This window comes from Pelobates fuscus, chromosome 1 (assembly GCF_036172605.1).
Source record: "Pelobates fuscus isolate aPelFus1 chromosome 1, aPelFus1.pri, whole genome shotgun sequence".
Lineage (NCBI taxonomy): Eukaryota > Metazoa > Chordata > Amphibia > Anura > Pelobatidae > Pelobates > Pelobates fuscus.
Genome location: NC_086317.1, coordinates 443037334 through 443181512, shown reverse-complemented (window position 1 = coordinate 443181512; position 144179 = coordinate 443037334). Strand labels below are relative to the sequence as shown.

Here is a 144179-nt window from a genome sequence, read left to right as displayed (position 1 = left end):
CAGAAGGTATATTAACAATTCCGTCTTTGAGCGCAGTCTGGAGATGGAATCGCAAAGAAATGTCGTCCAGATCAGTGTAATGAGTCTTACCTGATAGGGAGTCCAGCTTGCAGAGTTATATGCTCACCCTTGCAAAGTAGACACAGACCAGGGTGACCAGGTAAGACGCCACCTGGCCTGTGAGTCTGTGCACGGGGGCTTTCCAGGAAAAGTGCTCCAAGTCTCAGTACAGCAGGGATTAGCAGAAGCGTAGTCAAGGAAAGCCAAAATCAGGGAAGCCAGAGATCAGAGTAGTCCCAGAGGAAAGCCAAGGTCAGAAGCCGGAATCAGACAGGAAAACTGGAACGCAGATACGGAGAGACAGGAACCAAACAAGGGAACCAGAGTCAATGAACTGACACCCTTCTCAGGGTGAAGCAGGCTTTTATATCCAGCCAATTAATATGGGATACAGGTGTGCTAGAGCAGCCACAGGTAAGTTCAGCTCCCAGTGCTGGAAACAAGTCAAGCACACCTATTAAGGCAATACTATGAATGGCTGGATAGCACAGTGGCAAAAGAGCAGGATTCAAGAAGCCAAAGTCCAGAGTTCAAATCCCCTGCTGGGCACTCCTGGGGTGACCTCGTCTGGCAGACTGGATGTCGTGGCGAGAACTGTGACAATCAGACAACGGACCGTTGTGATCGTCAATGAACCATTGCTAGTTTCATAAGTATGGGGAAGCACCAAGGTGCCGAGTCGAGTCCAAATGGTAGTCATGTGAATGAGACGGTCCTACCGGATGAGATAGGCGTCACACAGAGGGGACAGGCACAGAGAGATAGGCATCCTTCGTACTGAGATGTATGAACCAACCGTTGGCCAGTAGGAGATCTTGTAACAGACGAATACCTTAAATCTTGCAACGGCAATAGACTACAAAGTCGTTCGTGTGATGTGAGTTGACGGCTTGACGGTAGTCCCCTGTCTTTTCCTGACCATGAATATCTTCTTGAAGGAAAACTGAGCTGTTTGGAGACAACTGGACTGCTCATTTGGCGAGCAGGACCCGGATGCCTTCGTCAATGAGAGGTTTCCACCATTCGTAACGGATGAGGACATCCTACCAGCGAGTGGAATCCTGTATCGTATTTCCGAACGGTCCGTAGGATCCAACTGTGTGTTGAATGTGGTGAAGAGATTCACATGCTCAAGTTCAGCGAAAAAGGTACGGCAAAATAATAATCCAGTTGCCAATGGTCCTATTGCTCTCTTCCCTAGATCCGAGAGCTCGTTGTCAATTTCTTTGAAGATCTTGGGTGTCGTGGTGCCTGTGGGTTGAATGGGGGTAAACCCAGTGTGTCGATAAAGACATTTTTATCAGTGTTTGTAATCTTGACAACCCTTTCTCTGTGGGGAGTACTATGTTCCGCATTCCTTGACGTAATGAGATGCCGTATTTGGCATAATGTGCCCATCGTCAGCAACAGAGGTCAAGCCAGCTGTTCGCCATTCGTCCACTTTCGCCATAGTGGGTGATTTGGGATAAAAGTCATCCTCCTCGGAGTAGCGTTTTATAGGAGCGCTAACTCCTCCCACCAATACAGGCCTACGGCCTTAAACTTGTGGTCGGTTAATTAGTGACTGTGAAATACCATATGATTGGTTAAAGTCGGTGAGGTGTGCCGGAACCGATGTAGTGGGTAGGCCTGTAAAAAAGAGGGCAAAAAAGATTGCAGGTAAACACATTCTTAACATAATTATGATACAAGGTTCTTAAATGCTTGTCTTAACTTTTTCTCTGGGTGTGGTATGTATCTGTGGTATATAGCAGATTCCCAACGTCCTAATTTTTTAATTATGTGAACTGGCGTATTACTGGATGCGACTGATGTGGCCCATGTCCTGAATGAGATGCGGGGTCCCAGCCTAATTTAATGCACAGTGTACGAATGTAAACATGAACTTGGTAATAGTTAGGGATTGCCTAGTAGTGTAAAAAGCGGAGAGTGGCTGGGATTATCTTTGATCTGTGCTAATTCAGTGTCTAGGACTTTAACCGGGCACCAGTTATTTCCAGTCAGGTAAAAGGGTATTCCAACCGGATGGCCTGTTTGTCTGGTCTTTGAATGTCGGAGTGATAGGATGTAATGGTCATTTACCTTTTTTAAATCCTCTTTGATGATACATAATTGTTTGTCTGATTGTGTTGCAATTGTGAATTCTCTAGGCCTTAGGAACCCATAAAATGCTATATACATAGAGGTTTTTAATAACTAGGTTTGTGCAAGGTTCAAATGGTAGTGTGTCCAGTATGTCAGATAATGCCCTGAATTTCTCTCCATCTATGGGTAGACGTTTGTTTGTAGTGTGATGATCAAGTTTATTTATGCCTTTTAATATATTTTTTATTGGGCAAGTACTGAGGAAAGGAGTATGGTTTGGAATGGCGGTCAAAAGGTGGTGCTGTATGCCAGACAGGTAAAGTTTAATCGTATTGTATGAAGGTGGCAAAAAGCAGCAAATGCGACCATGGTTTGAACTGAATAGTCGTGTAAGTTGAATTCTACTGAGAACCTTTGGAAGACAGTCGTGGCTCTGTCGTATGTTCTCTTTGTATTCCGGCGCTGTGGATAAACTGAGCATACAACATCACTGTATATACCGAAGGCTAGGACAAACTCTGGTATGTTTTTTTTTATTGAGTCTTGGGTCTCTAGCCTTCATAACAGCCAAATCTCCGTAATTGTACACTCTGTTTTCCACAACGTCTTGGGAGGCAATTAGCAAAGAAACCAGATTTACATCTTTCCCGTCTAAAATGTCCTTACGGAGGCCTGGAGGGACCATGTGTGCTGGGGTTATAACTTGTGTATTAGAAAGGGTGGAGAATGGCGAGGCTGGGGGCCTACCCTGTAAGTTGTCAGAAGTAGGTGCTTGTACAGATCCTATGGGAGGAGTGCCCGTGACAGCTGAGTTAGTGTTTTCCAACTTGGTCAGTCTATCAGTGATAGACTGACCAAGTTGGAAAACACTAACTAGAGATGACAGGATGGTGTTTAGTGTCCCTTGTATGTCTGAGCTATGCCCCTATGATCTGGTACCCAGCCCAGGATCCTCTGGGTGTGCTGTGAGGAGCTTAAAAAGTTCAGCTTTCCTTGCCATTGCTGGTAAAGGTATACCCCTACGGTGCAATTCAGCCAATATCTTGGGGATTGTCCAGGATCTTAAAGAGCCTGGCATGGATGGTTCTTGAAATTCCCTAGGGGTACCAACTCTAACAGGGGTGTTAGGCCTAGCGGGGGAGCTGACTCTTCGCGTTTGTTGGCTTCTTCAGAGATGCTGAAAAAAAAAAAACATAACAAAATAACCTGGTTAATAAGATATCGTTGAGCATAAATAGAACTGGCTGGCGAAATAGTACCGAAGCGAAAAAGCTCTCTACCCCGTGACAGGTGAGGCCCTGCTATTTGCCAAGCGGCAAGTGAGAGGCTCTATCTATGATTTGGGCATGGGGCTCGAGCCACTAGCGTGGTGGCGGGGTGTTGGCCTCTCGGTGACGGTAAAAAGATTCAATACGTGAGGCCCTGACTATAACCCCAATAGGTGGGTGAATGCGAGGCTCTAACTATGGTTTGGCCCGAGGGGCAAAATCTCTGCGTTGAGATTGGAGAGTTGGCCTCGCGGGACCAGCTATTGTTCAACTAAGGCCAGCGCCTAGCACTAGTTCTCTGACCATGTATGGGGGCTTGATGAATGGGGTAATGCAACGTACCTAGCGAAACCCAAGCGAGGTTTAAGTGAGGAAACCTTGCATTCACCCACCTATGACACAAAAAGGAGGGAAAGAGCAAGAGGAGGAAGAAGGGGAGGGGGTAAGAGCATAATAAAGATGGGAGGAGAAAAGAAGAAAATTAATTAATAAAAAAAATACATTCGCCAATGCAGAAAGAATATCACCATAGGCCCTGAGTGTTCTGAATTCTTACTTATCCTATAAGGAGATTCTTGAAACTATGGTGCTTAAGCGTGTTCTTGATGGTGAAAATTGGTGAAATAATGAAAAGATGTTTAAGGATTTTCGGACCTCTATTGTGAGATAGAGAGTAGACGATAACGTATAACGAGTAGTCGAGTAAAGCCATGGCCTGGCGAGGCAAGGCAAGAAATCAAGCCCCCGTATGTTAATAACTCCTTCCGGTGTTGCGTGGCCTTGTATAGGCAATAAATACCAACATGACTTAAAATTGTTTAGTACCTGATAAACGCAAAGATTAGTGGAGCTATAACCGGGTTGTAGTGAAATGCTCTTGCAAAACCTGTAATTGAGGTAGCACATAACAGGAGAAAAGGAACTTGAGTGATGCTCAATACGTGTTCAAGTCCTGCCCTTATACAACCAATGAGAGACCTGATCGTGTATTATTAGCTAAGAAAACTAATTTTTCCTTTTTTTTTTTTTAGAAGTCCTGATACCGCAAGTAGTTCTGCCTTCTACCGGAGTTTATGCTTATATTAAACGACCAATAAATAATGTAATGGGAGACATAATGAAATGGAAGAAATAAAACAATTCCCTGGATACACCAATTGTAATATACCTAGTTCACATAACCCCTGAAACTAATGTAAAACGAATAACACATTCCCTTATGACACAATTCCAACTTCTTCTCACTGTGATCCAAATTTCAGCTTTTCATTGGTATAAGAAATATATTTATGAATAGGTATTTATTTATTTTTTATATACGTTATAAAAGAGCGTTATTTTTTTAATTCTAATAAGGCGCCTGCATAGTACACAGTGCTGTACACTGGATGCACTGTGACTAGGCAGAGAATAGGCTGATGAATGTAAATGTACCGTTTGTGATATATTGAAAAAGCCACAATCACAAGTTAAGTTAACGAGTGCGGTATTATTTTGCTGCTAATCCATTTATCTTGCACGATAAGGCATTGTAGAGGAGTTTGCTGCTCCATTGACTGAGCTGATTATCGTTATTAAAGCAGATTCACACGGGAGAAGCTCTGTATATCTGCATTCAGTGGCTGTGCCATTGATCACTGTATCCTGGCTTCTATACAACGCTGCTGGAGTCCCAGAAATTGATTGGGAATACATTATGACATATCTTTTAGTTCATGAAATACATAGAGGATAAAAGTAGTTAAGATCACTGGCATCTTCCCACTGAGGCAGATTCAAGTGACATCTATTGTTTCTCTAGAGTCACAGGGAATATATGGCAAATACACCTTGTTAATTTAAGTTCATATGTTGGGTCATTTATCTGTGGTTTCTTCCAAAGTTAACAGTGACAGGATTTGCAAATCTTATATTTCTGGCTGTAATAGTGGTTATAAGAGGGGGCTAATTCCTTGCCACAAATTGTAACAAATTAATACGAATAAATGAAAATAGTTGCCGAACGGCAGAATAGCCGAATTGAACGAATAAGAATAAATAAATTCAATTAAATATTTGCTGAAATGTTGTACGCTCGCATGTTTGTAAAACATGTAAGTGGTGAAATAATGTCGAATGGCAGGAATAACCCGAATGCGGCCATTCTCGCTGATTACCTGGCGTTCGGTAGTTTAGATTTTTTACGACGTTGCTGCTTGGCGGGAAGACGGCAAGGAATGACGGGACGCAAGCGAGCTGTCAAGAACCGGATATCTGGCTAGACGAGGGGAGGTGAACCAGCGTACGTCACGGCAAAGTAAGGAGAGGAGAGTAGCATTTTATAGGAACGCTAACTCCTCCCACAAATACAGGCCTACGGCCTTAAACATATATAGGGCCTTGGTAAGGTGTGGGGGTCACCCCAGCTGTAAGGTGGGGTCAACCCTATAGAATGTTCGCCCTGAAGAGTCAGTACAAGTCTCGCTTGGGAGTCACCCAGCATAGGGGGGTCCCCCCTGTAGTATTCCTGACACCCAAAGGTCTGTGCAGTTCTCACTTGGGGGTCACCCCTTTAATATGTTTGCCACGGAAAGGCCTGTGTAGGTCTCGCTTGGGGGTCACCCAGCGTAGGGGGGGTCACCGCTTTATATGTATGTCACTTACGACTGGTGCCAGACTTGCTTGGGGTTCAAGCAGCGTAGGGGGATAACCCCTGTAATATATTCAATTAGGTGCACCCACATATGGTATTTGAATACGGTTGCCCCAATGGAGAGGGCTTATATCCATTAAGGTGAACACTAGTGAGTGTAGGAGAGAGCTGAACACTTTTAACCAGCACCTATAATCCACACTCATGGAGTAAACACATTCTGTACGTCTATTTATAGCTCCATTGTGCATACACCTCAGGGAACAGTCATGTTTACATATATAAGAAAACCTGCAGAAAAAAGCTATGCCAGTTTGTGGGAATCACGAACTGGCAAAACCAAGATGACTGACGTGAATCTCGCTGTACTGCGAGATCCAAGATGCCGACGTTAACGCGCTAAATATGGCCAAGCGCCCCCTCTCTCTCCTCACCCCCAGTACCCTCTCTTTAAAACCTAGAACCCTATCAGTAGAGAATACAAATATGTATTCCTGACACTACACCCTGTTCCAAATTATATTTTTCTCATTTACCTAAATAATTGATATAAATAACAGTCAGCATAATTCTTATGTTATCAACCTTTAAGAGTACAATTCAAATTTTATTGAACAAACCTCCTAATGATAACAGTATGTTTTTAAACATAAAAAACTTACAATGCACGGTTCCAAATTATTATGCACAGTAAGTTTCAAAACACTTTATAGGTTGTAAAGAACTGAAAATTGTCATTTGTTGTGTTTGCAGCATATTTACTGAAATCAAAAGCTATTTCAATCAAACTTATAACAGCATTTTAACAGGTCACGTTACATTTTAACATAGAACCCCTTATTTGATAGCAGCTTCACAAGTCTTGCATCCATTGAACTTGTGAGTTTTTGGACAGTTTCTGTTTGAATTTGTTTGCAAGATGTCAGAATAGCCTCCCAGAGCTGCTGTTTTGATGTAAGCTGCCTCCCACCCTCAGATCCTTTGCTTGAGGATGCTCTAAAGGTTCTCAATAAGATTGAGGTCAGGGGAGGATGGAGGCCACACCATGACTTTCTCTCCTTTTATCCCCATAGCAGCCATTGATGCAGAGGTATTCTTTGCAGCATGAGATGGTGCATTGTCATGCATGAAGATGATTTTATTACGGAAAGCATTGTTCTTCCTTCTGTACCAGGGAAGAAAGTGGTCAGTCGGAAACTCCACATACTTTGCAGAGGTCATCGTTACACCTTCGGGGACCCTAAAGGGGCCGACCAGCTCTCTTCCCATGATTCCAGTCCAAAACATGACTCCACCACCTCCTTGCTGACGTCGCAGCCTTGTTGAAACAGGGTGGCCGTCCACCAACCATCCATTACTACATCCATCTGGACCATGCAGGGTTGCACGGCACTCATCAGTGAACAGGACTGTTTGAACATTAGTCGTCATGTATTTTTCTGCCCAATGCAGCCGTTTCTGCTTGTGAGCATTGGTTAGTGGTGGCCGAATAGAAGGTTTATGCACAGTTGCAAGACTCTGGAGGACTCTACACCTTTATGTCCGTGGGACTTCAGCGGCACCAGCAGCTTCAAATATCTGTTTGCTGCTATGTAATGGTATTTTAGCAGCTGTTCTCTTGATCTGATGCATGGATCTGGCAGAATTCTTCCTCAATGTGCTTTTATCTGCATGAACCCGTCTGTGCTCTGAATCAGCCACAAATCTCTTAATAGTGCGATGATCATGCTTAAGCTTTCGTGAAATATCTAATGTTTTCATACCTCGTCCAAGGCATTGAACTATTTCACTCTTTTCAGCAGCAGAGAGATCCTTTTTCTTTCCCATATTGCATGAAAATGGTGCTCTGCTTAATAATGTGGAACACCCTCCTTTAGTAGTTTTTCCTTAAATTGGGCTCACATGGCAATCTAATTATCACAGGTGTCCGAGATTGTTTTCAGTGATCAAAAGAGCCCTAAGACACAATGCCATCCATGAGTTAAACTGAAAAAAAAAAATATTAAATATTTGTGACACTTAAATAGAATTTGCATAATAATTTGGAACAGGGTGTATAGTTCGAATAGTGATATTTAGGTCCCTGGCCTCTTTGTCTGCAAAAGTAAAAGGTGAGATTTCTCACCTTTCTTCCATGCTGTGCGTGCCAGCTTGGCTGGCTCTGCCTGCTTGACTGAGATCATCAATTTTGATGATCTCAGCCAAGGAGCATTGGGAGACTGTTGCACATGCGCAGCAAAGCACCGCAATACGCCAATCAGCATATACTCATAGAGATGCATTGAATCTATAGTGTCCCTTTAATATTATTTGCTGATGACGTTTTCTTACGCCGTTCAAGCCAAGAGACTTTACTCCCCCATTTGCTAAAGATTTCTCAACATGCATACAGTACAATATATTACTAAAAGGAACAATGTTTTACCAATTGGACTGTAACACCACACACTCATGATCCTCCAAGTCCTAGGTTTGCATGGAGAGTAGTAACCCTTTTCTACTTAGGTATACATCTAACCAAGTAGAAAGAATCTCTCCTTTAGCATATGCATCTCAAATTGTTGAAACAGATTAAGCAATCTCTCCTCCAATGGAACATAATTGATTTGTCAAGGCTAGGTAAATTAAATGCTCTGAAGACATCCATTCTACCTACCGCCGTATATCTTTTTCAAACTATTTTTATGCCAAATAGTATCCTAGGTAGCTTTCAGAAAATATTTTCTGCATTCTTCTGAAATAATAGGGGGACCCATGTATCAATTTAAAAGCTCGATGGTTTCCCCTATATGAAGGTGGAGTTGGTTTTCTGAATTTAAAGCTGTATTATATTGCACCCACCCTCTGTCAAACCCTGTGAGTGATAATCCGCCACTGTGGATAGCTATGGAGGACTTATGCATTCATTCCAGAAACCTTAAAAATATGTTGTGGACACTGACAATGCAACTCATGATCCTCTTGTGAAACAACTAGAAATGACATTTTTGCGACCTGCTTTTGTTATATGCTCTGTTATCTATGTGACAATTTTTTTTACGGACCTCCACTTGGCACAATTTCATGATCTATCGTGTCCAACTCTTGGTTTCACCGGCAGGCTTCCTTTCCCCAGATTTCTCAACGAATAGAAATTGCCCGGTCGAGAATTGTTTACCTATAGTATATTCACACGTTTTTTTTTTTAATTCTTTATTTTTGAGTGCAGTTATTGACAGAACAACTTGCCTAGCCACAACAGCCATGGCAAAAACTTTATAGGTCACAAGCATGTGGCAGTAGAACAAATGCACATATTTTAAAATTATAGAACAAGTGTGTGACGAGAGCAATCTCGCCACATTGCATTGGAGAAGCCTGGTTGCCTGCCTGCTGCCTTTGGACTATGGCCCTGGGAGATTGGGCCCTTTAAAAACCATATTAGCCCCTAACAGAGTGTATGTCACTCATTCTGGCCCTTTAAATACAGTGGGGTCATTCGGTACTTGCCCTGTGTGAGCGGTGATACCCCAGATAGCTATGCCATGGAGCCCATTCATATAATGAAAGACTATGGGAATGACTTTAGCTCCATGGCAATTGAACTGTATGTGTTTGGTCTGAGCGCCATTCAATAATATGCGCTCAGACCTAAGCTATCTGGGGATATGTTGCATGTATATGTTTTATGTAGTAATTGTGGCATTGTGTAGTTTTTTTGCAACCATGTGCTCAATGGAGTCTGCCTCTATCCCTGGATATAATTGGATTATTTTCCCATTGTCTCCAGGAAAGAGGGCTCTGTAAAACCGGTCTGAGCCAGATAGCCATGCTGCCAGCCAGGCCCCAAAAGATATTTTACTAACTTTACTAACTTTTGAACCCCTGGTCTGATTCATGCCATTTTTTAATATGTTGTTCCCCTGAATGGATTGATTGTGAATATGTAATCTTTATGTGAATGTGGTGTATGGTTTTAGAGTTATGAAAGTTGGGTAGAAAGTATGTTTAACTGTATGTATAATTGAGTTTCCTCTCAGGATAAGGGGAGGGAATATGTGGTATGTAACTGATATGTGATTGGTTGTTTTATACCTCCCTGTGGGCGGTCCTGTATTTGAAAAGACTGTAATAAAAACCAGGCTGGGTGTGCCAGCACCTTAGACCACTGCTTGACCCTCAACACGGAGCCTTGTCTCGTTCTTGGGGGGATTCACTGTATGCTGTTGGAGACTGATTGCCAGGCGTGTAAGCTGATGTATGCTTTTCCTGTTCGTCTGCTAGCAGCTATTCGTGAGGTTCCAGTTTGGAGTGCTATTTTGTATCCAGTTCGGGAGTTTGGTGTTCTGCAGTAGCTGTGCCTGTCTCTCAGAAAGGGGCATATTGCCTAAACGGATTTTAACCCCTTGTCTGCTGAAACGGTCCGTAACAAAGTGGTTTCCGAAGTGCAACGTTACAGTGTAATGTACGGTCAGTCTGTCTAGGAGCGAGAGTAGCTAGGTGGTAACTGTGATGTCTCTAGACTGTGATGTCTCTAGACAAGCGATTGATAGCATAACTTCCTCATGGGTCCGGCACAGGTAATCTGTAACTTAGTCAAGAGTGGTAGATAGGGCTGTCTAGTCTGGGTACACGTCCGTGTCGTCCTTGTTGGGAGTGGCCCGGTTGTGCATTCCTTAAGTGTGGCGTCCCCAGTTAATGCACCCGAGTAGCCCGTTCCCGTGTATAGAGGTGTGCTCATAAATTATCGTGCTCCTGTCAGGCTGAGGGAGTGGTTGCACATAGTGTGGGATCTGAGCCTAATGGTTGCAGGTTGTGCGATAATTAGTGTATGCATGCGAGTTTAGAGCCCCTGACCAAGGGGGTTGCGGGGGGGGGTGGGGTAGTATCCGCCACTTACTATGGTCTTGTCGTCCGCAGTCATAGTCGGCGTGTTTGCATGTTAGGTCTGTTCCTGAGGGAGCTTAGAGTGATTAACAATTGGTAAACTGATAATTAAAAATGCAAACAAAACAATAATGTTATAATGATATGTGAACTAAAGTTTGTGCTTGTCAATCGGGGTCGTCCGTTCCTTGCGGGTCTGCTGCTCTTGGAACAAACGCCTTTATGGATGCGGGATCCCATGCCGCCGCCAGTGCTCCCGAGGTGGGGGGCATGTTCAGGTGTGGCAGCCCCAGGGCCTCCAGGAAGGTCGACGCTTCCGCCACGGAGGGCAGGCTATGCACAGTCCCGCCTTGCATAACAGTCAGGGAGCCGTTCAGCTGGAGCTGTGTTGTAACCGGGCCGAATGTCTTGCGGAGAAGAAGCGTGGGCCGTGTCAGGTCCTGGTAGAATGTAAGGATCGAGTTTTCAAAGGTAAGGGGTGTTCTACCTCTTAGTGCTGACATGATCTGGAGTTTGTCAGGTAGGGAGATGCAGCGGAGGATGACATCACGTGCAGCATTGGGCTGGAGGTGAGAGGGGCTCGGAAGATGGCACACTGTCTATTGCTACCTCCTTAGCCACTGCGTGTGGCAGGATTGTGGCCAGCAGTCTCCTGATATAGTGGGGTAACTCCTCCGCTGTAGTCGTTGCGGGGATGCCACTTATCTTGATGTGAGTATGCCTTTGGCGGTCTTCCAGTGTGGTAAGTTTAAATGATAGTGATTGTTGTTGAGTTTGAAGTATTATTATAGAGTCCTTTACTGTAGACAGGTGGGATTGTATCTCTGTTAAGGCAGTTTCAGTGGTTTTGACTCTCTCCGATACTGCCCGAACCTCATTTTTAAGGATGGCCGAGTCTGCTGCAAGTAATTTGTGTATTTCGGCTAAGAGGAGTTTTAGGTCCTTTTTGGTTGTCGGCGCTGAGTCGTCAGCGGATTCCTGTGACCCGGATTGTGGTGCTGGTGAGTGTCTCAAGCCTTCGGGCTCGTTATGGTACTGTGTAGTACCTTGATCCCTGTCGGCAGAGGGCCTAGGATGTGCAGGCCTTTGGAACATGGCTCCTATGTCCCTGCCATCCGTTGGGGCGTGCGTCTTTTGGGAACGCCGACCCATGCCCGGCATTGTTGTTGGCGATGCAAGCAGTGTTTGGGTAAAAGGCGTCTCGCCCCTGGTCTGTGCGTAGCCTCCCAGGAGACTCTCTCTAGGCTTTGCAGCGTGCGGTAGGCCCCGGTTTTGTGTTTCCGTCGGGCTGGCTTTGTTGGTTGAAAGAAAGGCATCTATCGGTTCTGCCTGCTCTGCGGAACCTGGTCGTGTTTGTGTGGTAGCTGGATTGGGCTCGGTTCTGCAGATATCTTCTGGATTAGGTTTGTATTTTAGGGAGCTTTGAGAAATGGCGTCTGGTCATGACGGTTTGTAAGGTTTAAATGCAGATTTCGATCTTTTTCATTTTTTTATGATCTTTAAAATCTATGGTTCAAATAACAAGCAAAGCTATTGTGTTTTTAATGTTCATATGTGTTATAAAAGTTTTGTAACTGCTTTATTCTTTTTTTTTGTAAATTAGTTGTTTTTTTTTTGTCAATCTTTGTTTTTATTGAGGCATATGAGTAAACAATACAGAAAGTAGAGCAACGGGTTAGGGCATTTTAAAACATATGGTATGCATAACATAGTGATAGCAGTATCAATTCTAGTACTCTCTTGTATAACAGCCTTTTTTTTTTTAAATAATTCTTTATTTTTGGTGTGGATGGTTCCACAAAAGTTATTTGCACATTGCGATACATATACCGTATATACTCGAGTATAAGCCGACCCGAATATAAGCCGAGGCCCCTAATTTTACCCCAAAAAACTGGGAAAACGTATTGACTAGAGTATAAGACTAGGGTGGGAAATGCAGCAGCTACTGGTACATTTCTAAATAAAATTAGATCCTAAAAAAATTATATTAACTGAATATTTATTTACAGTGTGTGTATATAATTAATGCAGTGTGTGTATGAGTGCAGTGTGTATGAGTGCAGTGTGTATATAATGAATGGAGTGCAGTGTGTGTGTGAGTGCAGTGTGTGTATAATGAATGCAGTGCAGTGTGTGTATAATGAGTGCAGTGTGTGTATGTATGAGTGCAGTGTGTGTGTGTGTGTGTGTGTATGAATGCAGTGTGTGTATGAGTGCAGTGTGTGTATGAGTGCAGTGTGTGTGTGTGTGTGTATGAGTGCAGTGTGTGTGTGTGTGTGTATGAATGCAGTGTGTGTATGAATGCAGTGCAGTGTGTGTGTGTGTGTGCAGTGTGTATGCAGTGTGTGTATAATGAATGCAGTGCAGTGTGTATATGAGTGCAGTGTGTGTATAATGAATGCAGTGCAGTGTGTATGTGCAGTGTGTGAGTGCAGAGCATTGGTGGGGGGTGGGCATTTTATTAATTATTATTTTAATATTATTTTAATATTTTTTTAATGTTCTTTTTTTAGGTAACTTTTTTTATTTTATTATTATTTGTATTATTATTTTTATGTTATTATTTTAATTATTTTTTCCTTATTATTATTTGTTTTATTATTAATATTTTTATTTTTTCGTCCCCCCTCCCTGCTTGTTAGCTGGCCAGGTGAGGGGGGCTCTCACTCTCTGGTGGTCCAGTGGATGGGCTGTAGGAGGGGGCTGTCAGGAAGCTGTAACTTACCTTCACAGCAGCTCCTGTCAGCTCTCTTCTCCGGTGCGTGCAGCTCCCTCTGCAACTCTCGCGGCCGCGCGGAGCGATGCCACGGTAACCCGTGGCAACGCTCTGACCCCGCGGCTCTCGCGAGAGTTGCAGAGGAAGCTGACCTGGGAGCTGCACGCACCGGAGAAGAGAGAAGGGAACTGTCAGGATCTGCTGTGAAGGTAAGTTACAGCTTCCTGACAGCCCCCGGTCCATGTCTGTATTATGGCAATGTAAATTGCCATAATACAGACAATTGACTCGAGTATAAGACGAGTGGGGGTTTTTCAGCACAAAAAATGTGCTGAAAAACTCGTCTTATACTCGAGTATATACGGTAATACATTGGTTTACGTTGGTGAAATGGTAGGTACATCAATAGGGGACGTATAAGGGCTTACAATACTTCAACAATGCGAATATAAAACTCTTATAATCTTTATGGCACTATGAGACAGTCATACTCTCTTTAAACCTAAAACAAGTGGTGGCATATAAAACAAATATAGTTTTCTGTTGCTTTTTGTGAACAAATAAATGGTGCAAACTTACATAGATCAAATTTTGTAGGTATGCCTTTCCTGAACAGCACTCAGTATATTTTGATTTGTATATTCCTGTGATTTGCACCAATAGTACACTCCATCATTGTATGGTCATGAAGGTAAAAAAAATAAGACATGGATACACAACAATAATGGCTTGGCGCAGCAAGCGATGGTAGGTGCAAAACCGGAAAACACAGCAGACAAATTAGCGTCATGTCATCTAGGCTGATACATGCATATGGTCTCCTTAAACTAGGGTATGAGTCTATGTAGGGAGTATCGTATACCTAAAGTCGCGTTGAACTAGGTCTCGTGGCTACAGGACCAGTCGCTGCATCTGGAGAGTCACTGTGATTAGGACTAGACCTCCCGGTTTTAGCCTCTCAAGATGCCCGTAGGTTGTTGCACCCGAGGCACATGGTATTCGGTTTGTGGCTTGCGTGTAGTCACTTAACTACACCATGGATCATTGTGTTCATTTACTACACACATGTTAACAGCACGCTAAGACATAGGGCCCTCAATTCGCAAACTGTCAGTCGTGGTATGAAGATACCTGACCAGGGCTTTAGATACCGGCTTTATATAGTCTCTCCAGACAAAGACATGATGTAATAGTGTCATCTACCATAGAAATTGTTGTTTGCAGTAAGCTGTACATATTGCATTCTTGTATTTATGTGAACTAAGCTACCGGGCGCATTCCTATAATGCAGGCATAGAGTCTATTCGAACTAAGTTCCTATTACTGTTTGTATAGAAGTATGTGGTCTCTTTAAGCTAAGACATAACAGTGGGTTTGTGCACTGGAGATCTAAAGGCTAATTGATTGTCGGCAATGTTTGTGTGTTGCAGTCTGAATTTCTATAAATCAGTTTACTTAACTGTTGGCAGGTCAACAGTTGTAAGTCCATTTACCAGAGGAAGTCTCTATTAGTGTTATTGTTCGTTCGGTCCTTCTTCTCCGATGGTCTTGGTTCTGCGGCTTTGTGTGCAGGAGTCAGCCTCTGCACTCTGAAGTTGGATGGCTTGCTCTGTGCGTAGTCAGTCACCCTGGGACTCTCCGGTCTTTCCGGTCTCTTAGTTGATGCGGGGGTTTCCCGTGCCGGGGGTAGACCCACCTTTTGCAGGAAGGGCTCCGGATCATCTTCAGATGTCAGGATCATACTCTCTCCCTCTATTTCTGTTAGGAGTGTACCCTCCACTCCCCTGCGGAATCTTATTCCTGAGTCTCGCAGTTTTTTGGCTCCAGGTGCCAGCTTTCTTTTCTCCGTGAGAACGGTGAATGGGATGTCAGGGAATATAGCCACTTTGTGTCCTCCATTAGTGATTGCCCCCATTTCTCGGGAACGTGCCAGTATAGCTGACCTTATAGCGATATCTAGGGTCACCACGATGACGTCCCTGGGTGCTCCACTCGGGGCTGCCGCCGATTTCCGCACCCGGAATGCTGAGGAGAACCGCTGCCGGTCTTCACCTCCCTTTACACCCATGTGCGCCATCAGCTTGTGGGCGTAGGGCAGGAGCTGCTCATCTGTCACTGATTCGGGGACCCCACGGAGACGGAGTTTTTTCCGCCGGTGTCTGGCCTCAATTGTGGTTACCGATCGTCTCAGCTGTTGCACTTGAGAGGTAAGTTTTTCTAGATGGGTGTCCCTGGCCGCTCGGTCAAGTTATCTAGTTGTCTCGCGGTTTTCCATAGCCAGGACTCTTTGGCGCAATTCCCCTACCCCAGCTTGGACTTGCTTGAGGTCTGCTCCCCATATTTTCCTCATTTCTGTGAGGAGTCTGTTTATGTCCCCTTTTGTAGAGGGTGTCTCGTCTTCCTCCATATCGGAAAGGCAGGACGGTGTTTCTGACTGGGGGGAGGGTGTGGGTTCCTCTTCGTCCTGTGAGGCCTCAGATTCCGCGCGTGTCCGGCGCCATCTTTATGGCCTGTGAGTTTGTCGGCCGCTCAAACGAGGTTCTAATATCTGGCTGGTGGGAACTTGCCGGTCCTTGAGCCTTCCTATTTTTTCGTCCCATTGTCTCTATAGGGGGGATGTCTGCGTTTTGGGGTTGAATCAGTGCTTTTTGTGGCTGTTAAGGTAGTTTGTTTATTAGGCCTGAGCGGAGCTCTGCAGTGAGACGTCCGCTCGGTATCGCTGTTAGCCACGCCCCCCCTCCAACAGCCTCTTTTTATATATTTTGCATCGATGTATTACTATGCGGGTTAAACAGGTAGAAACAGTTTAGCAAGTGTTCGTAGAAGTAGACAAGCCTTAAGTAGCATATATGGTAGGAGAATTCTACCTACAAGAGCAGTAGAACACTCTACCTAGATAACAAGTGAGGCTGAGGCATGCTGGAGAAGCTCAGAGACATTAGCAGCTTGTGATCTGCGCGTGAGTGTATGTGTGCTATGAGAGGGTTAAGCTACCTAAGGTGTTAAGATTCCCTTATATGAGATAACTAAAGTAAAATGAAACATGCTTAATCAAACAGCTAGCTCCGGACCAATCAACCCCTGCAGACTGCGGTTACTAATTAGGTGACAGGCAGACAAGGCATGACTAGATATATGTCGTATTGGTATTGTAACATCAGTGAAGAGTCCAAGGTAAAACAAGCGGGCAACAGGCCTAAATAATATATAAAGAGAAGTCTTTCGGGTGATGCTTGGCGAAGTCCCTCAGACACTGACACTCGGTTTGACTTCTTGTAGGAGGGGACTGATTGTCAGCCAGTCTGGGCTCATGTCTATCTCCGCAGGCTTATTAGTGAGCTGTGCCGTAGGTGTGTTACTGGAGCGGGGAATTCTCTTTAGACTCTGCGTCTCCTCACAGGTGGTCCTCCCAGCCTGTGTAACCACAGAGTTAACAGTGGCAGAGTTATTTGCAATCCGCTCGCGGGGAGCAGGGAGAGATCTATGTCCCAGCCGACCGGCCTTCAGCCAATGCCCATTCTCAGTTGGGGAGACACATTGGTTGCGTAGAGCCGCGGTGTATAGCGGGCGGGTTAGAGGTCTCCTTCAGCCCCAGCCCCTTGTGGAGGGTGACATTTGTGGGCCACAGACTCTCTGGCTCCAAGGGGCCGAGTCTTTCCCTTGACGGGTGCATCGGGAGACCCGGGTGTTCTTCCGCCGCCAGCGGCGGGTGGTCTTCCTGCGGTGTGGTCCATGCCGCCGAGGCATTCCCCTCCGGGCCCTCGGCCTGGATGAGCGGTTAACGCATGGAGATAGTGCTGGCAGAAGGGCTTTGCTCGAGAGAGGCCATTCCCGCCTTTCATCTCCTCCGCTCCCCCCCGCCTTTCATCTCCTCCGCTCCCCATCTCTTTCATCATGTTATGTGATGGCTGGTGTAGGCGCGTCTCTAATTTAGCACAGAACCGCTGGAAGATCTTGTCGAGCCGTTGGAGTATGTGCTCCGTCGCGGCAGGTTGATGTTCTAGAGGCTGTGTGGGTGCGCGCTCTGATGAGGTGAGCTTGTCAGTCATCTTGTCACCGCCAGTCAGGCTTAGTCTGCGGTTTGTTGCCGGGGTTGGCTCCAGTGCCTTTGCCTGGTTCTAGTGTGGACCGGGATGACACCCACCGGTCTAGAGGGGGGGGGAAACGGGGTCGAGGAGCTAATGCGTCAAGGGGTTGTTCTGCAGCGTCCTTCAGGCTGGCAAGCTGGCGGTCGTCCACCTCATCCAAGACCCAGGTAGGCCGCAGGGTCTGGGTGCACCAGCTCTCCCCACAACCGATCAATCTTCAGTGTAAGGCTCCGCCGTTGGTGTCTGCTGCCGGTCGGGTCTCTGCTGACCCCTCAGGGGTACAGGTAGGGGCGATTTTTAGCTTTGTAATATCTTTTTTGTGAGATTCTGGCAGGAGCTCGTCGAGTGTGCGACCAGGCAGCATGGCGGTTCGGCCCCGCCCCCGTAACTGCTTTATTCAATATGTCTATATGTACATCACTCCAAGTCCTAGCCCATTAAATCCACCCTTTTTCTTATTTTCAGATCTCCTTTTAGAATTTTTCTTTAGAGGAACACTATAGTCACCAGAACAACTACAGCTTAGTTATTACCTCCAGCCTTTTTTCTGTAGAAACTGTATTTTCAGAGAAAATGCAGTGTTTACATTAAAGCCTAGTGATAACTTCACTGGCCACTCCTCAGATAGCTGTTAGAGATCCTTCCTGGGTCATGGCTGCCTAAAATGCATCCAAACATTCAGTGTCTCCTCCCTCTGCATGCAGACACTGAACTTTCCTCTTAGAGATTCATTGATTCAATTCATCTCTATGAGGAGATGCTGATTGGCCAGGGCGGTGTTTGAATCATGCTGGCTCTTCCCCCTTATCTGCCTCTTTGTCCGTCTCAGCCAATCCTATGGGGAAGCATTGTGATTGGATCAGGACACCACTTCTTGTGATGTCAGCAGACTGTTTTTTTTTTGTTTTTTTTTAGGCAAACAGCATGCAGATCTACAGCTTCAGGCTTGAATACAGTAAGATTTTGCTATATTCATGGAGGCATGAGGGGCCCAGGGGGGCTAGATGGTGTTTTTTTTTTTTTTTTTTTTTTCAATGTCTTAATTTTTATTGCGTTTTTTACATGTCATTCAAAAGTAACAGGGTACAGAAGGGAAAAGAGGGAGGGGGAAACAATTCACGACATTGACATTTGACATCTTTACATTTTGCCGACATAAGTTGACATATATTTGCCGTTGTTGTAAACCCAAACCGGCACTGTAATGCCTAAAAAACCTTTTGATGACCAAAGTCGCCAACTACTATGCTGGGTTAAGCTGAGCTAAGCTAAAGCCCTAATGCTTCTCTACAGAGTCAGATGGTTTGGGGTGCGAGTCTGCGAAAGAGGCATTAATCAGATAGGCGACCCGGACTGGTAGTGTTAATCACCACACAGGTCGAAGCCGGGCTCTTTAGCCAGCTATGCCAAAAACGTGTGTGTTTACCCACTTGGCCCTTGAGATTGTATGCCATCTTTTCAAACCCACAGGTCGCATGAACCTTATCTTTCACCTCCTGGATATTTGGAGAGGTCGTTTTCTTCCATCTGCTGGCTATACCGGACTTAGCGGCCATGAGTAAATGACAGATAACCGCCTTGTGTCGTGAAGTTAAAATTCCAGCGTATATGTGTAGTAGGCAACATTCTGGACGATTTGGGATATCAACTGCAGTTACATCTAGGATCAGTTCCCTTACTTGTTGCCAATAACGCTTTATACTCGTACATTCCCAAAATATATGCACTAACGTGCCCTCACCACCCCCGCATCTCCAACAAGAACGGGAGGAGGATGGATACATCTGAGCTAATCTTGTGGGAACTAGATACCACCTCATCAGAATTTTGCAATAAGCCTCCCAGTGGGCTAAGTTATGAGAGGACGAGCGTGTAGTTTGCAGTGAATGCAGCCACATGGGGAGTGGAAATGTGGTGTGTACATCATTTTCCCATAGTAACATGTAGGGGTGTTTTTTAGAGCTATCAACATCGTTGATTGCATTGTAGCATAGGGATAGCGGTTTTTGTGTACTACTGGGGAGGAGACACTGCTTGCTGAATGCTGACAGCTGGTCGGCATCGCAGTGTTATAACTTCATCGAATTTAGGATATGTTTAATCCGCAGATAAGAGAATATTTCCTTGGTTGGAAGTGCGTATTCTGTAATTAGCTCAGGGAATGGTTTTATGCCCCGTGGCGTGATTAGGTCGCCTATGGTGGTAATCCCACCCTCAATCCACACCCCCAGCGCTAGATCGCTAGTGAGATCAAGCAGGCGGGTGAGAGGAGCAAAGACGAGTGGGTGAGCGGGTCCTATCAAAGCCCCTGCCCATCGCTTCCAGCTGGTAAGTAAGAAGTTGGTGTTGGGAAGGCCGGGCGGAACTGATTTCTTTGGTACATTTGAGGACCACAGGTTATTGCATATCGTGTCAGGGTTAATGCATGCATTTTCCAAAGGCAGCCATACTGGAGACTTTGGTCGTGTCAGAACCTCTAGACCTTGTGCTAATACTGATGCTTTATAGTAGGATTTAATGTCTGGGATTCCCAGACCCCCCTTTGTCGGTGAGAGCCATGTAAGTCTGCGTGGGATTCTGGGAGGTTTTTTCTTCCAGATGTATGAGTTGAACACAGATTGGAATCTTTTGAGAAGGGTATCTGGTAGGGCAATAGGGAGTGTTCGAAACAGGTATAGGACGTTTGGGAGAGCCATCATTTTAACTGTCTGAACCCGTCCCAACCATGAAATTTCTAGAGGATGCCACTTATCCAGTTGAGTCTGCAGTTTGTGCATTAGAGGTAAGTGATTGTCCTTAGTTAATTTAGAATAAGAAGCTGTCAGATTGACCCCCAGGTATTTTATTGACGATTTCCTCCAGTCAAAGGGGTAGTTAACCTTCAGTTGTTGTACTATCGTGTTATTTAGGTTGATTGGAAGCACCTGTGTTTTGTTGACGTTGTTCTTATAATAAGATACCTGGCCATATTGACTTAGTAAAGTAATCAGAGCCGGAATTGATTTGTCTGGGTGTGTGAGAAATAATATGATATCGTCCGCGAATAGGGCTAGTTTTTGCGTACCTGCCGGTGTATTTAGACCTAATATACCTGTATTGTTGTTGATGCTGTGAATCAACGGTTCTAGGCAAAGGATGAAAAGTATAGATGACAATGGGCACCCCTGCCTTGTTCCATTGCTTATTTCGAAAGATTCCGAGAGGAATCCTGTGTTAAATATTTTGGCCGTAGGAGCTTGGTACAGTGCCATGATTGCCCTCAAGAATGAGTGTGGGAATCCCATCCTCAGCAGGGTAGCCTCCAGGTAGTCCCAGTTAAGACGATCGAACGCCTTTTCGGCATCGAGTCCTAGAAGCACACCCTGCTGGAGCGAGGAATTCGCCCAGCTGACCCAATTCATGCAGTGCCTGGTATTATCTCCCGCTTGTCTCCCTGGGACAAACCCGGCTTGTTCAACCGAGATTAAGTGTGTGAGGAGAGGTTTTATACGGGATGCTATCAGTTTGGCGTACAGCTTGATATCCGCATTAAGCAGTGATATAGGCCTTAAATTTTCACATTTTGAAGGTGGTTTGCCCGGTTTGGGGAGTGTTATCACATGGGCTTCTAGCATTTCCTTCGGCACAATCCCAGTTGTTTTGATGGTGTTAAACAACTTAGTGAGGAAGGGGGTCAGAGTGCTCATTAGTTTTAAGTAGTAGTAATTTGAAAATCCGTCTGGCCTGGCCGGAAGGGAAAGTATGGCCTTGGATACTTCTTCTTCAGTGAATGGACTATCCAATGATTCTGTCTGTGTTTGGGAGAGATGCGGTAGATCTATATTGTCTAGAAAATGTTTTATAGAGTCGTGCAATGGTTGGGGCGTCGAGGAGTCATCTTTCAAGTTGTATAATTTTGTGTAGTAGGTGTCTAGCGTGTTTACTATGTCTGTAGGGTTATAGATTTTTATATTTTGTGGTGAGTCTATATATGGGATTTTCGACTGCAGTCTTTGGACCTTCAGTCTACCTGCCAGTAGCTTGCCTGCCTTATTTCCCTGTGTGTAATATGTCAGTTTTAAGGCCCTCATTCTTCTCTCTACAACCTGGAGCGCGAGTGCGTTCAGGTCTTTTTGTGTACGGGCAATGCGTTTTGTTATTTTAGTGGATGGGTTATCTTTGTTTCGCTCCTCTAGAACTGTGAGTTCACTAGTTAATCGAGCTGTTTCTTCGTTGTGTTTTTTTTTATTGCGGGACCCTAATTGGATTAGTTCCCCCCTGATTACCGACTTGTGTGCAACCCATTGGGATTGTAAGGTAACGTCTTCTGTTGCGTTTTCTGTAAAGTAATCTGTCGCAGACTGAAGGATTTTTTGGAATGTCACCTCGTTATCTAGTAGCTCCTCATTTAGTCTCCATTTCCCCCTTCCTCTCGCAGGGTATAAACTATTGAAAGTGGCTGTGATTGGTGCGTGGTCTGACCAAGTCCGTAGACCTATATCTGCTTCAGCTAAGTTCGTAAGGGTGAGTTTGTCTACCATGATCATGTCGATGCGAGAGTACGTGGAGTGCGTCGGTGAAAAGTACGTATAGTCTCTACCTGATGGAAATTTATTTCGCCAAGTGTCATAAAAATCTAGTTCGAATGCTAAAGAGGTCAATGAATTACTATGCCCGCACGCGACAGCAGTGGGATTTTTGTGCTGTTCGCGCTTGATATCCAAACTAGGGTCCAGACTGCAGTTAAAGTCCCCCCCAATGATAACATGGCCTTGTTTTAATGCATCTATTTTCCTGAGCGCTTTCCGGAGAAAGCAAATTTGCCCATCATTCGGAGCTATAGTGACGCTATTGTCATAATTATGCCATTTAGTTTGCCCACCAGAATAAGAAGTCGCCCTGCAGTGTCGGCATATTGCAAGTCAAGCTGAAATACCCAATCCGCGTGGAAAAGTATTGAGACCCCTTTTGTTTTGGTTTGGGAGTAGGCGTGATATGCTTGAGGATATTTTCTGGAGGTTATCATTGGGGGCTTTTGGGTGCACAGATGGGTCTCCTGAAAGCAGACTACTGCAGCTCGGGCTTTGTGCTTGTCTCTAATAGCTAGGCTCCGTTTATGTGGGCTATTCAAGCCTTTGACGTTCAAGGATAGAACCTTAAATGTTGATTGTGCCATAATTAGTTTTGTGTTTGTGACTGCGTGAAGGCAAACTGTGGATTCCTCTTATGCCGGGAACCTGTTGCGTTATAGTTGTGGTGCACAGATCAGGTCCATGTCTCTGATGTTTAGGTTTAAAGTGCATCCATCGGTCTGGTGTCTGTGACGTGAAATGTCGTGGGGGAATTAAGGGGGGAGGATAGGGGAATAACCGGGGATCCCACAGAACTTGGGATGTTAACGAACTATCTCTGCGTCTAGCAGAGCGTACTGCCGAGACAATAGTGAGGCTCATCCTCACACTGGCTCGGAACGTGAGGTGTGGAGTAATCCCCACCAGTATGTGGCCCAAGTCTACTTTTTTTTTTTTTTTTCCCCTAACTGACTGATAGGTGGGTAATTAAGTTTCCTATTTCTCGTGTCAGGGATAGTTACGTGAATTACCAATTACAAGGGCATAGACCATGAAAACTTTCTCTTTTATTACTCCCCTCAGATACTGGTCATTCCACCCGGGGTACCTTGACCTAGTCTTAAGACTGTGGAAGTAGGGGGGATGCTTGTTCTTCGGTGATTCGCCTTGGATGGCGTTGACCGACTGGGCGTTCTCTAAATACATGATACCTAAAATACATCTAATAGATATGTATATATATATTTTTTTTCCCTTTTTTTTTGTTTTTTTTGTATTTTATGTTTTTATTTTTATTTTTTTTGTTTGTTTGTTTGTTTATTTTGTTATTTTTATTGTTTTTCTGTTTTATTATTTAATTTTTATTTATTTTTTATTTTTTCCTTGGGGCGGACTGTGTGAGGACCCTGACCTTAGGCCCAACTGGGCCTCTGTATTAGTAGTCGGATAGGCCGAGCTTAGTTGTATTTAGCCCATCCGAGGATTTAGGCGCTGCGTGGTGCGTGGGATCCCTCTTTGAAAGCAGCCATACTTTCATAGCTTATTGGACTGATGAGGCCTGTCTGCAGTAGCCCGTCCAGGCTGGCCACCTAACTTGCATTAACCCCACACAGTCCCCCCATTATGACTCCTATGGTATCATTACTTCAACTGCATAGTGCAACATTCCGGTCTAAGTCGGCTTACTTAGCATCCCTCCCCCTCTCCGCAATACATTAAATATGAATAATACAGAAAAACCATGCTACTATCATGATACTCAAGTGATTGGTCATTAGGTGTTCCCGGGTATGCCACAGATTAGTCCCGTGAGGTGGGCTCTTTGGCGGCCCCTGCCATCCTCCACTCCGGTAGCAGTTTCAACGGGGATGAGCGATCAGGAAAGGCCTGGCCTTGAGCGTTATGCAGGCCCCATTCCTTCAGTTTCGCCAGCCCCACCTCTGGTTCCAAAATCTGCACAGTCTTTCCCCGGTGCCAAATCAGCAGCCTTGTTGGGTAACCCCATCGGTACGAAATGTTGTTATTTCTCAGGGTTTTGGTGACATCCACGAATTCCCTTCTTCTAGCCATCGTTGCTGCGGATAGATCCGCATAGATCTGGATATTTAGGTACGTATCTGGGAGACTTGTGAGTTTCCTCGCCGCCGTGAGCAGTTGTTCCTTGGAGCTGTAGTAATGGAACCGGGCTATAGTGTCCTTGGGCGTATCAGCAGTGAAGCGTGCCGGCCGCGGTAGCCTGTGGATCCGATCCAGCTCCCATGCGGAGTCTTCCAAATTCGGGACCAGTGTTTTACAGAGAGATTTAAGGTATATAGGGAGTTCTTCTGTGCTAATAGAGTCGCTGATACCTCTGAAACGTAGGTTGTTGCGGCGCGAACGGTCCTCTATGTCCGCCAGCTTATGTTTGAGAGCTGTTTGGTCCTCTTCAAGCCTCTGCAGCTTATCAACCACATCATTATGAGCCATACACAATTCCTCCGTCTTAGTTTCCAGACGGCTGGTACGTCCCCCAAGCTCCACTATCTCCTTTTTCAATTCAGTAGTGAGCTGACGAAAGTCTGAGCGTAGGGACGTTTTCAGATCTTGGAGCATAGTGTGTAGACTTTTGTTTGTGACCGGAGCATCTTCTGGTACCTGCGGTTCCCTTTCCGGGTCGCACTCCGGTGAAGGAGGCATATCCACATGGCCGTCGCCATCTTGGAACGATTTGACACAGTCTTTTTTACCTTGGCGGACCGGGTCGGTAAGCTTTGTTTGCTTAGAGGGTGCCATCGGGAGGTTGTGAGATCTTCCACCCGATTTCTGCCTTATTTTTCGGGAAATAAACCGCTCAATTGTCGCTGTTGGGCCTGGTGGGTTGCAGAGCACTTACAGCATGCGACTGTTCCCTTCAGCGGTTGGCCACGCCCCGTAGATGGTGGTTTTAACACTATAGGGTCAGGAATACATGTTTCTGTTGTTGACCCTATAGTGATCCTTTAATTTTTGGTTTGTTTAATTCTGCTCCCTTTTTGCTCATAAGTATTCATTCCAATAATAATTTACTTTTTTATTCTTCATTCAATCGCTGTTATTGAAACCACCGAGGTTTATTTATGAACTAGTTGCTATCACTAAACCCTCTCAAAAAAACAGCCAGCCCCCTTCTCACTCGATCCATTTATTTTTTAAACCCTTTGACACCTCATACAGCATTGAATCCATTCATATTATCCCCCTTTCTCACTTTCTTTAATTACTTGAATTCCATTTAACAAAGTTTGTCTTATTAGTTATTTTGCCAATCCGATTCCCTTTTCAAAGATGGCCGCCCCCCCATCTCATCTCTGACACGTTACTGTCCTTTCACTACATTTCTCATAACACCCAAAATACCCCGAGCATTAGAAGCTCTCATTTATAATTGCGATTTTACTAATCACTATGTTTCACAAACCAATACATTTCCTCTTTTTGCGGTCATAATTTCGGAATATATTACCTTTGTGTATATATCATAGGATTTCAAAACTAAGTATAATATACCATATATACTAAGCCGAGTTTTTCGGCACATTTTTTGTGCTAAAAAAGCCCCACTCGGCTTATACTCGAGTCAAGGCCTGTATTATGGCAACTTACATTGCCATAATACAGACCAGGCCCTGTTGGGGTCTGGCCGCGAGCTCTTACCTTTGTAGCAGCTCCCCAGTTCAGCTCACAGTGTAAGTCTCGCGACACCCGCGGCCGTCGTGGCAACGCTCCGCGCGGCACGCAGAACGCGAGACTTACACTGGGAGCTGAACTGGGGAGCTGCACGGAGCTGACAGGGAGCTGCTACAAAGGTAAGTAAGAGTTTGCTCTGGCCCCCCCACTGCACAGCCCATCCACTGGACCACCAGGGATTGCCATAGCCCAACTCCCTGGCCAGGCAACAAGCAGAGAGGGGGGACAAAAAATAAAATAAATATTAAAATTATTATTAAATTAAATTAAATTTAAAATAATAAAAATGCCCTCCCCCCACCCAGTTTATACACACACACACACACACTCCGCATTCACACACACTCCGCATTCACACACACTCCGCATTCACACACACTCCGCATTCACACACACTCCGCATTCACACACACACCGCATTATATAGACACAGTCTGCATTATATACACACAGTGTATGTGTATACACAGTGTGTGTGTATATAATGCAGAGTGTGTGTTTGTATGTGTGTGTATATAATGCAAAGTATGTGTTTGTATGTGTGTGTATATAATGCAGTGTGTGTGTGTTTGTATGAGTGCATTATATACACACACACACACACACTCAGATAAACACACACTCTGCGTTATATACACACACTCATACACACAGTGTGTGTGATAAACACACACTCTGCAGTATACACACACACACTGCATTATATGCACACACACTCAGATAAACACACATTCTGCGTTATACACACACACACTCATACACACAGAGTGTGTGTGTATATAATGCACACACTGCATTATATACGCACATTTTGCATTATCTACACACACACTCATACAAACACACACACTGCATTATATACACACTCTGCATTATATACACACACACTCATACAAACACACTGCATTATATACACACACACTCATACAAACATACTGCATTATATACACACACACACTCATACAAACACACACACTGCATTATATACACACACTCATACAAACATACACTGCATTATATACACACACTGCATTCATTATATACAAACACACTGCATTCACACAAACACACACTCTGCATTCATTATATACACACTGCACACACACACACACACACTGCATTAATTATATACACAAACACACACACTGCATTCATTATATACAAACACACTGCATTCACACAAACACACACTCTGCATTCATTATATACACACACTACACACACACACACACTGCATTCATTATATACACACTGCACAAACACACACACACACACATTGCATTCATTATGTACACAAACACACACACACACACTGCATTCATTATATACACACACTGTAAATAAATATTTGATTAATGTAATTTTATTGGGATTTAATTTTATTTAGAAATGTACCAGTAGCTGCTGCATTTCCCACCCTAGGCTTATACTCGAGTCAATAACTTTTCCCATTTTTTTGTGCTAAAATTAGGGGCCTCGGCTTATATTCGGGTCGACTTATGCTCGAGTATATACGGTAACCTTTTATCAAGGTCCATAAGTTTCAGTGATTGTTTTTAAAAAAAAAAAAAAGTCTTATTTGTATTGAATTTCGTCTAAATGTTTAAAAAAAAAAAGTAAAAAATGTTTTTAAATCATGTGACCACAAATACCTCCCAACGAGTGGTTCAATTATATTATGGTAAAATCCTTTCTAAATACATATCTAAGACGTAACCCTCTTGAACCCTCAGTTAAGCTTCTTTCAGATATATACGCACAGTCAGACTATACTCACTTGGCTAATAAATGTAAAAAAAATAATCTATAAGACTCAGATTAAATCAACCCCCCTGGTAATTACTAAATGGAATCATGACCTGGCAAAGGATATAACTATGAAAGAATGGAACAATTCACTTAATACACTATATAAATGTTGCCATTGTTTAAATATACACAAACTTCATTACAAAATACTAAACAGATGGTATAGAACTCCTTATAAAATAGCAAAAATTTATCCTATAGCCCCACCTAATTGTTGGAGATATAATGAATTAATTGCAGATTGCAAACATATTTGGTGGGATTGCCCAAAAATTAGACCTTTATGGGAGGAACTAAACCAATATTTATCATCTTTATTGGAAATAAAGATTAATCTAACTCAAAGTATGGCTCTATTACATATGGATATGACGTGGATCAATAAAGAGTTCAGACCTATTATTTTTCACATTTTAATGGCTGTGAAAACATCAATAGCCAGGAACTGGAAATCTCCTAAGGTAGACAACTGGTCTAAGATCCATGCTCTAAGCATTATTCAATGTAAAATGTAAAGGGCCATCATTTTGCACCAAAAAAGGGACATCATTATACCTACTGGGATAAATGGCTAAAAAAAAAAATTAGACCCTGGATAATGAGGTTTTCTTCTTTGTCCATTCATAGTGGATTCTCTTTTCTGTTTTTTTTTATTTTTTTTTCTCTCTAGCTGTTTTCCTTCGAGCCTGATATGCGAACTTATCTCCCTTTTTTTTTTGCACCGCGAACCGAGCAAATGTCTGTCTGTTTTCTGTTTGTCAGTTTATGTATTTGATCATTTAATAAAATTGTAACATTGTTAAGTTTAAAGAAAGAAAAAAGGAAACCGAGTATGTAGATAAGTGATGGATAGAAAGAGAAATTGAACAATGCATATGATGATTTGGTACTTGATAATTTCACTCATGACTACACATGAAATGAAAAAACAAATACCATATTCTGATGTATATAAAGGGGGGGAAATCATGTGACCCGTGGCTTCATTTTGGCGCCAAAATTCAACAATTTTATGTCATTAAGTCTCCTATATAAACCCAAGCTGCCAGGTATATGTTTTATCTTACATGAAGCCTAGTAGGGCGAAACGCGTTGTGATTTTATTATTTGTTTAAATAAAAGTACGATTTTTAGACTATTTGCTTTGGAGCAGTCTTTTATACTTTTATTTAGTTTATTTTATTTGTACCTGGCGCAACCTATTTCCCATACACATCAGGTCCATCATCAAAAGTATCCTAGGTGGGGATTGTTCCACCCACGCGGTTTGTCTGCTCTCAAAATTGTAAGTACATTTCATTTTACTACTACTTATTTGCAAATATGGAGAGCACTATGGGCCTTCTTTTTCTTTAATTGCATACAAACTACACCACAAATACCGTTTTACTTGGTTCCTTTTTTTGATTATTTGCCACAATATTGTATTTATTTTGGCGCTACCTGTATCCTTTGTTCTGTGTGTTCGATTTATCCTTGAAGGTTTTAAGGGTTACCTTCCTATTCAGGGGTGCAGCCCCCTTGTGATCAGTTATTGTAGCGCTGTTCCACCCTTGCTTTTTTGCATTATGCTACTATTGACTGTCCCATTGTTGTAATATACAGGACTGCTCATGTTTTTTTCTCTAGATCAACATTTTATTTGTTTTCTATGTTTACGTTTTGTATTTCTTTGTAAACTTAATAAAAATTATCTTGGAAAACAAATGTCTCAATGTGTGTGTGGGGGGGGGGGGATTCACAATTTAAAATATTTACATACTGCTGTTTTTTTGTCTAATCTCTATTAAAGGTTGCACTAAAGTGAATAATTTTGTAACAACCCCTTATCTACTCAGGATTTCACACTTTATGTTATGATATAGTCACATATCCAGAAAGTCATGTTAGAAAAAGAAAAGATGTTTGAATATTTTCAATTCTAGGTAAATCTTGCAGTGCAAAATGCCTTTATTTTTCCAACATTGTAAATGTATTTATATTTTGAAGACGCTTTATTAAGTTATTCTGTATAATAGGATGATTCTTGGTCGAAGGAAGCCACAGAAGAAATTAAAAAGATGCTAAAAAACAAATCTGTAACCATGAAAATCTTCAGAGTAGAAGACAATAAATTAATCGTTGATCTAAGAAAACCTTCTACAAATCTTCATGGTAGTGATATTCCTGCCTCGCTGAGAGATGCCCTGGCATTCCTGGGATTAGCAAGGTGAATTAACAATATTCAACAGTGTTACACTAACATCTTTGAGTTACTCTGATACCTGGTCTAATTATATGCATATTAATATTAAAAGGACATTCATCACAACTGTCTCAAATGCTTTAGCTTTCAGTGAAACAGTTGCCTCATTTTGTAAGCTGTAAAAAACAGGTGAATGTGATATGTTTTCATGTTTCTGATCTAACCAATAAGTGTACTATCATGGTTGACAGATTTACACATGTGCAGTTGTAATACTTTATAGTAAGTTTATAAATGTTAATTACATACTTTTCAAGGTTTTTCTTGCTTTATTTTGGTTTGTATATTTGTTTAAAAGTGTTTGCTTGTTTAAAAAACAATTGTCAATTGATGCATGTCACTTTAAAATAGAATACCTTTCTTGCTTAGTTTTTTGGGCCTACGTTTGTGTGGAGTACACTGTTGCATCCCATGTGATATTTTCCAGGACTTAAAATGGTTTAGGGTGGTATGGGGTGATTGGCTTTGAAAGCTGCAAAAATGTCTTAAAAGCAAGTGAGATCCATAATCAGAATTCTGAGTTAAAAAAAGAAAACAGGGGGCGGGGCCTGACAGCCAAGATGGCCGGACGTGCTCTCTGAGAACTCCTACACCAGCGGGCACAGAAACAATGATTTTGTTCAATCAAATATAGCCAGCAGTACACGGAGCCCAGAGAACGAGGCAGAACAACACGAGGAACGGATTAATGCCGGTCAAGCACCGACAGACAATGCAAGCGTCCGAACCGGCCACGCGGCCTAAACAGGTGCAGAGCCTGAAGCATGGGGGAGGCGGCCGATCTCCCGGCACGGGTCCTGCTTGCAAACAGGAAGCGGACACTGCCCCGCTACCCCCACTCGGCTTAATCAAGCGACAAAACCAGCGGTCAACCAAGCCTGTCAGGGCCCAAGCAAGATGGAGGCCCGAACGAAACCCACGACACAAAGCACCCTTACAAAGCCACCTAAACATGTCCAGGAATTTTTCCATCGGCTCTGCACCAACCTATGGACACAATATCACATCAGGGGTCGGTCAATCCAACTAGTGGTAAAGGAGATGGCGGCATGGATCCGTCCTGCCACCCAGCGCCGCCTGTGTAGACACTCACACCGCGCCCCGAGAGCAGCCTCCAGATGGAGACTGTGCCGGAGAGCCGGATAGCGGGAAGCGAAGGCAAACTCCTCAAGCACCATCACTCACCCTCGCACACAACTGAGCGAAACCCGACACACTTAACACTCAGCAGCACCAGCAACCTCCGAACACCGCAGCTTGCAAGCCACGGCCACAGCCAGAGCTGTCTACTGCTCGCAGCCACGCCAACCACCGGAAAAGCAAGACCTCAGCCCTAACCCCAGCCTGGCGCAAACCGCATGGCGAGAAACGGAAGGGTCGGTGCCTGTCGTGAACCATCACGCTGGACTACCCCCTGAAGCACACCAGCGGCATCGGGTGAGGAATCACAGATACCCGTTGCCCAGCTACCAGCCTGGATACACAACAGGACTTGGGACGCTCTCTTACTGCTATTGCTACAGTATAATCATAATCATTGTTACCGTTAAATTGGTCTAATACTCTATAAAGTTTACCTAAATGACCAGCGGTAATCACTCTCTCATATCACACATAGCATGTAGTCTAACCAACACAGCAGAACTGTTCATGCCAGCAAATAACATGTCACAAGCAGATTGTCTAGCTGCATTCACGTTTGTTTGTTTATCTGTTTGTTTATTTCGTTGTTCAATAATTTTTACTATGCTACAGAGGCATACATCTAAACGACTAGCACATTTCATATAATCAGCGCAACTAGAACTGTTCTACGCATGTCTAGATTAGCATGGAATGCCATAAAAACAACGTTTAATAGCTTGCAATCCTCATATAATATAAAAAATGTGCAGTATAAACTGTCACGATTTGAAATGTTAAGAAAATGCTTGCAGATGCTGTCGTGGCTCTGCACGCCTGTTTATCTATGCACAAAATAAATAAAGAATAAAAAAAAAAAAAAAAAATTAAATGCATTTGGCCCTGTACAACCAGTAGGTGATATTCTGGCGCTTTAGAGCCTTTCTCAAGACAGGCTTTAAATAGACTCTGAAGAGCTGAAACGTCACCCATTGGTGAGGAGTACACACATCTGATTTCACTCGTTAAGTGCCTGGTTCTTTTGTCTTGATTTACTTTGGTACTTTGGACATTGTGGCACCAGGATAGTGTTATCTATTATGAAAATAGACTTCCAAGTTTTAACTGTGAAATGGGCATGTTTGTAATTCACAAAATCAAGGCAACGGTATGCTGGCAAAAGATATCTTCTGATAAGATGTAGCTGAGCATCCTTAACCTCAAGAGAGACCATAGATGTGGGGGTTCAACCCACTCTTAGCAATGTGCATGTACAAGAATAAAATACTTTAACCCCTTAAGGACACATGACGTGTGACATGTCATGATTCCCTTTTATTCCAGAAGTTTGGTCCTTAAGGGGTTAAAGTAAAGATTATCACTGTTGAATACCAAGGAACAAGGAATTGGGATTACTGCTACACACTTTTTTTTTTTTTCCAAGCACCTGCTGTAGATCTGTAAAATGAGCACACCAAGTAACGACCACTATAGCATACTGTAGTTGTTATTGTGCCAGATGTACCATGGCGCCCCCACTAGTGTAGGTAGTCTAATCGTTTTAGAAAGGTTTGACTTCATACCTAACCAAATGCGGACCAAATCCCCTGGCCTCCACTACAAATTTCATGAGAGTCCGTAGCTCTCTGCTTGAACCAAACCTTACACGTTCTCTGCCAATGAGCTACTCCTGCACTAATAGGCACTTATTTTATACAAGTTGAATATTTATTAAAGGAACATTCGAAGTACCATAACTACTACAGTCTGTTTTAGTGTTTATGGTGCCTGGACTGTCCTGGTGTCCTCCAAATGTAATCTGCCCTACTGTTTTAGAACAATTTAAGCCCCAAATTAAGCCCCTGCTTTCAGTTTCTCCTTGCAAGCTGTGATTTTGCTCTATGAAGACATCTGGCATCTTCAGGGGAAGACGACGTGTGAGATTTCTAGGAGACCCATATAAATTGGCAAAATAATGAGGTGTGTGGGGAATGACAGTGTTGTTTTTTGACTGTGCATGAGGTGGCTGTATGTGGGAGTCCATGTGTGAGGTGAATAGCTGTGAGTGATGTGTGGCTGAAAAAAATGGGAATTGGGAGCACATCCAAAACATGCATTTCTAAGTAGTGATGCCGTAAAGACAAAAATCTACACAAAATATAGTTAAAGGAACAGCGCACACACAAAAACAAAAGTACAGTTTTAAATTTTACAGGGCTGCTTAAAATCACATATCTTGGCAAACAAATATGGGAAGTCAGCTACACTATGGCCCTACTTTGTCAAGCCCACCACTACATCACATTACCCCAATATCGGTGGGTCCTACATTAATTAGTGGTGGGCTTGACACAATATGTCCATATGGTGTAACTGAATCCCTATGTTTGTTTGCTAAAGGGGGATTTTAAGTAGCCTTGTACAATTTTAAACTGCATTTTTATATGGGTGTTCGCTGTTCCTTTAAAGCGGCACTGTCACCCCATATTAAAAATTAGTATTTCATAAAGAGAAAATCTTCCTGACACAAGGCTGAGCCTTTGTGTCAGATCAGCAAACATCATCAGTTATGGGTGCAGGGAATTGGCTATGGGATCCCCCGTAGACTTAAATGTTGTACTCTCATGCTTTCCCCCAAAGTCCTAGCCCTGCTCCCTTGTGGCCCAGTGTTGCTGTGATCATGTCCCTGCTGAACACATAATCACAGAAACACACTCTTGTACACTCAACACACTAGCACGGTACCCATACAAATACAATGATACACACAGTGACCCATACACACACACCGACACACACGGTGAGTCCTACATTCTCAGTACACACACAGATACCAATACACACTCACTAACATACATAGTGTGCATGCTTATGCCTGCACTACAGGGCTTAGATCAGGAAACCTAATAGGGGCTTCCATTTCTCCTAGTAGGTGCGGTAAGAAGTTAAACCATTCTAAAATGGTTTAGCTATGGATGGATGCCACTCTTGGCACTATAACCACTACAGCACAGCGTAGTGGTTATGGTGTTTGATGCAATATTGCTAAGATTTTCTATTCAGTTTGTCAACATTGGCTAGGTCTTGATGAAGACGAAAGGTACAAATCATGCTCCTCGCCTATAGACATGTGTTTGTGCTGTATTCTTTATTTCATATACAATGCTATGTATTTTTATTGTAAATTGTTTTTACGTTGACGCCCTTAAGATTTATTTATTTTTGTTCAATTGTGTAGAATTTCTTTTCAAGCTCCTATTTCAAGAATACAATTGAAAGACATGCATTACCCCAAGCCAGTATTTCCTAAGGAGACATCAGAGGTTGAGGTCTTAGTGTGCCATATGAATGATCCATATGACTTCTACATTCATGTGGTAAGTGTAAGTTCTTTAAAATATCTACTAAATATCTATCTATTCATCAGAACATGAGCTCAAAGCAACAGCCTGGAAGTCTACGGGTATTTATTAAACTTATCAATTAAGCTGGCAGAAACATTCAGTGAATTCCTAAAGCACTTCAGTTTCCTTGTTTGGAGTGTTCCTTTAATAACAAGACAATTAGAGGACACTTGTCATGCAACTGACAACTTATGCTCCTTTTAAAGAGAATTAAATTCTGTCTATACATTGTGTTAGCAGATTTGCTAGCAAATGTAAAAATGCATGGTAGGAAATATTTAGCATAAGAAGGGGTCGCAAGAGTATACTGAGAACAGACAGCAACTGAAATAGCCGGCCCTTCGGTGGGTCCCTGCTCAGATCGCAAGCTGGTTTTAGCTCATCTTGAGCCATTAGAGAGAGAACATATCTGAAACCTATCAGACTGGTCCCACCCATACGGGTAGTCCAGATCTGAAATGCCAGCAAGTTCCCTCTGCACAAGAGACACCGCAACCCCAGACGATCATTTCAGCCTTGTTAGGCAGGGAGGCATAGCTGATATATCTCTAGCTTGAGTTCTGAGCGGGGACCCACCGAAGGGCAGGCTATTTCAGCTGCTGTCTGTTCTCAGTCTACTCTTGCGACCCGTTTTTTTGCTCTAAATAACTTCGACTACACAATAAACACAGACACAGTTAATTTATATTTCAGTGGGCTTGGTCGTGTTGTTTTTTTAAAAAGGGTTTATTACAATAATACCATAGTGATGAACATAATCACATAAACTTTTAACTTTACTTTAAAACTTATTTTTTAACTGTCACCACCACCATGTTGCCAGTCAGTCTTAACTAACCTGACTGCCTTTTAGTTCACACAATTTACCACCATATCCTTCCTCTGGATTTGCACTTGAGGGTGGCTTTTGCCCCAGTGCTTTATAACACCACAATGATAAATATAAAGGAATAATTTAAAGTGTGAGTGAGGGCTGGGGTCCGTCCGTGTAGCTCCTCACCTGAAAATGTTGACCGCTTGCGCTGCTTACGTTTATTCTTTCCTGGCTTCCCACGCTTGTCTGGCTTGCGGCCTGCATCCAATCCAAAGCCATCTCTTGTCCCCAGCAATAGTGGTGTCACTTCTTTTCTCACTCTGCCCCACAACTTAAACAGGGGTCATGAACTTCACCAGACTTTTAAACTTAATATCAAGGGCATCTTTAACCTTACATTGCCACCATACATATATGCCTCATTGCTTAATGCTTGTAAAAAACAAACTATAAAAAGATAGTTAATTCTCCCACATATCAGTCAATTATTCTGCATTCTTCTCAGACATTATACCATAGAAATGACTGATAAGGTACGGCAAAAGAGACCTCCCTCCCGGCTGTGTAACTCCGCCAGCCACAGCTTCCTCTAGCTATTGACTCTATCCAAAGTCTTCCCCCAGAGTCCAAACGCAGTGATTTATAAACTTTTTATCAGTGTGTTACCTTTATACCCAGACATTAGCTCGAAGAGTGATACAGGGAAATGCACCCAAAAACCAGTCAAGATGTGGTAAAGGGTGAAAGTAGGACTGACGTTGAGGAATAGGCACCCATATTTATACCAAGAAAACTCTCTTAACATACAATGGTGAGACATACAGTACATTATTTACATTGACTGAGGGACTTCACACTGCAGGGGGTCATGAGTAGAACATTATTGAGATCCCTGCCTACAAACAATAACATTAATTGATTTGCTAAAATAACATACACTACCATCTCATCAAATCAAACTTTAAAACAAACAGGATTTTAAATGTCAATGGAGGTCCAGGTGGAAAAAAAGTAATTAAAACCCTCCTCTCTAAGCATAGCAGCCACAGTGCATGTACTGTAGTTGCTACGGTAACTCCCCAGCCAGTGCTGCTAGCGCTGACTAGGGAGTATAGGTACATAGTGACTGACGTTACCCGTTCAGATGCTGGAAATTACTCTGGCATGTTGGCAGCACAGCGTAGATTTGCTCTGTTTGAAGAATTGTCTCCAAGCAAGGCAAAGCAAAGAAGACTGCGAATGAGGGCTGGCAGTCTAAGATGGGTATCACAAAAGATTAAGGGAAGGACCACAAACAAACTTCATGACATTGTCCTGATGCTATCAGATGATTTCACAAATCACATTTCTCATGATGCTAGCAGTCTAGTAATAAAGTTACATTGTCTTCTCTATAAGCATCAAACATAGGAACAGACACAGCGCAAAACACATGCTACACTCTGACTGTTCTACCTTAGTTTAAATGAAGAGTGTCACTATTTGAAAATCATTCAAGCCTTGGTTACCCATGTTTAGGTAGGATGGTTTGGAAAAACGGTAATGTTATATATTCATTCCTACATACTAATGTCACTGTTTTGACTCTCATTCACTCTTCTGAGACTGCTCTGATTAAAGTTACTAATTAATTCTTCTTGACCTCTCTCATGCCTTTCACACTGTTGATCATGTTCTTCTCCAAACTCTCTTATTCCTCGGTCTCTGCAACACTGTCTTCTCATGGTTCTCCTCCTATCTCTCCCAAATGTTCGTTCAGTGTGTCCTTGTCCAATGAAGACTCCTCCCCTCGTCCTGTCTCTGTTCTTGGTCCCCTTCTTTTCTTTCTGTATGCGTTCTCTTGGCAAACTCTTTAATTATTTTAGCTTCCAGTACCACCTGCTCATTCCACTTTAAAAACATTGCCTGCATCCGCCCTTTTCTTAAACAAAATGCTGCTAAGAAGCTTGTCCATGCTCTGGTAATTTCTCGCATGCATTGCTGTAATTCTTTCCTAACTGGTCTCCCCAGAAGCCGTCCTGCCTGCTACAATTTGTAATGAATTCTGCTGCCCGGCTGATCTTCCTCTCCGGTCGCTCCTCTAACACCTTGCTCCTCTGTCAATCCTTACACTGGCTTCCTGTATCCTATAGGTGTCAATTAAAAAAAACTAACCCTTACCTATAAGGCTCTTCATAACTCCTGTTACATTTTCTCACGGATTCATAGGTATGCCCTTTCTCAGTTTCTCTTCTCTGCTGGTGACCTTCTCCTGTCAAGCTCACGTTTGCAGGACTTTTCAAAGGCGGCTTCTCAGACTTTCCTCTAGTATTCAATTGTTAAAGAAGTTCTTCAAAACCCATCTGTTTAGAAATGCTTATGGCCTCACAAAGTAACTTCTATGTCACAAATCTGTCTCTTGCTCTCTCCTAAAGAGACACACTCCCTCGCTCCGACTGTGGGACCAAGCGCACACAAAATACAAACTAGCATCCTCACCCCTAATGCCCTTCCTCCGCAATAGGGCCTTCACCCCAGGCATGACCGCCAGAGACTTTAGGAACTTAGCGCAAACAGGGATTCAGAGGATATGCCACTTATACAAAGGGGGGAGGTACATAAAATTGAATGTACCTACAATACCATTCCTAGGAATATTAGTCCTTACATATATCCCTGGAATAAACCCAAGCAGAAGTGACCTCCAATCCCGGGTCAATTACCAATAGGACAAATAGCGGGAATTACACAAGAACGTTCAAACCCAAGACAAATGGCCCAACTACACAGACGAGAGAACAGAACCCCACAGAACAGAAGTATAGCCTGGAGGTGGGTAGCGGCACGGACTGCACAACCCCTTGCCCAACTCCCATCCCCCTCTTCCCCCTCCTCTTATCTCTCCTATCCTGCCTCTATCTCTAAGTTTCTCTACCCCATGGATTTCAAGGGACTCTCTTACTAAAAAGAAACTCTCAGAGGAAAGTAAGGGGAAGGAACTAGACATGAGAAATATCTGAAAGACTACGACATATCATTCCAGAAATATCTTAAATACAATAATTGGCACACTGTAAATAAGACTTGCGTAAGCCAGACTGTATATTGCTTGTTGCTATCTTTCCTAGTGAGAAAAAATAAAGAATAAAAAAAAAGACACTCCACTCACATCCACTTATGTTACTTTTCCACCTTGTTTTTTCTTGTCCCCCTTGATGCCCTTCCTATTATGTTCTTATACTGCATTCCTTTACACTGTAATCTCGTCTAAGCAGGGTCCTTATCTACTTATTGTTCCTGTATCATTTATTGTTAAATTTCCCACTTCTATAATCTTGTAAAGAGCTGTGAAATAAGTTGACGCTATATAAATAACAATAATAGGTCAGTTCTCTGATTTGCATAGTGACTTGGGAAGCATTCAAAATAAGTAGTGTTCTGAGCAATGGGGCAATTGTACTTTATTGATGGATATTTGGACCCAGATTGAGCAGTACCACCATTAGTGGGAAATGGCCACAATCAATGTATTTTACATTGTGAACAAACATTGAATGAGTCTGGGAAAATCTTATGAAGCCTTTCTAGGAAAAATATAAACATTGCTCTTTCACAGAAACCGTAATGTTTTACATTGCCAGGAAAAGGGGTATTTTTTCCTTCATTAAAATGTCTTTTTGAGTCCCGTGTTCTTCATAAATTTGGAAGTCGCTGGATAAAAAGTAATATTTTCTCACATTATTTTTTTAAATGTATTTGAATGAGATCAGTGATATTTTATTTTTATGGATATCCAGGTATTTAGGTGTTCATGTATTTCAGCTTTCCTCCTCTCAGTATTTAAGTATTGTGAAAAAAATTCAAGAAGTTGTTTGTAACAAGCAAGAGTCTGGTGATTTTGGAGTTATCTGCCCAGTAAAAGGTCAGCAGTGCATTGCCCAGTATGAAGATGAAGACTGGTATAGAGCAGAAGTTGTTGGTAAGAACAATGTGTATGTTTAACTAGTTCACAATAGCTCATGTTGTTATGTGTGTGTGTATATGTTATTTGTGTTTGAGCAATTGTTCAACTGTAAAGGTGAAAGGAGGGTTCTCGCCATATGGGGAGGAAGAGAAAGCAACTGTACAAAAAAGGGTGGGCACATATAAGTACCTGGAGAGAATTTGATGCTTGTCGGGCCCAGGATTTAAAACTGAACGGTATCCTTCAAGGAGTTTTGGAAGATACTGTTCGTTTGTTTGGAGGGAAGCCTTAGGCTTATGTTGTATATCCTAAAGTAAAGGTGGACAACTTTGCAGCTGGGTGAAAGTCATGAGCGAAGATCATATTCCATAAAACTATGATGAATAGGGTGGTTTCCCAAATCAAAATATTTCATACCTCTAAGGAGTATGCATTGAAAGAGGTTGTGATTTAAACATAAATATGCTCGCTTTTTCATGTAACCAAATAAATGCTTGAAATTGTTCATTTAAAAGTTTTAACCCCTTAAGGACCAAGTCTCTGGAATAAAAGGGAATCATGACATGTCACACATGTCATGTGTCCTTAAGGGGTTAAGGAAATGTGCATGGTACTTCTCTCCAGTACATATTGAGGAAGGTTATATATTTTCTGTAATACAGGCTGCAGGTGAGAAATATAATGTTTGAAACATGAAATTTCCTACCACAAATGTAATTGAAAGAGTTTCACAAAATACTCCCAAAAAATGCAAATCAAATGCCTTTGCAGCATTACAACTAGAATAATGTTACTGTAGTTGTTGTGGAAGGTCGTAGCTATAACAGTTGAACATTGCGAGTGAAATGATAAAAAAATACAAAAAATTTGACTTTCAGCAAATAAGATACACACATTTTGCATCTACTGAAAGAGCCCCAAGCATTCTCTAAAGGGACACTCCAGACCTTTAAAACACTTCAGCTGTGAAGAATTTGTTCTCTTTTTAAAAAATATTACAGATTGCAGATAATAGAAATTGACACTTTTATAAATCTTGTTACACCTGACTAGGGATCGACCGATATTGATTTTTTTAGAGCCGATACCGATAATCTCTTAACTTTCAGGCCGATAGCCAATAACTTGCCGATATTCTGTGCGTTTACCATTTTGAAAAAATAAACAATTTCTAAAGTTAAATGCAGAAAATATACAAGCCACATGCAGTGGATGCAGTGTGTTTAGACAGTGGAGCTGTGTGTATTTGTGTAGTGTGTATATAATGAATGCAGAGTGTGTGTTTGTGTAGTGTGTGTATAGTGAATGTAGTTTGTGGTGTGTAGTGTGCGTAAAGTGAGTGCATTGTGTATAGCCAACGCAGTGTGTGTAGTGTGCGTATAGTGAATGCAGTGTGCGTAAAGTGAATGCAGTGTATTTGTATAGTGTGTATATATAATTTAATGTAGTGTGTGCATTATATGCACACACTGCATTATATACACTTACACTATATACACACACACACTACACTATCAACACACTACACACTCTGCATTATATACAGAGTGTGTGTATATAATGCAGAGTGTGTGTGTTTTCCTGAAGGGATGTAATTTGTGTAAAATGGGGGGAAGGGGGAGGAGGGAGGCATTTTTTATAAAATTTTTAATGTTTATGTTTTATTTTAATGTTTGTTTTATTTTAATGTTTATGTTTTATTTTAATTTTTTGTCCCCCCTCCCTGCTTGCTACCTGGCCAGGGAGGGAGGCTATGTCAATCCTTGGTGGTCCAGTGGTATGGGCTGAGCAGTGGGGGGGCCGGCAGCAAGCTGTTACTTACCTCCCAGCAGCTCCTCCAGCTCCCCTGTGTCCTAGGCGGTATTATCGGCAATATCGGTATCCATATTGGCCGATACCGATATTGCCGAAAATACAGAATATCGGCCGATTATATCGGTAAAACAGATAATCGGTCGATCCCTACACCTGACAGCTGGTCTTGTTACTTCCTGGTTCCTTAGCTCAGTAGAGCTAGAGGCAGCAATTTTCCAGAGCAACTGCCTTGCAAAGACTCATTGAGATGAATTGGGGAATCTAATTGGACAGCAACAGAAAGTCTGGTCTGGGTTCGTAGGGATGGTTTGAAAGGCATCAGATAAGAGATCTGCAACTTTTAGAAGCTGTTTAAGATGTACCCATGTATGCAATGCATGTTTTAATTTTCTAGATGTTTTACTGTGCTATATAAACAGAGGAGCTGTTGCGAAACATTGACATGTTTACAGCTGGTGTTAATATAACAGTTTGTTAATATTGATCTTATTGGAACAAACCACTTACATAATGTATTCCTCAACTGCATTCATTTAGACTTAAATACCTACTCTGAAATATAAATTGTTACATTATTAATCGGTTAGAAAATAAATATTGAACATATATAATAAAATCAGTATGAATTTAACAATATTAGTAATCAAATAAATGTCATATGATTTAGACAGTGGGTAGTCACAGCTGCTGATTTGTGTGTTTTTCTTGGTTAATTTGATTACCACTACAGTGTAATCTAATTATACATCTCTTTCCATCTAGGGATACGTAATCTTCAAGAAGTTGAAGTAAAATTTGTTGACTTCGGTAATATTGCCAGAGTCAGTATGAGTAAAGTAAGAAGAATAGAAGAAGAATTGCTAAGATTTCCATGCCAGGTAAATGATCTTGTTTTATTAAAGGACGTGGGTCAGCGCTCAGCCTCTTCCGACAGGGAGGGGCGCATTAGGCATTCCCCGTAGGAAAAGAATTGCCTCAATGATTTTACTGACGCTGGAAAATCCAGCGGAATACATAGGAGAGCATTGCCTCAATTTAGGAGACCTGGAGTACATTAACATCCAGGAAGTGCCTCTAGTGGTGGTCTGATTGACTAGAGCAAGGGTAGGCAAACTACGGCATGCGTTGCACGGCACTAAGATTGATTGAACCAAACAGACTCTGTCCCATCAGGAGTTCCAGTCCCTATGACACCATGCCACAGATTGATTAATTACAAACTGCCATGTCATTTTTTCTGTTGGTGCACTGGAAGCCAGTACATTGATTGCGGAATGTAATTGGCTCTTGCTGGGTGTCTCAAGCATGAGGCATTCAGAAATTGTTTGTGATCCTCCCCCAAGACTCTTTGCCCAGTATGTACTGATAAGTGCTTTAAAAACTGCTTCTGCACTTCCTCACAATAAGGGAGCCTGGCAGTTCTGCTTCCCAACTAGCTTCCATGTTATTTGTTCTCCCTAGCAGCCATGCAGTCATGGTAATCGCATGCCTCATTATTTTGGTAGAGACCCAGGATGAATAGTCAACCAAGGGTTAAGTCTATAAAATAGCCCAATGGTAGCATTCATTTGGGTTTAAAGCTAGTTTTGTGAACGAGGAGTCACTTATTAGCTGTGAGCGTCAGCTGACCGCTTTTAGGCAATCAGCTGCACTCAACGCTTCCTGGATGCCGCCAAGCGGGAGTTGACATCTCAGCTGGAGACCACTTTGGGGTTAAACTGTTCTTTTGGATCAACAGCAAGGCTGAACTTGATGGACGCAAGTCTCTTTTCAGCTATGTAACTATGTAACCGCTTGAGGTAAGAGTTCCTCCACGGGCTTCCTGGCACAATAACGACTTAATTTAGATTAAGTTGTTTTGGTGCACTGAGTGTCCCTTTAAGTATATCAGAAAATAGTCCGATCTCTCCCTTAAATAAAAAAAAAAGGATATATAGTATATAGGGTTAGAAATAAAGAGAAAGTGTCACATTATAGTGGAACGAACACCATAGAAATTAGCATTTTTATGGTTGAATCCTGTTACACGTCCCTCTTTGTCACTCAGACAGCCGAGAAATGTTTCTTCTACCATTTTTAGCTTCCTGTGAGGTTATGCTTGTCATGCCCAGCATACATATTTCATTGTTAAACTGAAGAATTGTTACTATTAAATGCGATATACATAGTGGATACATGAATATATCACCTAATAGAGTTGATATATCTGATTTCAGCATGAGTAGGGTTTATTTTGGTTGTATAGGAATGTGCTACGTGTCATATCACATGGAAAGTTTTGCAAAGTGAATTCTTTCTTTGAAGCTTGGCACCAACTATGTCCCAATAACAGGTGTGAAATTGTACTCCCAGATTGCATGTAGGTTTATCTTTTTATCTAGACGTGATGACTATACCCATTTGTCTGTGTTGCTTCATAGACCTTGGGCCCTTTTCATTTGAAAAGTGACCATTAACAAAATAATGACTCCCCAACCACAAACCCTTTTAAAAAAAATTAAATAGAAGGCTTTCAGCCAAACCTTCAAGCTCTATAGGAATGAGAGCTTGGAGTCTTACTTGCGTATGCATAGTGCCGTCACGATCAGCCACAGAAAATTATTGAATACAACTATTCTCTGTGGAAGAATCATAGGTGAATAGAGGCAGGAGCCACACATTTGCCTATGTCCCCCAGTGCTCCTCTATTAGAAGCATTTGATTGGCTCGTCATCCTGGAGGCGTCATCTCAAGAAGGAGGTTACAGGAGCACCAAGGGAGACTCTGTGCTGAGGAAAAGGTAGGTAATTTGTTTTATTAAAATTTAAAAGGGGGGACCTATTTAAAAAGGGGTCATCAGGAATACTTTACAGTGTTCCTTTAAGTAAGTTGAGACATCCCGTGCTGTACTACAGAATGTGGGCTTAAATGGCTGAAATTAAGTGTTGCACAGAGCCTTTTAAATTCATTGATGAAATCACAGCTGAGCGATCACGCTGCTTTACGGAGACTCTGCAGGATCTGAATAGATTCTGTCTGGGTTCCCCAGCGAATTGTGATCGTGCTGTGATTTGCCAGCTACTGTGCACCAATCTCAATATGATCAGCAAGGAACCTCAGAATTACACTGTGTATTTATGAAAACAGCCAGTAGATGGTGGTCACAGACCACTATTATGTTAAATAGTAAAAACCTATTTCTAATAACAAAATTGATATTAGAAGTGGATTAACTTATGGTTAGGGATATGATAGGGTAAGGGTTAAATATAATAGATGGAAGAGTAGGGTAGGGGTAGGTTCATTTTTATGGTTAGCTGTCGGGTTACGGTAATGTAAGGGTTAATGCTGGATTTAGGTTAATGCTGTTTTATGGATAGTGTAAGGTTAAAGGTAAGATTAGGCATGTGGTTAGAATTAGTGTAAGCATCGGATAAGTGGTATGGTTGGTATTGTCTTGGTGTGAGGTTGTCAGGATCGGGACAGGGATCCAACACGCAGAGTACAAACAGGTACAGGATACGTATACCGGACCTTAGAATGGCCGGACTAACGTACGGAGAGTATAGAGAATGGTCAGAGACAAGCCGAGGTCGAGGGAACGAGAGGACAGGTAAGCGAGGAACAAGCCGGGTCAAGGATAACAGAGGTAAACCGAGTAAGTCAAACAAGCCGGGTCGGAACCAAAGGGATAACAGAAAATACCAGAGCACTGTGTGACTAGACAGGCTAGAACCACGACAGGGCAATGAGCAAATGGGAGAAGCAAGTTTAAATACCCTGGCTCGGGGGCGTGGTCTGGCGCTGGACGGTGATGGCTGCCTAAATACAGAGCTCCGTCCCCAGATGCCCTAATACAGCGAAAATTAAGCGACAAATGCCATCCATGGGTCGCACCAAACGCACCCAAATGACCCCCTCGACTCCTCGAACCCAGGGGGGACCCCCATCGGCCTCGATCAGGGGCTACCTCCAGACACCGGCAATATTGGCGGTAAGCCTCGAGGCCTCCAACATGGCGCCGGCATCTCCCAGCTCAAGTGTGTCGGAGGCTGAATCCGTACCGGCAAATGACACCCTGACACCACCGACACCAGACTGGTATGCTCTGTTTGCCTCCTTACCTAAGAAAGAAGACTTTCAACAGATGGTGGAGGAAGTGAAGGGTACGCTTCAGGCCGAGGTCACCTCGATCCGCACGTCGATAGCAACGCTGGAAACCCGCGTAACCGCGCTGGAAGACCAGAGGGCCCAGATACAAGGCCTGGAACCAGCTGCCGCCCGGCAACAAGCAGCGCAAATAACAGACATGCGCATGCATATAGAGGACCTTGACAACCGCAGCAGAAGAAATAACATAAGGGTGAGAGGCCTCAGGGAAACCCCTGAACAGGAAGACCTGAGAGGGATACTCACCCGGCTATTCAATAGGCTACTGGGCAGGCCACCGGAGGCACGGATGATAATAGACAGAGCACACAGGGCCCTGCGCCCGCGCCCACCACCGGATGCACCGCCACGAGACGTGATCTGCAGACTACAAGATTACCAATTGAAATCGGATATAATGCAGAGGGCGCGAACGGAGAGAACATGGAGATTCGAGGGCCACACAGTAGAGCTGTTCAACGACCTGTCTCATCTCACACTCCAGACCCGAAGAGCGCTACGCCCGGTCACACTACTGCTGCAGCAAGAACATATCCGCTACCGATGGATGTTCCCGTTTGCCCTCTCGGCACGTAGGGGTAATACAGAAGCCACTATCCGCACACCTGACGACGTCCGCCCCTTCCTAGAGGCACTAGGGCTTCCAGACACACAGATCCAGAACTGGCTAAATTGCCCCTTAAACGAAAGGAACACGGGACAACCGGTGAACCGCAGATTGCAAGCAGAGGGGGTGAGTGGGATGGACTTCTCCTCACTCCCCCAAGCCAACCCGGAGGAATAGCTAACAGGATGAAGGCGGCAGACTGGTAAATGGACTGTGACTACCCGAAAACTGGCAGGGACACTGGGACATTATGATTGATTAAAAAATGTGACTTACTATATGATTCCCCTTAAGGCAAAACAAGTAATTGGCTTATGCATATTATGTAACCATCAGCACCTGCCACGCACCCCTATAAGACATTAGCGCCACCAACACCAGATTACATTACGCCTAACCGGCTGACATAGCTAATTTACCTCGAGACCCATCAGAGGCCTACACGGAGGGAGGGGGGGGGCGGGGGAAAGGGGTGGGGGGGAGGGGGAGACGGGAGGGAGCACCATACACCGGAACCGGAGGAGTGGGAGGGAGAAGGAGGACGAAAATGTCCATAGGGTGTTACTACTACTGCTGTTCGCTTTTACATAAAAAATTGTCAAACACCTGAAAACTTAAGAGGGGACAGATGAATCTAAACAGAGGGTACAAAGGACACTTATTAGTGGGAGGATCCTTAAATGGATGTTGCTATGAGGGAAAAGAATTGACCTGACCAGACATGTTTTAGAGCGGTTCACAGAGGGGAGGGACAAACATACACCCCCCCCCCCCCCCCAGCGGGATAGGAGCACAACATCTAAACCCCCAGATCGCACACAAGAGGACATGGGGGGTAGGGGACAGGAGGCACCAGATGACAAGACATCTCGGGATAAGCTGCCAAGCCATGCAAATGACACTATAATAAAAAAAAAACACATGCAAAGGAGATGCAACCCAGGGGACCTACCAGGGAGCACAGAAGCCAGCTCACGCAATACAAAACATCCTAACACCAACACTCAGCAGAACACCCTTAGAAGGTACGCCGGCAGTGAGACTGAGGTGAAAGGGGGACTTCAGACTTAGATAGCATAGTCTAGGGGCCTTCCGACAAGAGGAGACACACAGGGAGACGGGGATGAGGGGGGGGACAGAAGGGAGAGGGAGGACAGGAAACGGAAAGGAGGAACGGAGGAGAGGAGGGGATACAGTGGTATACTCAGGGAGAGCAATACGGACACCAGACGGTACCGGACGGACTGCTCCGAGACGAGCTGACCACACTAACCATGGATGGCACACTTAGGCAGAGATACGCCACAAGGGACCAGTTTTACCCACAGACCATAACCCAGTAGCGGGACACTCTGACTTCTCGAATCCGAAAGACAGGGCACGGGGGACGGACAACCATTACGGACAACACAGACACTACCCCACGGGCGTACTGCCGTATATCTGGACCTAAGTGTAGAGGAGGGACACACCTTAACCCCGACTCACACCGAAATTCAGAGGCACATAACCCCTTTAAGGGTCGTAGGGAGACGACACATTATTCGACAGACGCACCACAAAGGGACCTAGGGGGAGGCGAAGTAGACACAGAGGAGGAATCGGACTAGAGGCCTCTACCGTCCCACGACAGCACTTGGCGTCCCCCCTTCTCTCCCCCCCCCCCTTTTTTTTTTTTTTTTTTTTTGTGTTTTTTGTTTCGCTTTGTTTTGTTTTGTCTCTCCTTCCCTTCCCCTCCTAACTCTGCCACTTCTTCCCTCACTTCCCCCCGCCTACTGCCGCCTGGAGCCGCAACCGGGACACAAGCCAGCTGGCAGGAAAATGCCGTGCAGCGCTCCCAGGGTCCAGAGGAGGGGAGGGACTGAGGAGGGGATGGTGGTTAACACCATAAACGCAAGGGGACTCAACTCCCCACAAAAGAGAGCAAGGGCACTCAGGGAACTCAGGGCGCTGAAAGTGTCGGTAGCCTTTTTTCAGGAGACCCACTTCGTAGACAACCAAGCACCCAGATTCTCCGACCGACGTTACCAACAGGGATTTTTTGCCAATAACCCTTCATCCAAAACCAAGGGCGTGGCGATTCTCTTCTCAACAGAGACACCCTTCCAGATGGAGGCGGAACAGAAAGAAAGCCAGGGAAGATACCTGTTCCTCAGGGGAACCATACACCAGACGAAATTTACCTTCGCAAATATTTACCTGCCGAACAAAGGACAGAAGATCTTCCTGAAGAAGGCACTGGAATCATTGGATCGCTTTGCAGAGGGCACGTTAGTACTGGGGGGGGACCTGAATGTCCCCTTGGTACCACAGATGGATACATCGTCCGGAACAACGACACTCCCAAGCCACATTATACGAGGCGTTAAAACCCTCCTCCATGAACACCAACTCATGGACTGTTAGCGCACACTAAACCACGACTCCAGAGACTACACGTACTATTCGACGGCGCATAAATCCTACTCACGGATAGATTACCTCTTTCTGCAACATAGAACACTGGACAACCTCCTCTCCGCTAAGATACCACCGATGACGTGGTCGGACCACGCACCGGTGCTCATTACCATCAAACACCCGAGACCTAACCAGAAGCAGTGGATATGGAGACTGAACGAAACGCTACTCGAACAACCCGCAATACAAGCCGACATCCTCGAGAACCTGTCGGAGTTCTTCCGGACAAATTCCACACAAGGATCGAACCCAACTATGGTGTGGGAATCCCATAAATGTCTAATCAGGGGCCTCCTGATCCAACACGGCGCACGCCAAAAAAAGCTCCGCGCACAAGAAATATCGGAACTCATCACAAAAGTAGCAGACCTGGAAAATGAACACAAAACAACGATGGATGACGAAACATACAAACGTCTGACGGCAGCTAGAGCGGATCTACAATCTAAACTCATGACTAAGATCCAATTCCAATTTAAACTGGCCAGGAAATCATTTTACGAATACGGAAACAAGTGCAGCAAAATGCTCGCTAGAGCACTGAGAGCCAAACGACAAAAAAGCTGGATACACACCATTCAGTACAACAATGAAGCCCACCGGACCCCTAAGACAATAGCAGAAGCCTTTAGGAGATACTACACCGCGCTATATCAACTACCACCAAAAAGAGGACACGAGGAAGGGGAGCCCCAGACCATAGAGGAGAGGCAGCGGGCATATGTGTCGCGCCACACTGTCTCCAAACTGACTGCGGAAGAGACAGATGCCCTAGAGGAGCCCATCACCATGGAGGAAATACTTGGGGCAATTAAGATCGCCAAAGCAGGGAAGAGTCCGGGCCCGGATGGATATACCGCCAAGTACTACAGGACATACGCACAAATCCTGGCACCACACCTCACGGCGGCACTCAACTCGATCAGAACAGGAGGCTTCCTGGAACCAAACACACTCATGGCACACGTGGTGGTGCTGCCAAAAGAGGGGAAGGACTGCGCCAACTATAGACCGATCTCCCTGTTGAACGCCGATCTGAAACTTTTCACGAAGGTTCTTGCGCTCCGCATCCAGCCACATTTGCCGGTCCTGATACACCCGGACCAGGTAGGATTCGTGCGAAACCGAGAGGCACGAGACAACACGGTGAAAGTGATTAACCTGGTGCACGCAGCTCAACGGCGTACTACCCCGGCGTTACTAATATCGACGGATGCGGAAAAGGCGTTCGACAGGGTAGATTGGTCCTTCCTCATGGAGACGCTGACGCAAGTGGGCTTCGGACCATATATAATGACTTGGATCAGGGCTTTGTACAGGAACCCGGCGGCGCGGGTCCTGGTGAACGGCGTACTGTCCCAGCCTTTCGATATACGGAATGGGACGCGCCAGGGATGCCCCCTATCGCCCCTGTTGTTCGTCCTCAGCTTGGAACCATTCTTAAATGCAATACGAGCCAACACGAAAATACGGGGCATAGAAGGGACATGGGGGGAAAGTAAAATATCGGCGTATGCCTATGACCTCCTATTCACGATTACGGAACCACAGTCATCTCTTCAGGAGATCATGAAAGAATTTGGAATATAGCGCAGTTACTCAAATTTGAACATAAATTACAACAAATCTGAAATCCTGAACATAGGGTGTGACTCCTACACGGAAAGGAGGATCCGCTCAGCATTCCCCTTCCAATGGTGCACAGATGCCCTCGGATACCTGGGGGTACGCATACCAGAAAAACTATCCGACATATTCAAGCTCAACTTCATACCGCTCCTGGACAGGATCCTTAGGGACCTCCAACAATGGACACTTCCACATATCACATGGCTGGGGAGGATTAACGTACTGAAAATGAACGCCCTTCCGAGGCTCTTATACCTCCTACAGACACTACCGGTAGACGTCCCACGAGAGTTCTTAGACAAGGCTCGCAGAGCGTTTGTCCAGTACGTATGGGCAGGGAAGCAGGCGCGCCTGAACCATGGGATCCTGACACGTCCAAAGTTGAGGGGGGGGCTGGGACTACCGGATTTGGCCAAATACCGGTGGGCGGTACATCTACAGAGGATAGTGGAGTGGACCCAGGCCCCACCAGGAAAGCTCTGGATAGCAATAGAGGGGAGCTTCTCAGCAACCCCACTGACGGCGCTACCATGGGTGACGAAGGGGACGGAGGGAGTGATCCCGCGAGAACACCCAACTATTGTAGCCACGATAGCCATCTGGAGGAAGCTGGCCAAGAGGAAAAATCTAGCGCCGGAGGTATCCCCACTGTACCCCATAGCGGGGAACCCGCTTTTCCCACTGGCAGAGTCACCGCAGTTTTTGACAGCGCTGGGACTTCCGACAAAGTGTAGAATACACCATGTAAACACGGACAGTGGATTGAAACCCCTAACGGACCTGCCAGCCCCGGACCCTCAAGGATTCCTGACCCAATACCGATACCACCAACTGAAGAGTCTCATTAACTCCATCCCTAACCCAGGATCGGCAACCAGGCCACTGACTGCCTATGAAACCATGTGCGACCAAGAGACCCTCCCGCCCCACTGCATCTCGGAACTATACCAAATGATACTCCCAGACAGAACAGAAAATGCCTTGCCATACTATACCAGATACTGGGAAAAGGACATAGGACACCCCCTGACTGGAGACCAATGGCAGAACGTATTTGAAAACACCCATAAATCTTCGATTAGTACGAAATTTCAAGAGGCAGGGTACAAATTGCTGAGCCCCATTGGTATAGGACCCCCGAAAGACTCACAAGAGCGGGATGTCAATGTGAACCCGAATGCTGGAGATGTGGGAAGGAACTTGGCACTCAGTTCCACATATGGTGGCAATGCCAGAACATCCAGCCCTTCTGGGAACAGGTACACAGAGCAGTCATCCAGATAACGGAGGCGGACATTGACCTCAAACCCGAGGTATACTTACTACATATCACGGAACTACCGCCCACGAGGTATAAAAAAAACCGTGATTCCACATCTGATCAACGCGGCACGCAGCCTTATCCCCAACCATTGGAAAAAGACGACAATCCCAACTATGAGGGACTGGATAGGACGGGTGGAAGACATTCGAGAAATCGAGGAGCTCATCATGACAGAGACAGACAGGGCCCAAAGATACCACCAAATCTGGTACCACTGGACGAGATGGCTGGCGGGAGTGGACGGGACGGAGAGACGGGGACCCACAGGGGCGGACGCGGGGAGGGGGGGACCGCCCAACTCCCCTGCCTCTACCTGGGGCTTCCCGGCCTATGGGATCTCCCTCCTCCCCGGCCCTGGGGGCGCGGGGGGGGGAGGAGGGCGGACGCTGAGATAAGATGGGACCCCCTGACTGGAACCCACCCAAAGGAGACAGGAAAGCATATACACCAACAGACAGACAACACAACAGCTACTACCAGACGGACGAAAAGACCAGAACATACACCCCACAGGAGGGGAGGGGGGGGGAAATCGGGAGACAACAAGGGGGGGGCGACGACCTGATAACCGGGGAAACTCCGCATAGCGCGAGAGAGACCGTGACAGACGGGAGAACAGGGGAAAAGTCGCCCAGATCCGCCCACAGAAAAAGAAAGTGGATTAGCACACGCTAGAAAAAGGAGGCATAGGTTATAACTCACAGGTCAGATAGTATTTAAGTTAGCGTTATCGTTATAGACTACAAAGATGAACAGAAGTAGAGGAGTAAAGGAAAGACTAGAAGATTAAACAGGTAGTTCACAAGCACACCTAGTGGAAACAAACAGAAATAACAGGGGCCAAAGGCCAACAGGGGGAGCAGAACCAAGGAACTCGGGCCGCTGGACCGCATTCATAAATATAGAATACAGAAAACAGTCCAGGGTCTAAGACAGGGGGGAGGGGAAGGGAGAGAAGGGAGGGAAACACATAAGACTCAAACTCACATCAGGAGAAGACCTGGATCAGTACTGGAGCGCAGATTTTACCTAAGGGAAACCAGGGGTTTAAGGGAACGAAGAGGTGAGAAGCACTCCCAAGGGCAATACAGCAACACACATATTTACCTCTCATCACGAGAATCACTACCAAAGCAATGAAACACAACTGACTTAGGGCACACATAGCCCGTCCCACTAAAGAAATAAGAATACCCATAGACAGCAGGAGAAATAAACTACAAGAGGCAAGCAACACTGTGGGCATACTTGTAATATTATGAGGGCCCGTTACAATTCCACGATAAGATAACTAAACCTCACCGCATTAGGATAACACACAAGCATTACACGGGACCTGAGTAGATATATACCACGTTGATGATGTTAACGCTTGCTCCATTTTCGTTACATGTACCAATCACTGATTTTGGTTACCAGGCCCTGCGAGGCCACCTTGTTACTTTTGGTTACAGAGACCTGCGAGTCTCACATATGCTGAGACCATATGCTGTTACAAAACTCAATAAAGCATTTGAAATAATAAATACCCTGGCTCGGAGGGAAAGACACGCCTCCGACGAGATCTGATTAGTCTCTACAGGATTGAGTGACAGGTCGTTCCGGGCTGGCGTCATGACGTCGGTTTCCGGACGTCCTGCTACAAAAGGAAGTGACTCCCTCGCGGCCGGCGTTTACGTGACCGGGTGGACCGCGAGGAACAGAGGAAACAGCCTGTCCGGACGGATAGACGTCTAAGTCTCTACCTCTCTCGGAGGTAGAGACTTCAGGTACCCTGACAGAGGTTTGGTATAGGATTAGCATTAACTATCAAAAATAATTCAGATTTTAGATATATTAGGCATTTAACAATTAGTACTGATATATGAATCTATTTTGAGTTGTTTGACAAGGGCTCAGACGACTGGGTCAAAACATCTCCAAAACCGTTTTCTCATAATAATGTTTACACATTCAGTGCAACTAATTACAAAGTCACTCAGATTTTTTAGCTTGCCTGTTTTTCCTGCTTCCAACATATTAAATTCAAGAACCCACTGTTCATTTGCTGCCTAAAATATTCCACCCATTGATAGGTGGAATCAATGTTGTTAATGTCACCTGTCAGTGGTATTAACTCCTTAACGCCGTTACGGCGTTCTATGCCGTCCCGCATTAAACAGGCTTTAAAGCCGTTGCGGCTGCATAGAACAACGTAACTGCTTGCAGCTCCAGGAGGTCCGCGGTACTTACCTTCACCGCGATCCTCTTCGGGAGGACTGCCTGATAGCCCAGGCAGCCCTCCCACCGCAAATCAGGCCCCTGGGTGCCATGTGATCGCTCCCAAAGAGCACATGGCCCCCTATAGCTGGCTGTGGAACTGCCAGCAGAGGGACTGTCTGGGCTGTCAGACAGTCCCCCTGCTAGTGGGAGGTGTAAAACATTTTTAATTAAACATGTTAAAATAAAATAAATGTCGATGTATGTGTGTGTATATATGTATATATGTAACACAGAAACAGAGGATGTCCCTGCACTCAAGCTGAACATAAATAAGTAAATTGCCGGGTGCAAGCCAAGGCTCAAATGTATCCAGAAAAAGCAACAAATGTAGCTGCACTCACGGTCTGTAGTTAAAATCTTCAATTCTTTATTGGTTCATTTTAAAATTGGATCGATGTTTCAGTCCCCCTTGTGGACTTTCCTCAGGATCAGAACATCAGGTTCTGATCCTGAGGAAAGTCCACAAGGGGGGCTTGGCTGCATTGGGCTGGGATGAGGGACTTGGTTGCATTAGCAGGGGGAGTGTCAGGGACTTCTTGTAGGTTTTCAAGGGACAGGGAGTGTGGTGTAATAGCATTGTCAGGGGGTTTAGGAGCATCTCAGTGCCGGTGATTTCCTCGATTTCCTTCCGGATCTTGTCCCAGTATGGAGCTGTTGTGGGGCACGTCCACCAAATGTGGATGTATGTCCCGGGGTGTGTGCCGCATCTCCCGCATGTATTCGGCGTGTTGTCGTGTATGCGATTTATTTTGTAGTTTAGTTTCTGATATTTCGAACTGATAGCGCATTTGTGTGTGAGGGTGAAGATCTAGTCCCATTCCTGGGTGGTGAGGGACATCCCTGTGTCTCTCTCCCAGTGGGCTTTGAATCCCAAGACTACGTCGTCGCCCGTCTGGGCCATGAGCAAGGTGTACAGAGTCGAGATTCCTCGTGGGATGTGTGTTCGGTGTACGCATAGAATTTGAAAGCTCGTGAGGCGCCTAAGCAGGTGCCCGTGTCCTGGAAGGGATTGAAAGGGATTCATTTGGTGGTATCTAAACTGTTAAAGTAATGTTGGTCTTCTATCTGGGCAGAGGTCTTGGAGCCTTTTAAGTCCGGTTGGACTGTACAATTGGTGTAGGTACATCCAGTTAGTTGGTTAGAAGCCTAGTAGGTCGCTGTGGGTTAGGGTATCCGCGATGTATGGGTGATGGGCGTCAAGGGGTTGGGTGAGGTGGTAAGCCGCAGTCTATATGGTGCTGCCGTCCACACCCTCTGGGTGGCATCAATCAGGGGGTTTTTGTTTTGAAGTCTCCCGTAGGTGGTGGTGTGCAGCTACAGTCTAGCGGGGACGTTCCCACCAGCCTACTCCAGCTCTAGTGTCACCTATTGTTTTGTGGGGTGGTGTACTTACCAGTCAGTTAGCCGGTGTAAATGCGTGGCGCGGTAGTAAGTCTCTATGGAGGGTTCCCCCTGCTCATTTCGTTGGCTCTAGGATGGCTTTTTTCATGCGGGTTGGGCACTAGTTCCAGACAAATCGGCGGATAGCGGTCGTTATTGAACTAAACAAGGCTTTGGGCACAGCGATCGGGACCGTCTGGAACAGGTAAGACAGTGGGAGGCCGTCGGTACCCGGCGCTCTGTTTTGTTTTGTTTTTAAATGCTAATTCCTCTATCGCGAGGGGCTGTTCTAGGGCCTCTGTCATGTCGTTTAGTCTCCATTGGCGTTCTAAAGGTTTGTGGAGTGGGGATTGTATCTGTACTATGATCGGCGCATGATCTGATTCTGCCATGGTGTGTTTGTCTCCTGCTACCATCAGGAGCCCGTCTCTAAATTTGTTTAGTAGTGTAAGAGTTTTATTCAGGAAGACATGTTGGTTTCGGTTCGGGGAGTACAGGCATGCAAACGTGTACGTGTGCTGTGCTATAGACCCTTTGATGAATAAGTATCTACCCCAGGGATCTGACTTTTGTTTTGCGCATACGAATGGGACCTTACTTGAGATTAGAATAGCTACTCCCGCTTTCTTTTCATTAGGGTGGTTGGCGTAGTGCCTGTTGCCCAGGGTGGGGGCGTCTTTGCCCCTCAGGTGTGTTTCCTGCAAGAATGCCACCGAGACGCGCTCTGCCCATAGGGTTCGGAGTATATGAGTTCGCTTCTCGGGGACGTTTAGGCCCCTCACGTTATTGGACCACAGTTTTAGTGGTGCTGGCTCGTATTTCGAGCCCATCCCCCTTTGGTGCCCAGTGTTGGGTAGGGGTGGGAGGGGCGTCATAAGGGTCAGGTGGTGGGAAGTGTGTGGGGCAAGGTCAGTCAGGTGTCTGTGCAATAGTTAGGTAACTACGACTCGCCTCTGGTTTTGTTGCTCACAGGTGTCTGGACCCCACAGGGTGTCTCACCAGTGTGGCTTCCGAGTATATGTATAGTGTGAGTCTGTTACTCGGGGTTGGTGGGATGTCAGGTCTAGTACTTTAGTGTTTGGTGCGCTGCTCCTCTGGCGCCCATCCCACCAGTGTGTGTCATACGGGTTTACCCATGTCTTGGGGTGTCGTGTGGTGGGTTCTCACTTTAGCAGCTGGCGTGTTGCTAATATTCCATAAGTGTTTGGGGGTTTTCTCGTATCCAGCCACTCGTGTTTTGGGTCTGTACCTTCTGACAGGGTGTCCAGGTCCTTCCAGGGTCTCCCTCCTGCCGGCCCTATCTCCCTCAGTCTAGGCACCCTAATGGTTTGCTTTTTGCAGTCTCAACTGTGTGTATGTGTAGTCATTCCTGCGGGTCAATACTTTTGAATTTTGCATACAGTATTGCATTACTTAACGCGGCTAGTCCCTTTCTAGCGATTAGTCACTAATCCCCTTCTCTCCCCGGTGGGCTCTGGCTGGTATGCCATTGTTTAGCAGAGAGGTCTACTGCCCCGTCGGGGTTGGGAAATTCTGTCCGCAGGCCTTTGTGGGAACTTGTACGGCATGCATATCCCCATCTGGAGAGTTCGTCTAGAGTTAGTTAGCGTCTCACCTCTCCTCCCATTCACACCCCGCCCCAAGGAGTCCATGTTGAGCATTCCAGGCTTAGTCTCTGCGGGGGGTAAGTCTGTGACGTAGCTTCCCAGAGCATACCCATTCCCATTAAGTCCCCCCTTTCGATGAGGTTGGAGCCCCAAGGTCTCATTCCCATGTCTCTGCAGCTCAGTTCCCAATGTTATAGGCCAAGGGTGGGGGGGTCTAGTACATACCCTTCGATGGACTGGTAGCAAATTATGTCTCGTGGGGGTCCTTCTGCAGATGGGGGTCTGAGGGCTCTGTGAGCACGCTCCATGCCGAAGTCCGCTGGGGCTCTGTCCCCTAGGATATCGGCGAACAGGCCCGCCAGTAGTTCTGGTAGTGCTTCCCCAGCGGTCTCCAGGAGGCCTCTGATGCGGATGTTGTTTATTCGCCCGCGATTGTCCAGATCTTCTAGTTGCCCCCAGTGGTCGAGCAAGAAGTTACCCTGCCTGGTAGTGGCATTGTCAGTTGCCTGCTGGTGATGTACGTTTTGGGCCCTGTCGGCTTCCAAGTCCTCGACTCTGCGTTCTAGGGCCGACAGATCCCTCCGCACATCCATAACCTCCTCCCTGATCGCGGTCCTGATTTCGACCAGCATCTCTGTCTTGTCTGCTTGAGAGAGCGTATTGGCAGATATTGTAGCCAGGTCTGCAGCAATTTGGGAGAGGGCTTCTCCTCTGCCTGAGCTCAGTGCTGTGCTGGCGTTGCTTATCGCGCCCGGGAAGGCCGTCGCCATTTTGGACGCGGCCTGAGTGGACTGCATGTCTCGCTGTGTGCTTACAAAGTCGTCCATGGGGAGCACTGTTAAAGTGAAATTAATGTGGTAAAATCAAGTCTTATGGCTTGCCTGGTGTGTGGATTTGTGTTTAACATTGCATTAACTATCCACTTATTTCAGGTGGAAGGGATTTTCATCCACCACAACTTATTTGGTATGTACTTAACAAGTAACGCCAAGCCTCCATAGCAAGCCAGTAACCTATCCCATGCTGATGAGTTGAAATAACAACGAAACAGCTGTCCATGAGTGGTTCACTGGAATTGCACCTCTTCTTGAGTTGTGTTTTAAAGCTGTTGTATGCTGCAATCATATACTCCAAGGAATCCATGTATAAACTGGAAAAATGTGGTTCTTTGTTGAGCTCATTTGCATATTTCTACCCAGAATCCCTTACAGTAGTGAGAGCATTGTTAAAGTGAAATTTATATGGTAAAAGCAAGTCTTATGACTTGCCTGGTGTGTGTATTTGTAACATTGCATTAACTATATATAATTCTTTTGAGGAGTTTTACTTTTCAGGTTGCTATTAGTGTTGCTGTTAGATCGCTAAGGGGATTAACTTTATTTTCTTTTTATTTCTGCTTGATTTTTTTCTTTATGTTAAATGTTTCCATGTATTTTAATAATTGCAGGCAATACACTGCAAGCTTGCCTATATTCAACCCAGTAGCACGGCACAGCAGTGGAATTTAGATGCATGTGATATGTTTGGAATGATGGTTGCCGACAAACGTCTAAAGTGTACTGCCATAGGTAAACTTTGACATTGTTATTGCATATAACTGAAGAATAAACCATAATTCCAGTCTACTGTGACAAAGGTATTTTTACAGAGTATCTCATTCTATTTGTTATTTCGCCTAGGCATTTTGATGGACGATAAACTATCTGTTGAACTCTTTGAAGATGATCCAAAGAATTCAATCAGCATCAATGCTTCTTTGGTTGAGAAAGAAATGGCTTCCTTCATATGTTGGTAAGTCTGGAATGTCCTTTTAATATAACAAGTTAAAGCTGTATTTTATTACAAAGTAAGTTGCATTTAACCGAGTTGTAAACCAAAATTACTAAATAAAGTAAAATCTGCATTTCCATCCAACTCTTTTCAACATAAGTGTTCAGTTTTCTTGTCAGTTCCAGGTATTTTCTAGTTGATGGATAACCCTGCCATGCTACATCATTTTGAATTTCTATTGTAAGGACAGAGTTCACACTTTCTTCTCTGGTGAAATTTGCATACTTCTTTCCCAAGCAAAAACTACTAATGGAATCATTATATGTATATCTTAAAGGACAACTGTCGCCTAAAATAGTTTGGGGCAAAGTAATGTAGCGTGAGGATGTTCAGCGTCGTTTAAAACACTTTTCCTGTTCTAAGAACATGGAAGTCACTATAGTGGCTGTCTGTTAGACAGCCACTAGAGAAGGACTTAACCCTGCAAGGTAATTATTGCAGTTTATAAAAACTGCAGTAATTACACTTTCAGGGTTAAGGGTTGGCACCCAGACCACTCCAATGGGCAGAAGTGGTCTGGGTGTCTGGAGTGACTCTTTAAAGAAGGAGTTTTTGTTTATAGATCATGCATCTGAAATTTCACTGCCATTTAGGAGATAAATCACATTTGTTTTTGTTTATGCAGCCCTGGTCACACCTCCCCTGGCTCGGACTGACGCAACCTGCCTGAAATCAAAATGGTTTAATTTTCAATCACATATAACTTACCGTATATACTCGAGTATAAGTCGAGTTTTTTGGCACATTTTTTGTGCTGAAAAACCCCAACTCGACTTATACTCGAGTCAATGTCTGTATTATGGCAACTTACATTGCCATAATACAGACAAGGGGCTGTTGGGGGCTGGCAGGAAGCGTTTAATTACCTTTCCTGCAGCTCCTGTCAGCTCCCTTCTCCTCCACGCCGGTCCGGTCAGCTCCCTTCTCCTCCAGTGTAAGTCTTGCGAGAGCCGCGGGGTCAGAGCGTTGCCACGGGTTACCGTGGCAACGCTCCGCGTGGCCGCGAGACTTACTGTGGGACTTGACAGGGGAGCTGACCGGACCGGCGCGGAGGAGAAGGGAGCTGACAGGAGCTGCAGGAAAGGTAAGTAGACGCTTCCTGACAACCCCCCTCCTACACAGCCCATCCACTGGACCACCAGGGAATGAGAGCCCACCTCCCTGCCATGTATCAAACAGGAAGGGGGGACGAAAAAAAATAAATAAAAATGTAAATAATAAAATAAAATATTAATAATAATAATAATAATAAAAAAGATATTACTAATAAAACAAAAAAAATAATATTAAAATAATAATAATTAAAAAAGAATAATAAAAATGCCCACCCCCCACCAAGGCTCTGCATCACACACACACACTGCACTCATACACACACACACTGCACTCATACACACACACACTGCACTCATACACACACACACTGCACTCATACACACACACACTGCACTCATACACACACACACTGCACTCATACACACACACACTGCACTCATACACACACACACTGCACTCATACACACACACACTGCACTCATACACACACACACTGCACTCATACACACACACACTGCATTCATACACACACACACTGCATTCATACACACACTGCACTCATACACACACACTGCACTCATTATATACACACACTGTAAATAAATATTCAATTAATATTATTTTTTTAGGATCTAATTTTATTTAGAAATTTACCAGTAGCTGCTGCATTTCCCACCCTAGTCTTATACTCGAGTCAATATGTTTTCCCAGTTTTTTGGGGTAAAATTATGGGCCTCGGCTTATATATACGGTACTTTAAAAGTTTTGTATCTTTTGCTCTGTAAATTAAACTTTAATTACATACACAAGGTTCCTGCAGAGTCTATCAAGCTATTAACAGAGCAGAAGATAAGAAATTCTAAATTAATTTCTCTCTTTAACCCCTTAAGGACGGCGGGCGTGCTATGACCTGGCTCTAAACGGCGGGGGGCGGCATAGCACGTCTCTGCCGTCCTTCCTATTTACCCGGTCACCGGTGATCCACCGCCAGCGATCGCGGTCTGGGGACTCACCTGGGAGCCCAGGAGTCCCCCTCCTTCTTCTCTGCCCCCCCGGGCCATGTGATTGCGAGGACCTTGCAATCACATGGACGGCATAGCCGTCCATAGCAATGCCAGCAGGAGGAGTGCCTGTAATGACAGGTGCTCCCCCTGCTGCTTGGGGAAAAAAAAGGTTTAAACTGTTTAAAATTAACTTGTGTATATACTTAGATCGTATATATATGATCTAAGTGTATGTATATATGTGTGTGTATATTTATATATATATATTTGTGGTCGTGGCCATATAGCCGTATATGAGATCATAACATATAATAACATAAATACCAATTAGTTGGAATTAGTCGGTTGTGGTGTGCCGAAACCGACAGAGCAGTAGGCCTGTAAAAAGTGGGCCCACCTTAGAGGGTGTTTGTAATAGAGGGAGTGGCGGGTGGGGTGACTCGCCAGACCATTGACGGTAATGTGAGAGTGGATTGGTAGCCCTTTTATAGGGAAACCAAGCCCCTCCCACAACTACAGGCCAAGCCTTTATATTTGTGGTCGTGGCCATATAGCCGTATATGAGATCATAACATATAATAACATAAATACCAATTAGTTGGAATTAGTCGGTTGTGGTGTGCCGAAACCGACAGAGCAGTAGGCCTGTAAAAAGTGGGCAAAAATAAAATACCATAAGACATAATACGTTGACCAAAACTTTATTTAGATAAGTCACAGAAAGCTAGTCTTAATTCTTTAACAGGATTGGGTATATAGAGAGTATAAGCGGAAGATTTCCAGCGTCCCATTGTTTTGATTATGTGCGGAGGTATGTGGTTAGCAGAGGCTGTAGATGCTGCCCCGATTCGAAAAGAATGACCTGAAAATTGACTAGGGTTCAAGCCGAGTCTAGTCAACAGCAATCTTACATAGAGCATAAACCTTGCTGTAGTTAGAACGTTACCGTGCAGTTCTAGCAAAGGTTGTAATGGTTGTTTGTGGAGTGATTGCAGATAATTGTCAACATTTTGTACCAGGCACCATTTGTTATGAGTAGGGTACAAAGGGATCGTAACGGTATGACCCATGGTGCTGGTTTTCGAGTGTTTAAGTATGAGTAGGTAATGGCCGTTATGTTTCTCTAAGTCCATGGTTCTTAAGTAATCAGTGGTCGTAATAGTCCTGGTTGTGAATTCGTTGGGACGAAGGAATCCATAAAAAGCTAGATATATGGCTGTCTTTATGACCGTGTTTGTCCTGGGCTCAAACGGGGAGGAATCTAACAAGTTGATTAGTGCATGAAATATATGGTTATCTATAGGTAGTTGTTTTGCTGGGACATGTGTGTCTAATTTTTTAATGCCTCTAAGAACTGTCTTGATTTGATATGATGACAGGAAACTAGTGGCTTTGGGTTGTTGAATAAGCATGTGGTGTTGAATTGCCGTGAGGTATAATTTAATAGTGTTGAATGATAGTTTTAGGTTGATGTGGCAAAAAGAAGTGAACCCCAAAATTGATTCTATCGTGAACATGTCGTGAATGTGAAAATCAGTGATAAATTTCCTGAATATGTGAAATGCTCTGTCGTAAGTGTTTCTTGTATTTACAGAAAGTGCCAGGTGAGAAATGTGACGTGCGTGATTTAACAAAGCTTTTAATCCATTATCATGTCTGTGAAAAGTGGGGCTGGTGTTGCCCGTCTGGAAGCGGTGGGCAGTGTCGTGAAGAATTCCTGAAAACGAAATCGAGACAAGTGATCAGCACTGATGTTTGTGCACCCTGGAACGTGAATACATGTTAGAAAGAATTGACAAGTGGCTGCTACCCATGTGAGTCGTCTCAAGAGCCTCATAATTACCAGTGATGATGACCGGCCTTTATTGACAATATGGCAAGTAGCCATATTGTCAGAATAGCACCAAACCGTGTGACCGGACCACTGGTGGCCCCAGGTAACGGCCGCTGCCACGATGGGGTACAACTCAAATAAAGCTGAGGTCTCTGTGAATTTTGTGAGTGCTTTCACCTCAGTTGGCCACGGCCCCCCAAGCCATTGGTCTCCCCATATGGCTGCAAAACCTGTGTTTGCTGCAGCGTCTGTCCATAGTGTAGGTGAAGTGTCTGAGTGAGGTGGTATAAACATGGCACGCCCGTCCCAAGAAGTGAGGAAAATTCTCCACATGCGCAAATCGGATGTTGCGTGGTTGTCTAATGAAATGTAAGATGTGTCTGAGGTAAATTGTGGAAATAGTGACAGCAAATGTGAAATAAATGATCTCCCCTGAGGAATGATTCTCATTGCAAAATTAAGCGATCCCAGCAATGATTGTAGATCTTTTTTTGTGCAACAACCTTGCTGTAGGTAATGGTCAATGCTTGCCAGGATACGCTCAATTTTCTCATGAGGGAGGCTAGCCTGCATGTGTACTGTGTCTAGTTGTATCCCCAGAAATTGCATCTGAGTGTCAGTCCCCAGGGTCTTGTGTGGGGAGACTGGGATAGAAAGTGACTCGAATAATGCCAACATGTGTCTTAAACTTGTGGGTGGAAGTGTGTTGTTCTCAATTGTGAGGAAATCGTCTAAATAGTGAATCACTGAGGGACATTTGCATACATTGAGTAACAACCAACATAAGGCCTCTGCAAATGTGTCGAAAATCCGCGGGCTGCTTTTAGAGCCAAAAGTGAGGCGAGTGAAAAAATAGTATAACCCTTCCCATTTAATGCCGTGAAGGTGCCAAAGTGTAGGGTGCATAGGAAGTAATTTGAAGGCGTTCACTACATCCGTTTTACTTAACCATGCCCCTGTGCCTGCTTTAATGATAGCCCCAATGGCATGGTCGATAGTGGCGTAATGCAGTGAAAACTCTTCCGATGGTATGAGGGAATTTAAGCTGGGGACTGTGGAGGAATGTGGTGCGGATAAATCAATGATCAGCCTGGGTTTAACCCCTTAAGGACCAAACTTCTGGAATAAAATGGAATCATGACGTGTCACACATGTCATGTGTCCTTAAGGGGTTAAGTGAGTTTTTCCCCGTGACAATCCCAATGGGATTGGTTCTCCAAGAAGTAAAAGGTGGTGAGTGGAAAGGACCCAGCAAAAACCCTTGGTTCACCTCAATTGTGATAAGTTTATGTACCAGCTGTGGGTCATCTCGTGTGGAAAGTAAGTTGTCACATTCCAGTGTGCCTGTAGGTAAATGTATCAACCCTGTGTGAAAACCCTCCGATAGACCTGTTATGAGGTAGTCACTAAAATGTTGTGATGGGTGTAGATGTAGCAAATCGGTGAATAAGCTGAGGTTCACGCATGTGAGATAGGGTTTAGGGAAAGCTTTATTTGGGCACATTGTCTTGGAATGAGCCCTAAAACAATGTGAACAGACATGCATTAGTCTACACGAACTAAACCCACAATTGCCAGCATTAAAATTGTTGCATACTTGGGATTTCCCTAAGAAGACAATATCTCTTCCTAATTTGTCTTTCAAACCTTTATTTGACCTTGAGGGGTTAGTAGTTGCTTGGTTTTGTTCTACCTCAGCTGTATTATGGCAGAAATTAGTGCTGTGGGTTGCTGATGAGCATACTGCACAAGTTGGGGGCTTGAGGCCTGCAAAGTGCCTACAGAATAGCTCAGTGTCCAACTTGTTCCACTTAATGCTTAAATTGAACTGAGCCAGAGCTGCGGCCACCTTTGCAGAGAAGGAACGGTGGTAATCGTAAAACGCTGTACCACCGTATTTGTGCCCCAAATCCACCAACTTGTGCATGTACGCATCTAGCTCGGCTCTTTTCCCTGGGTATACAGTGCAATATACGTCCCTATAGATGCCAAAACCTAACACAAATTCTGGTATATTCAATTTTTTGTTCAGGCAAGGGTCCCTAGCTTTAAGGACTACAGAAATGTCCCCACATGCAAAGGTCCTGTTCTCAAGGACATCCTGGGAGGCAATAAGCAATGAAGCTAGGTTAACGTCCTTGCCTTCCAGAATGTCCTTTTTAAGGTGAGCTGGGACCATGTGTGAGGGATCAATAGATTCTATGTCAGCCGTGGCTGGTAGGGTATTACCGGGTAAGGTATCAGCAAGAGGCTGAGTGGTGACCGTTGTATTTGTAGTGGAGTGAGTAGCACTACCGGCCAGGGGCGGACTGACCGGTCGGGCACTTCAGACATGGTCCGAGGGCCCGGCCGGGAGGGGGGCCCGCCATCAGGGGGCCCGGCCGCCCCTTTAAATGCTGCAGCCGCCTGAGCGCTCTCTTAAGAGCCTCAGGCGGCTGCAGCTTCTCACCTCCCCTCCCCTGTAGCTGTGCGGTCCGCGGTGCCGGCCGGAGTGATAGGAAGGTGCTCAGTGTGCACCTTCCTGTCAGTCCGGTCGGGTACAGGAAACAGAAACTTCTGTTCCGCGTGGAACAGGAGTTTGTTTCCTGTACCCAGCCGGACTGACAGGAAGGTGCACACTCAGTGTGCACCTTCCTATCACTCCGGCCTGCACCGCGGACCGGAGTGCAGCTCGGCCACGCTACAGGTGGGGGTGGTGGGGACAAAAAGGGGAGGGGAGGGGAGGGCAAAAAGAGGAGGGGAGGGGGGTCAAAAAGGAGGGGAGAGGGGGGCAAAAAGAGGAGGGGAGAGGGGGGCAAAAAGAGGAGGGAAGGGGGGGGCAAAAAGAGGAGGGGAGGGGGGGGCAAAAATGGGAGGGGAGGGGGGGCAAAAAGAGGAGGGGAGGGGGCAAAAAGAGGAGGGGAGGGGGGCAAAAAGAGGAGGGGAGGGGGGCAAAAAGAGGAGGGGAGGGGGGCAAAAAGAGAAAGGGAGGGGGGCAAAAAGAGAAAGGGAGGGGGGCAAAAAGAGAAAGGGAGGGGGGGCAAAAAGAGAAAGGGAGGGGGGACAAAAAGAGAAAGGGAGGGGGGGCAAAAAGAGAAAGGGGAGGGGGGCCAAAAGAGAAAGGGAGGGGGGGGCAAAAAGAGAGAGGGAGGGGAGGGGGTTAAAAGAGAGAGGGGGTAAGAAGAGGGAGGAGAGGGGGTAAGAAGAGAGAGGGAGGGGGTAAGAAGAGAGAGGGAGGGGGTAAGAAGAGGGGGGAGGGGGTAAGAAGAGAGGGGCGGGAGTAAGAAGGGGGTAAGAAGAGGGGGAGGGGGGAGTAAGAAGAGGGGGAGGGGGGAGTAAGAGGAGGGCAATTGCCCCCTCCCCTGTCCGCAGGCACCGTGCGGGCAGCCGGCAGGGGAGGGAGGAAGAGAGGACCCAGGAGCTCAACCTGCAGCTCCTCTGGGTCCTTCTTGCGCGAGCACAGATCGTTGCCGCGGTTACCACGGCAACGTTACGGCTCTGGCGAAAGTAAACTCTAGCCCTGGAGCTACGGGCTAGAGTTCACTCTCAACACTGTGACCACCAGGGATTCCTGGTGGTTGCAGTGGTGAGAGTGAACTCTAGCCCCATAAACACACTACCCCCACACACCATACACATTCACACACTGCCCCCACACACACCATACACATTTACACACATTGCCTCACACACACATACACTGCCCACCTATACACACACAGCCCCCCATACTAACATTGCCACACACATACACAGCCCCCTCATACACACATTGCCCCACACACACTACACCCCCTCACACACACTACACCCCCTCACACACACTACACCCCCTCACACACACTACACCCCCTCACACACACTACACCCCCTCACACACACTGAACCTTTCACACACACTGCACCCCTTACACATTGCACCACTGCTCCTATACCCTACAACAGCCTCATATCCCAGCAGACCCCAGGTAAGTTTTCAAACTGTTCTTAAACGGTTTGACTACTTCTCTGGGAGGGGGGCCCGGCCCTCCTGTCACCATAACGACTACACAGAGCAGTAGTGGTTATTGTGCATGGATTATTTCTTTAAATAATCTCCAAGTGCCCCAGCAGCCAGCCAGCCAGCCCACAGGCCAGCCAGCCAGCCCACAGGCCAGCCAGCCAGCCCATAGGCTGGCCAGTAGCCAGCCCACAGGCCACCAGTTAGGCTTACAGCCAGCAAGCCCACAGCCTGCCAACCGCAGCCAGCAAGCCACAGCCTGCCATCCAGCAAGCCACAGCCAGCAAGCCAACAGCCTGCTAGCCGCAGGCAGCAAGCCCACAGCCTGCCGGCAAGCCCACAGCCTTCCAGCCGCAGCCAGTAAGCCCACAGCCTTCCAGCAAGCCCACAGACTGCCAGCCAACAACAGTAATTAAGGTAAGAGGAGCCAACTTGGCCTAGGTATCAGCGAGCTATGTTGTGTTGCTATATTGTGAATAGGAACCAGAGTGTTGGAGACCCCCCCTCCAGGCCCCATTAGACTCCATTGTAGTCTCTAATGGGACCTGGAGGAAATTCTTTCTAACACACTCTCTAAAGGACACTGAGATAGCCTCTGCTAGAATGCTCCCCCCCTCCATGGCCCATTAGCCCTCAATTGTAGTCTCTACTGGGGCCTGGAGGTGACTGTTTCCAGCAGGGACACTGAGATGGCCTCTGTTAGAAAGACCCCCTTCCAAGCCTATTAGACTCCATTGTAGTCTCTAATAGGGCCTGGAGGGGATTATTTCTAACACACTCTCTAAAGGACACTGAGATAGCCTCTGCTAGAAAGACCCCCCTCCATGGCCCATTAGCCCTCAATTGTAGTCTCTACTGGGGCCTTGAAGGGATTATTGCACTTTTGTTCCTTGTGTCTAAAGATTGTGTAGGGTGTGGCTGGAGGCGGTGCATGGAGGCAGGACATGGGTGGCGCTTGCTGCGGAGTATGGGTGGGGCCTGTAAGGGGGCCCTTGATTTATTTTGCCCGGGGGCCCTGAGGGTTCTCAGTCCGCCCCTGCTACCGGCCTCCAATTTGTCCAGCCTGTCGCTGATTTTCCCCATGGATGTCATAAGGGACGTCATCATTGCATGAAATGCTGGTACTTGAGACCCGCTAGGGCCTTCCCCTGCCTCGGAGTTGTCAGTGGTAGTGTTCAGTAGCCTATACAACTCCGCCTTTCTAGCTGTAGCTGGGAAAGGGATGCAGCGTCTTCTTAGTTCAGCTGTAAGACGTGGTATGGTCCACGATCTAAGGGATGCCGGGCTATTCACGTCTGTACTTGGACCAGGGGTGGCAGGCCTAGCCGGTGTGCTAGGTAGTGACAGTTCTTCAGGAATATCTGGCGTTAGTGACATAACTGAAATTATAAATATATATAGTCAGTCGTATGAATTGTTTTGTGGGTGGGTACTGGTGGGCTAACAAAATACCAAGCGGTGAAACAATTAAGCTTTTTTGAACGTGACAGATGAGGCCCTGCTAGTTGCCAAGCGGCTTGAGAGGCACTATCTATGTGTGGGCCCGAGGGGACGTTTTGAGGCCACCGAACGTTGTGGCGGGGTGTTGGCCTCTCGGTGTCATTTAAAGCATAAGAAAGATTGGGAGTGACAGGTGAGGCCCTCTCTTTACATTGATGCGAGGCGGCTAGCTATGATTTGGCCCGAGGGACGTATCACCTCCGAGTGTGAGGTTAGGGATGTTGGCCTCGCGGGACCACTAGCCTATGGATTAAGACCAGAAAATATTTATCTAATTGGGCCACCTAACCTGGGACCAGTACCCCTCAAATAATATTTTTTGGAAATAGTGGGATCTGGCGTAGTACCTGAAAAGTGAGTCAGGCTTGACCTCTCAATTGAAGAGTAACTGTGATTTTGTCGGTAGGTTAACCTGTGGGTATAAGATGATATATAAATATCTGAATCTGGGGTAGTGGTTAGGCCAGATCGTGGACCTTAGAACCAGAACCTACCCGATAACTGCGGAGGAGATATAACCGAGAGAAACCGGCTTCTTGCTTGTAAAAGCTACCGTTCCAATGACTAAACCTAGAAGAGTAAATTATATTTTAACTAATATCATATGTTTATATGGTCATTTACATGGGTCATATGACAATGTTACCAACCTATAACGTATAAATGATACCGATCTCAGGGTTCCCAAATATTAATATGAATTCTGGTCAGAAAACCTGTTGGAAGATATCAGGAATCTAATTAAATGTAACATTTAATTTATTTTTGGTGTAATATCGTTATTGACCGGTAGGGGGCGAGATTCCACCTAAGAAGTGGATGCAGGATCGTGTATAAATAGTGAGTAAAAATGTGAATTTAAATAGTGTGATTAAATTATAAATGAAAATGTTTTGTTTAGTAGCATAATTTTAAATATATAGACGAATGCAGTGATTGTTTAAAACGTTTAAAAGATAGGGATTATATTGCTTAGCGGCGGAGTGATTGCCACGAAAATAGTTCCGGATGCGGTTAAATGTGAATAGGGGCTCCGCCGTGTAAGCCGTGAATGTGAAGCGGTTTGCTTTACGGCGGGCCCAACTTACGGTTATTTTGGCGGCAGTGAGTACCGGAAAGCTGTGCGGGCGGCGGCGGCAGCGGCGGCGGGAAATAGCACTGGAGAACCTGGACCACTCAGGAGGGCACCGGACCCGGAGACCACGATGAACAGGTAAGAGGAAATCCAAGATGGCGGTCAGAACCGGAAGTAACGTTTCTGACTCGCCAGACCATTGACGGTAATGTGAGAGTGAATTGGTAGCCCTTTTATAGGGAAACCAAGCCCCTCCCACAACTACAGACCAAGCCTTTATATATATATATATATATATATATATATATATATATATATATATACACACACATACACATCATATAGTCTAAATGTATTTTAATATTAATATATAATTATATATATATTATCAAAATACACGTAGAATGATATTGATTAATTATATATATATATATTATATATGTAAATATGTTACAAAATAAAATTAAAAAGTAAATTAAAACTATATTTGTGTATTTTCGTTCTAACTGTATTTTTAAATTAATATAGATAGATTTTAAAATACACGTAGAACAAAATAATATATATATCTATATACATAAGTATATGCGTATATATCACTATATATATATATATATATATATATATATATATACCTATACATAAATAAATAATTTTGAAAAAATCATATATATATATAAAATAATAATTATACATATATTTTTATGTAATTTTGCATAATTAGGTCATTTTATTAATTACAATTTGCGGGACCTGCCTGATCACCCAGGCCGAAAGTATAAGGAATTTAATTTGCTAGCACTATAGTTAACCCTATATCTTTCCAAGACACCATAAAACCTGTACATGGGGGGTACTGTTTTTCTCGGGAGACTTCGCTGAACACAAATATTAGTGTTTCAAAAAAGTTAAATGTATTACAACGATGATATCGTCAGTGAAAGTGAAGTTGTTTGCATTTTTTACACACAAACGGCACTTACACTGACAATATTATTGCTGTGATACTTTTTACTGTTTTGAAATACAAATATTAGGGGATATGCTTTTGGAGCTGCTGTGTGACCTGTCGAAACGATTTCTTCCAAGTCAGTGTCCCTGGGAAAATCTCTGAAAAGTGTCAAATGTGCTTCTTCAAATGTGCCTCCAATAAGGACCTCCCTGTCTGAGTCCCGAACAAACTTGATTAGCACATCGCGGGGAGCATCTTTGGGTGCTTTGGTGGCCCTGGAGAGATGAAAAACAGTCTAATAATAGCGTGGCTATGAGCCTCCTGCAGTAATGGGGCAATTCAGTATTGGTGACTGATTCCGGCACCCCTCGAATCCTCCTATTACGTGCTTTGGCTCTATCCTCCATGCTTGCTAGTTGTGCTGTCAGGGAACTGCATTGTTTCTACAGCAAACTTAGGGCAGTATCCATGGCCATTTGAGCAACCCCTGCGCCCTTGATGTGTTCTTCGGCTGTCGCCACCCATTTGATGAGCATGGATACCTCTTCCCTGACGAGCGCCATCTGCATGGAACATGGCTTGGATGTCTTTCACCACTTTGTCAGCTTTCGTGGTGGGAGCATCGTCCCCCAGCTCCAAGGATGCTGTACGCTTCACCCATACTTGCCAGATTGTAGGTAAGTGGGTTTGCGGGCTGTCGTTGTCCGACAAGAGAGATGTAAAGGCCTCTGCCGGCGCCATCTTGAGGGGATCATGGCCGTGCTCATGAAAGCCACGATATCTTGCGTTCACGGGCTGGTATCTGCTTGGTAAATTTTTGCCTTCTTCCCCATGGTGTAGGGTACTCAGGGGCAGCAGTTGAGGCGTATTTTTCCCTTTTGTGCCAGTAAACGGCAGTTTGCAGGTTTTTCGTGCAGAGCTGCTGCGAGATGCTTCTAGCTCGTTCAGGCGCAGGCTCTGCCCCTCTGCTACAATGCTTTTTAACACCACGACAATAATTATTATAAAGAAATAAATTAATAAAAGGCAGAGTTGGGGCGGAGGTCTGTCCGTGCTGCTCCTCGCTTAGATAGCGGCTCACTAGGGTTGCACTAGCGCTGCTACAATTTTTTCTTCCCGCACTTCTCTGACTCACCGCCCACATTGGATTCTCAGCCAGCTCTTGTTCCCCCGCAACTGACATGTCACCACTTCTTCCCAGCTACCTGTCTCACTCTGCCGCTATAACTTGAAAGCATGAACTTTAGTTGACTTTTCCTATGTATACAGCAAATGAAGCTTATCCCTTTATTGTCACCTTCTGTGAGAGAAAGTGAGGCTTTGGCCTGTGGTTAAAACATGTAAAATGTGGATAGTTATTTGATCAAATGTATGATGCTCTAAAAGGTGCAGTACTCCTACACGGAGTGTTCCTTCCAAAAAAATATATATATAGGTTCACATTTAAATGTTGTATATCAACCCTTTTGTAAATCATCTCTAATTTCACATTTGTATTATTTTGTTTTTAAGTGAACATGGGCCTCTTAAGCATCGCTTATATATGAGGGAAATATGGGATCCAGTTGATGATATGCTCACTGATCCTTTTGAAGAAAAGATGGACTCCATTTCTGTTTTGCAACAAAAAGAGCTGGATGTTATAGTTAGCCATGTTGTCTCTCCTAGCAACATATTTGTGCAGTGGAAGACATCAGAGCATTTTCTTGAAAGGTACTTTTTTTTAATTACTAATCTTTCCACACTGGTTTAAAGAAATTGAATAATGTGGCTTCCAATAAATAAATGCCTTACTGGCTAGCTGTCTAGTTAACTAATGGGAAACTGCAGCAGTACATAATGTTTTTGTGCAAAGAAATATTGAAAAGAAAATATTATTTTTAGTTTATTTTTTTTAAACCTCTTTAATATACAGTATGTAATGCTTTTCATTACATGCAAGTATACTTTATAAACATTTTTTGAAACAGAAAGGAAAGGGGAGATGTTTTGGATGCTTAGTCATTTTACAGATGTAATGCATTTGCTAAATAAAATAAATGCCTGTAATTACCTTATAATATAATCTTTCATGCTTAAACAGGATTTCAAAAGCTGGGGTACTTGCATAGTAGAATATATATATATATATATATATATATATATATATATATATATATATTACTGTATGTATATATGTAAAATGTAAATTTTTGAAAAGTACAATATTAGTTTTAAAAGATAAATTTACAGAATCATATTTTTACAATGCATTTCACATCAGATACTATCCAAACAGTACAAAAGTTAAACAAATGTTCAAAGGAAAGGTAAAAAGAAAGCTACAACAGAATAAAAGGCTTATAAAAATATAACATGCACTTGTTGAACATTTTTTTTTTCTATTCGTAAGAAATGTCACATATGATAGATTGTTGCCACAGTTTACAATTGGTGCATGAAAAAACACGAAAAGGTCAAAGTCCCGAGGTACATTTATAATTTATAAATATTGTATGATTGCTTCAATAGGAACAGTATGTTGTATAAATCTGGTAGGTCTGTGCTTTTCCAGTTGCACTCTTTTTTTATTTTTAAAGAAAGAAGTAACATTAATTCAGTTTAAACACTTGCATTGTCAGAAGGGTATATTTTCAAGTGTTAATTTGTGTTTCAAATCTATCATTCCATTAGAGCAGACATGGCAAAATCCTGTTGTTACTTTGACGTGGTCTGGGTTCAGTGTCCCTGTTCCCTTCACCCTACAATGTAAAGAAAATGCAGTTTTAGAGAAATTACAATGGTTACATTGCAGTATTCAGACTGCTTCTAGTGGCTGTTGTCACCATGTATTCTTAGAAATAGTCGTCTAGTTTAGAGTCTGGAATGTGCCATATGCACATATTGTTCTGTCTCAAGCAGTCCTCACTGTCTGCCAATTTTTATTCCAATTTGTATACTTCATCTGCCACCATATACTGGTCGACAGAAGAGTTGTGTGAGTTTACAATTTTATCTATGTAATTCTTGATCTTATTGGTCTGATCACTGATGTTGTTAATGACTTTGGTTAGGTCATTAGTAATTTTGGTGTTAACCTCTAAACCTTTTCACAAAAAATTACACAAATCCTAAGACCGTAATATGGAAGAAAGGGCAGAGTGTATTACCTGTCCTTAGTGCAGGTCGGCTTTAATGCAATTGCCCAAGGATAGGAAACACACAAGAGTAATTAAGAAGAAACTGTAGTCAGGGATGCCAGAGAAGCAACAAATCAATGCAGTGATAATTAAGTCTGCAGCCTGGCTAATCATACATGGTGGGGTCGTGCCAGCTACCCATTACTACTTTAAGCAGGTGCACACCTGGGTTCCACAGCCAGGCAAGCACTATAAGTTCAGACAGTATCTTCTTTGTTTTATTACTGATTATTGTGAGTGTTTGTGTTTTTTTGTCGCAGATAAGTAAATTCACAGATTCTTTTAAATTTGTTTAAAGGGGTTTTTCTTGTAATTAAGTTAAGAAGCCATATTGGCAAATGGAGATGCAAAACTTGTTTGAATAGAATGCAAACTAGCGTGGTGATCTCTTCATTATTGTATTATGGTTGTATCTCATGGTTGTCTTATTGCATTCTCATCTGAATACACACATGGCGAAAGTGTTATAGCTTAGTTTGATTCTACATCCAATATTTAAACAGAATTATTTTAATCATTGTTTTGCAACACAGCAAATTCATATTAAAACATTCTATACTGGGTATCATGCTACATTAGTTTTTTTTTTTTCCCACTGGCTCAGAGCATGATTCGGCAGTCATTTGCTTTGCACACCGAAGCACACTAGCTATTTACTATAGTATGCATTGGATATGACACATTACATTTGCATTCTAAACTAAGAGTAAATCTTACACACATAATCTTGCTTTGCTGGTTTTTGCCTTTTTGAAACATTTAAAGATACCTTACTGTTTCAGTTTTCAGGAGACTTTGTTCAATAAGTACGAAAATACAGAGCCTGAAAACACAGAGTGGCATGCTGATATGTATGTTGCTGTTAAGCTACCTGTCTTAAAACAGTGGAGACGAGGGAAAATTGAAAATATTTCTGAAAAAGGTGTCGAGGTAAGAATTATTGTTTTATAAAATGTAGATTTAATTTTCAAGTAATACAAAGTTACATAGCTGAAAAGAGACTTGCGTCCATCAAGTTCAGCCTTCCTTACATTTGTTTTTTGCTGCTGATCCAAAAGACGGCAAAAAAAAAAAAGTTTGAAGCACTTCCAATTTTGCAACAAGCTAGGAAAAGAAATATTTCTTGACCCCAGAATGGCAGTCAGATTTATCCTTTGATCAAGCAGTTATTACCCTACATTGAAAGACTATATCCTTGAATATTCTGTTTTTGCAAGTATGCATCTAGTAGCTGTTTGAACATCTGCATGGACTCTGATAAAACCACTTCTTCAGGCAGAGAATTCCACATCCTTATTGTTCTTACAGTAAAAAAAAACCTTTCCTTTGCCTTAGACGAAATCATCTTCTTTCTTCCAGTGTCCTGTGTAAAGTCCGGTTTGTGAATAGATTTCCACACAATGGTTTGTATTGGTCCGAATATATTTGTATAATGTTATCATACCCCCGCTCAGGAGACGGTTTTTCTAAACTAAATAGGTTTAAATTTGTTAACCTTTCTTCATAGCGGATATGTTCCATTCCTTTTATTAATTTTGTAGTATTCAATATGTGGTCTTACCAGTGATTTATAAAGAGGCAAAATGATATTCTCATCCCGAGAATGAATGCCCTTTTTCATGCATGACAAAACCTTACTGGCCTTAGCCACTGCTGATTGACATTGCACATTGTTGCATAGTTTGTTGTCTATAACAATTCCCAAGTCCTTTTTGTGTTGTTATCTCTAATTCGCTTCCATTAAGGGTATACGTTGGCTTGTGTATTCTTTAGGCCGAAGTGCAGAACTTTGCATTTTTCAACATTAAATTTCATCTGCCATTTGAGTGCCCAGTCCCCCAGTCTATCTAAATCCCTCTGCAGCAAAGTAATATCTTGCTCACATTGTATTAACATACAGTTAGGTTCACATCACTACAAATAATTACCTATAATCATTTGAAATGGTTAATATTTGTATGACTTCTAGTATGACTTCTGACAACCAAAAAACCTTCCTAAGTTCCGCATTGGGGAAGTTGGACACGGGAACACGACAGATCCCCAGATGAACATTCAAAGGTCGCAACATAGGGGCCCCAAACAGGTGTCAGTGTCACTGGGTCAACATTTGTGTCGATTACTACAAGAGCACGACCTGTATGATGCATGGAGGTGACACTTTCCCGCGGAGAGGCACTATACCTGTTATTCCCAGGTTCACATGACTTACTCGAGGATAGACCTGTGCCTCACCGACAAAAACACACTATTACACCTCACTAACTAGGTCCAATCACTTGGTCGGACCACGTGCCGCTTACGGTAACATTGCATGTCCCGTACTCTGTTCATGGTAGGGTTGCATGGCGACCGAACGAGGCCCTCCTGGACAGACCAGATAATTTGACTAACATTGCCAACCAACTAGAGGACTTCTTTACCAACCACGACTCCCATCACCACTCAATGGCTAGCACAAGGTCATGCAAGGTGCGCTCATTCAGTTAGGCTCAGTGTCCAAGAAAAAAGCTTGTGCGACCGGATCTTTACTTCTCCAACAGCTCTCAGACTTGGAATCCAAACACAAATTCAACAAATTCAACAAATTTACTGAGATTGTGGATTTGGGGTTTTCATGAGCTGTAAGCCATAATCATCGCACTTATGACAAATCACGGCTTGAACTATCTTGCTTTGCATGTAATGCCTCTATCTCATATATTTGTTTCCCCTTTTACGTTGCATTACTGAAATAAATTAACTTTTGCACGATATTCTAATTTTTCGAGTATCACCTGTACTTTAGTCATACAAAAGCAGGGTATGGAGATACTATATAATAACGAAGACTATATTCACCTAGGTGCTATTCCTCCCTGGTACTCCCTCTAATACCAACATAAACATCAATTTTATATGAAAGCATGCACACCAGAACCAAAAAGAAATATATTTGATTATTTAATAAATAACAATTGGTTTAACATGTATATTACAAGAAAATATAGAATGACAATAAACAGGCAAACAAAATAATCACAAGCCTTATAGGGCAGAAACACGAATCCAAATAACCTCCCAACGTTTCGGCACCAACTGGCTGCCTTTATCAAGGGCGTTTATATCCAAACTTACCACAATTCCTATATATAATGGCCATCAGTATTAAGAAATCCGAAACCGGACGTGACATCATCACTTCCGCAATCGGTTCCATCATATTCCCATATAGAGTACCTATGCAATGTAATAATACAACATAACATAATATCCCATCTGATTATACTAGTACAGTATTCTAAAAGGCATATAAGAATTGCCCGACGGATAGTATGAGCGATAAACCGGAAAAAGCGCGCATGCGCACTAAAAACGCACACATATATCGCCATCTTAATTACTGGAAACAGTGCCCTTCACATCCCGATATATGCCAAGCGTGCGCAAAGCATTCTAAAGGGCTGTTAGTGCACCGGATGAAAGACGTCACTAATAGAGCATAGAGTATTCGAAGCAGCAGGCAATTTTTAACACAATTACATCCATACATAGAAGAATAGAAGAACTAAGTGGCAGTAAGCAAAAGATGAAGTATATTAACCTTCCCAATCAATATTGATAGCACCATATAATATTACTACTGGCAATATGCAACCTCCACCAAAATAGACCTAAAGAAACACACCAAAATAAAGTGCAAAATATACTATACAAAGTGCATCAAATATTTATTTAATAGCCTCCAGTGATCATCATATCATCTGCAATATAGATATTCACACAGATGTAAAAAAATAATTACCAACCTGTATGGTAGATATATACAGGTAGCTAATATTATTTGCACATATATAGTCATACTGTGTAATATAAGCGTACAAAAGAAGTATATTGTATTCCTATGTCCACTAAATTCGAACTACTCTGCAATACAAAAGTCTACAATACATGTCTACAAAATGACAAATTATCTAGTACATAATCAGCAAAATGATTCATAATAAGGTATACATCTGTACATTACTCCATATAAAGTTATCCTCACTATACCTTATTAATAGGCTACTCAATATTTCAACAAAATAGGCATCAATGCCATTATTTGGACACTCCGCAATTATATCGTGTAATAAAGTACACTAATGTATTAACCCCTTAAGGACTGAGCCAAATGTACACGTTGTGAACAAAACAAAAGGTAAACAAAACCTGGCATTTGCGCTATATGTCTGTCCAACCGTAATTCACCTCTTTCTTATTATCATTATCATTTTATTTAGGGGAAATAGGGCTTTCATTTAATATCAAATATTTAGCTATGGAACATAATTTAATATGAAAAAAAGGGAGAAAATAAGAAATGTTATTTTTTTAGTTCTACATGACATTTTAACTGTCAATGTCATAATACTGTTTGCTTTTACTGCAATAAAATACACATATTTGTATTCAGCGATGTCTCCCGTATAAAACAGTGCCCCCTATGTACAGGTTTTATGGTGTTTTGGGAAGTTACAGGGTCAACTATAGCACGCTACATTTGAAATTGAAATTCGCCAGATTGGTTACGTTGCCTTTGAGACTGTATCTCAGGAATTAGCCCAGGAATTAAATTTATACCCATAATGACATACCATTTGCAATAGTAGACAACCCAAGGTATTGCAAATGGGATATGTCCAGTCTTTTTTAGTAGCCATTTGGTCACAAACACTGGCCAAAGTTAGCGTTAGTATTTGTTTGTGTGTGAAAAATGCAAAAAACGCCAATTTTGGCCAGTGTTTGTGACTAAGTGGCTACTAAAAAAGACTGGACATACCCCATTTGCAATTCCTTGGGTTGTCTACTATTGCAAATTGTATGCCATCATAGGGGTAATTTTCATTCTTGGGCTACCATAGGGTCTCAAAGGCAACGTAACCAATCTGGCGAATTTTAATGTGAAAATAATGAAACGCAAGCCTTATATTTGACGCTGTAACTTTTGAAAAGACCATAAAACCTGTACATGAGGGGTACTGTTGTACTCGGGAGACTTCGGTGAACACAAATATTTGTGTTTCAAAACAGTAAAAAGTATCACAGCAATAATATCGTCCCGTGTAAGTGCTGTTTGTGCGTGAAAAATGCAAAAAAAGTCACTTTTACTGGCGATATCATTGTTTTTTTTGAAAATCTGTTTATTTATGATAGAGGAAGAGAGAAATTACAGAAAGGCTCGGCTCGCAGGCCAACAAAGAGTATAAGTACACCTCGGTGGAGCCGGGTGTGTATATTTCAAGATCGATTGTATCAAGATTAACATTGCATTTATAAAGGTTGAATTGCAAGGCAAATTTTCAAGTTTACACATAACTTGAGGTAAAAGCATAGTTAAAGTTGGATAGGTTTCTGAGCATGCTTATCGAGTGGCGTCAAGCAACTGGACCTACACATACATTGTTGACTACAAAACAACACTGTGCATCGTGCCAGAACCAGGCTGGGTGGCAGTTTGGAGGCGATGATGAGGTGTTGCATATGTGTCGGAGGGAGTATTAAGTGAGTAGATGAGTGTGTATGTCTACGTATTTGATCGGGGCATTATAGCCGGCCATCTCTTGAGCGAGTACCCGTGCCACTCTGCTCAGGGTGTCCGGGGTGATGTTGCTATCCATTGTTTCGGTTGTTATTTTATTGTCATTTATTTCAGTGCGATTATGTATCTTGAGATGGGAAGTTAGAAAGGTAGAGATAGGATGAAGTAGAGTGGCTGTCGTAGTGGGCCCCCTCCCAACTCCATGGAGCGCAACCCGCGCCCACAGCAGCGCCACCGACTCGGTGTAAGTGAGGTGCTTTTAAGTGGGTATCGTGTATTAAGCCCCGTGGGGTGTGTGCGTGTGTGTCAGGTCGTCGGGATCGTGTCTGTGTTGCCAGTCCTGGGCGGCGCCCTTATTGCTGTGGATGTCCTGCCACCCACATAGTCAGTGGTGTGGAATGTTAATTGTCATTTGAGTCACAGTCTTCTCCCCTGTACAGGAGGTCTATCGCCTGTTAGCTTGGTATGTGAACCATGGCTGCCACCGTTCCACGTGCCTGGTTCCCCCACCCGCAAGGGACGCCTGTAGTGCTTCCGCCAATTGTATGTCTCTGACCCTGTGTAGCCATTCCTCAACCGTGGGGACCTCGGTCCGCTTCCAATACGTGGGTATGAGTGCCTTAGCCGCGTTCAGTAGGTGGCGTAGGATGGATTTCTTATAACCAGAGATAGATCGAGTGGTGATATGTAGTAGGGCCAGTTCCCTGGACCATTCCGTGTCGTCTCCCAGCATCGTTTTGATTTCAGATTCGATGTTGATCCAGTATGGGGTGATGAGTTGACAGTCCCACCAGATGTGCACTATCGTGCCCCTCTCTTCTTGACATCTCCAGCATGTGGGGGATGTCGTCGGGAATATCCTGTGTAGTGCTACTGGTGTTCTATACCACATGGATATTAACTTATAGTTGACTTCCTGATACTGGGAGCTGGAGGAGCTCTTGTATTGCCAGAGGAGTGCCGTGTCCCACTGTGGTTGCGAGATCGGGCTCCCCAGTTGTTGTTCCCATAGTCTCCTGAACGTGTTGTTTGATGTGGTGCTTCCCACTAGCAGGTGTTGGTAGAGTAGTGATACTGCCTTGCCAAGCGTGTCTCCCCGGTGACATATTTCTTCAAACCACGTAAGATCTCTGTGGAGGCGTTCCTTATGCGGGAGAGACCCATAATAGTGTGTAAGTTGTAAATAGCGGAGAGATGCCATAGGTGTACTAGGTCTATCGGCCAGTAACGCTCGGAGGGGCCGAACAGTGCCTCCGTGGAGGACCGTTCTAATCGGTACGTAGTCTTGTTCTTCCAGGAATATCCATGCTTTGGCTGGGATGCCACCAGCAAGGTTAGGGTTGGGAACTATTGGGAGAAGGGGACTAGGGATCGGGGATACGTGCGTGTTTTTGCGCAGCGAGTCCCACGCCTTCAAAGTTTGTGTCGTCGGAGTCTCTATTCCTTTTCCCGTGCGACAACTTGTACCCCCTTGCCATACTGCTGCTTTAAGTGTGGCAGGTGAGTCCCCATTGTTCAGGGTAACCCATTGCTTCGGGGAATCAGCCACATGCCATTCCAGAATTCGTTGTAGGGTGGCGGCTTGATGGTAGCGTTTGAAGTCCGGGAGTGCCAGGCCACCTCTAAGTCTAGGTAGGCAGAGAGTGTCGCAGCGTATTCTAGATCTCTCCCCTCTCCAGACGTATCGGATAGTTGCGGATTTTAAGGTGGAAAAGAAAGTATTCGGTGGCGTCAGGGGTATTGTCTGGAACAGGTAGAGAAGTCTCGGGAGCACATTCATCTTTAGTACTGCGACCCTTCCGTGCCAGGTGATGTGTGGATACGCCCATTTGTCCAAATCTGAGGTAACCCATCGCAGAATAGCGGCGAAATTGTGGCGATAAAGCTCCTGGGGGTTCGTGGTGATCCATATGCCAAGATATTTCATCCTCTCCGTACACCAACGAAATGGGAAGATAGTTCCCAGTTCCTCGTATTCCTCCGGTCGAAAAGTGAGATTGAGCGCTTCACATTTGGAAAGGTTGAGTTTGAAACCCGAAATCCTTCCAAATTTTTCGAACTCTAGGAGTAAGCAGGGCAACGTGACTCGTGGGTGGGAGATAAAAAAGAGGAGGTCATCCGCATATGCGGCCACCTTATGTTCCGTCCCCATCCAGGTGAATCCCGAGATGTCCGGGTGGTGGCGGATCGCGTGAAGCAGTGGTTCCAGGGTCATTGCAAATAAGAGCGGCGACAGAGGACATCCCTGTCTAGTACCGTTCCGGATTGCAAAGCTGGAAGTTAGGGCCCCATTCACTCGGACGGTAGCTTGTGGGTTATCGTATATGGCTGTGATCCATGCCAACATATTGTGTCCCAATCCCATGACCCGCAGGGTTTCCATCATGTACGACCAGTTGACACGGTCGAAAGCCTTTTCGGCGTCCGTGGAAAGAAGTAGGATTTTATCCCTTGTCTCCCGTGCCCTGTGCTGGATGGAGAATAGGCGTAGCGTACTATCTCGTGCCTCCCTCCCCGGTATAAATCCCGTTTGGTCTGCGTGGATCAGGCTCGGTAGTACCCGTTGCAGTCTAGTGGCCAGGATCTTTGTAAGCAGTTTTGTGTCCACATTCAGCAGGGATATGGGTCGATAGCTGCCACATTGCTCTGGGTCCTTTCCCGGTTTGAGGAGGACCGTGATAGTAGCAGCCAGAGATTCCGCTCCAAAGCGTCTCCCGTCCGTAACGGTGTTAACGGCAGTGGTCAGCCGAGGCAGGAGGATGGAGGAGAAGAGTTTGTAATACCCCACAGAGAATCCGTCGGGGCCCGGTGCCTTGCCTGTTTTGGTGGACTTCAAGGCTGCGGCCATTTCTTCGGTGCTAATTGGTTCGTCCAGCATATTCGCCGCTTCTGGAGACACTCGGCTGTTTACATTGTCGTGTAGGTAGTCCTGAATGAGCGTGGTGGGTTGGAGTCCCATTGTTGTATTGTCAGGGCCCGGGATATTGTAGAGGGCGCCATAGTAACGACGGAATTCGTTGGCTATGTCTTCGGGGAATTGGGATAGTTTTCCGGACTGTAAGCGGATCTTGTGTATCCGCGTGCGAGGGGTGTCTCCTTTCAGGATGCGGGCGAGGTATTTGCCGCCCTTGTTGGCGTGAATGTAGAAGAAGTTCTTGGAATGTTGTAGCGAGCGGTGGTATCGTTTCGTAAGGAGTTCCTTCAGGCGGTGTCGGGCTTCCGTCAGGTCCTGTTGGATCGAGGCTAGTGGGGTTTGCTTATGTTGAAGTTCTAGTCTCGTGATGGTCTTATATATAGTCTTCATTTCCTGCATGGTCGCTTTGCGGCGACGGGAGGCTATTTTTATAAGAATGCCACGTATGGTACTCTTGTGTGCTTCCCAAAGTGTGATTGGAGAGGTATCTGTCACGTCATTTTCCTGGAAGTAAAGGTCAAGGGCTTGTTTGATCTCAATTTCCACCGCAGGGTCTTGGAGCAAGGTTTCATTCAGGCGCCAGGTCCACTGTGCCGGTTTGAATAGCGGGGAGTCCAGCTCCACCGTAACCGGGCCGTGGTCCGACCATGTGGCGGGGCCGATCTCGGCCGACCTCAGTCGTGGCAATCCTTCCTGCTGAAGCAGGACGGAATCTATCCGCGCATAGCGGCAGTGAAGCGCGGAATAGTGGGTGTAGTCTTTGACACCTGGGTTGAGTGCTCTCCAACAGTCCACCAGTCCCAAATCACTCATTGACTTATGTATCGCACGAATGCTAGATAGCGGTAAGGAACTATGTCCCGTCGACGTGTCCAGTTGGGGGTCCAGTGGGGTGTTAAGATCGCCCCCCACAATCAGCGTACCCTCCGAGAATTCGCTCAGTTTGCTCATGGTTCTGCGCATAAAACGTGCCTGATTCTTATTGGGCACGTATATAGAAGCCAGGGTGTAAATTCTGTCCGCTATCGTGCCTTTTATGAAGAGAAACCTCCCCAGTTTGTCGGTTACTTTGTCCAGTTCCTGGAAGTCCAGGTCTGCTGCAAGGATAATGGCAACTCCCGCTTTACGGGCCGTGGGGTGGTTGTTGAAGTAATTGTTGGGGTATTGCCGATTTCAAAGTTTAGGCGCCGATCCTTCGAGGAAGTGTGTTTCCTGGAGCATTGCTATGGAGGTCCGGTGTTTCCTCAGTTCCCGAAGTAGGTGAGTGCGGCGTTCAGGTACGTTAAGGCCTCGGCAGTTGAGGGTCACCACACGAAGCGGAGCGCTGAGGTATGCCCGTGTTCTGTCGAGGTTTGGGCCAAGGCACGCGGAGGTTTCTGCCCTAGCTCCCATACCAGTCAACCAGAGTTCTCCGTACACTATCCAGCTGGTCCCTGATGGTCAGGTTGTCGCGTAGTTAATGGAGGTAGTAAGCTAAACGGTGCGTAGGTCTCGGCTATGCTGGGGATTCGTTCCGCGGGAAAGGTTGCTCTGAGTCGGTGTGCGTGTAGGGGTGTGGGGCGATGTACTTCGTCGGTGTCTGGTGAGGTCAGGGTGGGTAAGATAACGAGTATGGCGGGCCGCCTAGTGCGAGGGATGCGCCCCTAGAGCCAAGGAGGAGGCGACACAGGGACGCCAAAGTAAAAGTACAGAGTATAGAGAGTAGAAGGTGAGTATGTTAAAAAAAATGGGGAGTTGAGTAAGTCCCCAAGTAGAGGTGACCCCGAGATGTGGGGTAAGGGAGGTGTTCACCTCAGTCCTCCTCCGAGAAAAGGAGGGAGTAACCGTGCGACGAGAGGAGATGCCCTGGATCACCCAGGTACCAGACCAGAGGGTGAGTCAGCGGGGGACTCCCTCGTCGAGGACTATGCACGGCTCGTGGTGGGGTCAGTGGTCCAACCTCGGTCCGTAGTGGACCAGAAGCAAAAGTGTAGTATCTGTGTTATTCCAAATAACTCCTCTCCGCCGGCCACACAGCCTGGTGCCTTAATCTATACATGGAAAGTTAAACATAGAAATATAAAAATATAAATACCCATATGTAGGGCAACAGAATAACCCAAGAAAGGGAAGGAGTCCCGTCCCCCCGCCTCCCCCAACCCGGGAGGAACCCTCACGGCAGCTAAATAAAAGAAAAACATTGGTTAGGCATTTGCAGCACATTCATCATACATAAATGCAGGGGATAATGTGATCAGTACACTTGAATACCCATAGCCGTGGTGATAACACATAGATCGGTATCAACATAATTCCCAGCTAAGCCTCTCCAGGTTACTGGGGGTTGGCGTGAGCCTCTAAGGCATGGCTAGGGCGCGTCCCTTCTATTCCCCGGCTATATTCTTCCATACAGCTATCTAGGGCATGCATTCCTGTCTACGTCAGTGGAAATGGTAGAGCGTGATCTGGAAACTATACATGAGACGTCGTACATGGCAATTTAGCTGCGTATAAATAGGGTAGCCATACAGCCCAAGGAACCACGGTCAGAACTCAGCTAACCTGTTCTAGATGGGGCCCAGCCCCCCGCCCCTCCCAACCCGGGGGTGGCTCCCACGGTAATTGAGCAAAGAAAACAGTGGTTAAGCATTAAGTAACATATTCAGTAAACATGTATGCAGGAGGCAAAGGGATGGTTGCAATATTGTACACATAGTCGTAACGATAACAGACATACCAGCATCAATAAGTTTCTCAGCTAGCCATTTCTAAGATGCTGGGAGGCAGCATGCGTCCCTGAGGTATGGCTCGAGTGTGTCTTTTCTACGTCTCAACCTCAATCACCTGTAAGATTTTCCACGATATGCACTCATACCTATGTCAGTGGAGGTGGCATATCGTGACCCTCCCGTCCCTGTGTGTGGCAGATTAGTTGTCTATTAGCCAGTGTGGGGTATGATGTGTGCCATCCCTCCCCCGCCCCTACCTGGTGAGGCGAGAACAATGTGTGGTGCGGTGTTGCGGCCTATCCAGTAAGTGCCTGTTGTAGTGTTTGGAGGGGCCATGTGTAGGGCTATGGGTGTAATCTGGTCCCTGAGTGTCATGCGGGCCCTGTGGCCATGTAGGTAGGATATCAAAGGAGTGCGTAAACGGGACCGGTTAGATCCAGTGTCCTGTAAGGAGGGGCGATGCCCCGTACCGTGTGTCCACGTTGAGCATCCGAGTAGGCGATGTTGTGGAGTGAAAAGTCCAGGGTTGCAGTCAGGAAGGGCGTATGTGTCCCAAACAAAAAGATGGATTGTAGCGTGTGGGTGTTATCATACCCCAGGGTGAGTGTTTTTTCCCCCCATTAAACCAGTTCAAGTATCTCGCTGCGTTGTGGGGAACAGATGAACCCGCATGGTGTTGCCCGTGTCGTAGAGTGTGCGCCCCCCGTTATCCCCCCTCCCAAGTTCTTTACTGACATTTAATGTGAGGTAAACGGGTGTTCAGGTCCCGGAGCACAAATATAAGAAACAACCCAATTGGTACCTTTCCGTTGCCAGTTCGGATAAGTCCCCAGGTTCAGCAGTAGAATGGTGCAAGTGGTCTAAGTATATGTCGTGAAGGTTAAGGAGCGTGGAGGGTCCCCCGGCAGGAGTGAGAATCAGGGGGACATATCCAGGGGGTAGTGTGTGTGCCCCCTATTCCGGCGCCTCCGGGTTGTTGCGCCTGCGTTGTGCTGGGCCTTGTGGTGGTTCTCTGTCTCGCCTTCTATGCGCCCTGTGTTGTTGAGGCCTCCCTCCTAGCGGGCCCAGGACCCAGTCAGGAGTGGGGATATGCGGCAAGTTCATTTCCTCCAGGAATCTCGGGATCTCTTCGGGCCAGCGGATTGAGGCCCAGCCATTCCGGTGTCGGGCCAATAGGGCAAAGGGGTAGCCCCACTTGTATTGGATGTTGCGTTCCTGCAGGACTGCAGTGATGGGCTTCAGCGCTCGTCTGGCCTCTAGAGTGATGGGTGAGAGGTCATTAAAGAGGGAAACTTGCGCGCCCCTGTAGTCCCAGGCACGGCGGGCTCTGGCCGCCTGCATGATGGTATCTTTGTCTCGGAAGGAGCTGAGGCAGCATATAATGTCTCTTGGGGTGCCGTCTGCTAACTTGGGACGTAGTGCTCTGTGTGCTCGTTCGTATCTGAATGTGAGCGGAGTGTCTTCTCCCAGGATCATATGAAAGAGGTCGTTAAGGGCAGTTTCAGGGTTTTCCTCACCTTCAGGTTCAGGGACCCCGCGGACCCTAATATTACATCTCCTCCCTCTATTGTCTAGGTCCTCCATTGTCCTCCTCATGTGCAGTAATAGCTCCCCTTGGCGTGCTAGGGCCATATCAGTCGCCTGCAGTCTCGTGGCTTGTGTGTCTCGGGATTGCTCTAGGTTTTGTATTTGGCCTGCGTGTGCATTTACCTCTGCCCTGACACCTGCTATTTCAGCCCGTAATGCATCTTGGATGGACGTGGTGTGCACAAGGAGGTCGGCTTTCGTGACCATAGCAGCAGCCATAGATCTGATTTCCTCTCCGATCTGCTCCAGTGTGGTATTGCCTCGAGGTTCCCTGGAGGATGGCTCCGTCGGCGCCATCTTGGATCCGCTCGCCTCCTCGCACATGTCGGCCGAGTTTTGGAGAAATCCATCCATCGGGCCGTGAGTATGCCCGGATTGGGAGCCCCTCGGGGTCTGGGGGGTGTCGGTTCGTCGGTGGCGTCCCATGTATGCTGATGGGGTCGGATTAAAGGCTGTGTTTTACGCCGGCGGGTCGGAGCTCACTCACTGTGCTGCCATCTCGTTCCGAGCTCAGGCCACGCCCCTCGCGATATCATTGTTGTAATACATTTTACTGTTTTGAAACACTAATATTTGTGTTCAGCGAAGTCTCCCGAGTAAAACAGTACCCCCCATGTACAGGTTTTATGGTGTCTTGGAAAGTTATAGGGTTAAATATAGTGCTAGCAAATTAAATTCCCTATACTTTCGGCATGGGTTGTCAGCCAGGTCCTGCTAATTGTAATTAATTAAGATACCTACTTATGTAAAAATATTACATAAATATATATGTAGAATTAATATATATATATATATATATATATATATATATATATATACGTATGTGTGTATGTATATATATATATATATATATATATCACTTTTTTAAAATATTTGTGTATATATATAGTGATATATATATTTATGTATATAGATATATATATTATTTCGTTCTACGTGTATTTTGATATATATATATATTAATATCAAAATACAGTTAGAACGAAATAACACACATCTATATATTTTTTAATTATTTTTTTATTTTATTTAATTTATTTATTTTATTTAATTTTTTATATTATATATAAATATATATATAACAATAATTATATATATTTAATCAGCATCAGTCTACGTGTAATTTGATATTAATATATATATATATAATTATATATATATTAATAGTAAAATACACCTAGACAGGGGGGAGTGGCCTGGACTCTGAGAGTGATGGCAGCCTAACTCCGGAGCTCCGCACCCGAGGCTCAGTAAACCGCCCGGTAATCAGCTACTTACGCCGAAAAACACCCCTGCACACATCACCGGTAACGGCAAGCCCACAGTGCCGCTGACTAAACATGTCGCAAAGGAAGACGGCGGGGAAGAAGCAGAGAGGCGGCAATCCCTCTGTCGCGGACATGCTCGCCGCCATTAAGCCCGACGGGCACCTCCACTCCTGGCTCACCGGCCACACAGACATCCTCAACCAAAAAGAGGTAAAAGCGCACACACACACCAACCAGGAGTGATTACCTTAAATTGGACAGATAGGTATCTCCTCCTTTATATACAACAATAAGATTCTCTATTGGAAAATCCCTATACAAAAAATATAAACACAGAGAAGAACATAGTGCAACCTGTATATTATATATAAAACAAAGGGAAATTCTGAGATGGAGTCACTCACACTTTTATGAGCCGTTTAGAAGTAGGCTCAGGACTTATGCAACTTTCATGTCACTTAAATGGGACATGTGCATTTCCTTGAATCCTCAGGCCAGTTCCCCTTAGGGGAACTAGTGCAACCTGTATATTATATATAAAACAAAGGGAAATTCTGAGATGGAGTCACTCACACTTTTATGAGCCGTTTAGAAGTAGGCTCAGGACTTATGCAACTTTCATGTCACTTAAATGGGACATGTGCATTTCCTTGAATCCTCAGGCCAGTTCCCCTTAGGTCTCAATGATCATCAAGTTTGGAGTCAGGAGTCAGGAGCCAGGAGCCAGGAGGCTCCTGGCTCCTGGCTCCTGACTCCTGACTCCAAACTTGATGATCATTGAGACCTAAGGGGAACTGGCCTGAGGATTCAAGGAAATGCACATGTCCCATTTAAGTGACATGAAAGTTGCATAAGTCCTGAGCCTACTTCTAAACGGCTCATAAAAGTGTGAGTGACTCCATCTCAGAATTTCCCTTTGTTTTATATATAATATACAGGTTGCACTATGTTCTTCTCTGTGTTTATATTTTTTGTATAGGGATTTTCCAATAGAGAATCTTATTGTTGTATATAAAGGAGGAGATACCTATCTGTCCAATTTAAGGTAATCACTCCTGGTTGGTGTGTGTGTGCGCTTTTACCTCTTTTTGGTTGTGCATATCTCTTTAAGTATATATAGTGGTGATATACTTGGTTTTGGCTGCACCATCCACCTATTTGACCCTTGAGCGCCACATCTATACTGTTTTCTGTCACACAGACATCCTCGCTATATGGACACACTGAGGACCCCCAGAACGCAATACTTCAATCTCTAGAAGAGGTAAAGGGGTACCTGGCAGGGGAGATAGACAGATCAGCCAGGGAGGTGAAGGCAGAAATCCAGGCCATAGGCATACGCACAGAGGCCTTAGAGAGCAGACTAGAAGATGTAGTAGCAGCACATAGTGAAAATACCACTGCAACCAACGCACTACTCACCAGGGTAGCTGAACTGGAAATGGAGCTGGAAGACAGCTCAAACAGAACACGGCGCAACAATATGCGCATAAGAGGTCTACCAGAGGAGGTCAGGGATGGCGACCTTTAGCAACTAATGGCGGGGATTTTCCGTGCCAGTCTACCACAGATACCAGAACAGCTGTGGCACATCGACAGAATACACAGGGCACTGCGAGCTAAGGGACCGCAAAACAGCCCTCCCAGAGATATCAGGTGGCATTTTTTTTCCACAAAAGAAGCAATTCTCAAGCAAAGCAGGATCCAGCAATACATGTATAAAGGTACGGCGCTGCAGATATACCAAGACATCGCTCCAACTACCCTTGCAAGACGAAGAGAATGGAAACCCATTGCTGACCTCATCAGAGACACAGGCCTGCACTTCGCATGGGGCTTCCCCTTTAAGATGCTCATCTTTAACGGCTCAAGACCTACAGTGCTGACACCATCCATGGACCCCAGAGGAGTCCTCCAAGAGGTGGGTATCGAGGTACCAGGAGACCTGGCCTTACCAACGAGAGGCCCCAGGGAATGGCTGGAACACAGAGCAAAACCAGCATAGGCAACAAGGACGGCGACACGCACCAGAGGGACGTGCAAAATGAACGCTGTAACACGCAAGTTGATAAATACAAAGCATCACATAGAAGGGACACTGTGGTTATAGTTAAACACTGAACTGTTATAGGGGACGTGGGGTCTGATGAAAGGCGGGGGGGGGGAGGATGGGGAAGATCACACAAATGGAGAAGAACACGAGGATAGCCACGCCATAAAGGGTCTGACCTCACAAAAAAAAAAAAAGTAACAGGAAAACTACCCATCCTTAAGAGGGAAGCTCAAATTAGCAACCCTCATGCTGTTAACAAAAAGCTAGCCCACATATACTCTGGGAGGTATCTGGCTAAAGCGGGGGATCTCGGCCCGGTCCTCGGGGCCCCCTGCCGGTCTGGGGTTTGGGGGTTGCCTGGGTGGGTCTGGGGTGTTTGGAGGGAGGGAAGATTCCTTGGACTCTAGGGTGCTTTTTCTTTTATTTTCTGGACGCGCCCGGGTGGTCCCTGGGCCCTGTGCTGGTGGGGGGTCCTTGGGGGCGGGGGTGAGGGCCCCTGGGCTAAAGGGTAAAAGGCATAGATCAGACCAAACCACCAGTCATCGTCTCACAGGCAAAAGGCTCCCCATCTTTGTAGACGCACTAGTCGGAGAGGACCTTACTGTTTTCATGTCCTCCTCCCGCATGTTATTCTCTTGCTCCCCTCAAACCAGACAGAATAATCATACACTGTAAGCCCTCACTTCTACTGTACCAGTTGGCACCCAGGACATGCACCTAGAGGGCCGTATTACCTTCACGCCAGGAGTATTTAAGGCGTACAAATCAATCATAGTTTATGACCAGAGACCTATAGCTGCGCCGTATTCAATCTTTCCGCTAGGGGATGCATCCGAAACTGGGCAAGGGCTCTGGGGGGGAGTGACGGGCGGGGAAGGGAAAGCACTCACACACTGACATCCACCCCCCCACAGGGGCAAGGAGCAAGTAGACACAACGGTATACCTAGCACCTCTACATTAAGGGGCACACATGGATGGGAGACAGGTAATCAAAAAAGTGACTAAGAGAGATAGGGAAGATCAGATACCTAAGATACGAAGGGAACACCACGGGACAGGCAGAGGGTAACACACCCTCCTCCCGCAGGACATGCATATATAGATCAGCAGACAGGCTCACAGGAACTGGTGAGCATCACACCCTATGTCGCAGACACCCACGAAAAGCTAGACACAAGTTTAGAGCCTCGCAGGGGTGCTCGAAGGCTGTACACCCGCCCCGTTTGAGACAATATCTCGACGCGGCGAGGGGCCACCCCCGATCAACCTGGCGAGAGGTAAGACCGGGATCTCAGATCCGACAGGTATACGGATCACGGAGGGACATCCTCCACCAAGTTGGGTTAATTGTTCTTTTGGTTATGTTTCAAGGATATCATGACCTGTTTTCATGACCTGTTTTCTTTCCTTCCCCACCCTCGCCCACAAATCCGCTGAGACAAGGCACATTCGGCAACCACCCCGGGGGGACCGCCGGGCAGCACGCAACAACAAGGCGGACACACCGCAACACGCACCAACTGCGCATAGACGCTCAAGGTACACCAGCACATCACCCACATTGACACATTGAACTTAAAATCACATCACTGAATGTCAATGGCCTTCACGTACCAAAAAAAACGTAGACTCATACTCGGGGAATTACATAGACAGAAGGCAGACATAGCGTTCATACAAGAAACTCACCTCCCTAGGACCTCTAAGATACAAATCATAGACCACATTTATACGAAAGCATACGCGGCCCGCATGCCCTGTAAAACAAGGGGGGTAGAAATAGTCATCCACAAAAGATGCCCACTGGTAATACAGTCCATACACAGAGACACGGACGGAAGGTATATAATACTCACGGGGACGATCAACGCCACCACATACCACCTCATAAACGTCTATGCCCCAAACATCCCTGACGCCCACTTCCGGGCAACCCTGGAAAAACTCACAAACTCACTAACGGGGGGCATACTGATCCTAGGGGGGATCTGAACGCAGCGCCGTGTACCGCGGTCGACCGCAGTGGCAAACCAGGTCAACCCAGATTACAGGGTAGGGGAGGTCAGGATCGCTTACTAAATAGATTTCTACAAAACACGGGGCTTCTGGACCCCTGGCGGTTGCAACACCCAGGCACAATAGATTATACCCACTATTCAGCAGTACACTCCACTTACTCCCGAATAGACGTATTCCTTACGAATCAACAAGGTATGAGATGGGTCAAATCGGCCGCCATAAATATATCTTGGTCAGACCACGCTGACCTTTCCCTGACCCTACAAACACCGGGGCCTAGGGCCCCATGGAGGTGGAGGCTTAACAACTCTCTCCTTAGGGACCAAGAAACCCTAGAGCTACTTAAGACAGAAGTGAACAATTACTTTGAATTAAACACCACAGAAGGAATACCCCCCACTATGAAATGGGCGGCCCACAAGGCCGTCCTACGGGGAACCCTGATAAAAATAGCAACGCGAAACAAAAAATGGAAAAGTTAACGGAACTACAAAAGGCCCTACGCAAAGCGGAAATGCAACACAAACAGAATCAGACACAACCCACACTACACGAGATACAAAACATCAGAAGGATCTCCTCTTGGATGAGGTGAGCAGAGATATCACCCGATCGAGAAGACTCTTTTACGAAAAGTCCAACAAAATGGACACGTTATTAGCTAGAGCCCTAAGACCCAAACAAAAACACATCACATCCATAACCAACGAAAGGGGCCAACCCCTCACTTCCCCACAGGACATAGCCGAGGAATTCACCAATCTCCTACGGAAATTATACAACCACTCCCCGGGGAAAGATGAAACCAGCAGGGAACATGTAGAGGCAGTCGCAAACTTCCTAGACAACATAAACCTACCCAAGCCAACTAGGGAAGAGCTAATAGGCCTAGAAGCACCAATAACGATAGAAGTAGATGATAGGGCCATAGGGATGATAGAGGGCAATAAGACACCGGGACCGGATGCGTTCGATGGGGTCTACTATAAAGCACTGCGAACAGAACTAGTACCTTACATGACAGCAATATACCAGGAATGGATGGAGGGGGGACGTCCCAATGCAGAGCTTGCCACGGCAAACTTAGTACTTATCCCGAAGCCGGGACGAAACGAAGGTGAACAATTACCGCCCCATCTCCCTGATCAATGTAGACTCCAAGATCCTAGCCACCAGGCTGGGTCACATCCTGACCAGGCTGGTCCACGCAGACCAGGTGGGCTTTGTGCCAACTAGGCAACTATATGAGAATACTACACGTGCAGTGGACCTGATCTGGTGGGCAAGAAAAACTCGGATGCCTTCTCTCGTCCTATCGCTGGACGCGGAGAAGGCCTTCGACAAGATCCAATGGCACTACCTATTCGCCCTACTACGTCACATAGGCCTACCAGAAAACTACATCACAGCGATCAGAGCACTGTACACGAACCCACTGGCCTAAATTATCATCCCAGGAGCGATCCCAAAACCATTCAAGTTAAGTAATGGCACGAGGCAGGGCTGCCCTCTCTCGCCGCTCCTCTTTATACTAGCCCTAGAACCCCTCCTCTACAAGATTAGGGAACACCCAAACATAAAGGGATTGACAATAGCAACAGAGCAGTATAAAGTATCTGCGTACGCGGATGACGTCCTGCTCACACTCACGGACGTGGAGTACTCCCTCCCGAGCCTAGTCAGGCTGCTAGAGGAGTTCGCCCAGGTAGCAGGCTATAAAATTAACATGGAAAAATCAGAAGCCATGCCACTGGGGTTGACAGCGGAGGACGCGGCGCTGATAGGGAGGACGGCACATATAAGACTAAACCACCAACATATAAAATACTTGGGGATCAGACTAACAAAAGAGGTCTCACGACTATATGCGGAAAATTACACACCAATGATTAAAACAATAATAAAAGACTTAGAAAAATTGCATGAGAAGCCGATCTCATGGATAGGTCGCCTTCACGCAATTAAAATGAATGTATTACCGAGGATGTTGTTCCTCTTTCAGGCATTGCCCACGAAAGTCACGAAAGGGGACCTCCAACCCCTACAAACCAACATAGACCAATTTATCTGGGCACACAAAAGACACAGGATAGCCCGACACGTACTCTACCGACCAAAGGGACTAGGGGGACTGGGACTTCCCAATCTTCACCTGTATTACCTGTCAGCACAGCTAGCCCAAATAATAGAGTGGCACTCACCCCCAGATAGACGCAGATGGGCAGACCTGGAATCCCTAGTGATGGGAAGGGACCTTCCCCAGTATTGGATCTGGGTACCAAAAACAGAAAGACCACCCTTACTCACAGACTGCCCAGCTATACTCAATTCCATTAAAATATGGGACGCCAATGCTCAAAAATACGCTCTAAGCAGACTGCCCTCACCTCTCACCCCATATCTGAGAAATAGGGCATTCACGCCGGGCATGCGGGTGAGGGACTTCAAAGGACTAGAATACACAGGCCTGCAGAGATACTATCACCTATACGACGGAGACACATTCAAAACCTTTGACAAACTAAAACAGGCAGGGCCACTACAGACTAGAGACTTTTTTAGATATATACAATTACGGGACTTTGCTAACCATCCTAGGGTAAAAGAGGCAGCCACGGCCCCAATGACTAGTTTTGAAAGATTATGCATGACAGAAACCACACGTATGGGCCTGATTACCGGGCTCTATGCACAACTCAGCGCTCCGGAGATGAACGTAGAACCCCTCACCTATATCACCCAATGGGAGAAAGATCTACAACAAACATTGGAAGGGGAGGACTGGAGGGATATATGGGAGGCGGCAGCCAAAGTCTCCATATGCGTAACACTTCAGGAACAGGCATATAAAACCCTCCTGAGGCTGTACGCAACCCCGGCGAAACTGTATAGAATGGGGAAAACCACTACAGATACATGCTGGAGGGGCTGCGGGGAGAGAGGATCATATATCCACATGTGGTGGACGTGTCCCAAAGTAGAGAGATTCTGGTCGGAAATAGTCATTAATGACAGCAGTCCTGGAAAGACCAATACACAGGGACCCTTGGACATTCTTACTAGCCAAACCACAAGACGACCTCACGACAAAGGAACAGAAACTAGTTAACAAACTAACGTTAGCAGCCAGAAGAGCACTGACCCAACAATGGCTCAGCCCAGACACCCCTCCTATGAGCAAAGTCACACACAAAATACAAGACAACTTTCTCATGGACAAACTAACAGCGCAGGTACGGAACACCATGGGCACCTTCTCAAAGGTGTGGCAACCGTGGGAGGAATACCTAGAAAGAATGGCGCGCACACCATGAGACAAGAAAGCCAACCTAGGAGGCACTCACTGCCACACACACAGGTTTTGGGCGCGCCCGGCGAGTCCTCCCCTCCTTGGGCACGTTACTGCCCCTCCCAGATACCTAACATAACCTCGCCCTCCTCTCTCTCTGACTTTCACTCACAAAGGAGCTAACAAAAACGGCACAGTAGGGAGCGTACAACACGCAAGCCTAGAGCCATACGACAATCTAGGACCAGGAGGGCTAACGAGCAAAATAATAGAACTCCATCACGCTCTACAAAAGGAGGACATACAGCCATGAAAATGGGTAGATGTAAGTTAGGAGAGCGGTAGGGTAGAAGGCACAAGGGCCCAACTTTGGATAGTATAAAGGGTACAAGATTAAACAACGAATAGTCAACACACATACGGCCCATGCAAGAAAAGCAAAGCTCCCCTCAGGGGATCACAAACGAGGGGGTGGGGGTGGGAGGGGAGGGGAAGGAAAATAAAAATAACTACCAGACGAATAGAATAACAGGTTATGATACCAAGTTTAAAACTTTTGTGTTATCTTAAGGAAAACACCAATTAGGGTGTTTCCAGGTTTTGAAGTTTATTAGGTTTACAAAAATTGGAAAAACATTGATGGACGGTGGCTTCAGAAAACAACGCAAAAAGTAGCGCCCGAACAGCGACTGTATGTTTAACAAAACTATTATCTTTTTTCTGTATCACTGAAATACCAATGTGTAATGTAAAATGTACCAATGCACAAGCCCCAATACTGTTTGCGAGCTGTACTGTCTGTCAATGCAAAAAAATACACCTAGACAGTGTATGTGTATATATATATATATATATATATATATATATATATATATATACTTAGATCATATATAACATATATATATATATATGATCTAAGTATATATATATTTTTTTTTTTTACACTTATTTTATTTTATTTCCAGCCAGCAAGGGGACTAACTGTTATTACAGTTAGTCCCCCTGCTGGCAATGCACCAGGCAGCTAACCCGGCCATGTGATTGTGAGGTCCTCGCAAGGACCTCACTCTCACATGGCCGCGGGGGAGGGGGGGGGCTTCAGGACGTCGGATGTGCCGCTGGGGGGGCTCCCTGGGAGTCCCCGGGTAAGTTAAAAAAAACAAAAAAAAACGGAGGGCGTACTATTACGCCCTCCGGTTTTAAGGGGTTAAATAAATGTATTGTAAGTAAACAAAATGTACCCCTTGGCCATAAAAGGGAATATAAACTGCACAGTAAAATATATTTAAAAGTATTTAATGGCCATAAAAGTACATATCGACTATAAGATATCCATGAATTGCAAAATAGATATATATACCTAATCCATATAGACATACATACATGGACATCTCATTCTCCAATATACCTATTCAAATTCAAAGCTCACATTGTATCCACATGCACACTAAACTGAAACCATTAACCATCTACGAGTGTATTCATGGATACTACATCTTCAATATTAGTTCCCTAACACTCACCACTATAGGATTTTAGAGCAGGACCCCACAGGTGAGTTACAGGAGAAAATTAAAGAAATTACTGGGGCAGCATTAGATGGTGGACTTATTGAAAGAAGGGACTTTAATTTTTTTGAATGTAGATTGTTCTAAGATCCCGTTCATATATCTGCTCCCTAATTTTTGTGTTTGCAGGTGACACAAAACTCTGTCAAATAATACAATGTGAGCAAGATATTACTTTGCTGCAGAGGGATTTAGATAGACTGGGGGACTGGGCACTCAAATGGCAGATGAAATTTAATGTTGAAAAATGCAGAGTTGTGCACTTCGGCGTGAAGAATACACAAGCAACATATACCCTTAATGAAAGCGAATTAGGGATAACAACACAGGAAAAGGACTTGGGAATTGTTATAGACCACAAACTATGCAACAATGTGCAATGTCAATCAGCAGTGGCTACGGCCAGTAAGGTATTGTCATGCATGAAAAGGGGCATTCACTCTTGGGATGAGAATATCATTTTGCCTCTTTATAAATCACTGGTAAGACCATATATTGAATATGCTGTGCAATTTTGGGCACCTGTTTTAAAGAAGGATATTATGGCACTAGAAAAAGTGCAGAGACGGGCTACAAAATTAATAAATGGAATGGAATATCAGCTATGAAGAAAGGTTAACAAATGTAAACCTATTTAGTTTAGAAAAACGTTGCCTGAGTGGGGATATGATAACATTATACAAATATATTCAGGGCCAATACACAAACCATTGTGTGGAAATCTATTCACAAACCGGACTTTACATAGAACACGAGGTCATGCGTTTAGACTGGAAGAAAGGAGAATATTTCGTCTAAGGCAAAGGAAAGGTTTTTTTTTTTTTTACTGTAAGAACAATAAGGATGTTGAATTCTCTGCCTGAAGAAATGGTTTTATCAGAGTCCATACAGATGTTCAAACAGCTACTAGATGCATACTTGCAAAAACAGAATATTCAAGGATATAATCTTTCAATGTAGGGTAAAACTGCTTGATCAAAGGATAAATCTGACTGCCATTCTGGAGTCAAGAAGGAATATATATATATAGATTTATTATACATTTGAAGAAAAAAAAAAAAACATTTTATTTATTTTTATATTTATAAGTACATATGGGAGACTTCGCTGAACAAAAATGAGTGTTTAAAACCGTAAAACTCATTACAACGATGAAATCACCAGTAAAAGTGAAGTTTTTGTGTTAAAAAAAAATGCAAAAAACAAATATGAAGTTAACTTTGGCAAGCGTTTGTGGCTACTAAAAAAGACTGGACATACCCTATTTTAAATACCCTGGGTTGTCTACTTTTTCAAATGGTATGTTATGGTCGGGTTAATTTTTATTTCTGGGCTGCCATACCGTCTCAAAGACAACATAGCCAATCTGGCAAATAGCAATTTACAAAAACAGAAATTGGTAAATCTTATGTTTGAACTTATAACTTTCCAAATCACCATAAAACCTGTACTTGAGGGGTACGGTTGTACTCGTGAGACATTACTCTACATAAATATGAGTGTTTTAGAGCAGTAAAACGCATTATACTAATAATATAATCGATGAAATTGCAGTTTGTGTGTGAAAAATGCAACAAAAAAAATATATTTATATATATATATATATGCTAATTTTGGCCATGGTTTGTGACTAAGTGGCTACTAAAAAAGACTGGACATACCCCATTTTGAATACCGTGGATTGTCTACTTTTACAAATCTTATGCCATGATGGGGTTAATTTTCATTCCTGGGCTGCCATACGGTCTCCAAACCAATCTGGCATATTTCAATGTGCAAACATGGAAAAGGGGAAAGCCCTACATTTGACCCCTGTAAGTTTGCAAAACCCATAAAACCTGTACATTGGGCACTGTTGTACTCAGGAGATGTTGCTGAACACATATTGGGGTGTTCTTTGTCAGTCAGTAACAGGTGAGAATCCATGCCTAAAGTACAATGTGAGAGAAAAATAACACAAAAAAATGACTACCTAAAAGTTTGACATAGACTAATGGTTGAAACAGTGGATTGAAAGTGTTAAAAATACCACCATTTGATATACCCTAAGGCAGGCATAGGCAACCTTTGGCACTCCAGATGTTTTGGACTACACCTCCCATGATGTTTTGCTAGCATTTTGGTTGTGAGAGCATTATGGGGGATGTAGTCCACAACATCTGGAGTGCCGAAGGTTGCCTATCCCTGCCCTAAGGTATTTACTTATCAAACATATATGGTTTGATGGGGGTAAATTACATTGGGGGGCTTAAAAACTGTCCCAAATAGGCCATGGGTGCATGATGACCTGCTGTGAAAATTCCAAGTTGGAAAACTGGAATGCACACCCTCCAAATAAGGTCTTTTAGCCCCCAGAGAACACGGCACACCTATACATGGGTAGTATCACTGTACTCAGGAGATGTTGCTGAACACATATTGGGGTGTTCTTTGCTAGTAACCCGTAAAGTTCTCAGTACATATATTCATAAATTGCTATGTGTGTCAAAATAATCACCAATTATTATAATTATTTTTAATTTGGCGTAGATCGGTGGTAAACTGGTTGCATGAAAAGAGTCTAAATACCCCAAGTGTAATACCTTAGGTTGTCTTTTTTTAAAAAATATATACATGTGAAGGGTTATTTTGGGGATTCCTGACAGATATCAGTGTTACAATGTAACTTGGAAATAGCAAAGTTCTACTTGTACTTACCGTATATACTCGAGTATAAGCCGACCCGAATATAAGCCGAGGCCTCTAATTTTACCCCCAAAAACTGGGAAAACGTATTGACTCGAGTATAAGACTAGGGTGGGAAATGCAGCAGCTACTGGTAAATTTCTAAATAAAATTAGATCCTAAAAAAATTATATTAATTGAATTTTTATTTGCAGTGTGTGAATGAGTCCGGTCAGCGCCGTCCGGTCAGCTCTTCTGTCAGCTCACACTGTAAGTCTCGCGAGAGCCGTGGCGAGACTTACAGTGGGAGCTGACCGAGGGGCTGAACGGACGGCGCGGAGGAGGAGGGAGCTGACAGGAGCTGCAGGAGAGGTAAGTAACCTCTCTCACAGCCCCCACAGCCCCAGTCTGATTTATGGCAATGCAAATTGCCATAATACAGACTATTGACTCGAGTATAAGCCGAGTTGGGGTTTTTCAGTACAAAAAATGTGCTGAAAAACTCTGCTTATACTCGAGTATATACGGTATTTAGAAACTATTTAGCACGGGTGTTTTTTGTCGGTTGTAGATGCGGAACAGATTTTGGCGGTCAAAGTTAGAAATAAAGTGTTTTTTTTTATTTGTTTATCATATTTTAGAGTAAATTATGATATGATGAAAATATTGGTATCTTTAGAAAGGCCATTTAATGGCGAGAATATACCGTATATACTAGAGTATAAGTCGACCCGACTATTACCCGAGGCCCCTAATTTTACCACAAAAAACTGGGAAAACTTATTGACTCGAGTATAAGCCTAGGGTTGGAAATGCAGCAGCTACTGGTAAATTTCTAAATAAAATTAGATCCCAATAAAATTACAATAATTGAATATTTATTTACAGTGTGTGTATATAATGAATGCAGAGTGTGTGTGTGTGTTTGTGTGTAGTGTGTGTATATAATGAATGCAGAATTTGTGTGTGTATATAATGCAGAGTGTGTGCATTATATACACACACACTCTGTGTGTATATAATGCAGAGTTTGTGTGTTTGTGTAGTGTGTAAACTGGGTGGGGGGGGCAGTTTTATTATTTTTAATATTTTTTTTATTTTAATATTATTATTATTTTTTTATTTTAATATTATAAAATGAAATTATTATTTTTTTTTTGTCCCCCCTCCCTGCTTAATACCTGGCCAGGGAGGGGGGGCTATGGCAATCCCTGTTGGTCCAGTGGATGGGCTGTGCAGTGGGGGGGGGGGGAGCGTTTACTTACCTTTACAGCAGCTCCGTGCAGCTCCCCTGTTCAGCTCACAGTGTAAGTCTTGGCTTATACTCTAGTATATATGGTAATATGTGTGGGTACAGTAAATGAGTAAAGCCGTCCATGTCAATGCCAGCAGGGGGAGTGCCTGTAATGAACGGTACTACCCCTGCTGCCTGAAAATAGTAAAATAAAAGTTAAAGATACAGTATAAAATAAAATATATACTTAGATTGTATACATGATCTAAGTATGTGTGTGTATGTATATATATATATATATATATATATATATATATATATATACACACACACACATATACATACATACACATACACTGTCTAAGTGTATTTTAATATTTATATATATAATTATAAATATATATTAAAATCAAAATGCACGTATGATATTGATTAAATATATATAATTTTCATTATATTTATATAAAATCTAAAATAAATATGTAAATACATTAAAAAATAACATTTTAAAAATAAATATATAGTTGTAAATTCGTTCTAACTGTATTTTAAAATTAATATATATAGATATCAAAATACATGTAGAACGAAATATATATATCTATATACATAAGTATATACCGCTATATATATATATATATATATATATATATATATACCTACCTATATATATATATATACCTATATATAAATAAAAATAATTAAAATATATATACATATATATAATAATTCTACATATATATTTGTCATAATTTTATATAATTAGGTCATTTTATTAATTTCAATTAGGAGGACCTGCCTGACAACCCAGGCCAAAAGTCCAGGTAATTTCATATGCTAGCACTATATTTAACCCTGTAACTTTTCAAGACACCATAAAACCTGTACATGGGGGTTACTGTTTTACTCGGAAGACTTCGATGAACACATATATTAGTGTTTCAAAACCGTAAAATGTATTACAATGACAATATTGTCAGTGAAAGTGAATTGTTTTGCATTTTTCACGCACAAATGGCACTTACACGGACGATATAATTGTTGTGATACGTTTTACTGTTTTGAAACACTAATATAAGTGTTCAGCGAAGTCTCCCGAGTATAACAGTACCCCTCATGTACAGGTTTTATGGTGTTTTCAAAGGTTACAGAGTCAAATATAAGGCTTGTGTTTTTTCACATTAAAATTCCCCAGGTTGGTTATGTTGCCTTAGAGACCGTACGGTAGCCCAGGAATGAAAATTACCCCCATGATGGCATACCATTTGCAATAATAGACAACCCCAGGCATTGCAAATAGGGTATGTTCAGTCTTTTTAAGTAGCCACTTACTCACAAACACTGCCCAAAATTGGCGTTCAAATAAGTTTTTTGCATTTTTTACACACAAACAAATATTAACACTAACTTTGGCCAGTGTTTGTGACTAAGTGGCTACTAAAAAAGACTGGACATACCTCATTTGCAATACCTTGGGTTGTCTACTTTTGCAAATGGTATGCCATTATGGGGGTAATTCTCATTCCTGGGCTACCACACCGTCTCAAAGGTAACATTACCAATCTGGCAAATTTCTATTTGAAAATGGAACGTTCTATATTTGACCCTGTAACTTCCCAAAACACCATAAAACCTGTTAATGGGGGGTACTGTTGTACTCGTGAGACATCGCTGATTACAAATATGTGCATTTTTGTGCAGTAAAACCTAACAGTATTATGACATTCACAGCTAAAATGTCAGACGGAAATACAAATTTAAAAACAAATCTTATTTTCTCACTTTTTTTTTAAAATGTTATTCATAATGAATTATGTCCCATATATGAATAGTTAATGATAAATTAAAGCCCTGTTTCTCCTGAACAAAATTATATATAATAAGTGTGGGTGCATATAATATGAAAGAGGGGAACTACGGGTGAACAGACATATAGCGCAAATTCCAGTTTTTGTTTACGTTTTGTTTTGATCAGAACGTGCACTATTGACTCCGTCCTGAAGGGGTTAAGGTCCAGAGCAAACACACTAAAGGTAGCAACTATAAAATGACCTCCTCCCAATCCTTAAAATAGCACACAACAAAAGTGTGTATAGAAATTGTACAGCTATCACTCTGGTATGAGGCTATCACTTTCAAAACATTCCATTGGAATAGAGGTATTCTCATGTATAAATGAAAATTGGAAAAGTAATCCTAATGTAATAGGTAAATGTAATCAATAATAGATAAAACAACAGTTAAACACTCACAAACAGAATTGCATATATACAGAGCAATGTGCAAAATAAAGCAGTTCCACCAAGGGCTAAATCTCACCACTTAAGTTGGAGGACTACTGTCTCTTTAGTGGCCAGGGTTCAAAGTCCCTATTCATTTATACGGTTCCTCTCCAACAGCTGGCCGTCTCGTTGGGGTCTTAGTTTAGATTATTTTATTTTTTTTTTATCAGGAGCTACTTTGCATGTTGGGAGTTAGTGTTTACATAATTTACCCGCATCTGTATGATTAGGTGCATGCGCAAACCAGCTCCAACACTCAGTGATGTCATACATTGTAACGTTTGAGGTCGTCTGATATGCATGCACTAAACCAAGCTGAAACACAAACTAACTTTATTGATCATGTTTGCGTCGGATCTGCACTTGTAGTACTTCTCAGTATCTGCCCTTGATCTCACGGTTTCAACTATGTGAACTGTAGGATATTACGTGTGCAATTCAAATGCATGCGTTTGTCAGCCTGTGAAAAAACTGGAGGCATTTCATTACTAAAATTACTCTATACATGCTGAAATATCTAAATCTACATTGAGACCTAAAGGTGCTGATGGCTTCAATCCATTCAGTTTCTTTTTTTGTGAGGACCTTTTCAGTGTCTTCCCCTCATGTGGGACTGTGTGATGTTACTGTGGGACTTCTAATTCTATTCCTATACTAAGTGGTGGAAACTTAACTGTGTGCATTCTTTACAGTGTTTGGGTACACAATGTTTCAAATTATTTCTATTTATACCACTAAAATGTTATATTAATGTAAAAGGTAATTTCCTAGCAGGGCTACCAACGTATTGATTGCCGCATTTACAATGTAACAGATGCATTACATTCTTAATCTAACAATTGATAAGAAGCTTGATTTTAAAAGTTAGACTGGTAATAAAACTCCCAAAAGTGATGGTTTGTGGTGTCTGAAACTTGGAAGTACTGCAATTTCCATATTTTATTTTTTTCCTTCAGAAAATGTTTGATTTATCTGACATTCAATACAGAGATAGGACTACTAGGAGATTACATGTCCTTTGTTTTCCTGTTTTTATTAGGTCTTCATTTATGATTTTGGGAATAAAGAAATGATAGATGTCAACAATATAAGAACACTTGAAGAAAGTCATAAGGCATATGGTAGCTTTTGCCTGGAATGCTCACTGATGGATATACAGTAAGTCAATCTTATTTAAAAAAATGCCTTTAAATGAGGTTGACAACATCATCCACTCTTGTTTTCCCTCCGTTTTTTTCATGAAAAATACAGTTAAGAAGATATGCCAGTCATTTACGCTAGTGGCCAGTCAATACCTGTATAAAAGATCTAGAATTTTGTATAGATACAAATAAATTAAAAAGTGGAAATATATATATATTTTTTTTAAATCTTTTTAATAATTATGTTGTTGCAACACCAACAGTACACACTTTTTAAAAATATTCATTGGATGATACAGTTTCTATTAGTTCTAAATCTAACTTGACAGTGTCAGGTTTTTTTGGTTTGTGTTTTAGAGTTCAAATGTAGCTTCAGAAATGGTATAGAACTTGTGTTCATTTTTCTAAATAATATTTCTAGGAGGTATTGTCTAGATGAGAAAAATCTGTCTACATTTTGCTAGCATAGTTGTTAGCAAATGTTTAGATTTATGAAAAATATCTATGAAATAATGTCCTTTACCTGTCATTGTCAACATAGAAGGTGATCTTTGAGTATTATAGAAGAGCATAAGATTATTATTATTTTATTATTTAAATAGCGTCATCAGATTCCGTTGCGCTGTACAATGGGTGGACTAACAGAAATGTAATTGTAACCAGACAACTGGACGTACAGGAACAGATAGGTGGAGGGCCCTGCTCAATGAGCTTACATTCTAGTGTAGGCTCTAGATCCATCCTATTGGTGGTTTTCCTGCTATATGACATAGCAACTTGAGCTCATGTGTCTCCTGCTAGGAATGGACTAACAAATAAGCACTGTGTGAATAAGCCTCTCTTTGACTGCTGCTTGCAGCTCCTCTGTCAATCTGAGGCCGCTATGTGGCCTCAGCATGACAGATGGGGGGTCGTAGGTATTGATTGTTACCTGGGCCTTCCATGTGCATGAAGAGATTTAACCAAATTTGCACCAAAAGTAAAGGACGTCCCATGCCATCCTAATGGCGTTAAACTCGTACGTAAGGACAGCATGGGACATTCTAACAGTTACCTGGGGTCTGTCGGGTGTTGCTCTCTAGAGACCTGGAAGCTATCTGTCTGTTTTAAGCATGGCGGTGCAGGGTTTAGTTCATTGGCTGAAAGCAATCCGCTAACACTCTGTCAATGAACTCTCCCTGCACTACGGGGCTTAGCTCCGTAGAGCTAAAGAAAGCTCATAACAAGACCTTCTGTCTCTCCAGGGAGGAAGAAAAAAAAAGTAGGGAGTAGCTACAGACCGAAACCAAGTAGGCCATGTCGGTTTCGGTGATACTTCAATTTTGATAGTTATGGCTCGCTTCAGGTATGATGTGGACCTTTACCGACAAAAGGTCACTCCGGGTCATTCTAAGCTTAGCGTGTCTTTATGCAATCTATAGCTGTATACGGAGTAGACCCTTCCGTTCCGAAATTACTTATAAATACTGTTTTCTTTAACCATTCTAGATGATAACTTGACTATCACTAAAATAATCCAGTGTCTGAAGACCCAAAAGGCACTGTAAAAATATTGTAATAAATGAAACAATGACTCAAATAAATATAAGATAAAAGTGTATTGGATGAATGTAACAGAATGCAAAAATAGTCAGTAAATAATCAATCTTACCAAAGTATTAGTGGCTACAGCATATGTATGGTGTCCGTGTGCAAGTGAGAATGGAATAATGGTTGAATGACAACATCCTATCCTTTCTCCTTTAGTTAAATAGTCTTTTTGTCCTCTATAAAGCAGCCCCCACCTGTGTGATTTTCCCAAAAAGGTTTTCTAACTTGTTACATGATGTAATGTATTGCATATCTAAGTTTGGGATATTCCCTAAATGGCTCGAGCTTGTAGTTAGCTTACGAAGTGTTTTTGTATACATTTAACTGACAGCACATGTGTTTGTTCTAATTTAACTTCAACCTTTTAGCTGTTAACCTTGTGGGATGGCATTGAAAGTGTAATCTAAGCGAAGTTAAGAAGCCTATAGTATTCCAAATGTACATTAGTATTAAATATATATATATATATATGTATGCACCACACCATATAATACACATATATATTGCAAACTGCACATTAAATAATGATCCACACTCCACAGGCCATCCTAGAAGTTATTCGATTTGACTACTTACACTGTGGGGGTGCCAGGGCACTAATGACACCATAACCACTATAGTGCTGCAGCTTGTGTTCCTTTCATTATGCATTGAAAGGCCACCTGGTTCGAAGGAACACTGTAAAAGTGTGGCACTTGTTTTATCAATATGTAATGATTCTGACATGAAAACCCTGTTAACATATATGTATTTCTCACAATTTGTAAAAAAGTTGGACTAACTCTCCAAGTATTTGTTTATCGTTGCAATTTCCCTTTTAACTGTTTTAATATATGAACATAGTTTTTCTTATAATGTAGCATGATATCGATACGTGATTAGTATGTGTTTATTAAAATTTTCCACACAAATTCATAAAAAATATATATATATATATATATATATATATATATATATATCTTGCCTGTTAATTTAGTTTCCTCTTTTAAATTACCCTTTGTGTACAGTTGTAGGAACTGGCTTTTGCTATGTTTCTCTGTGATATAGCTGATTTTGCATTTGTTTTATTTTTATTCTGTGTACTTGCTTATTATTTTCCTATATTCATATTAAATTAAAATTTTGAAAGATATTGATTTTTTGATTTTTTTATTTCCTAGACCATCTGGAGGAAGCACAGAATGGACAAAAACAGCATGTGAAGTTCTTTCCTATTATCTCAAGGGAGCTAAAGTTACAATAATCATTGAAGTTGGTATCATTCTACTCCTTTGTGGTTATTCAGGAAATTAATGTTCGTAAATGTGTTAGCTCAGACTGTCATGTTAGGTTAATTAATAATCAACTAGTGGATTGGACCTTTTTAAAGACAATGCACATTATGAATAATTAAATGAAAGTAGTGGGAAAATGTGATAATTGGCATATGCATGAACAGAATATAAGTAGGTCTGTTATATATAACAGACCTACGGTACTTATATTCTATCCATGTTTTGTTTGCAGTGTTTTCTTCTTACTGTAAATGATGTTGGGACTTAGGTTTCTGGGAGTTGTAGTTCAGTTTCACTTTCTACCTTACAACTTGTTATGCCCATGAAGCTCTCATCATATGAGATGCTTAGCTGATGTACATGAGACAGACTGTTGAAAGACTTTCTGATTTGATTAGAATTTATTGCAATGTTCTATAAAGACTAAACTGTGCTTCGGAAGATCAGTACATGAAGCTGCTCATCATTTTAGAGTGATAGAAAGCAAAAGGCTTTTTATAGTGTCAAGTGGAGTATAAATAGCTAATCACTGTCCTCTGACTATCTGTATATTATTTCAAAACTGTGCTAAAGGGAATAAATAACAAGAGTATAGTAGTTGGCGATGGAGCAAAGTAATATTAGCTACTCAGCTTTCACTGTTCTACTGTTCTCTCCTTGGTTGAGCTGAGTGCATACTCAGAGTACTTCTGATGAGGAAGTTGCGTTGTGAAAAAAAAAACAGGATAGGCTAATGGAACAGTGTCTGCTGTAGACTGCGCAACTTTGAACAGAAAGTGGACTGCTTGAACCCATTCTGTAAATTCACTTAACTTGTATAATTTAAATCAGGCCCTGCTATATTTTAAAATAGTGATGTTTTACTTTGTTTCTCCATAGGAAAATGCATCAAAGTGGCCTCTGCCTGTTAAGATGGCATGTAAAGATGAAGCAGGCCAGCATGTTGATATTTCCAGTTTCCTCATAAAACAAGGTTTAGCTCTGAGAGAAAGAAGGTTTGTTACTATGTTTTGTTTATATAATTTCATAACTTTTACTAGGTTTGGTGGATTCTGTTTGATTATATGTGGTTTTCAATAGTTCTGCGATAATGTAGGGTGTGCTGAGGTGTATGATGTTTATAGACTAGTGATGTCAAGTAATGAAAACTGAGTTTAGAATTGTATATGTGTTGTAGGCAATCTTTTTTGCATAAATAGCTTAGACCACACAATAAACACAGACACAGTTAATTTAAATTTCAATGGATTATGCCACGGTGTTCATTACAAGTTTAAAGTGGCTTACAACCATAGTTTAATTTAATTTATCTTAATCAAGCCGTCTTAGATGACATGACCTCCTTTTATTTAAAAAATATTTACCATTATATCCTCACTCAGAACTTGATCCTGAGGATGAGTACCCCAACTGAGCCCCCTCCACAGCCAAAGCCCTTTGTATTATGTTTTGCAAATCAAGATTTAAAATATAAATTCCGATATTTGATTAAAGAACCATTGTAATGTAAAAGGACCACTTTTGTGATTTAATATCACGGTCTGCACACTTATATATACTTAATGTAGTGTCCCTGTAGGCATTTTGCTGTAAGCACTGCTTTTTCAAAGAAAAGACAGTGTTTACATTGCTCCCTAGGGGCACCTCCAGTGGCAGTCACTTAGATGGCCGCTAGCTTTCTGGGTCAGTGCTATAGTGGTTAAATATGGGTAATGTTTTTCACTGCTGAGAGGCTACTTGTTTTCTACCTTGGAATATCACCTTGGCATTAATGTTTCAAAGCGATATCAAAGCAATTCTATCAACATACTTTTCCTTACATAATTAATCAGTTTTTCTGTGTGGATATGAGCATTATTGTATTGCGTTACTGTAATGCTAATTGGGATATTGTTATCAGCCGCCTATCAGAATCTGTAGTCTGCTGAGTTTATCTGAATAGCTCCATACATTCCATAGTAGTACATGGGGGATATGGTGGCTTGAACTCTTTAACATGCTAAATGCTCTCTAGGCTCACAGAGGGCTTGGGTTAGACTTTTTTAAAAACAGTTTACAGATATTAAAAGTATAAAAAATAACAAGTACAGTCAGTTTTGTTGCCTTATAATAATGATACAAAATCAAATGATCTGTCACAGTGACAAAGAAAAACGTTCTTTTATATACAGGAATGGAAGTTTACTGCTCTTTTTTCCTAAAAATATATACTTTTACATCATTCCCACATATAGCACACCTGTACACTGTGTTTCTTGTGTTATGCATTTAAACTTTTTCTTTTATAGGCTTAATAAACCCAAGACTTTGGAAGTTAGTGAAAGTATAGCGGAAATTACAGTGGCAGAGCATGTTGTACTTGAGGAGAAACCAGATTGTGATGTAGAGCCTGATCAAACACCTTTTCAGAAAAATGATGCAAGTACAAGTAACATAGAAAAAAATGAAGAACCAATGACCGAACAAAATATCAATGAGCCCTATATACCTCCTGTCATACCGGATTCAAAAATATTTATGGCAAAAGTCACGCATATAACAGAACAAGGAATCGTATACGTGATACATGAATCATTAGGTACCACTATGATTTGGGTGTGAAAGGGGTTTGTGTGTGGATGGTGTCTGGTTTGGCCAGAGGGTTTTGTATTTGACATTTCATCGGAATGCCTCCATTACAAACGTCTTATCTGCATGCAGGGATAATGTTTTGCTCTACTGCTGCATGTTGTTTTTACTCTTTGCTTTATTATAGCCAAACATTTTGTGACCGGGATCAGTATGTTTTTCTCTGATGCATCCCTTTTCTTTACCTGAGACAAGAGGAAAGATGGATATCTAAGTCACGTTTTACCAAGTTTTTCTTCAAAGGCATAATTGCACCACAATGGTGTGCAGTGGAATATTTTACATTTAGATTTAATGCAACAGGCAATTGTCCCCACCTAATGTGTTCGTATTAAAAAGCGTTGGCTACAATTGGTTCTATTACCCTGTCCTAGATTGAATGCCTACTTCGAGCATATTTAGTCATTCTTATATTAATGGAACACTCCAAGCACCAAAACCACTAAAGCCTGCTCTTTAAGAACAGTTTCTCAACTTACCAAGTGCCCCCAGGAATGGCTGAGACTAGCAGTATATTATTAAGCCTGATATTATAATATCAGGCTTAATAATATACTGCTAATCTCAGCCATTCTACATGCAGCGGCACTCCATATCTCATCAGTGGCCTTTATATATAAAGATAGATAGATAGATGTGCTTGTGTTTATGTATGATATATATATATATATATATATATATATTATCATGAGTGTAAAACTAATGTTAATAGAGTGGTTTCACTAATCAAACCCATTACATACCATTAAGGGCAGCAACATTATATTGTAATATGTTAATACCCTGAGAAAAGTTATATAATAGAAAAAAAAAGATGCTCTATACCTTTAACAATTGTGATGCAGAAACAACTTAAGTGCATACAAAAAAGTGCAGTGTGTATGCATTTTTTTATGTTCACTTAAGTGGTTTTATATTACAATTGTTAAAGGTATAGCGCACCATCTTTTCTATTTTGTAAGATTTTTGTATTTTGTGGGCCATTACATGCTATAGGTGCTGCTTCTCACTAAGATTTTTTTAAATATTTTGGACTTTCTGGTTACAATATTCTTAGCGCTTTTTTTTTTACTTGTTTTGTGTTTACCCTGAGAAAAGTGTTTGTATTTTAAACAGAAACAAAAATAAACAGAAATATTCTAGCTTGTTCGTTTAACCAAATACCGTATATACTCGAGTATAAGCAGAGTTTTTCAGCACATTTTTTGTGCTGAAAAAACCCAAATCGGCTTATACTCGAGTCAATTGTCTGTATTATGGCAATTTGCATTGCCATAATACAGACAGGGGGCTGTGGGGGCTGCAGAGAGTTTACTTACCTCTCCTGCAGCTCCCTCCGCGCCGGTCCGTTCAGCTCCCGGTGTAAGTCTCGCGAGAGCCGCGGGGTCATAGTGCGGCCGCGAGACTTACACTGTGAGCTGGCAGAGGGAGCTGACCGGACCGGCGCGGAGGCGGAGGGAGCTGACAGGAGCTGCAGGAGAGGTAAGTAAGAGCTCTGCCAGCCCCCATCATACACAGTGCCCATCCACTGGACCACCAGGGAGTGAGAGCCCCCCTCCCTGCCATGTATCAAGCAGGGAGGGGGGACACATTTTTTTTTAATAATAATAAAATAAAATAAAAAATAATAATTAAATAAAATAAAAAATAATACATTTTTTTTTTATTAAAATAATTAAAAAATTATAATAATAAAATTGCCCACCCCCCACCAAGGATCTGCAACACACACACACTGCACTCATACACACACACACTGCACTCATACACACACACACTGCACTCATACACACACACACTGCACTCATACACACACACACTGCACTCATACACACACACACTGCACTCATACACACACACACTGCACTCATGTACACACACTGCACTCATGTACACACACTGCACTCATGTACACACACTGCACTCATACACACACACTGCACTCATACACACACACTGCACTCATACACACACACTGCGCACTCATACACACACTGCACTCATACACACACACACACGCTGCACTCATACACACGCTGCATTCATTATATACACACACTGTAAATAAATATTCAACTAATATAATTTTTTTAGGATCTAATTTTATTTAGAAATTTACCAGTAGCTGCTGCATTTCCCACCCTAGTCTTATACTCAAGTCAAAAGTTTTCCCAGTTTTTTGGGGTAAAATTAGGGGCCTCGGCTTATATTCGGGTCGGCTTATACTCGAGTATATACGGTAAATGCTTGATAGCATCAATTTAAACGTTTGAAGTCTGATCTGTGTAAAAACAGGAGAGCAGATTACGGAATACAGCTGCAAGGAAAATGGCAGAGATGTATATCCAATATTGTGCCTGTTATTGTACAAATAATATACTCTTATTGTTATGGGGGGGGGGGGAAATAAATATATATATATATATATACATATATAATATCCAATGCTTGCACTCCAGTTGAAAAATACATAAAGCCCGGTGCTTGTCAGCAAAATTATAATAGTCTTTATAAAGATAACACTCCAAGGACTTTGTAATATATTGAATATATTCAATATATAGACTACTATATATATACTTTGTAATTTAATACACAATATAAATAACTGTGAGTTATATTCTAAAGAGGCATTAATTACATTAACATTCCATGAGAGTGCACAAAAAGAATTATAATTTGAGTAAATAAACCAATACCTCAGAAAGCTTACAAATAGCAAATTACGTATTTACAGTATAAATGCAACACTTTAACATTAAATGGATAACGAATTCACCAGCAAGGAGAGCCAAAATTGTGATTGTTATATGCTAGCCAACAATATCTATATACTTAAATAGAAAAACACCAACGGGCAAAACTCAGTCAAATGGCAATAAATATGCTAAACACCACCAATCAACATGCACACACATTTTTACTGTGAACATATAAATACTTGTGGTAGAAGAAAAATTGCCTTTATGTAAAGGGAACAGACCAAGTCCCATAACCACTACAGTTTGCAATAGTGGGAATGGTGTGAGGAGTGCCACGGCACCCTCCGATTTTTAAACTGCCTTTTTACCTGGGACCTGCTGGTTGCTGATCATCACCTCCACCTCCATTGCAAGAGAGCTTGAAGTTCCTAAGCTGGAGCTTCTGTTGGCTCATTGGCTGAGAGCAAATTCATTAATCTGCTCTCCTTGCTACACATTTTGCCAATGTTATTACACAGTTCAGACTTCAAACTGACTTTTAAATTATTGATTTCAAGCATTTATTTTGTTAAATGAACAAGCTAGAATATTTCTGTTTCAAAATGCAAACACTTTTGTCAGGGTATTAAAATATAATGTTGCTGCCCTTACTGGTATGCAATGTGTTTGATTAGAGAAACCACTCTTTTCACCTCAGTTTTGCACTCATGACTTCACAACCGCATTTGAACACAAATGTTTTGAGTGTCTACTTGGCTCAAGTTAAAGGGACACTTTAAGAATCATAACCACTAGAATGTATGGTGCTGCCCCCTATCCCCCATTGTAAGTAGTCAAACAGTTGTTTTTTTTTGTGTGTGTGCGCGCGCACATACACACACAGTCATTGTAATAGCAACGTACACCCTCTTTGAATTCTGTGTTTTTATATCCATCAGACGTAATATTAATCATCTGTTACTTAGCAGGTCCTAAAATTAGCTATTACAACCTCACATGAACAACAACACATGACACTTTTAATGTTGACTTTTCAGCTTTAGTAGTTGTCAGGAACGGCATTGTTTTACATTGCCGGGTTAAAACAACAGTTTTATACTGTTAAGGGTCTAGCTTTTTTTACATTTGACATTGTATCTTTTCTTTTATTATTATTATTTTCCTTCTATATTTTCCAGTTGCTATATGATTTATCATCACCATGTAGTAATTCTATTTTATTTTAGAAAGTGATCTTGGTAAGCTTATGAGTGATGTTCAAGAGTACTTAAAAGGTCCTGGGCTGCTGATGCCTTATTGCTGGAAAAAAGGAGATGGTTGTCTTATTAAGGGACCAGATAATATGTCATATCGTGGTAAAGTTCTTGAAATTATTGGAGGAGATATGATAAAGGTAAGTTGTTTTTATAACTTGTTTAGTTATTCAAAGTGTTGCACAATTAATTGGGGTTTTGTGTGTTTATTTTGTTTGTTTAAAAAACAAAAAAACAAAATTGGAATAAATGGGCATGTCCATTTTGCCATCATATACTTTGACGGATCACTCAGCAAGTGAAAATGTGTTTTCATGGTCACTACACAGGGGTACTACACAAAAGGAAACTTGTAGCACAGCAAACACGCAGCCTGAATGCTACCAATCCGGTATGCTTCCATTCTTCCCAAAGCTATTATGAAAGAATATATATTTGTACATATTTATGTTATGCAACTCTTCAAATTGTTTACACTACTGCTGTTGGTTGCTTGACAGTAAAGGCTGTCATACTCTTCGAGGATTAGCCAGTTACTTACTGTGAAACGACTTGCTCTGGATCTGAAGCCTGTAGACACTCCTGCCTCAGACATGTCCCTACCTAACCTCATTATATCCTGCACCCCCACAGGAGGCAATAATCAAAAAATAAACTTGCTTATAAAAATGTTTATACTTAACATTTGAAGTCTTGATCTTCAACCAAATGTGGGTTAAAATCCTATGATATACCAATGTGATCTTAAAAAAAAAAACACTCAAACCTACAGGAAAAAAATACAAACACATAATTCATTTAACCCTTCTACTGAACTGGTGGAATCCATGCTGACTGCTCAATGCAGGAAAATGCTCCTGCATTAAATTCTCAGTAATTGCAATGTGATTGGCCTGGAAGCCAACAAACAAGAGCGTTGCAATAAACACGTTTCTTCTTTACCGTAACTTCTCACCCTCCTTAATTGAACTCCTAAATGCTAGAGAATTGTACAGTTAGACTGAATGGGCATGATCTATACAAGCAAACTGATTAAGTTAAGTTGTTTGGATGTTTAGTGTCCCCTTAAAGGGACACTATAGTCACCAAAACAATTTGAGTTTAAAGATGGTTTTATTTTCAATCCGATGTAACTTACTTTAAAAGTTTTTATCTATTGCTCTATAAATTGAGCCTTGATTACATACAGGAGACTCCTGCATAGTATTACCAGACCAGGAGATAAGAAATTCTAATTTAAACAGAATTTGCCATAAAGGAACTTTAAAGATTGGATGACTTTCCAGGAATTGTTTAGCAAGACTGTGCAAGTCACATGCAGGGATGTGTGACTATGGCTACATGAATTAAGTGATTAAACTCCTCAAATGGCAGACAATTCAGCAGTGAGACTGCAGGAACATGATCTACACACCAAAACTGCTTTGGTGACTATAGTCCCTTTAATTTTCACTTATCTACCTTACAAGTCAGTAAATCAGTTGGTGGTCTGTCTTTTGCCCCCCCTCATTTTACGGCTTGTTATTGTCTATTGAATAATTCCCAATAAATGTTTGGTCTAGCATTATAAAATGCACATGTTTTGACAGGTACAATATGAGGATTTTGGATCTACAGAAACAATTCCTAAATGCCATCTTCACCCACATACGTTTAGACCAAACATTCCATGTTTTTGCATACCATGCCAGCTTCACAATGTGCTTCCAGTAAGTATTAAGCAAAAATTGTGTTCATTTGAAATAGTAAATTCTTTGTTCTGCAATATTAAATTTTTTGAGTAACTATTTTTTGTTATGGCTACGTGTGGGTAATTAGATACTTCTAAGAAAGCAACCTAGAGATATCTTTATTATAAAATAGTAAACATGTGGATAACAAAGTATATCAATATTTCAGTCCACATTGTGGACTTTTATTAAGACAAAATAAACTTTGGTGGGTTAAAAGGAAACTATAGTGCAAGGGAAAACAAAGTTGCTTTCCTGGCACTATAGCTACTCTCCTCCCCCCCCCCTGTGTTGCAGGAGTGGTTAAAAACCCCTTCTGTTACTCACCTGAGTCCAGTTCTGATGTCCCTCGGCGCTGGTTCGGGTCCGTCTCCTCTCCTCCCATGCCAACATCAGCTGGCTGGGAAGACCTAATGCGCGTACGCGGCAATGGCCATGCTCGCATTAGGACTTCCCTCATAGGAAAACATGTATAATGCTTTCCTCTGGGGTTTAACATGACACTGGATGTCCTTATGAATAGCGGGAAGATGTCCTGCGTCAGGCGACCAAAAGTTGCCTAACCACCCGGAATTCCGTCTAGTGGCTGTCTGGTAGACAGGCACTAGAGGTGGAGTTAATCCTCAAAGAAGATAATTGCAGTTCATGAAATATTGCAATAATGACCTTTGCAGGGTTAAAGGACCTGGGACACTGCACCCAGACCACTTCAATGAGCTGAAGTGGTCTGGGTGCCTATAGTGACCCTTTAATATTAAACATAGTCCCAGAGGCAATTGTGTGTCTCTGAAAGAAGAGAAGTGAACTTGAAAATGAGGTTCTGAGTTTTCTGCAGTGGTGTTTTTAAATGAAAGGGACACTATAGTCACCAGAACAACTACAGCTTAATGTAGTTGTTCTGGTGTGTGTGCCATATCCCTTAAGGCCTTTTGCTGTAAACACTGTATTTTCAGAGAAAAGACCGTGTTTACATTACAGCCGAAGGATACCTACAGTGGCCACTGCTTCCTGGGGCAGTGCAGCACTGTTTGCAGCATTGACGTTCAGCTTCTCCAAGCTCTGCATTAAGACGTTTAAGTTTTTCCGTAGAGATGCATTGATTCAATGCATCTATATGTTTAGTTTGAGTGGCTAGATCTGCGTTTGACTCCGCCCCCTGGTCCACCTTTTCGGCTGAGATGATCAAAATTGACGATATTAGCCAATTCAATGCTTTCCTATGGGAAAGCATTGTGATTGGCTAAGCTCATTACTTCTGTTTGTCAGCCCAGAAGGCTGAAAACTTGAAATTGCTGTTTAGTGAATGAGCAAGTGTGCTGGATCTTGTATGTTATATATTTATGTATATATAATATTAATAGTACAAAGGTACCAATCACCCTAATCAGATTGACCACCGGGTTACATTTTTTATTTTTTATTTTTATTTACACTTTTTAGCACAGTTTAGGCAATGATCTCCCAGCCAATTTTACAAAACATCATTAGCTGCAGTTCACTGTAATTGGATGCCAGGCAGTTTCCCCGAGCGCAATCTGCAGCATGGGAAGGGAGGCAGACCTAGAAGAGTTCTGAATCGTTAGGGCATGCTCAAACTTTATCTGGTTACTAAATAAAATAGATTAAAATCCTAGGCATGAATAAGATATTCCCCAAATCAGTACAAATTATTCTGTTTCATTATAGGCGTAACAGTAGAAGAGAAACATGTCTTTTTTTCTTAAAATCTTTATACACCCTAAATGACAAGTTGCATATGTATCTAAGTTATAAAGCATATAGCTATTTCCAACTGGATGGCTGCTCACTTCCTTAAACTTAACATGTCCAAAACAGAACTTATGGTCTTTCCTTCCTCAGGTGATTTTACTCCTGTGTCTGTCTTTCTCCAAGTCAACGGCGCTACCATCAGCTCTACCTTGCAGGCTCACTGCCCAGGTGTTCTCTTTCATTCCGACCTCTCCTTCTCCCCTCATGTTCAGTCGATCGCCAAATCGTGCTGCTTCCATCTTAAAAACAAAGCGCGTATCTGCCCCTATTTAACGCTGGACTTGGTTATGGTGCTGGTCAATGATGCTGTTCTCTCTCTCTCCTTGACTACTGCAATCTGCCTCTCAGTGGTTTTACATGTTCCCAACTTGCCCCAATATAGTCTATAATGAATGCGTTGGCGAGACTCATCTTCCTGTCTGCCCGCACCTGCCACTCATCTTCTCCCCTCTGTCAGTCCCTACATTAGCTTCCCATTAAATATAGAGTTCAATTTGAAATTCTGGTACTGGTTTACAAATCTATACACAATGCTGCTCCAACTTACCTACCCATTCACAAGTATATCCCGTCTAGGCCCCTATGCTATGTCAAAGACCTACGTCTATCCTCTGTTCGTAGTCCCAGCTCACCTTCAAAACCTCTCTAGGGCTGCACAGTTCCTGTGGAACTCCTTTCCCTTATCCTTTATACTTTCACCCTTTCTACAGTCCTTCAAAAATAATAAAAAACTCACTTCTTAAGGAAAGGATATCAATTAAACTGTTAGTTTTGCCTCCCCGTACCCTGATTCCTCTCCTGCAACTGTCATAAAAATTTTTTTAACACTCAAGCCCTCAGTGAATACTATTCTAGCTCCTAATTCTCTATCCTACGCTTACCTTTTGTGTCACTACCCCACTACCTCTAGCATGTAAGTTTATTGAGTAGTGCACTCAACTTTTCAACTATATGTCTGACAGCCCACCCATTGTACAACGATGCGGAATCTGTTGGTGCTTTATAAACTATAAGAATATGACTTTAAAACACATACAGATTTGTACGTGTCCACTAAATGAAATAAGGGAAACTACAATGGTAAAAAAATGTTGTATTCTCATTAAAACCAGCTCACTTAAGGTATCAGAGTGAGACAAGTGTCCATATATAAAGGTGAAATCACTTATCAGTTGTGATTTGCAAAAAAAAAAAGTTATTCACTAAACTTAGAATGGTGTATAATTTTACATCTTAGGTTAAAGTCCATGTTGATTATTTTCTAAATGTATGAAATATTAATTCCCAGTTAACAGAATTAGCTGTTTTAAATTTGGATATTTGGTCTGAAACTTGAAATTTACTTTTGAATTTCCAACAATCACACTTTAATGAATAACCCTTTGTGCATTTCTAATAAGTTTTCAAGCAATCTCTGTTGAATAAACACATTTCTGTGTACCTTAAATATTGTCTGCAATGTTAAACTTGAATTCTCTTATTTTATGAACAGCTTGGTGGAAAATGGCAGCCTGATGCAATAGAACTTCTTAAAGAACTTCTTATTGATAGACATGTCAGGGTTCATCTTATGGTAAATATTTTAATGTGTTTATTATATGTGATTAAAAAAAATATGAATACTAAAGAAGGCACACATTTCTTATGGTTTGTCACTAGTAGTATAACAGTGTCATTGTTTAACACCAAATTATTTTGGACCCATTCAATACATCTAGGCCAATACCAGTGGCGGAACTACCACGGCCGGTCACTTCAGGGTGCCCGGACGCCCTATTAAACCCTGCAACCGTGTGCCACCGAAAGGAGAACTGACACAGGGGGCCCACTTAGGGCACCCCCGAATCACCGCTTGTACAGTGATGCAGAGTAGGCACCTGCTTACCTGAATGGCAGGTGTCTACTCTGCCAATATATACCGGACGGGAGGGTAGGAGGCATTCGGCGGCAGCAAGAGAGCACTGATCTGACCATTACTCTCTTCTCCCTTATGCGCCCTGTGTGTTGCCGGGAGCCCCGGCATACTAAACAGCGCGCAGGAGGAGAGAGGAACTGTCACAGCACAGCCCCATGGAGAGGACTCAGACCATCTCTATCAAAGGTAGGTAGGCTGGATGGGCCTCAAAAAATAAAAATTAATTTGTGAGCGTGTGCAAGAATGTGTGTGTGTGTGTGTTTCTGTCTCGGGGGTGGGTGAGACACATGGAGGGGTTGTGGGGTGGGATAGATGCATGGGGGGTTGGGTGATGGAAAGACACATGGATGAACTGGGAGCTAGGAGAGACACATGGTGGGGCTGGGGAGGTCATGAGACGTGGAGGGGCTAGAGGGAGAATGAGACATATGGGGGGAATGAGACACGTGGAGGGGCTGGGGGGGATGAGACACATGGAGGGGATATGAGATATAGGGGGGCCAAGGGCCATGGTTTCTAGTTACGCCAATACCCGAAATCCCTCACACACATGGTTTCAAGTAATTTTAAATAAAACAAAATGTAAATGTGAAATGATATGTCTGCAAGATGTCAAACATTCAATCATTTAAATGCATATACAGAAGCAAGCATATATAACAATACGTGCTAAGGCATTAATATTATTGAAATTAACTATAAAGATCTTCCGAAAGAAATAAAATAGACAATTAGAAATCCTGTAAAAATGTTGACATTTGATGGCTGAGCCGAATTAACGTAGTGAATGCTTACATTGTCCCAAAGATATACTATACTTGTTTAGAATTATTCCATTGAGAGTCTCACCTAGGATCATTCAGAAATTTCAAAACTGTTTTTCCACATATATTTCGAGGGATAATAAACATAGGATTGCACAAGTGATCCTAAAAATAGAAATTGGACGTGGAGGTTTAGCCTATCCAGACATGGTTAAATTACTTAACATCGCTATGATATCCCATGCTCTCCAATGGGTAGATCTGTATGCCTCTATTTCTGTGGTTTATAATGGAACATAAAGATCTTTTACCCTATAATTTATACAGATTGTTTGGAACTAATCTAATAAAACTACTGTTATCAAATCAAAAAATTATACAGAATATTACTTATTGAATTGAAAAGTAAAAAAAAAAAAAGGCTTAACCCCTTAAGGACCAAACTTCTGGAATAAAAGGGAATCATGACATGTCACACATGTCATGTGTCCTTAAGGGGTTAAAATTGTAGATACTATTCTAATTGATTCTCCCATTGAAGTACTCTCATATGAGATTAACGATGCACACTTCTCAAAATGGATAAAGTGTGGGATAATACAGATATCTGATATGGTAACAAGATAAAATCCTACAATTTTCCACTCTTCAATTGAAGTATGGTTTATCCCCTAGAGCAGGGGATCCCAAACCAGTCCTCAAGTTCCCCCTACCAGTGCTGGATTCAGGGATTACCCTTTTATGTCTAAAGTGTGTGCGTGTGTTTTTTTTTCTCTTTCTAAAAACACCTTAGACACAACAGGATAATCCCTAAATCCTGGACTGGTAGGGGGTACTTGAGGACTGGGTTTGAGACACCTGCCTTAGAGAACTATTCACTTACTTAAAAGTTAAACCCTATTTTAGTAAGAAAAAAATAAGTATACTGATTTTCAAATTTAGTAAAATGTGTTGCAGGGAATAAGGATCTACCGACATAGATTTTTTTAGAGCCGATACCGATAATCTGTGAACTTTTAGGCCAATAGCCGATAACTTATCGATATTCTGTACATTTACAGTTTTTTTTAAAAAGAAACAATTTCTACACAAATCTACTGTTTACTGAACATGTTTAATATTTTTTAACAATTTTTTTTTATTAAGTGATAAATGTACTAAATATACATGCCAGTCTGATTTCTTTTTTTTTTGTTTTCAAAATTTTATTTAATATTTAGTGTTCCTCTCCCCTCCCCTCCCTTCCCTGTCCCTTAGTGTACCTCATCCTCCCTTCCCTTTCTCTTAGTGTTCCTTTCCCCTCCCTGTCCTTTAGTGTGTGTGATTCCCTCCTTAGTGGTCCTCTCCTCTCCCTGGTGTGATTAATTATCTCTCTTGTAGCGTTCAGTTTCCTGTACTCGTCCGGACTAACAGGAAGTGCGCTCTCAGTGAGCACTTCCTGTCAGTCAGGCCGGGTACAGGAACCTGAAGCTCCTGTACAGCAGTCCGCTCTGCTCCGCTCAACCACACTACACTGAGTGACTGGAAGGGGGAGCGCTTCCTGCCAGTCACTCAATTCTTGCGCCCCCAGAGCCTTATGGACACGCTGGGCCAAAACCGCCTCTCACATTAATGGCAATATCAGTATCAATAGTGGCCAATACCGATATTTGCCAAAATCCGGAATATCGGCCAAACCAATTATCCCTAGCGGGGAATAGACAAATATCTAAATTCTCAAAAATCCTTAGCGATAATATACTTGAAAAATACCTTAAACTTTCAATAAATAGGAGATATATATTGAAACATTTTTTACAACTAAAAATGTGTGCGAAAGTAATTGAGCAAAAAATTGATAAGGAACAATATCCATTCTCTTTCACTCATTGAATTACACTATACGCTTATATAATGGTACATGGTCCCCACAAAATTGAATAAGATTTCAAACCTAATTCCTGAAATATGTTGGCAATGTTTAACCTCTAAAGGGCACATGTACCTAATTTTGTGGGAGTGTTTAGAGCTAAACAATTTAAAACTGCAACCTAATTTACTACTAACTAGTATATTTAACACGACTTGATATATTTCACCTTAAATGTTGAAAAATAAAACTGGACTTTTCCAATTGTACTAATAACAAAAATAAAACTGGACTTTTCCAATTATACTAATAACAATAAGAAACAAATATTCTACCACATTTTCGCCGTTACGATATGAATAGCTAGAAATTGGAAATCGCCAATGGAAATAAATTGGTCTGAAATCTTTAACCAAATTGAATACCAATGCAATAGGTTATTACCTTGCGAAAGATCAGGTAGACACCTATAATGAAATTCGTTTTCCTGGCACTAGATAATCCTACAGTGCACTCTCCCCTCTCTCTCTCTTCCCCCCCCCCCCTCCCCCCCCCATCCCATGTTGCTAAAGGGGTTAAAACCCCTTCAGTCTCTTACCTGAACCCAGTGCTGATGTCCCTCGGCGTGGATCAGGCTCCGCCCACACTCCTCCCCGCCACGTCCGCCAGAGGGGGAGACCTGTGTGTGCGCATTAGACCTCCCTATACCAAAGCATTATTCAATGCTTTCCTATGGGGATTCCGGCGATGCTGGAGATCCTCATGCATAGCGTGAGGACGCCCAGAGTCGTTTAAGCGACCATAAAGACGTTTAAGTCCCTCTAGTGGCTGTCAGATAGTAGTTGGTTAACTGATTGAAAGCAGGGGGTGTAACGACATTCATTTATAAAACTTGTAAAAATGAAATTAAAAAAAAAATAGGACACACACTTGATGAATAAAGCACTTTAGTAAGCTGAAGTGTTTTAGGGGTCTGGATTGTCAATTGAAGCATCTGCATGTTGTTGAAGACAACGTGAGAAGCATAGTTCAGCTTGGAGGATGTGTTGCCACGTATATGAAAGCTAACTTCTATCCTAAGTGACTCGGTCCCACTTAGGCGTTCTCTGGTCTCCGTTGCCGGCTGAATTCAGGGAAGAACGATGGAGCAAATAATGACACACGCACACAGTTTGCTTTTCCAAAGATCTTCAAATGTATTAGGGATTGATTGTTATATTTATACGGTATTGGATATGAACTTTGACTTACATAATATGCAATAAATGGTACACACAGGATACATGTTTATGCAACAAGCGGATATAGCTGATCTTGCACAAAAACCACACATACCTTGTGGTCAAGCATGTCTTATTCCGCGTGATTCTTTTCACGGAATTATCAGTTCAATTTTAGTTTACGGATGCGTCTGGTTGTTCTCAAAAGCAGAAGTCCAAAATCAAAATAATCCTGTGGTTAGTCTGGTATTTAGCTATTGAGTAAATCATTAGAAAGATAATATATTATCTGAATTTATAAAATGAGATTCATTAACCCACATTAACTCTTTCTATCCCTTCATTTCCCCTCTTTGAGCAAAACTTGTGTACTGTGTATGAATTACATAGTATATTAGGAATTAAACAATCTAAAGCTATGTGGTCTTTCGGTTATTATGTGTTTGTTACATTTGTATTTTGGTTCAGCAATGCATCTACTTAGACCATGAAGGGTTACCTGGTTACAAACACCCAACTATTATTGCATACTCATTAAAATATTAGAAATGTAATAAGTAAATATCGCATCAACAAGGCTTTGTTACCTTATTTCATTGTATGTATATGTTTTTATTTTCTTATTTCTCATAATAACAATGTTCCTTTTCTCAGGAGACCCCCAAATTCTCTGGGGATATTGCTTCAGTTGATCTCTACTGTGACAATGCACCAGTCACAGCTATTCTTGACATACATGGGCATTGTGTTGTAGAAGATAATGAAAAGAGAACAAAGGTAGGCTGTAATAAAATAAATATGATTCAGTGTTTCACATATATATATATATATATACCCCTATGATGTTTCCACGATTTGCTGGGTCACATGGATTTTATTGGGATTTTTACCATTAGTTTTACAGAGTATAACTATTAGATCGGCTTTACCTCTACAGTTAGGGGATGCTATATTACCATAGGTTAAGAAGTTATAGCTCATGTGGACCTTGACCACATAAAGCTGAAAATGAAACTTTCATACATTTTGTTTTGTTGCAGTACAAAGTCAATACAAAAACAGACATTTGTTTTTTGCTTACATTTTCCCTCTCCTCAGTTAGTAATTTGGCTGCAAGTACTTCAGTGTACTTATGTGGCAAACTTCCACCAGCTTTGCATCACACACGATAAACTAGCTCCACAGATTTTCATGGTGTGCTTTTTCTGGTTTAAAGGAAAATGATATGCGTAATTTTTTGCATTTTTGCGTAAATAAAATTATATATAAAATATAGGAATCTAAAATCTATGTAGCAAAACTAGAAATGTTTTGATGTTGAAACATACAGAGTAAAGTAAAGCTAAGAAAAATATAGGTGACCACAAGGCAAATAAGTTACTAGTTTTCAAACCATGCATCAATCATATATTTTAAAATCCAAAATCATTTTCAGTTGGCGTGAATATACATGACAAGGCCATTCACTGTTGTTGTTTTTTTTTTTTTTCAGGAAAAGATGGATGTGTTTGAGAGTAGTTTGGAGAAAAGAGGTGGTGGTGGTGGTGGTGGTGGTGGTAACTGTGTATGTTTTTCTTCTTCTGATCCCGCAACTAAATGTTTCTCTGTGGAACCCTTGACCTGTTGGTGTAATGGTTTATGTATTCTTTAGCGACATTGACATTCGTTGTTGGTACAGAGCTTGGCAAACAACTAGACTGGTAACCATTAAAAATGTTACTGATGGCACCTATTGTTTTGGAGTAATTTATAAGGAACACTATAAAAGTTGACTTGGGGGGAAAAAAAATACAATCTTCTGTATTCTCCAAATATTTGTCAACCCCCTATATAAGAGCATTTTCCAATGCAAATTACTTCTTTCAGGTAACAAACTGCTACAGCAAGGAATGTCTTAAAGAAACATTTGACCTCAACTATGAAGTAAGATTTCATTTTATGTACTATAGTCTTTATGCTGAAATAATACCAGTGTTTTAATGTGATTAGCTTATGTTTCAGTTGTTATATTTTCATGTTTTGGGCTTTAGCATTATTACATTGGATGCTTTATCCAAGCAAATAAAGATTTACAGTGTTTTTCTTTGTACATATCAATACTATGGTTAGGTATAGAGGTGTTGCCTTTCTCATATTTACTGTTTTTTTATATTTATTTATATATTTATTAATATTAAAAAAAAAATCGATATTTTGGCACAGTTTCCCCTTTATTGATTTAAGCCAAGTTATCCACTATTTTAACTTTTATAGATCCTAGAGTACGTTTGTTAGAGGATTTGTAAGGGTTGTGTGGGTGTGTTGGCGCCAGCTTCATAAATAATTCAAATTGTCTGGCAGACAATGCTACCCTGGTGTACATGTACATAAGTGTAGATAAGTGAAATGGCATCTTGTGGAGATCATACCACTCCTGATGATTTTTTTCTTTTCCTGGAAAAAAAAAAACAGCAGGAGTAAGGGGTCTTTTGATGTCCTCTTTTAACCAATACAATGGTAGTTGTGCTGTGATTAAAGTCTTACCTGGGAAATGTGATAATTCACCTGATTTATTCACATCCTTATAGTCCCCTACAATGTAAAGGTGGGATACCTAAACACTCCAGAGTTATACATTATCATATTTATTTATAACACAGGTGTGTTGGGGAGTCTCCTTGGTCATCTTTCCTCCACCTCTGTCCTGTAAATAAAGGGGTTAAGATACCTCTAATTCAGCAATGAGGCATCCCCATGCTGCAGCTCCATTCCACCTACCAGTACAGTACATGTACCTGTACAGTACAGAAGATCCTCAGTATTGTAAGGATATTTGGGGGGTATAAATATTACAAATAATATTTTATAAAAAATTATCAAAATCTATGTTTTGGCACTCTTTCCCCTTGATTGTTTTAACTAAGTCACCCAGTATTTTAACTATTATTGACCCTAGAGTACATTTATTAGAGGATTTGTATTCCACACATTAATCTATTGTGATAAGTAATATTAATATGTAACATGCATGACAATTATCAGTGAATATTTGTTATAACAATATGTATAAAATATAAGAACTACAGCAACAATTACCACAACAAAAATCATTTCTAGATCACTTATCTTAAGGTGATGAGTGTTAGTCCACATAGAAATTATCCACCAGCAGGGGTCGAAACACTTAGCAAGTATTAGTACAGATCTCAGTACATATGGTAATCAATAGCTATTAGCTATAATATTCAGCAACATAAAAGTTGGTATAATTTCCAAAGGAGTTACATGCATAATTACAGATAATTTATTTAGAATTTAAATAACTTTTTACAAAAATTACAGCAATGCTACAAGAGACTTTTAGTTCTCAGCTTTGAAATCCATCACACACAAAATGTACACTGAGCAGCTCAGAGTCGTAAAAACAGATTCTGACCGTTAGGATTAGTACACAGAGAATTAACTCGCTCACTGCTGGCTACAATTCTCACAAAGTAAACATTGAAGCATTGCATACAAAATATGCAGTGTTTCATCTCACAAATAGTCAACTTAACTATTCTTTACCATCCAATAACCATAAGAAAATCCTAAGCCTTGAATCGCTTCACTGGAGTTAGTTTCTAATATAATATTAAATTATCCCTGATTTATTTCACATATGGCAATATCTCTGCATGATAGCTTGATATGCTAAACTTGGCAAATTATCAGCAGCTCAATATAACTTTTCAAATTATTAGCTGCAGTATAACATTTTTGAGGTATATGATTCCTTAGCTAAATATGATTTTAAAAGTTTTGAACATCATGACAATACAACTAAAGTTAAAGGGAGGGAAGGCGGGTTCTGGCAATGCCGCTCCTACTTCAGTACACTCTGACAGGATTAAACTGCTGCTTTTTATACCGTTTCAGTTTCCTGCTCTTTTACTGCTTGCAACAATCAACCATTCGCAGTCCAGCTCTGGTTCCAAGCAACAGCTGTGTCATCAGTGCTGCCCAGATACCCGACTAACTGACCAATTGCCACACAATTTAAAACTTCCCTACATTCCAATCCAAGATAAAGCAGATTAACCCCTTTCTTGCCACCATACATATATTGCACAGTGCCTGTGGCTTCTAAAACTGTGAGATTGTTTGCTCTGTCACCACTGTCTTTATTCAATGTGGAATATATGGCCACATAGATAACAGGTAAACTGTCAATTTCTCAATTTATACGACTATATCACATGTACAAGGGAGTGAGCCACAAATGAGGTGGATCGGTAGGGCTTGCTGATCTTTCTGTGATATGTTAATGCTGTAATTGATATGTATCACATTAAATTTAACATCCAAATATTATAATGGTTTTATTTCTAGGATTTGCTTTTGCCTGATCAAGAAACCCCATTTTTACAAGGATACGCTCCACTGTCTTTGCCTCAGACAGGAGAGTTATTTCCCGTCAATATTTCTCACTTGGAAACCCCAAACATAGTAAGTGATTATAGTATGGATCACATGAAAAGGGGGGACACTATTTTAACCATGTTATTTTTCTGCTTCAGTCTCTTAAGTGATTATCATACACAGTTCATTATTGGGTTAACATAAAGAATTCTGCCAAGTAATGAGGATTTCTAAACTTGTCCCTAGAAAAAGCAGTTGAGCAGAATTATTTAAAAATCTTTCTGAACATTAGGATGCAATTGTTGTTATAAAAATCAAAATGTCATACTTTGTATGCATTTTTACTGCTTTGATTGCTTGCTCATATTTCGCAAACATAGAATTGTGCCTCCAAATTGCCTTTATTTAAAACCCAAATTGCTGTGATTTACTCTAAAATGGTTAAACCTTTTTACAGGGACCAAAATGGCCTTCCCTTCATGGCTCCCCATTTTTCAATTCTAAAATTAGCTCTCAATGACCCATTCTTCAATTGCACTATTATCTGTCCTGTAAAACCCTTCCAATATTCTTCCCGTTGTCAGAGTGGCATACATTGCATGGGAGAAGACCGTGACATTACGAAAAACTATATAGTGCGCAGATTCCTGGAGCCTGATTAATATAATGGAACTTACTAAAATAGTTCAGGGACCCAGATTTTGGTGGAGTTATGTCATATGTATGATATTCTTTACAGATGTGCTAGCTGATTTGTGAGCTGCTGTATACTTTTGGTTTGTTTCTTGGCTGTTTGTCTTTTTTTTTTTTTCTTCTCAGTAATAATCCTATGCTGCTTTTCTACAGGTGTATATTTCTTGTAATAGCTCAGAGGATTGTCAGAATGAATCTGAAGAGACTCTACAGGCCAGCCTTGAAAAGGTCAACCTTTATGAAAAAGAACTAAAACCTGTGACAGATTATAGACCAGGTACCTCAGTAATCAAATTTTATTTTGCTTCTAATTTGTAAACATCAAGTGCAACTAAAAAAAAAAAAAAAAAAATCAAATCCACACTTCTATATAATTTTGTTCAGGAGAAACAGGGCTTTCATTTCACAGCAAATGTTCAAATATGAAATATAATTTATTATGAATACAATCTTTAAAAAAAGTTTGAGAAATGGAACCTTTTTAAAAAAGAATTTTAGTTCTGCGTGGCATTTGAACTGTGAATGTCATAATACTGTTAGCTTCAATGCAGTAAAATGCACATATTTGTATTCAGCAATGGCTCACAAGTATAACTACCCCCATGAACAGGTTTTATGGTGTTTTAGAAAGTTACTGGATCAAATATAGAACGTTACATTTCTGAATTTATACACATTACAATTTGCCAGTTTGGTTATGTTGCCTTTGAGACCGTATGGTAGCCCACGAATGAGAACTACCCCCAAGATGACATACCATTTGCAAAAGTAGATAACCCAAGGTATTGCTCAGTCTTTTTTCAACAGACACTTAGTCACAAACACTGGCCAATGTTTGTGTTCATATTTGTTTGTGGAAGAAAAAATATTATTTTTGCATAAAATGTTTTGTTTGTTTTTCTTTAAACAAAGAACTAATTTACTTTAAAATAAACATATCCATGTAAATGTAAGTTTCTAGCACATGTGCATTTTAATTTAAGACTGGACTAGAGATCTAGCAATGCATGGGATGAGAAATTAAGGAAATAGAAGCCACACGCACAAAGGCATATATGCATGGTGGCAATGAAGGAGACAATCTTTCTTGTCTGGGATTTGAATGTGAGGAAGTTTTACATTTTGTGGTAGTTGGTCAGTTAGACAGGTATCTGGGCAGAAGTGGTGACACAGCTGTTGCTGGGGACTGGAGCTGGCATGGGATTGGTTGAAGGTCGCGAGCAGTAAAAGAGCGGGAAACTGGGACAGTATAAAAAGCAGCAGCACAAGTTAAATCCTGTCAGTGTACTGAAGCAGGTGCGGCATGGACGGACTCAGCCCCCCTTCCCTTTAATTTTATTTAATTGTATGGTTGTGGTGTTATGAAGCATTGGGGCAAAGTTATCCTCAGGGTCAAGTTCTGAGGAAGGATATGGTGGTACATGGTTCTAGATAAAAGGCGGTCATGTCATCTACAACTGACTGGCAATATGGTGTTTAATAAAGTTAAAGGTTTTGAAAGGTTAAAGTTTGTTATATGGTCATGGTTATGGAATTATGGTTGTATGCCCCTTGAACTTTGAATAAATACCACGATCAAGCCAATTGAAAAGTAATGAAACATTGTGTGTTTATTGTGTGGTCTCATTTTATTCATGCAAATATTGCCTACCGTACATACAGATTAACAAATATCCTAAATACAATTATTTTTGAATTCATTGGCTGTTACAGAAATGCCATGTCTTGCACGATACCATGATGGTCAAATATACAGAGCCAAACTGAAGTCCATACAAGGATTCAACCCTGTGAGTGTAGTAGTGCAATTTGTGGACTATGGGTCTAATGCAGTAGTGCAAAGTGACAGGTAAGAAACTTGAAAATGTGTTACTTTTTTATTCTACAGGGCTGATATGACATAATTGCTTGTTAAAAAAAGCAATTTGAGTTATACATTGTGCTTGTCAGACTGTTAAAAGATGCTATTTATAGTGTTTTGACACCATTAACAGTGGCAAATATCTGAAAAGTAAAATTTTAAGGAATCTTTACAAATTGTGATTCTTTTTGTTATTTTTTTTTTTTTTATTATATTTGCCTTTAGCAGCCTATCTATTTCGGTTTATATGTATATTGTCAATTTGCTTATTCAAGCATGTAAACTAACCCAATATTTCGTGCTATAATACAGATATATCCTAGGAACAAAATTTTTTTTCAGAGAATTGGTGCTTGTCTATACTATATTATGCTATAAATTACGTTTTATTTTGATAAATGTCTTCTGTTTTTTTTATTGTAAACTCCATGGTTATTAAATTATTCTCTCAGTATTTTTCAGCTTCCTGATAATCTTGTTACGTATCCTGTGAAAGCACTTAAAGTCAGATTGGCTGGCTTTAAGCCACCTATGAAAGACTGTGAAACTGTGAGAATCCCATACTTCCCAGCATGGAGTATGAAAGCTCTGTACACCATGATGGACTTAATTGAAGAGAAAGCAACGCTTTTTGCTTCCTGTACTGTAAGAATGTGTTGTGTTTTAGATGTGTATAATTTCTGTACATTTTGTGTGCCAGCATATATAACAGTTAAACTTTCAGAAACATTGATATTGGAGTGCACATTGCCATTATAAAAATGGAGATAACAAATATACTGGCGGTTTGACATTTAAGCCTGCAAAGATGCAAATATAGATTTGTTATCAAGCAAAACACATGCTGTTGCCTTTTTCTGAAAAACTATAGAAACCAATGAAAAAAATAAACTACACTATTAAAAAGTTTAATATGGTAAAAGGAGAATCAAAAAGCTCTATACAGACTAAACTTAGTCTTTCCTAAGAAAATTTTAGACTATCCATCCAAACAAAACCATTTCAATACCATATGAAGAATCTGTTTCACTAATGTAACCCTTTCAGTGCTACAGTGCAATACAGCAAAGAAACACAACTGCAGTAATGAGACCTAGACAATGGAATAAATTCACATCTTTCACAGTAGGGGCACATGATTGGCAGCAACCCACCTTCCTTCCCCCAATTATGTACAGCTGGCTTTGCTAAAGATAAGCGATACACATATTAAAGGGCTACTCCAAGCACTATGGCCACTTTGGTGATTTGAAGTGGTCATAGTTCCCGGAGTCTGTATATGCAGTGTTTTGCAATGAAGCGATGCACGTTAAGGGTTTAGTTATACTGACAGAGTTTTAGTAATTCACCTATGGCAGTATTATTGGGGTGTCAGCCATCCTGAAACAAGAATTTTGGTCTGGCTTATATCAGTTCTGTGCGTATTGGACATCTGATGAAAGAGTGCCACCACTGTCCTTTCCCCAGCAGAGGAGGATTGGGATGAGAGGAGAACTCTGTGCTGGAGCAGAGGTATTTTTTTTTTTTTTGCGAACACTAACAAAAACACTATTTGTTTGGAGTAACCCAATAAAATAAATACATAACATGTTCTCTTTAAAGGACCACGATAGTCACATAGGCCACTTCAGCTCAATGAAGTGGTCTGGGTGCCAGATCCCCCAGGTTTTAACCCTTCAGATGTAAACCTAGCAGTTTCACAGAAACTGCTAGGTTTACATTGCAGGGTTATTCCAGCCTCTAGTGACTGTCTTCCTGACAGCCGCTAGAGGCGCTTCTGCAACGCTCAATGCGAAAAGCGCATTGAGCACTCAGAACGTCCATAGGAAAGCATTGAAAAATGCTTTTCTATGGGCGTTTTTAATGCGCGGGCAGCTCTGGCGGCGCATGCGCATTCGGCCCATTTAACCCCTTCAGCCCAGCGGGTGGGGGGGACCCAAGGATTATATAGTGTGTTTGAATAAACTGTTTACCTTAAAGTAAAACACAATTTTGACTTTCAATTTGTGTGTATGCAGTTTTGAGTCACTTAAATTCTAGCCCACAATACCTGCATAACTATTTGTAACCTTTACAATGTTTTGTTGTTGTAGGCTGCATCACAAGAAACCTCAGTGTTCATCTATGATGAAAATCACCAACTTCTTCACGAGCCATTAGTATCAATGGGATTAGCAGATTATTCTTAAAAGTGTGAGTATAAAATGGTATGCCCAGTTTTCACTGATTGGCTAACTTAATTTATATAGCATGTAGTCAGAATATATCAGCAAGATTTATTGGTAAAGATATTGTCAAGTGTATATTCTTGAAATCTTTGCATTCTATTAATGATGTGGAAAAGGGTCCCGTGCAGAATTCATTTATATTACTCAGCCAGAGTAAAACAGTGGTGAAATGGGGATTATGGGCCAATGGCTATACTTAAAAGGTATAAACCAAGGGTAGCCCGTAAGTATTGTTTCAATTTTATTTACCCTGCAATGCTTCTACAGGCATTTCAAAGTAAGTATAGACAAGCGGCAGGCAAATTTGTCTGCCAGAGCTACAGACATTTTTGCATACTGGTGACATGTCAGATAAACTGCATTACTAAAAAGGAATTCAGTTATATAAATATCCATAAGCAGAGTATTTTGGGAGTTTTTAGATATCCTAAAAATATTCATTCTCAAATTTTATTATTTTTCAAAATCTTCTCAAATGTAAAAAAAGTGTAAAGTTGCACCAATTGCCATTTTGTTCCAGGTTTGTGTGTTAAAGGGATTCTATAGTGTAAGAACAAAGAATTTGTATTCCATACATATATGGGGATTTTAGTGATGCTGAATGCACACATTCAGAGTGTGAGGATGTCCAGCATCAGGCAACTAAAAGTCACCTAGCCACCAGGATGTTCCTCTAGTGGCTGTCTGACAACCACTAGAGGCAGTCTGCAATGTACTTATTGCAATTTCTAAAACAAAAACTACAATGATTTACATTGCAGGACTAAGTGGGGTAGGGACACGGCACTAGGTGCTTATAGTGTCCCTCTAATACATATATACACATAGTATGTATTTCATTAGGTAAATAATAAGGTTTCTTTCATTGCAGGTGGATGCTGTATATTTGACAGCTGTGAAGAAGACAGCTTCCCAAGTTTGTTTGTGAATTATTTTAGTGTGGCCATACATACTTGGGTTTATTTTTGTTTCTGTATTATTATTGTAGTTTTTTTGTTAGCAAAACATTTTTTTGGGTATTTCAAAGTTGTTTGGATGACATTCAAATCATAAGTCTTGTTGATTTGTTTTTATTTAAAGAATAAAAATTGTTTTGAAGCAACAAAGTCTATAACTGCATAACGGTTCTTACAGAGCTACACAAAGCAATTAAGAATTGGGAGTGTGATTTAGTAAAAAAAATAAGTAACCACAAGAAATAATAAAATCCCTAGGTAAACTTGGTAATCAATTTACATTAAAGGTACACAATAGGGTCACAAACATGTATTCCTGAACCTATAGTGTTAAAATCACTATTTAGCCCCTTGCCTCTCTTAAAAATAAACTCTCCTTATTTCCAGCGCCACGATCTGCCTCCTTGCCTGACATCAGAAACGCCACCCTGGACAATCAGCATCTCATCATAGAGATGCATTGAATCAATGCATCTCTATGGGCAAAGTTCAGCGTCTCCATGCAGAACACGGAGGCACTGAACATCAGTGCTGCACACTCTAGTGGCCATCTGAGTGACTGCCATTAGAGGTGTTCCTAGGCTGTGATGTAAACATTGCCTTTGTTCTGAAAGGGCAGTATTTACAACAAAAGGACTGCATGGACTGAATATACTCTTTAGAACCATTAAATTAAGCTGTAGTTCTGGTGACTCTAGTGTCCCTCTTCAATTCCCCAAGGGGTAATGTGAAAATGTTATAAAGTACAAACAGTGGATCAAGCGCTAGATCGGTTAGATATGTAGCAGCAACGATCTTGCCACGGGTCTCTCTTCCTGGCTATGGAATTAATAATAGGTCACAGTAAGTTGATGGTTGTGCTTATGAAAGACAAAAAGGAACAAACGAACATTCAAAGATGAAGTGTCCCTCTGTAAAGGGACGTAAAGATATGTGAAGAGTCACTTACATTCAATAGAGTTTTACATCAGCTCAGAGATTCTGTGCCTGGGCAGAACAATCCCCACCTGAGGATATCGTATTTCCTCCTCTATGGAATGTAAGGACTTCACCAGACCAGTGCCTTCCTCAGAGCAATTAAAGGGTGTTGCTCAAACCTTAGTGGAACAAATCACCACTATGGATATTACCATGAGAGGTGTTTCACAGATGAGAAGGTATCCAGGAGAAAAATTGGAGAAGGAACTTAATATATAACTATAAATAAAAAACAAAAAGGATAATACAACTACTAACGTGTTTCACCTTGTGTAAAGGCTTTTTCAAAGTTTGTAAAAGAGCTGGGGGTGATCTGCTTTTATAGGTAACTGGAAATTTAGTGCCAAAAAAAATGGATCATTGGACCTTACTTGGTGACCTGTGACATCATAGGTTAAATCATTTTTGTCTTTTAAATAAAATAGAATAAGTTTTTCTATAAAAGAAAAAAGAAGTAAAAGTCAATGCTGAAACCCTTATAGTAATATTTTGTGGAGCGCTGAGACAGAAATAAACTTATGCTTAAACCCCTATACAATATGTTAATAAACGTCTTTTGAGGTCTTATCTATATTACTATAAGGCAATATAAAAAGAGTGTTCTGTGTATAAAAGGCGCTTAGTGGGTTATCAGATAAACTGTAAGTGGATAAACAGCAGCTCTACACACATGTAAATGCCCCCAAAATTATACAGACATAGTATTGACAAACAGGTGACCCAGGTGGAACAAACCACCAAAAGAGTACACTTTGTGGAGCGCTGATACAGAAATAAACTTACCCCTATACAATATGGGGAAGTACACAATTCCCTACTAGGGAAAATGATATATACACAATGGTGAAGTATATCGAGCCCCTCAGGGTGCTTAAAAGAAAATATGGACCACACTCACATGGTCCAGAGCCACATATGGATAGGCTCAGATCGCTTGCACGGAGGTATATTAGGTAATACCAAGCCCTCTCAGGATGCTTGGTCAGATATTCCTCAAAATGGGAAGACAAAAGAGAGAAACAAAAAACCTCTGGTGCAGATTTAGAGAAGTCACTAATCTGAACCAACATACAGGTAACAAATGGTTGATCACCTTTTAGAGAGCCAATTATACTAGGCTCTCTGTATACCAGTATATGTGCTTATAAGGAGAGCAATGCCCCGCTTGAATGATGTAGACAGAGAACAATGGAGGACCTATGAGTGCAAAGATCACTTAAAATACACTTTATTGAAAAAACAGCATTGGATTCAAGAAAAGGAGAGAAAGAAAAAAGGGTGAAAAAATGTATTCTATAAAAATACACAAATAATATAGCAGGCAATAGTCTATTACAAAACATGATATATAATATTTTTGTTAGCTATATACAAACCCCTGGTTAACCACATAATTAAACATACACCTACTGAATAGTCAGCCAGAGGTGCCTTATCTGTATGCATATATGGTGTAGCAAGAGAGATTCTCTTTTAAAGATAAAGTCTACAACAATGTAACAAACAATAGTGTTGGCTTTACATTAACCCCTGGTATATAAAAGAGAACAGGTAATGTTGAGTAAACAGTTACCAAAAATACCATATATGTATATGGATTACCATTGGGCCAACATTTTAACTTATAATCATCAGTCCTAATTTAAAATTGTCTGTAATGTAGACTATAAAATACATAAAACCAAGGACATAAAATATCCCACATAAGGGGGGCGGGGCCTGGCAGGCAAAATGGCCGGTCGCACACTCTAAGAGCTCCTGCAATACAGAGCACAAACAAGCTACCACAGATCGACCCTTTAACGCTAGCGACTCACGGTGCCCAGGGATCCACTCACGACATCATGAGTGACAGAACGGTACCAGTCCGGCACCGATGCGTGGTGGAACAACCTATACCGACCATGCGGCCTACAATGGAGCGGAGCCTGAGGTCTGGGGGAGACGGCCGATCTCCCAGCACGGGACCCGCTCACATACGTGAACTCAGCACAACCCTGCTGCTATTTTAGCATAAAATGATATCTCTTCTCTTGACATAACTCTTAGTTTTTGCCTGTCTTTCATATAAAAATGTGCTGTTTAATCGTAAGCCATACCAAATTCATTGCTACTACCCTGCCCGCTATTGCTGTTGTGGCATTGCAAGAAAATGTTCACTGTCTTTTCATGCACAGGAAAAATAAAGAATTTAAAAAAAAAAATATCCCACATAAAAATACATTCCTATCAGAAAAAACAATATAAAAACTATCATAAGAAGTGACAAAGTTCAAAATCATTATTTAAACCATTTGGCTGAAGTGTATTTAAATTAAAGATCCACTTCATGAGCTAGCTCTCAACGGCATCGGACGCACATCTCTTGAGCTCCGACAAACGGGCACGAAAAAAGCCCCAAACCAGCTAAAATACCGGGGGTATCACCCCCCAACAAGCACCGGACTGCCCTATAAATGATGGGGAGAAAAAACAAAAAACCCAGATTCTGTGCCGATATCGGCGACCTCCTGAGAGGGCCGCATGGCGCGGGGAGAACAGATATGGCGGCGGAACTAGGAGATTTCTCCGACGACTCAGATGACTATTCCCTCCACACTACAGAGGAGCCAAGAATCAAGTCTCCAAAACCTGCCCAGTCAGCAGCCACAAGGTCAGAACTGCTCACCACAGGCATACTTAGCAGCCTCCTGGCGGACCTTCGTCAAAGCCTCTCCTCAGAAATCTCACAGGTGCGAGAAGACCTCAAGGGGTTCAATGGGCGCCTAAACGCAATAGAACAGACCACCACAACACATGCTGGAGCTGCAGAACCAGATAGGCACCTTCACTACAGCTCACACCACTCTGAGCCACCAGATTGCAGCAATGGAGGACAAGAGAAGGTGGAAACACCTGAAGATCAGAGGCCTCACAGATAATATCACACAGGCAAAACTGCCACACTGCCTGCGCAGGCTCTTCACAGCCCTGCTCTCTACCAAACAAGCAAAGGGGATTATACTGGAGGGGTGTTTCGGCTCCCTAGGCCTCCTGCAGCAGCAGCCTCTAACACCAGCGACCTACTGGTCAAGTTCCAAAATGGCCAAGATAAAGCAGCCATCATGAATGCAGCAAGAGGGGAAACCTCCGCTCCGCTTTGAGGAAATGGACATTACCTTTTACTCAGATCTCTCCCGCCCGACCCTACAGTGGCGGAAGACACTACGACCATTCACATCCATACTATCAACGAAAGGAATCAAATATCGCTGGGGTCCAACACGAGCGCTAATTATTCAGCACCAGAACATGGAGATCAAGGTGGCGGAGTCATTGGAGATAGAGGCAACCCTGACCACTCTGGGCCTGGACCACACCGCAACGCCTGCACCGACAACATGGGACCCGGCTAACACTGTCCCGTTTATCCCGGCAACCCGGAGCATACCCAGCGGGGCAACTACCTGACTCTAGCAATTATCAAGTTTCTTTTGTGTATTTTTACTTAAAACCTTGCTTTTCCATTTTTCAAGGCACAGGCACCTCACAGGGCCAGCATCACGCAAATATCCTGTTAACGCAGTATAAGTTACATATATATAAGTAATATCGTTCTAACGTTATACCGTTTATATTGTATTCCCCTCTGTTTATGTTTCATGCACCACTCAGACAACATGCTACATACCACGGAGTACACCGACAATGGGGAAAGGCCATACCCATCTCCACCACCTCCCAGGCCTAAACAGGCCCAGACCTTAAAGACCACCTAACCCCCCAGCTCCACGCTAGTAACCACATACACCCACTCCACCAAGGGGAGCTGTATCTACACAGCATCCAGTCCGCTCTTGACATACACCACAATACATTTCATTCTCGGTTAACGCACAGCCATACATGACCTTAACACTTACACCCACTACAACCACCACTCGAAGCAGGATTATGGCGGTATCAAGCCACATCACTATAAATAATAACTGCAGGCAACATCGATAACTTACCAAATGCATGCGAATGGTTAAGTGTAATGATATGCTTTACCGAATGTACTACACGCAATGTCTATATCATGTTGACTGCCAAAATAAATAATAAAAAAAAAAAAAAATAATAAGATCCACTTCATTTCAGTTTGTCCCATTTTTTTTTTAATGATGTCATCGCCTCTCCAATTAAAATTAACCTTTTGTATACCCATAAAATTCATATAGCTTGGGTCGCTACTGTTTTATTTTAAAATGTAACGATAAACTGTGTTTAGTAAAACTATTTTTAATATTGCGGATGTGCTCCTGAATTCAAACTTGTAGGGGTCGAGTGGTACGTACTATATAGGATAAATTGCATGTGCATGTGATCATATAGATTACATGTTTTGAATGACGGGTAATAATTTCGTTAATTTTAGAATTCATATTGTCATTCGATAGATGTGAAAATTCTTTAATATTTCTTTTTGTGCCTCTACATGCTCCACACATCCCACACCCATAAAAACCTTTAGACTCTTTAAATGGATTTTGTGAGTTCTTTTTAATCAGATGCTGATTTTGTGTAAGGCTACATTTCAAATTTGGAACACCCCTATAAATAACTAGGTTTATCTGGTAAAATTGAATTAAGAATATCATCGCTTTTTAAAATTGGCCAATATTTAGAATTAATTTTCTTTAATTGTTTACTCTGGCAATTAAAATCACAAGTAAAAGGTATCATGGTGTCATCAGTGTCCTGTTTTTTTTTTTCTTTATAACTTATTAAAGTTTCTCTGTCCTGAATTTCAACTTCTTGAAAAGCTTTATCCAATAGTACATCCTCATACCCCTTCTCACTAAAATCCCCCATCATTTTCTGTGCCTGTTCATGGAATTTAGTATTATCAGTACAGTTCCTTTTTTCTCATCAACTGTGCCTTGGGGGCATTTAAAAGCCATGGGGAATAGTGGCAACTATTACCTTGGATGTAGCTGTTAAGATCGGCCTTTTTGAAAAAAGTGCTGATCTCGATGTTGTGATTTTCTATGTATATATTGAGGTCCAAAAGGCTGACCGAATTTTTACTAAAAGTACTGGTCAATCTGATTCCCCAGTCATTATCCTCAAGATGTGTTAAAAAGGCAATGAGAAATAGTTTGTCTCCCTTCCAGATGAAAAAAATGTCATCTATGTAATGGCGATAGTTCACCAGTTTTGCATCCCACCTGTGAGAAATGATCGTATAGAGCGAGCCAACATCAGCTTTAACTAAAAAATATTCTTCCTTCCATTTAATATCTTTTAAAATCTGTAAAATATTATGGGTATCTTTTAAATAGCTAGGGCAGTTCAGAGCAATCGGTTGCAGGCTATTATCTATGTATTGTGATAGCCTGCTGGATATAGATCCTATACCCGAAACAATTGGATGCCCTGGAGGTTTTTCTATATATTTATGGATTTTTGGGAGTTAATAAAACATGGGGATTCTTGGATACTGTATATTTAAAAATTCTAATTATTTTTTATTTAAAATGCTGGTCAATTTCCCCTTGTCAATCAACTGATTATAGCTAGTTTTGATTTCAATAGTTGGGTCTTTAGATAATACCTGATACATTAAAACGTCTCCCAATAATCTAGTTGATTCTTCTAGATAATCGCTCTCTTACAAAAGTACAATCCCACCCCCCCTTATCGGCCCCCCTTATAAGTTTGGTAATTTTTAAATCCTTTCAAGGCCCGTTGTTCAGCAAGATTCAAGTTATAGCTGCTCTTTTTAGGATTTTTCATATGATTCACATCGTGCATAACCATCTCGTCAGAGATGTAATGCTTCGGGAAGAAATGGGACGGATTTTTTAGGGGGTTGTGTACAAATTCAGTATTGGTGTTCGTGTCTGTTCTTAAGATGGGATTTTTTATAAAGTATTTCTTCAGACTCATCTTACTTTTAAACTTATTCAAGTCGATATAGGTGTCGAATTTATTCAATACCTTAGGAGCAAATTTCAAACCCTTTTCCAATAGAGATTTTTGTGGGATAGTTAATTCCCTATTCCTTAAATTAAAAATACCATTGCTCCCACGCCGGCGATCGCAGTTGGGGGGACTCCCAGGGAGCCCCCCGCGGCACGTCCTCCCTCCAGCAACCCCCGGCCATGTGAGAGTGAGGTCCTTGCGAGGACCTCACAATCACATGGCCGGGATAGCTGGCTGCTGCATTGCCAGTAGGGGGACTGCCTGTAATGACAGTTAGTCCCCCTGCTGGCTGAAATCAAATAAAATAAAAGTAAAATCAGTGTAAAAAAAAAATAATTATATACTTAGATCATATATATATATATGATCTAAGTACCGTATATACTCGAGTATAAGCCGAGTTTTTCAGCACATTTTTTGTGCTGAAAAACCCCAACTCTGCTTATACTCGAGTCACTGTCTGTATTATGGCAATTTACATAATACAGACAGGGGGCTGTGGGGGCTGCAGAGAGTTTACTTACCTCTCCTGCAGCTCCTGTCAGCTCCTCCGCGGCGGTCCGTTCAGCACCTCGGTCAGCTCCCAGTGTAAATCTTGCGAGAGCCGCGGGGTCTGCACGGACCGGAAGCGGATGAGGAGGGAGCTGACAGGAGCTGCAAGAGAGGTAAGTGCTCTCTGCAAGACCCCCCCCACCTGAATTGCCAATGCCACTGGACCACCAGGGAAGGAGAGCCCCCCTCCCTGCCATGTATCAAGCAGGGAGGGGGGACTAAATAAAATAAAAAATAATTAAATTAAAAAATAAATAAATAATAAAAAATTATTAAAATAATTAAAAAAAATTATAATAAAATTGCCCACCCCCCCACCAAGGCTCAGCTACACACACACACACTGCACTCATATACACACACTGCACTCATACACACACACACTGCATTCATTATATACACACACTGTAAATAAATATTCAATTAATATACATTTTTTAGGATCTAATTTTATTTAGAAATTTACCAGTAGCTACTGCATTTCCCACCCTAGTCTTATACTCGAGTCAATAAGTTTTCCCAGTGTTTTGGGGTAAAATTAGGGGCCTATATATTAGGGGCTTATATTCGGGTCGGCTTATACTCGAGTATATCCGGTATATATACACATATACATACACACACATACACTGTCTAGGTGTATTTTACTATTAAAGCGGCAGGGGTGGGGGCCTTGGGGGGGGGACAGTAGGTGTGTCCCCCCCCCCCCCCCCTCATTCCCATTATGGCCCACCCCCCTTATTACCCTTTCTTTTTTACAGTGAGCAACCACAGGCTGCTCACTGTTTAGTGGACATGCCCCTACTCGCGGTATAGCGAGTAGGGGCATTGGGGAGATTTTACTCTCCCTTATGCTATTATGGGGGTCATATTGACCCCCATAGAGTGAGGGGAGGACCTGGGGGGCTTATGAAGTGGTGGGGAGCTCTGCTCCCTGCTACTTCTATCTTTACATATTACAAGGAGGGAACTGCGTGCCGGTAGCTCCCTCCTTGTAATAAACTGAACGAACACTGATACTCAGTGTTGGTTTGTTCGTCTGATTTTTCTATTCATTCATTCGTCTGTCTGATGAATGAATGAATGAATAGGTGAAATTCCCGTTCGCATGTCCAGGTGTTTCACTGGGCATGTGCGGGAATCTCAGCGCTATCTAGTGTGGGCAGATGACGTGTCCCACAGGGACTTCACCTACCCACACAAAGATGGCGGCGCCCTGAATAAAGATCGGGGCAGAAAATAAAGAATGACAAATAGGTAATGTGGGAGGCTTAGGGGCATTTGGGGGTGACTAGGGGGTCGATTGGATGTAGTGGAGGCGGGAGGGGGGTTAAAAAAAAAAACGGGATTCGGCGTGACAGTGCCGCTTTAATATGAAAGAGGTGAATTAAGGTTGGACAGACATATAGCGCAAATGCCAGGTTTTGTTTACGTTTTGTTCGGTTCACAACGTGTACATTTGGCTCAGTCCTTAAGGGGTTAAAAGCACATATACTGGTATACAGAGAGCCTAGTATAATTGGCTCTCTAAAAGGTGAGCAACATTTGTTACCTGTATGTTTGTTTAGATTAGTGACTTATCTAAATCTGCACCAGAGGTTTTTTGTTTCTCTCTTTTGTCTTCCCATTTTGAGGAATATCTGACCAAGCATCCAGAGAGGGTTTGGTATTACCTAATATACCTCCGTGCAAGCGATCTGAGCCTATCCATATGTGGCTCTGGACCATGTGAGTGTGGTCCATATTTTCTTTTAAGCACCCTGAGGGGCTCGATATACTTCACCATTGTGTGTATATCTTTTTCCCTTGTAGGGAATTGTGTACTTCCCCATATTGTATAGAGGTAAGTTTATTTCTGTCTCAGCGCTCCACAAAGTGTACTCTTTTGGTGGTTTGTTCCACCTGGGTCACCTGTTTGTCAATACTATGTCTGTATAATTTTGGGGGTATTTACACGTGTGTAGAGCTGCTGTTTATCCACTTACAGTTTATCTGATAACCCACTAAGCGCCTTTTATACACAGGACACTTTTTATATTGCCTTATAGTAATATAGATAAGACCTCAAAAGACGTTTATTAATAGGGACGGAGCCAGCACCTGAGCGAGTTGGAGGCATCCTACAGCAGCTCCGCATGAAACTCCAAACAAGAGCAGATTATTGGCGACAAACAGCACATTTTACCAAGCCTCACAAAGCTTCCCTAGTGCCTTGAACCATGGGCAAAAAGGTGAAGTAGTATAGAGCTGATCTCGGCTCGGGTTCCTGAGATATCAGGGATTTTATACGCACGGCCATGCAGCCTGATCCGTTTAAGATGGCGCCGGTTGAGGCCTCTACTTCAACAAGCTAAGCATATGACCCCTCTAGAGCTAGGTGACTCAGCTCCTTCCACAAAATCTGACATAAAGGCTCTGATTAAAGAAATACAAGCAATGTTCCACGCTGTCCTGGTCCAGAAGGAAGTCTCAATAGCACTGGTGTCACCCAAACTCCCACAGGCGCAGCCCTGGGATCGCTGCAAAAGCAATACAGTACCCTATTGGGGGGGGGGGGGGGGGGGGGGGGAGAGAGAGAGAGAGAGAGTGTAACATTGGTGGCTAAAGGTGCATACAGCAATACATCTGTGTCAGGCTGATAAGTTCGGACAGGTTTGCTTGTATGAAAGTGTGTAATTAGAGGAGTGATATAAAGGGAGCTGTGAGCGCATTGCAAGCTTGGTCATTTGAATGTAATGGGAAGGCATTTTTAGGACTGTGAGTAAAGGGCAGTACCAGGGTATACATGTATGTGTGGCCGCTGGCTTCTTAAACTAGCAACTTAGAGTAACTCAAAATAAAACGTTTGTACCAATAGGCTTTCAACCGCTTATGTCAGAATGGGTATGCATCAAGTCCTGTGCCTAGACCAGGCTGGCAGCTGGAACGAAGGTAACCGCAACCCTTCACCCGATGCCACTGGTGTGCTTTGCTATATAGTCCATTCTTTGGCCCAGTGTGGTGTCTCTACGTGTTCTCCCGCTGTTCTGTGACAAGTACCAGTCCCCAATCGAGTTGAGCACACCCATTAGCAGCGCTGTCTGACCAGTGCTCCCCAGTAGGTGCCATGTGTGGAGTTGGGCGACCATGCAGGCGCGGTCTGCAGCGGAGTACCTGCCCCCAGCTCATTCCTGGAGTACAGCCATGTCACCGCCTGCCCGACGATCGCTTGTCATCTGTTTGTTTCCGTGTTTGTGGTTCACCCTGGGAGTCCGCTTCTGCTGAATAGAACCGTGGTGTCTTGCAGGTAGGTTTTCTCTCCTCCCCCGAAACTGTGTGAGGGCCGGCACTCGTAGGCCACAAGCCTGGGAACCGTTGTGGTCCAGGGTCGACCCTTTCGGGGTGGGGCAGAGAGTCTTCCCATTCTGTGTGAGTCACTTCATTGTTCTCCCCCGGTGTGACTGGCACCTCTGGGATGTGTCCCCTGCTGCCCTTAGTCTGGGAGGGCCATGGATGCTGGGGCCTGTAGCGTAGGCTTAGGTTTGCCTTGAGGAGGGTTCCCAATTACCCGACTACCATCGGCTCTGTCTTGTTTGGGCTGTGGGTGGTGAGGCACCTCAGGGTGTAAGTGCGCCTGCAGTCTGGCCCAGAATCAGTCAAATATTGCTGCGAGAGAGTCTTTTGCATATTCCCCTGTGCCTGCTTCTTCACCATGACGCTGTCTTATCTGGCACTGTCAGGACCAGAGAGTCCGCCATCTTGGAGACCCGCAGCTCCTTATTGCTTAGAGTTGCTGAGCCTGTCGTTTGGTGTGGGGCCCTGGGCTCTCTGCCTGGCAGGGACCGGGATATCAGTGAGCGGTTTGTGCTAGTTTGCAGCGTTCAGCATTTGGCGGGAAGGCGGCCGTCCTTCCCCCGTGCCCTCGCCAGTAGGCCTCAATCTGCAGCTGCGGGTGCCGGTCACGCCGGGTGTCGGCATGTTCAGGACTGCTTCCCCGTTCCCGTGGGCCAGTTTGTAGGTACGTTGCATCGTTATATCCAGAGTTATCTGCTGCATTAGGGCTCTAACTGCAGGAGCCCATACTGAGTGCCTCTAATCCGGTTGCTAGCTCAGATCCGCCCCATCACACAGTTTTTTTTAACATACATTTTACACTTTTATCAGGACTTATCCTAACTCCATTTTGTTGGAGCCGGATCATTTCTATAAATGTGTCGCTTCACGATTTTTTTGGAGCGCAATTTTCATTTATCTTTTTAATACATTTTTTTTAATCTTGGCCTTATCTATACTGGTTTAATTATTGACTTGTGCTCTTTTTTTTTATGTTAAAAACTAAAAATATATATTTAAATGAAAAGATATATTTTTCCTTTCCATAACCTATTCCCTATGACCTATGATGTCACAGGCCACTGATTAAAAGACCACTCTAGGCACCCAGACCACTTCAGCTTAATTAAGTGGTCTGGGTGCCAGGTCCAGCTAGGGTTAACCCATTTTTTTATAAACATAGCAGTTTCAGAGAAACTGCTATGTTTATTAATGGGTTAAGCCTTCCCCCAAATCCTCTAGTGGCGAGGCGCTTGCGTGATTCTCACTGTGAAAATCAGTGAGAGAACGCAAGCGTCCATAGGAAAGCATTGATAATGCTTTCCTATGCGAT

The 144179-nt window shown here is 42.6% G+C and overlaps 1 protein-coding gene across 1 annotated transcript; it reads left to right on the top strand.

Annotated features, from left to right (window-relative positions):
• The first annotated feature begins 38858 nt into the window (after positions 1-38858).
• RNF17 (ring finger protein 17) lies at positions 38859-132088 on the top strand. Its single transcript, XM_063440255.1, has 23 exons — positions 38859-38873; positions 39169-39325; positions 41888-42003; positions 57991-58111; positions 58223-58334; positions 71286-71486; positions 73735-73882; positions 103140-103258; positions 105993-106083; positions 106986-107101; positions 108395-108684; positions 112663-112829; positions 114279-114398; positions 117682-117762; positions 122592-122714; positions 123430-123501; positions 123804-123860; positions 126288-126404; positions 127164-127287; positions 128724-128859; positions 129324-129516; positions 130965-131064; positions 131971-132088. The coding sequence occupies exons 1-22, from the start codon at positions 38859-38861 to the stop codon at positions 131058-131060; spliced, it is 2772 nt and encodes a 923-aa protein (XP_063296325.1). The 3' UTR covers positions 131061-131064; positions 131971-132088.
• The last annotated feature ends 12091 nt before the right edge of the window (positions 132089-144179 follow it).

Excerpts from the sequence above, each read along its gene's own strand:
- RNF17 (XM_063440255.1), top strand. Across the intron at positions 39,326-41,887 it reads GTATAGAGCAGAAGTTGTTG|GGATACGTAATCTTCAAGAA; the intron begins GTAAGAACAATG and ends CTTTCCATCTAG. Across the intron at positions 71,487-73,734 it reads TCAGAGCATTTTCTTGAAAG|TTTTCAGGAGACTTTGTTCA; the intron begins GTACTTTTTTTT and ends TTACTGTTTCAG.